Source organism: Myotis daubentonii, chromosome 4 (genome assembly GCF_963259705.1).
Source record: "Myotis daubentonii chromosome 4, mMyoDau2.1, whole genome shotgun sequence".
Lineage (NCBI taxonomy): Eukaryota > Metazoa > Chordata > Mammalia > Chiroptera > Vespertilionidae > Myotis > Myotis daubentonii.
Window position 1 is genome coordinate 90,630,526 of NC_081843.1, and position 106,397 is coordinate 90,736,922.

A 106,397-nucleotide genomic window follows, 5' to 3' on the forward strand; every position below is an offset into this window, starting at 1 on the left:
CCAGAGAGCAGGCCTAAACCAGCAGGTGGTCATCCCCCAAAGGGTCCCAGACTGTGAGAGGGCACAGGCCAGGCTGAGGGACATGCCCCCCGAGTGCACAAATTTTTGTGCACCAGGCCTCTAGTCCCATATAATAAAAGCCTAATATGCAAATTGACTGAAAGCAGAACAACTGCCAGAATGACCAGTCGGTATAATGCACACTGACCACCAGGGGGCAGATGCTCAACACAGGAGCTGCTCCCAGCCTGCAGGCCCCTGATCGCCCTGCTGGTCACCCCACAGAGGGAGGTGGCCAGTGGTGATGGTGGGGGGCGTGGCCAGCGAGTGAGTGGTGCCAGGCCGGCCAAGGCAGGTGCCAACGGGGGCCTCCTGATCACCCTGCTGTTTGCCCCACAGATCGGCCCTGATCGCTGACCAGGCCTACTGACCCTACCCATGCACGAATTTGTGCACTGGGTCTCTTGTTCAATATAACTGGTGTCCTTATAAAAAGGGGGGAAATGGAGTAAAAGAGACATACAAAGCACAAAGAGAAGACCATGTGGAGACATAGGGAATGCTATGTGAAGACAAGGAGTGCAAGTCCCAGGGAACACCTGATTCTGCCAAAAGCCAGGAGAGAAGCCTGGAGCAGACCCCTCCCTAGAGCCTGGTTTGGCTCAATGGATAGAGTGTCAGCCTGCGGACTGAAGGGTCCCAGGTTCGATTCTGGTCAAGTAAGAGAATGGCTGCTTCCAGACAAATCACATGACTGCATTTTTGCTTTATGTGTAGGTATGAGGGGAAGGAGGGGGAAAGAAAAAGGATTCCGCAGAGAAAGGGGTGAGTTATGAAGGGTATTTTCAATGAGAAGTTTATTGGGAACCAACAATCCACCTACTTATGTTCAGCAAAAAGATTAACAAAATCAACATATCTATAATCCAGCTCAGAACCTTTCTTTCCAAGCTGTTCATCCACCCTATTTCTGTTAAGAGAACCCCCATATTCTCAGAATCTAGGGGCTGACTTTTTCACAGGAAGGACATAATGTCCCCTTCCTCTCCCTTTCCACATGATTTCCCTCCCCTACTGGCAGGTCTAAGCAGTCTTCTCCCTCCCACCCCACCGTCAGTGTTTCATAAAGTCTTAGTCGATTATCATTTCAGAAGGGAAGCTCATTCTTACAGGTGAGAGAAGATCCCAGTTCCTTCTCATTCAAGCAGTCACAGTGGAGTTGCAACAGGTAGGTCATTCCAAAAAGAAAAAGGAAAAGAACAAGAGAAAGAACCATTCTTTTAAGGTTTTGTTTCTCCAATTGCTACCCATTCCCACTGAACCCTCTACCATCCATCTACCCTGTTGTTTGTCTTTGACCGTCAGTGAGAGACTCCACCTAGAAGGAGTACCTCAGGGGAGAGGGCATTGCACTGTTTATTTCTATTAGCGACACTGTGCTTTGAACACATGACAGTCCCTGTAGAGTGGGTGCAGTCCATGGTGAAGTCCAGGGGAAGGTAAAACTTCAGAGAAAAGCACAGCAAACTACTAGTGTTCTGAAAGAACTGCAATAATAAATTCGAGATTAGGATGAGATACTAAGTAGTCAATATACCCATCTCTCTCCCAATATTCTCTCTTGATGTTCTCACCATCTTTTAACATACATAAACATGTACACATGGTTATGCTAGGGTGAGGTTAGAGTAGGATACAGGTGTGACAACTCATCCAAGAGGTTTTTGAGCCTGAGTCTGAGATATAACTGTTTAATTGGCTTTGCGGAGAAGAAATCTAAGAGGATGAGGTCAGTGGAATGGATGGAAAACATACACACGGTACAACTTCTTCACCAAGTTAGGCAACCTGCTCTCTGGAAAAGTTCTATTAAGCCAAGACTTTCTTCCAGACCGAGGCTGACCAGAGATGCCTTTTAGTGCACAGGGAGTTATCCTGTTATTCTTTCAGAGTTTGAGAAGGCTTATCAGCAGCTAGGCACCCATAACCTTATTCCCTGTCTGTTCTCCCCAATTTTCTCGGGGGAATGTTTCTGAATACTAGAGACATGGAAAAAAAAAGACATATTCTCCTTTTCTCTCTCCTTATGTAGGGATTTCACAATGTAACTCTAGGGGCCCTGCCGAATTCTTTGTCTGAGTGATCAACAAGAGGCAAATGTGAGTGCTTTAAGATCAACAAGTGGTCTTAGTCAAATCTACCAAAAAAAGAAGTTGATTGAAACCCTCTACTTTAGGCCCTAAAAAAAAAGAGAGGAGGAGGGTGCAGATTGGTTTGCCTCAGTGGATAGAGCATTGGTCTGGGGATTCAAGGGCCTGAGGTTCGATCCTAGCTGAGAGAGAGAGAGAGAGAGAGAGAGAGAGAGAGAGAGAGAGAGAGAGAGAGAGAAAGAGAGAGCCGCTTGGCGCTCTTGGCACCTTGATTTCAGACTTCCAGCCTCCATAACCATGAGACAACAAATGTCTGTAGTTCTTAGCCACCAGTTTATGGACCTTTATTATGACAACCCTAGGAATTAATATGCACATTAATAAAATAAAACTCAAAATGAGGGTCAAATCATCCTCCTAGTGTCAAGCACTAAGAAGGGGGCTGTGCAGTGCTGTGAAGGACAATGCCAGAAGGTCTCTCCTGGTCAGAAGACTCACAGACACCTCCCTGAGGAAGCCACACTTGTCTCTGGATGACCTGTCCCCCTCCACACTGTGAAAGTGGGTCAGCAGGTGTCATTCTCCATCTGAAAATCCAGGACTTGACTTGACATGGCGGGGGCGCAGGGGAGGCAGTCAGATTCACTCATCAGCAAAAATCTTCCCAGAAGCAATCTGCTCGGTGATAAGATCTGTAAATACATCACTGCTGAGATTAAGGCATCCCCTCAAAATCTCATCAGGAAGCAAGTGATGCAAATGGAGCTAATAAAGATGAAATGCAATCTTAAAACCTAACGCATGGTACTGTAATTGCAGCAGCCGTTGGTGAATGATGGCAATAGTTTAAAAGAAGTGGGAGGGAGGTGTGCTCTTTCAGCCCTGTTGAGGGGATGGATGCTGGGATTTCAAATGTCCCCTCCCAGGTCTTTTTCTGAAAATAGCCCCAGAGTTGAAAAGGACACTGTATCTTGCTACCACAGCACATTAGAAACATCCCTTAAGAATATCCAGCCCTCCTTGCTCCAATTTTATGCTCACTAAGCAACCTTCTGAGTTATAATTTGCTGTTCTGACTAGGTGACTTTTTTCTAGGCCCTGAGCCAGGACTATTCTCAGAACCAGGGTTCAGGCTGCAAAGATACAGAGCCGATGGGGCCAGCACTCTGACACCAGGAAGGGCCATGTAAGCCAAAGGTGAGAAGTAAGGGCTGAGTCAATTATGAAGAGCAGTGAAGTCAGAGTATCACCTAGGACACAGAGGTCCAGGAAGCACAGCTGGCAGCCATGGGGAGGTTCAGCTGGTATTCCCCGGGCATGTGAAGGGGCCCATGGAGTCTGGGAAAGCAGGGGAGCAGCCCTAGGAGATGGGGAGGGCTGACAGGAGGCAAGGCCATTGTATTTGTCTAGAAGGCTGTGGCCCTATGGTTAGTGCTGTCTGTGGAGAGCTGCCAGGCTGCTTCCAGAAGACTCATGGATGTCTCCGCTGCCAGCCTCCTCCTTTGGTGCCAAGACTTCCGGTTCTAACACCGGCACAGTGCATTTCTTACAGTTTGGGTATGTTGCACAACCATTGATAATTGGGTGAAAAGTGAGACCAGTTTCAGGGTACTTTCCTCTGCCTGTGTTTTCTTTTCCATAAACCAAGCACCATTGATGTTGACAGTAAGTACAGTTGGTGGAAAGTATTTCATAAGTCAAAACTAATCAAGAACTATCCTGCAACACCCAGTGGAAACTCTGACTTATTGAAAATCTTGTCCAATGATAGATAAGGTAGTTGTGTCAATTAGCAACATGCTGAGTTCGAAATTTGTGGTCACAAACTTGGAAGCCCAAAAATTGAGGGTTCTAGTTCTATGATGGACATCCATTGAATTTAAACTTCTTTCAGACCAATTTATGTAGCCCCTTCCACCCACTTCATTCACCCACATCTTCTTCCTTCATGGTGTCAAAGAAGAGGGGCAGTTTTGTCTGTGGCTGTTCTGTGTCTTGCTGGCGTACATGGAAGAGTATCTGATCCCATGTGTGCCTTCTGCAGCAAGGACAGACGTGTCCAGAGCTGCTCCCACCCAACTGAGTCTCCCTCTTCAGAGCTCCCATAGCCTCTGCTGCTCCCGCTTGACCTACATGCTCTCCTCTCGATACAGGCCATTCTCCATCAGCACCTGTGTCTCCCTGGGGTGGGGTATATTGTTGGTGAACTTTCAGGTGCTCCGCTGTGCCAATATGAGGTCTTAAGAGCTGATTGGGTGATGGTGTGACTTCCCTGTTCAATGGTGGTTGCCCACATTGATAAAGGACCCCTCCATCTCTCTATGGGTTCTCTGTCTCCCATCTCCACGGAGGCTTCTCCTTCAGAAGGTGCCCCATTCAGGTCTGGTTCCCTTTGTTTAGTCCCTTCCAATCTGTCATCAGTCCTGGAGGACTCCTGCCCTCTCTCCGTGAAGGGCAACTGCTCTTGCCCCTTCCACACTCCTCCCTTTTACGGCTTATAGTGTAGCCTTTATTAAAAACCAACATTGGGCATTCAAAGACCAAAATGCATGGATATGTGAATAAACACATAATATGTTTCCCTCTCCTGACAATCTCTTGCATTTAACACTAGAGCCCTCAAGACCATTGGGGATACAAAGCCAAGAATGTAAATGTGTCCTTCATTCCTGAGGCACTGAGCCTCAGCATTCAGGTTAATGTAGAAGAGTTACTGGGTGAAAGGGAATGACAAGAACAAAACTTTATCAGGGTCTGAGGGTGGAAGCCCATGTTTGACAAGAATGAGGAATGGGGTTCAGGAAGATGTGGGCTTTATTCCTCAGGACAGGAGCTGGTGGGACGCCAGAATGTCTGAGCCAGAGATGGACAGACTGGAGCTGCTGCTGCTGCTGCTGGCATCACACCCATCCTCCACCTATTTGCCCCCCTCCCCAGGATGAGAAAAGGGGAGACTTAAAGAGAGTCCCCTAGGCAGGCTGGCTGCCACTGCCTCTCTCAGCCCAGAAATGCAACACCACCACCTCAGTCCCCTTCTTCTTCCCCCTTCCCCCGCCATGTGGACACAGAAGGACCACCCCTTAGCCTACACTTCCCTTTCATTTATTCCTTATTCCTTTGTGATATGCCCCCCAACTGACTGTAACAGCAGTGAGGAGACCAGATCCTCACACCCTGTGCTTTAAACCAAGATTCCCAGCAAGAGCAAACTCCTGACAGAAGGCCCCTTATCAGCCTCTCCCACTGCCTTACCCTTTGCATACTACTTCCAAAATACTGAGCTGCTATGTAGCTAAAAATATGGAGAAATTTTTATAGAGAAACAGAGAGGTGATTGGACAGTTCAATTTGAAATAATGAGACCACCAGAGCACTTTGCTGATCAAGACTAATGCAATCTCAATGGCCAGGAAGGTATTATGCTTGATAAAATGGCAGGGAGGAAAATGGCTTAGTGTTGTCCTCTCAGAGCCCACAGCAATCACCATGATGGGCTCACCCAGACCTCCGTAACCTAGGTGGACACTTTCTTAAATTAAAAGGTGACTGCTATGTGAAGAGTCACTTGGCAGCCATGTAGAACTCAGGTCTGGCTCTCTTGAATTATCTTCCCCTTTGGCTTGTGACCCATATATAGAAATTGGTGAAACGTGAGGAAATGCAAGATCAGCACTTCACGTTTATGTATGGATTTTTCACTGGGGGCTTAAAGAATCCATCCTGTGATGTGAGCATAAAACTCCATAATCTTGGAAAAACTGCCAGGTGCTCCATTTCCCTGGCCTCCCCCAGACCCTCAGCTACACATCTCTGGAATCCCAGTAAATGACAGAGTTTGCCGTGGTGAAGTCATAGCTATTGACTTCATTATTGTTCTATATTTACAACCTCGTGATTTATTCCTCCCATATTCATAGAAAGAATAAAGCCATTTCAATATCGCTATAAATTCTTTTGCCTGCATAGAGGGGCCTATAATCTCATCACTTCCATCTGTTCTTTCTCCCAAGATACTAACAAAATAATTTTCTGCCTTAAAGAAATAACTTCAGAGGAAATGAAAGCCCTGAGTAAACTCAAAAGCCTATTTAATTATTTTGTATTTTTGCCAGAAAGATCTCAAAGTTGTGCTTAGTTGGTTTCAGGGATAGTGAGCGGTTCTTAATCCTAACATCATAAAAGAGGGGGCGGATGCCTGCTAAGGACCCATGCATCTCCATCCCTCACCAAGCTCAGGAGTTCATTCTGCACCGGAGTTCCTAAGTCCTCCAATGAGGGGCAGTGGCATGTCAGCTACTTCAGGGAGCTCTGGAAGAAAGTAGGTTCAAGAGAGAGAAGAACCAATGAAAGCACAGAAAACTGAACCTCTCATCCCTGGAGCTCTCCACCCATAGACCAAGGAGATGTTCTGAGCAAGAGGGTAATCCAGAGTGTCCTCTTTTTTTTTCTTTTTAAAAAATAGCTTTATGGAGGTTTAGTTTGCATACAATAACTGCAAATTTTTTAATCCTCACCCAAGGATACATTTCACTGATCTTTGAGAGAGAGAGAGAGAGAGAGAGAGAGAGAGAGAGAGAGAGAGAAACATCCATGTGAGAGAGAAACATCGATTAGTTGCCTCCCATATGCACCCTGACCAGGATTGAATCGGCAACTTAGGTATGTGTCCTGACCTAGAATCAAACCACAACCATTTGGTATACCAGATGCACTCTAAACAACTGACCCACCCAGCCAGGGTTAAAATGTACATATTGTAAGCTTATAATTGGATGCTAGAATATGGACACACCCATGAAACTATCACCATAATCAAAATAATGAATATATCCATAATCCCATAGTTATTTTCTTATTGAGTTTATTGGGGTGACATTGGTTAACAAAAACATGCAGGATTCAAGTGTACAACTCACACCATCTGCACACAGCATCATGCACCCACCATCAAAAGCAAAGTCTCTTTCCTTCCCCATTTATCCCTTTTGCCCACTTCTACCTGCCCAACCCCGCTATCCCTCTGGCTATCACATACTGTTGTCTGTGTCCATGTGTGCCTTCACACTTCACCCTCAGTTCCTCAGCCAAGGGCATACAATCACCCAGATGCAGGAGTAATGAGGCAGGTCTTGGTAACTGTGCCTCAGTAGAAATTTAATGATTCTTCCAAACTCCAGCATGTGTTTGTGTCTTAATTAAAGTTGTTCCCATTTCTTATTTTCCTCTAACACGCTTATATTTCCTTTTCTATCTAACACATTGCCTGCATTTGCTTTTGTTCAGGAATATCTTAGTTCCACCCAGCCAGGTAGTTCAGTTGGTTGGGCATCATCCCATACACCAAAAGGGTTGTGGGTTCAATTCCTGCTCAGGGCACATACCTAGGTTGCAGGTTCGATCTCCAGTCAAGGTGCATACAAGAGGCAATCGATCCATGTTTCTCTTCTCTTCTCTTCTCTTCTCTTCTCTTCTCTTCTCTTCTCTTCTCTTCTCTTCTCTTCTCTTCTCTTCTCTTCTCTTCTCTTCTCTTCTCTTCTCTCTCTCTCTCTCTCTCTCTCTCTCTCTCTCTCTCTCTCTCTCCCTCTCTCTCTCATTGCAGTGATGTAAGGGGGTGTTCTCTTTATTTAGGATGTTCCTTTTTGAGCCAAACCAGAGATGACAACTTTCTCAGCTCCTATGGAGTCCCAATAGACAAAAATAAAATATTCTAAATCTGGTACATGTCTTCCTTACAGATGGTAGCGTTGATCCAGGATGGAATTGATCAGGATGGGTAAGAGCAGTACAAAAATAGACATACAAAAAGTGGAGAGCACTAACAGGAGACCAATATACAACTGCCACTCCACTTCATTCATGCAAGAGACAGCAGTGCACTCCAGGTGACAGGACAGCTGCACAGTTGCACGGGGCACCCCACTCCTCCTGCAACATGACTATTGCAGTTGCAGGGTCCCCCAGTTTTTAATAAACATTTCCAGAATAATTTGCATTTCCCTTTCACTTCATCACACAGAAAGACAGTCAAGTACACACAGCTGTCTCTTCAATGTAGAGAGGTGGCTCACACCTGGGGAAAGCAACACACCCCAAGGAAGTCCCTCACCCTGATTATTGATAGGTGATTGCCAAGTTTTCTGTCTTCAGAATAGATCAATTTCAGTTGACTCATGGGCATGCCTTTTCTGACAAATCTGTTTTTATTATAAAATAAGCCTTCGGCAGGAGAGAATGTCACATTATTGGCCTGAACACTTATAGTTTCCAAAAGTGTTTCTTCAGTGACCAAAAGTTTCTCCCCTTTCTTTTCCTATCTTCCTCCCTCTCTTTTCTTATAAGCATAATAAAGTGTTTTACAACTTTCTGTTGCTTGGTTGGGAGGAAAACATGGCCCATTTACCAAGTTGATTTCTTCCAAGGTTGTACAATTTCTTTTTGTTTATGAACAATTTTTGTCCACAAGGATGGCAGCAAATATTGGTTACAATGTAATCAGATGGATAGAGCCAGGGGTAGAAAAATAAATCCTTTGAATTATCATCACAGCTTCCTCATAGGCCTTGTGATTGGGAGCAATTTGTGAGTGTGTCATGGCTAAAGGTCAAACTAATCTGTAGTAAAGAAAAATAAATGGAAAATTCAGCAACTACATCTCTGCATTATTGTCGCTTCCCCAATCTAACTGTGGAAATAAATGACTTCTCCCCAAGTACACAGAGTCTTCCCTTGTTGAATGAATGTTGACTGATTTCACTACATACGGTGTATTAGTCAGCTCAGGCAGCCATAACAAATACCACAGACTGGATGACAGAAAGAACAGACATTTAGTTCTCACAAATCCAAAGGCTGAAAAGACCAAGGTCAGGGACCACCAGGGTGGAGTGGGGTCAGGGCCCTCTTCTTGGCTTGTACACAGCTGCCTCCCATGACCTCACATAGCCTTTCCATGGTGTATGCTTGTGGAGAGGGACACTGCTTTCTCTTCTCTTCTTGTAAGGCCACCAATCCCATAGATTAGGACCCCACCCTTATGACTTCATTTAAACTTAATTATCTCCTAAAAGCCTTATCTCAAATATATTGACAGAGGGGTTAGAGCTTCAACCTATAAACTTTGGGGGAACACAATTCAGTTTATAGCATATGGCCACTCTGTAAAATAACGTCCAGAGCTTTGAAGGCAATAGCTTAAAAAATGTATGTCATATATATATATATATATTTATATGACACATGTTATATATAATATATTATGTATTATATATAATATATTTATAATTTATATGTATATATTATACATACATGTATGCAAATGATATAGATATAGATAATATAGCCATATAGATATAGATATATAGATACAGAGAACATAGTTATAGATATAAAGAATATAGCTATAGATGTTTTAAATGTAGATATATGACAAGAAGGTTAAAAAAAAACAAAAACATGAAAAGCCATGGGGATTTCATGAAGGATGAGTTGGCATCATTGTAGCAAACAGAAGAAGGCATTGAGCCTTCTAAATGGCTCTCAGGGAATCAATAGGATTTCAAGAGGCAGGACTGAGGTGGGGTGGAGGTGAGCATCCAGGTGCTGGTCAAGGGACCCAGGTGGATGAGAACATACCCAGGTGTGAAAGGAAGTGCAGAGTCACTGTGAGTTAAGTCCTGAGATCAGATGGGTGGAAGCATTAGTGCTCTTGAGTTCAAAGCTAAGGATTTGAGGAACAACCATTTCAATGTAGAGAATTATCACAATCCTGGGGAAGGGACCATATGTGGTCAAAGGGGTGCTTTGAGGTCATGGGTCTGCCAGATGTCAGGAGAATGGGCTGGAATGGGGAACCTCAGAACTACTCTAACAACCAGGTAAGAGGGAGGAGGTGGGCAAAGGCAAGGGTGACGTGGACAAACACTTTCATTGATATATCTTTATGTTTGAGCTCAGAACTCACATTTCACACCAAGGTGGTGTCTGATTCATAATAAAAACATGTTTTTCATGCATTGAACTGCAGATCCATTCCAAAATCCTTCTGAAACTGATCACGTGAGTTGAGAAGAGCAAACAGAAATATAACTTAAGTATCTGAAGTTTTTCTTTGTGCTAAAAATCAGAGGTAATTAAATATTTAGTTGTAGCCAATCCATGAAATGGATTTTTGGACCAAATAAATGAAAAGTTATGAATCTACACAAAATAAATATCATTTGCTGTACTAATCAAAATGAGTGGCTGTTCAGGGAATGCTAAATGCTAAGTATAGCTACGAATGTACTATGATATACTACTGTTTTCCCATCAAAAGTGAAAGAGTAAGAAGAGTTTTTACTCCTGTAATCACAATGTTTATAAAAGCCATGTTATAATCTTCTTAAATGTAGTAGGTAGGTAGATAGGCATGAGCAGAGGAGGAACGATAGGCCAGGTGCAGAGGGTCACCAGAGTGGAGACCCCCAGGTGCCTAGCCACAGGCAAAACTACAAGCCCTTGCATGATCACTCCCATAAGCATTAACCCCAGCAGGTGACATCTAGGCCTCAGCTGTCTTTCAGCTCCAGGCCCAGAAAAGCAGCAAAATCAGGCAGAGAGACACCATGGCTGGCATCAGGACCAGCTTCCATGATGCCTGGTGCCAGCCAACCCATGGAATGACACTGAGGGGGCACAATTGGAAAGCTTATGACTATTCTATTGAGATCTTCCCCTGAGACCTCCAGATAAAAGCCCTAAGACACAGGCCTGTGAATGCTCTTCCTCTCTTTTTCTGGAGCACGCCCACGATTTTCCTCCCTCTTTTGTCTCTCAAGGTGCTTATCTACCTCTCTCCTAGCTCCAAGGACCCTTCTTTTGCTTCTGTAACTCGTTTCCTGAGCCCATTTCTTTTACAGCTCACTGCTTCTACCTCTGTGACTTTCTAAATGAACTTTTCCCTTGCAATTTGAATCTTGGCTCTGAATTCTTTCTTAGCCAGAACTCAAGTACTGAGATTTCTGAATGGAAGACACACCTGGTGCTATTTTACTGCCAACATTAAATATTTCACAGTTCACCACAATAGAAACGAAAATAAAAATAGAAGTGCTTTCTCGGGACTTTTGGTATATATCAAAAGCTATTATTCAGATATAACTTCTACTGAAATTTTAGAAACACACAAGCTGGTTAAGAACGAGAGACCCCTACAATAATGGCAGCTTGATTGTTCATCCTGCCACATGCAGAGTAAATAAAGCAGACCACTATTATGAAGTTTTGTTTCATAATAAGGAGGGAATAGTCAGTGGAAGGGAAATTGATTTTTGCTAAGTTGAAAACAAAACCAATTTTATCAGTTAAGACATGTGCTCATTAAAGTGTTTACAGAGCTGGTGCAAATGATTTAGAGAGAAACACTGAACTCCAAAAGTAAAAAAAAAGAAAAGAAAAGAAAAAGAACAGCAATGCCTAGCCTTGTTAATGCATTCCTGGGAAAGTGAAACATCATTCCTTTTCTGCCATGGATGGAAAATGCTACAGATGTGGAAAAATCTAGCGGATCATCGCAAGTAACAATAATGGGGACCAGTGATATCATTTGAGGCCACCATGTAGATACATCTCAGGTAATATTAAATAGAGACACTTCCCTTGGAGCATGGTGAGCAATTGGGAAGAGAAAAAAAAGCTGTGTGTGAGCCACTTCTTTTTTAAATTGGAAATGAAATTAGCTTTATGAAGGCATCCAATGAAGGTAGAACTATCTTCCCTCAAAATCAGATTACCTAATCCAATAAGTGGCACACTATCAAAGAAAAAATTAAAATGGGTTTCTAATTATAGAAAGTAAACATCTGAGCACATGTGAGAAGTCCCAACATACAGTCAACTTTCTTCAGGAGAAGCCCTGTCACCTGGGTTCACCTGACTGACACCCTGTCCTCCCTGATCCCTCACTCAGCCTTGGCCAGGACTGGGCGAGAAGCACTGAGAGCTGCCTCCCAGGAGGACTTCCACTCTTCCTATGAAACAAACTTGTTCTTCTCCTCTGTAGTTTCTGTCTCGCCAGCTCTCTGGCACAGTAGGGAGCCCATTAATGTGCTATCAGTACTCATGAATATTTCCAAACAGCACTGCAAGGGAGGACTTTAAATCACTAGGGCATAATCCTGGGAGAGGAAATGTGTCAATGAATAACCAACACACACACACACACACACACACACACACACACACAATGTTCAATGGAGAGTATTGTTCCATTATTCACACTTCGTTACTGTGACTCCCAATCCTCAGGACTGGTTCACATTTTCTGAGAAAAAAAAGGCTACCCCCCGACCCCTGTGAGAATTGTAAGTAAGAGAGCAAAGGGACTGGAATCACCCTGAAGAGTAGAGGCTCCCAGGCAGGGGACTGCTGGAGCTGACTCAGCAGATGTGAGCAGATGTGAGAAGGAACACAGCATGCCAATCAAAAGGGAGGTGGGACAGAAGGCTGAGGGAAAGAGACCCAGAGAGAAGCCAGTCCCACCAATGAAGGCCCTGGCAGGTTGTTTGGCCTTCCACCCCAGTGGTGAGAGGATCCTTAGTGTAAAATGGGTGCTAAGCCTGGCACTATTAAACCACTCAGCTCAACTAGCTTTGGACCCCACCACCTGTGGACAGAAAGTGTGTTGATCTCACCAAGTCAAACTACCCATGTACTGGGCCAGCTGGGCCAGAGTTTTCACCGTGAATTAAACAAATCAGCCTGCTGGTTTTATACATCAGTCCTACTAGCTTGGCTAATGTGAGTCTACCCCTAAAAATTAGAACCACTCTCAGTGTGGCTGACCAAGCCATCTGATTGATCCTGCAAGGTTTCTTGGGAGACTGGCTGAGAGAAAGGCCAGTCAACCATATCCCCACATGGCTGCAGGGACAGGACCAGGGTGATTTCTCCTTGAGACATCTACCATAATTCTGCTCTCAGGTTTCAGACAAGAAGATATATAATAAACAGAACCTCCACCCTCCCTACTGAGCTTCTCCCCACCAATTGAAATACCCTCAACCATAATTTCACCAGAAAGCTCAAGACTCTAGAGATGCCATTCTGGGGGTGTATTCAAAGATTTAGGAGATGTCTCAAAGGTTGAACTACCTGCCTCAACCTATCCCTGCAGGAACAGGCTTCTACCAAATGGCCAAATCACAGCCTTGCAGCATCCCAATAAGAGACAGGTCTAAGATTATCATGTACACAAATCATTGCATTCTTCAGAAGATACAGGCCCAAGAGCATTCATCTGGGAGATTTAGACACTTTAGTATTTGAGATTGGTGTAGAGACCTGGGATCAGAGAAAATTTGGGGGGAGGGCTAAAAATGATATTCTGATTTAATAAAGCATGCCACATGTCAATCAGAATATGGAGAAATAGGCAAGCAGGTAGGAGTATACATTTTTGCCAACTCTGAAAAGACAACTTAGTAATATTGCTTAAACAATTAAAGTCATGTGCCTTTTGACCAACTCATTCTAGCTCTAAGAATTTTTTGGAGACATTTTCAAGGTTTACAGAGAAATATATCACTTTAGCAATGTTTATAATAAGGAAAAATACAAACTGGAAACCACAAAAATATGCAATAATTAAATATGTTTTGCCACATCTGTACAATGCAACTTTATACAACTTTTGAAAAGGGTAAGAAATGTCCTATGTTCTGGCATAAAAAGCTATCCCAAGGATATTACCTGACCAAGTGCAAGTTTCACAAACTGTGTGCATATTACATGTGTGCTTGTACAACTGTGCAATGTTCTGGTTTGAGGCACTATCTAAAGAGGTTGTTCTGAGGGATGTTACTGCAGGACACCCTGTGACCTTGGGCATGTGCAGATCATCAGCATGCAGCTGCATGCAGCAAGGACTCCTGAACTAATGTACATGAAGCATGCAAAACAATGCCTGGCACACAGTAGGCATGATATGAGTGCTTGCAATTTTCAATTATTACTATTAGAAAACATTTTACTATGAGTTTGAACTGCTATTATGACAAAAAAAAATAATGTAAGACTCAACCATATTTGAGCAATCTTAGTAGGGCCTGTGGCCATACCCTTCCTGCACAGTGTGTCTCTGCCAAGAGACTTCAGCTGGCATACCCTTTAGCATGAGGGTTCAACCTAGAAGCATAGATATTCTGCTGCTGGGATGAGATTACAACAGAATATCCCTTCTGACTGCAACAGCTTTTTCTCCCCCTCTTGCTCTTCTTCCTCCTTGCAACAATCTAATTCATCACCTATGGTCCAAAAGGGCTTGTCCCAGGTCACTCCTGGCTCTGGAAGGGAGGCAGCTGCAGCAGCTGGGGTGGGCCAGCAGCCTCTCTCCTCTCTGTCACCACCAGAGTCCCCACATGAGAGTTTTTACAATCTCAATTACCTTGGTGTTCTTTCAAAAAATAAAAATACCAAGACTCCAGTTAGTAATATAATTTTTAACTAGAAAAATGATGAGGTGGGCACTGGTTAGTTACATCAAATCCTGCAATACAAGAGGCCTGTGGTCCCCCTGAGGAAGACGGGAGATTTGGGGATAGGTCTCCAAAAGGAAGTGCCCCTTTGCCTGATGTGTGATCACCACAGAGAAATCACAACCCCAGACTTGGGTTTAAGCTAAAAACTCCAAACCAAGACAACTACAGACTCAGAGGCAGTGGGGAAGGGTTAGGGGTAATTTCACAGACTTTCAAGATGGTATCCAAAAAGGCAAGCAGGAGCTGCCCCGATCCTGCAGGCGCCAGGCCAGCCAAGGCCAGTGCCAGCAGCCTCCCCACCCCCACCCCCATCACCCCACCAGTGACCCCACAGATCAGCCCTGATCTCCGGCCAGGCCTAGAGACCCTACCCATGCACGAATTTCATGCATCAGGCCTCTAGTAATGATAATAATAACAGGCACGCTAAATTTGAAAGCACTTCATAGCTTTCAGAGGGCTTTTGAATGCATTAGCTGTTTTCTTTCTCGTCTCCAATGACCCTGAAAATACACAGGTAATCACTACTGTTGCCACATCTTTAAAAGTTCCTGTGATTTTAAAACAAGATTCCAGGGTGCAGGATAAAGGAAACTTTATCAGCGCATTGAAGATTTATACAATCCACTCACTGGATTACTCCAGGAGGGGTAGGCACCATCTTTGTGGCAAGGGCCCTGAGTGCAGGGATGGTGATCTGGCTTCCCACTCCTGCTGTCCACAACAGTCATGGGTGCTCAGTAAACAAATGGGTAGCAATTGCAATGTGAGCCCCTATGGGTTCAGGATGCCAGGAAGAGAGTGACCTTCTAAGGCTGTGTCACAATCTTATTTATTTTCCTTCTCACTGGAATTTTAATCAGTCTGAGCATCAGTTAATGACTCTTTCGTATCCATTTGATTAAAATACAAAGTCACTGAGGCAGCAGTAAATTGGATTTTTTTCCCTTGGCCCTTAATGCACTGCAGTAATGAAATCTATGACTTCCAACCTCTGCTAGGGAAGAGCCAACATGTGCAGTATGAGAGCCAGGAAGGCTCATTTGTCTCCTGGCTGATTTCCCTTCCCAAGGAAGGCCCTCCAGGAGCCCTGCATCAATGGAATGGGGCACCTGTGCTGGTGCAGCTGAAGATTGAATGTCAAGTGCAATACAACTTCATTCCTTTAAAGCAGCTGCAGCTTTTATTACTTAAATGAAATCATATCCCACATACTAATTGAATAAACTCATTTAAGCTTACACAAAGTCCTTCTTGGAAAAGGATGCATTACTATCCCACTGGCCTGTGCACTGAACAATTTCCATCTACAACCCAAGGGAGAAAGAGGAGTCAAGATTAAAAATAAGGCAAAGCTACTCCAGTTCACATTCTGATTAAACTTTACAGAGTCAGATTATCACAAAATCAGGTCATAAAAATGAAATAGCAAAGTGAGCATCCCCACTGCCCTTGTTTAAGCCTTTTTAATGATCCTCTCTTGTCCCTTCTTGTATCTCATTGCCTCAGTTCCCAAGATCACCAACCCTAGGCAAAGACTCTTTTCAGAGCTCAGTACTAGTCCTACCAATGGGGTGGTCTAGAGTAGTTGCTTCCAGGTGAGCAGAAGAACTTGTGGTCCACCATTCACTCCCTATTTTTTCTTTCAAGGAGAAAAAAAAAACAGGAACAAACTGTTGAAGTAGACTACTTCTTAGAAACATGAAACACCTTATTATTTCTTTTATAAAAGGACTAGGGGCCCGGTGCACGAAATTCGTGCATTGGGTGTGTGGGGGGGGGGGAGTGTCCCTCAGCCCAGCCTGCCCCCTCTCACATACTGGGAGCCCTCAGGCGTTGACCCCCATCACCTTCCAATCGCAGGATCAGCCCCTTGCCCAGCCTGACGCCTGGGCCAGAGGCGTCAGGCCTGGGCAGGGGACCCTCATTTCCCCCCATCACTGGTTCTGCCCCCAGCCCAGGCCTGATGCCTCTGGCCCAGGCGTCAGGCCTGGGCAGGGGACTCCCAGGCCCCTCCGATTGCTGGCTCTGCCCCTTGCCCAGGCCTGACGCCTCGGCCAGAGGAGTTGACCCTCATCACCCTCCAATCACCAATCACCGGATCGGCCCCTTGACCAGGCCTGAGGCCTCCGGCAGAGGTGTCAGGCCTGGGCAGGGGACCCCCAGCTCCCCGCGGTTGCAGGCTCCACCCCTGGCGTCCGGCCCGGGCAGCGGGGACCCGCAGCTGCAGCGGCCCCGCGATCGTGGGCTTCGCTTTAGGCCCAGGCAAGGGACCCCTAGCTCCTGGGACTGCCAGCTTCGACCATGCCCAGCTCCCATCGCTGGCTCCACCCCTACTTCCTGCTATCACTGGCCAGGGCGGAAAAGGCACCTGATTCTCCGATCATGGCTGGGGGGCAGGGCAAAGGCGGCCCCAGGGCCGCCTTTGCCCTGCCCCCCAGCTCTTAGCTCCCCCCTGGGTTTCTGATCACTGTCAGTGGCAGGGGACTTCTTCCTGCTTTCCCTTTCGCCTCCCTGCATTGTGCTTACATATGCAAATTAACCGCCATCTTGTTGGCAGTTAACTGCCAATCTTAGTTGGCAGTTAATTTGCATATAGCCCTGATTAGCCAATGAAAAGGGTATCGCCGTACGCCAATTACCATTTTTCTCTTTTATTAGTGTAGACTAGAGGCCCAGTGCATGAAATTCATGCACAGGGGCATTCCCCTCAGCCCACCCTGCACCATCTGCACTCCAGGACCCCTTGGGGGATGTCCAACTGCCATTTTAGGCCTGATCCCCCTGCCAGCCTGGTTGCCCCCAACTGCCTCCCTGCCATCCTGGTCACCCCTCAGGGCGCCCCACTGGCCTGGTTGCCCCACGTAACCTGCTGTTCACTCATTTGTTAGTCCCTCACTAATCCCCTGCTGGCCTGGTTGCCCCACACAACCTGCTTGTTCAGTCATTTTGTCGTTCCTCACTAACCTCCCTGCTGGCCTGGTCACCCCATGCAGCCTACTGTTCAGTCGTTTGGTCGTCCCTCACTAACCCCTCTGCCAGCCTGGTCATAGGCAGCCATCTTGTGAGGGTGTGAGGGTTAATTTGCATATTACCTGTTTATTATATAGGATAATGTGAACCTATACACTTGATTTTATATTTATTCATTCAACAAAAATGTATTGTTTTCTTTTATATATCAGGCACTGAAAATATAGCCATAAAAAAAATAGACAAAAACCTATGTCCTCACAGACATTTCCATTGTATTATAAAACTATGTCCTATAATCTTAAAAACAACCCAGTAGTTTTACTGCACTTATGTAGTAAGTAGATCCTTGGGATGAATAACACACAACATCCTCTCAATTCCTGCAACTTCAGTACCACTGAGGTGGACAGCTCCACTCACACTTGCAAGTGCTTCCAGGCCAAGCACGGCCAAGTGTCTCTCCACATCCCCAAGTTGCACAATGCTGCGGAACTATATGCAAACATAATCTGGAAGTGGGGAAAGCAGGGCACCAGGACAACCGTTTGGAGATGGGAATCCATGGATAAATGTCCTAGCATCAACAACCTCCTGGGAGACAACTCTGAAGCATGGTTGCTTCCTTTGACTTTAATGATAAACTACTATTAATTTAACTTTATAATATAGTCTCCCCATGTTTTTGTTAACCCTTCAGTGTGTAGTATTGGCATTTAAGCTATTATAATCCCCCCCCCAAATCCAATATGAAAACTTAAGGATACATACACTATGGTTTAAATATGATTTTCTACTATTTTGTTGACCAAGGGGTGCCAAGGCATTTCATCAAACATTATTTAAATTGGGTAAGTGGAGGTGTTTTAGGGTGAGATTAACAATTGTATAGGCATATTAAGTAAAGCAGGTTGTCCTCCCCAATGTTGCTGGCCCTCATCCAATCACCTGAAGGCCTGAAGAGCACTGAGCAACTCAAGAAAAGTGAAAGACAGCAACAACTGCTGTAGGAGGTTGGCCATGGTGCCTGGTCCTGGGGGGCAGCGAGGCTTCTTAGCCTGAATTAATTCTCAACAAGCTGGGTTAAACATTCAATGTCTCCCCCAGTCTGTTATTTGACTGATATTTAGCCTTTGAAAGGAAATTAGCCAAGTTCCTATATCCATGTCATTGCAGGATCCCTAAACTTGTGAATGTTCAACAGTCACATGATGCGTAGCCTACCATCATATCCAGTCAGCATAGAAGTGCCAGCATAATGCACCAATCATGTCACTTGAATTTATTGTCCTTATCTGAATGAATTTCAAAATCATGTATTAGAAGTTGAAGTGAAATCTTCTAAAGTTTTTCATGTGTTAAAATTTTGTCAATCTGATGAAGCATAAATTTACATTTATTATCACAAAACATAGTGCTGCCAAAATCACCTTCCTGGGGCCACTAAACCACCTTCACTGCAGTGGCCTTGCTCAGCAGCATCCATGCTGGTCCTGCATCTGCTCTAATATCGTCAATGGAAAGAGAGCAAGTACCTTACACCCAAATGTTCACGGTAAGATGATCGCAGAGGCAATCTATCAAACTTAAAATCTGACCACCAAAATTAATAATGATCACATTTTTAACAAGATTCAAATTTATTCTTATATCCTAGCAATTTAGCCTATGATGGCAGAACTCAGCTGGCGGTTGAATTTTATCATTTGGCATGTTGTCATTTGGTACATCTCTGATTTAATGCCAGATTTTATTAGCCCTTAAACACTTGGCAGGGTAATAATAAGTAGGCCTTAATCACAGGTAAAAATAAAAGTCTATGAATTACTTTCCCTTCATCTATAGCAGCAAAGGTATGTCTTGTGTTTGGGGATGAGTGTACAGCTCATGAAGGTGTCTTAAGTCCACTTTCAGGCCATGGACCACATGCTGGGCAGCACTGCTGTCTAGTCCTTCCCAAGTAACAGGGCACACACCTGCCTTTTGTTGCGAGACCATTCTCCATGGGTCTTTCATGTTTCCAAATGCCCTGTGAGCAGACGCACTAACTGACCTTTATTGTAAGAATGCCCTTTCTTCTCAAGGATATTTGAATAGAGAATACATGTGCAAGTTCCAATCTGTAAATGAAATACATAACGGTGGTTCTCAACCAGGCATGATTTTGGCAATGTCTGGAGTCATTTTTGCTTGTCATAAGTGGGGTAGGGATGCTGATAGCGTTTGATGGTAGAGGCCTGAGATTCTGCCAAATATCTTACAATTCACAGAAACATCCCCAACAGTGAATAATTATTCATCCCAAAATGTTCCTGGTTCCTAGGTTGAGAAACCCTCTATACAAATAGTCTCTCCATCCAAAGCAAAGGGAAGGCTTGCTCCCTGCCCATTATGAAAATATTGAGGTCCCCTAAGCTTTAGTTACCTCAGGTCAAATACACCTAATGTGTACACAGGCATCCATCCAGTCCTGCCTGCTTCATGCCTTGAGAGTTGGGGACAACTCAAGAACTGCTGTGCTGCATTTAATGAACTCCTTTGTCTCTGAGCCAGGAGTGTTGTGTCTTCTACCAGCCTCAAAGAAACTGACAGGCGAACTTGTGAACTTTCCAATAGGGTAAAAACTCTCACTCTTCACAATCTTGACACCTTTCTAGGGACAACTGTTGCCCTTTGTATCCAATATGTTGATGTCTGAAATCTGAAATGCTTTGAATTGCTAGAAAAGTGATTGTAGAGCAGGCAAGCAGTCTGCAGGGTTAGTAGGAACAAGAGAAGAGCTTTGTGCCAGCATGCCTCCAGCCTGCCTGACATACTATTCGCCAGGGATGCAGAGAGTGGCCCAGGAGCAGGCCCTGGAGCAGGGAGGGACTGTGTTATAGCTCAACCCAAGGCTAGTATGCAGCCAGGCAAAGCTGTGGCTGTGGCTGCCAGGTGGGACTGTATTAGGCTGGGAGTCCATCAAAACAATTCAATAACTCATGTCGTATTACCGGTTTCAATTCATTTTTCCAACTGGCATCTGCTCCAATTTGAGCTGGGCAAAGGGAATTGGGCACAGCAAGCTCAGCATCCACACACCCAGCAGCAGCCCCTAGGGAGGGGTTCACACAGAAAGGAAGGTGGGAATGAGGAGGAAGAAAGCGACACTACATCTACATCCGAAGGTCAGGCACTGAAACTGCCTCCAAGCTAATCAATGCCCATCTATAATTTCCAGGACAATGGAACCAGAAGCTGTCACTTGGTGACCCGTCAGAGTCCTCACCTCTCGCTCACTGACTCCCAAGTGGACCACCACTGATGGACAGTCCTAAGCCTTAGACAAGGTATTGATGATCTCTCTTCCATTCCCACTCACTGGCCCTGACTGACCTGCCCAGAGTCAAGACCTTCTGCATTGGGGTTTGGGTTCAAGTGCAAGTTCCAATATGTAAATGAAATAAAATGTAAATCAAGTTCTATAATTATTATCTAGCCTTGCGGCTGGAAGAAAAGATAATAATTTGTGAATGTTTCAGTGTTTTGAGGCAACATACTACAGTCACACCTTGCCACTGGCTGAGGAAGATGGAAGGCAAGCCGAGAGTGGACAGGCACATTCCTGCCTCCTCTACCAACAGATGAGTGATCCTGCCAGCTCAGAATGAGACTGGCTCCTAGATTTTTCCTCATGAGGTGTCTGATTCTCAAAGCGTCTGCTCACCTCACTGCAGCTAAGGTTTGTATAACAGTCTGATGCGAACAAGAGTGCTTGGAGTTAAGGCCACTCAGGCCAGGAGGGCATATGCCTCCAGCAGCCCAGGGAGGGGGAGGTAGGCCCCCTGCTGATTCCAGTCTCAGAGGCAGTGTCCCTATAAAAAACAAATCTAAGAACTTAAAGCCTGTGTTTTGCCCTAAGACCTGATCTTTTTGGAAATTCATTCAACTTTGGAAAGTGCATTTTTTTTTTCTTCCACCTCTAGGCCACTTCTGTAAGAATATTTGTATTTCTGTTTCCTTTTGTTGAAACACAATTGATGTGTGTGCTTTTTAAATCCAAACTGTGCAAAAGATGGTTTCTGGCCCTTCCCTGAACACTGGGTCTCCCTTTCCTCTTGCCTGGCAATTACTATCACCAAGTTCTTATCTATCTAGGTCACTTCTGAAAACAAACCAAAAGAATCCACCATCTCCTGGGGATAGAGAGCGGGGGGAGGGAGAAAGAAACCCACCTTTTTGTGGGGTGCCCTCTGACAAGGAAATCACTAGCCACGTTGCATATCTAACTTCATCCTCAAACATAAACATAAGATGGACACCATTGTCTTACAGATAAGAAACCTGAGGCTTCTAACCTTTGATTGTATCTAACTACCAAAATCATGGAGCTTTCACTCCAGTAACAAAAGATCTGGAAATAACTGTGGTTTACATCCTTCTATGTCATTATACTTGTTCATAAATGAGATTCAGTTATCTGTTACTGCAGAACAAATGACCCCAAAGCTCAGTGGCTTAAAACAACAACAAATTGATTTTGTTCACTATTTTGCTGAGCAGAACTCAGCAGGGAAGCTTGGCCCTGCCTCACGTGGCATCATTTGCCATGACTCAATGGAATCCACTTCGAGATGGCACATCACAGAACTGGCAAGTTGGTGCTGGCTACTAAGTCCTCTCCATGTGGGTATCTCCACAAGGTGGCTTAAGCTTCCTTCCAGAATGGTGGCTGGGGTCCTAGACCAAGGGTCCCAAGAGGCAGAAAGTAGGAGTTACCCATTTCTTAGCCTGGGCCCACTGTGCTCTACTGTCCAAGCAACACAGAACCCACATTTAAGGGGCAGGGACATGGATCCCACCTCACAATGGTGGAGAATTTTGAAAATATGTTTCCAAGCTCCACAGTTACTCATTTTAAATATAATTAAAAATGCCATTCATTCTAGGCACCACACCTAATTAAGCCATGCTCAGATATCAGTAAAACCAGCCCAGAGTTTTGTATCAGAAGATAGATGCAAATTCTCCCAAAAGCCTGCCCTTGTGGCTTGCTATTCATCATAAGGAGGAAACCAAGCCTATAGAAAATAGTTTCTTTTTTGAAAAACAAGAAAAAAGGAGATTCATGTGCGGCTGTGGTCATGGCAGAGCTCACAGCTGCGACACATGTCCTAAGGCAGCTCTTCCCTCTTTCCTACACATGATTGATTATTCACAGCCGAACCTCCATCTGATCAGCCAAGGCCTCTGCTCTGCAGTGGGACACATGGCTCTCTGCTCATTTCTCCGTGGTCTCTGTCCTTTCTGGGCACAAGGGAGTTGCCTTTAAGTCTTCTGGCCTACTTGATCTCCTGTCTGATGCTTTATTAACAGTTCTCTGTTTTCTTGGAGCTCTTACACACAGCTCAGCCTTTTTACCACTTCTTAAAAACATCTAACATGAAATAATGTAAACTGTGAGAACTGAGTCAACTGTGAGAGGACACAGGCATCCCCCCATAGGGGGACTGCACAGGGCCAGACTGCCCACACCCAAAATGCTCTGACTCATTAAGTAAACATTCAATGACTAATTTGGAGAGTCATAAATGTTTTCATCTACCTGTCGCCCTGCAAAAGTAACATTTACCAACAGGTATGACTTTCACAGGATCACAGAATAATTATGCACAGATTGGCTGGAGGGAGCCCATGAAACCTTCAACCAGCTAAGCCTGAGTTACCCACAAGCATCCTCTGTTTAATCCCCCAGAGAAGGGAGGTTCTCACTTTCTCCCAGTCCAGGGGTGGGCAAACTTTTTGACTCGAGGGCCACAATGGGTTCTTAAACTGGACCAGAGGGCCGGAACAAAAGCATGGATGGAGTGTTAGTGTGAACTAATATAAATTCAAAGTAAACATCATTACATAAAAGGGTACGGTCTTTTTTTTTTTTAGTTTTATTCATTTCAAATGGGCCGAATCCGGCCCGCAGGCCATAGTTTGCCCACGGCTGTCCCAGTCACAGCCTTCTCACTCTGAATGCAGACATCTTATTCTTCACACATTCATTCACTCAACAATACACAAGCTCTTCTGAAGCATAGGTACCTATGACTTCCTGCACGTGTGTGCACACATACACAAAACAGTGATGGGCCATGGGGAGCTGTGCCCTTGCTTCTCCAGGTCAGGTTTGGACTCTGCAAATGCTGGGAGGTAGGAAGCTTCGGGGTCCAACAGAGAGAAAGGACAACTCAACAGAACTGAGCTAGGAGAATAAGAAAGTCTGAAAATTTGTTTCTTGATGTTTCCTGATCCCCAGCCTCTATGTTCAGTACACACCCAGCCCGTGTGCACAATTTAGCACTGCCCACACATGCATGTACTCCTATGTTCCTTTGAAGCACTGCTCTTAAAGAGTTTTTATTGTACACTATGACATGGTCTGAGCACTATGGAGGCGATGGAGAAATTCCAGACCTCCTATGTCTAGTGTGGGGCAGGGACTCAACGATGGCCATGAAGTAATTAAATAGTAGCCGATAAGCAGTTTCCAGGGCTGGGGCCAAATGATTCAGCCTCCCCTCATGCACCCCTTATCTCAGGCCTCCCAAGCTCCCGCCAGAATATCAGCTCAGCTCTTGGTTCCCCTCACTGGACTTTTTCACAAATAGCGCGCGCACACACACACACACATACACACATGCTCACATGCAGGCATGCATATGTGTGCACACACACATGAAAACATGCACACACAGGGACACATACGTCCATGCACTCACAAACACTCTAGGTGGCTGCACACACACACACACACACACACACACACACACACCAGCTCTGACTTTGAGCCTATTTCCCCTGCATATGAAATGTCCTTCCCTCAGACCTTGAAGCAAACCAACCTTCAAGGTGAAGGCAAGACCCTACCTCCCCCAGGATGGCATCCTCCTGAGATGGCACCGAATTCTTCCTTTCCTCATTCTCCTGCATAGGCTTTTACAGAATCTCATCACCAAAGTCAATCTCCCTCAGTACAGATGCCCTCTGCCCTCTTCCTTTCAGTGTTATTCATTCCCTGGGGAGGAGGGTGGTGCTCTTTCCAGCTTGGCAACCTCTCATGGTCCTTAGTAGAGAGCACCCCAAAAGGTGCTCCCACAGGCTGCTGCATTGCAAAGGCAAGGAGAGCTTGGACTACAGAAAACAGCAAAGTCTGGTTGCTCGAGGAGTCTCAGAGCTGCCTGCCCCCCAAGTCCTGGCCCAGGCAGCACTAACTCCTCTCTCTCTCACACACTTTCCCTACACCAGCAGTTCTCAACCTTTGTTGCAGCAGAGCATTCTCTCCAGCAGCCTGGTGAAGCTGTGAACCCTTGTGTGCAAGAATGTTGTTTTAAATTGCATAAAATAAACAAATATTACAAAGGACCCAATAATACTGAAATCCAGGTCTGAGTGGACTTGAGTGGGAGACCTTCCCCCCCAACCAACTGCAGAGCTGTGTTAGAGCCCATCCCCCTCCTCCACTCTTATCTCTTATCTCCAACCCCCTCCAGGTGGATCCTCACTCTGATAGAAAATACCCTGAGGTGGTGAGGTGCAGAGACAAAAGGCAGGATAGCTGTTTCTAAAAGGCTGTGGCTGCTGTTTCATACAGCTAGATCTGAATCATGATTTATGGTTTGCAGAGCTTGGGGGGAGGAGGGAGGGAGAGAGAGAGAGAGAGAGAGAGAGAGAGAGAGAGAGAGAGAGAGAGAAAGAACACTGTTCTCATGGACAAAGCACAAGAAATAGCCAAAGCTGGCGCATAATTGTTCCCACTGCAGTGATGTCTTTGAACGGAAATCTGTGGACTTTAGAAGTATTTTCTGTGCTTTTATTGTTGACTCCACCGGGCACTGTATACATAAAGCATTAGGACCAGCAGGGACATAAGTCATATGAATTCAAGGATCACACAAGCTCAGAGTAGAAAAAGAGCTTGGGTTTTTTTTTTTTTTTTCTTTTAACCAGTGGCAAAGCATAGGAAATGAAGTAATTTTTATATTAGATATGTGGGGTTTTTATACTGTGTCTATATCCTTTTAATGACAGTTGTCAGAAGTCACTTTTAAGAAAGTACTTTGAATAGACAATGTCTCACACATTTACTTTTCCTATTTTTTGTGAAAGTCAAATAAGATGTGAGGATAGGCACTGGGTGCTTTGGTCCCCGCCCCCCCTCCCCACCCCCTTATGCTGAGCAAATACAAGCTTTTTAAAAGCCTCTCTTTTCAGAAGTGGGAGGGGAGACCAGGGGTCTATTTGGAGACACCTGGCTTGGTTCCTGCCTTAGCGGCTCAGCTCCCTCCAGAAACACTGTATAGGGTATGGTAGACAGGAGGAGGACTCCCCCATGTTGTTCACATCCTGATCTCTGGGACCTGTGAGTATGGTAGGATACACAGCAAAAAAGAATTGAGGTGGCAGATGGAATTAAGGCTGCTCACCACCTGGCCTTAAAATTAGGAGGTCATCCTGGATCACCTGGGTAGTCTTGGCATCATCACAAGGATCCTTAAATATGCAAAAGGGAGGCAGAAAAGGGCTGGAGAGATGTGACCATGGAAAAAGGCACACAGAGGCCACGTGCTGGCTGTGAAGATGGGGGAAGGGGCCACAAGCCAAGGAGTGCAGGTGGCCTCTAGACATTGGAAAAGGCAAGAGATGGATTCTCCCCTGGAACCTGTAGAAAGGACACAGCCTTGTGATACCCACATCAGACATCCGGCCTCCAGAACTGTAAGATAATAAATTTGTATTGTTACGCTGTTAAATTTGTGGTAATTTGCTGCAGCAACCAAATTAATATAGAGCAGGCCTCTCAGTGCCATCATGGGGAACCGAATTCCAAAGTCCAGAACTTGCACCTACAGCCACTTGAACACTGTGTGACTTGAGCAGCTTGCTCAACCTCTCTGCATCCCCATTATTTCATTTTAAAGTGTGTGCAATCAAGCCTCCAGTAGGATTGTTAGTCCTACATGAAATTGGGCTAATCCTATCTAATAAAAGAGAAACATGGTAATTAGCCGTAACTTCGCTACCCTTCCCATTGGCTAATCAGGGAGATATGCAAATTAACTGCCAACCAAGATGGTGGCCGGCAGCCAGGCAGCTGAAACGAACATGAACATAAGGCTTGCTTGCTCCAGTGATGGATGAAGTCAAAGTTCCCTGCCTGCCGCAGCTCAGCTCTGAGCTCCGAATGAAACAATGTTGCAATTATAGAATCTAAACAAACCCCAGAAACCTGCTTTCAGCCAGCGCGGCCTCAGAGCTTAGAGAGGCCAGTGATGGCAACAGAGTTTCAATTATAGAATCTAAACAAACCCCAGGTACCTGCTTTCAGCCGGTAACGGCCTCAGAGCTGGAGCCTGCTCTCAGCTCCAGTGACAGCTATAGAAGGTAAATTAATCCCAGAATAAAAAAGAAAAAGAAAAAAGGAGAATAAAAAAATAAAAGAAAAAAGGAGAGGCTGAGAGCTTCAGTCGCCCACCAGCCTGAAAACAGCCCTCAGCCCCTCACCCAGACTGGCCAGGCACCCCAGTGGGGACCCCCACCTTGAAGGGGGTGTGACCAGCTGCAAACAGCCATCATCCTATCATCCAGGCTGGCCAGGCACCCAAGCGGGACCCCCACCCTCAAGGGGGTGTGACCAGCTGCAAACAGCCATCATCCCCTCATCCAGGCTGGCCAGGCACCCAAGCAGGACCCCCACCCTGAAGGGGGTGTGACCAGCTGCAAATAGCCATCATCCCCTCATCCAGGCTGGCCAGGCACCCAAGCGGGACCCCCACCCTGATCCGGGATGCCCTTCAGGGCAAACCAGCTGGCCCCCACCTGTGCACCAGGCTTCTATCCTATATAGTAAATGGGTAATATGGAAAATGACCCTAACAGCAGAAGGACTGGGAATGACTGATCACTATGACACACACTGACCACCAGTGGGCAGACGCTCAATGCAGAAGCTGCCCTCTGGTGGTCACGGTACTCTCACATGGGAGGAGCTCTGCTCAGCCACAAGCCAGGCTGATGGCTGCCAGTACAGTGGTGGTGTTGGGAGCCTCTCCTGCCTCCTCAGCAGCGCTAAGGATGTCCGACTGCAGTTTAGGCCTGCTCCCCGCTGGCAAGTGGACATCCCCCGAGGGCTGCCAGGCTGCCAGAGGGATGTCTGATTGCCAGCTTAGGCCCAATCCCCTGGGGAGCGGGCCTAAGCGAGCAGGTGGTCATCCCCTGAGGGGTCCCAGACTGCAAGAGGGCACAGGCCGGGCTGAGGGACCCCCCCATCCCCCCGAGTGCACAAATTTTTGTGCACCAGACCTCTAGTCTATTTATATAAAACCCTAATATGCAAATCTACCGAACAGCAGAATGACTGCTTGCTATGATGCACACTGACCACCAGGGGGCAGACACTTAATGCAGGATCTGCTGCCAGCCCATAGGCCCCGACCAGCGGTGGCAGCAGGGGGTGAGGCCAGCAAGTGGGCAGTGTCAGGCCAGCCAAGGCAGGTACAAGTGAGGGCCCCCAATTGCCCCACCGGTCACCCTACCTATCAGCCCTGATCGCCAGCTAGGCCTGGGGATCCTACCTGTGCATGAATTTTGTGCACCAGGCCTCTAGATAATTATAAACAAGAAAAGCAAGAATTAGTTTATTGACTTTTTTCAAGCAGACTGAGCGGGGGGGGGGGGGGGGGGGAAGATTCAGATTTTTTAAAACCTGAAATAGAAATTCCTAATTGTCATTAGGTTTTCCCATTCATAGCAAAAAAAAAACAAAACGGTTTGAATATATGTAAACATTTACTTTTTGATGATCACATATACCGCTTTAAATCAATATAATAAGCCCCCTTGGGAAAGGACCAGGAAGTCAGTAGGAACTCCCCTTGGGGTAAAGGAACAGTCCTGGGCAGGCCTTACCACGTCATAACACCAGAACTTTGGGACTGGCAAACAGATAACCTGGCAGGACCTGCCCCATTGGCCTCCCCCCGACAGAGCACAGGGTGACACCGGTGTCACCTGTATTGTGAGCTGTGGGAAACCAGCCCCTCACTCTCGGGCTGTGTAGCTATGACAGAAAGCCACATCTGCATGTCTTTGCCCGGGGGACCACATTAAATGTAACGAGTACTTCTGTGATTAGATTCCCTGTGGTGAATTCCTCCATGGAGAGGCATTTTTCTAATTTCAGAAATTACTCCTTTTTTATTTCTGGTTGTAGGGTTTTAGAGGTTGAATAAATCACATTCTTACAAAGGCCAGCACAGAGAACTTGGCATAGATTTTGTAAGGGGCCATCACTTACTGAACTTCTACATTGGGCCAGACCCCAATTATATATAATCTCTCACACTCAACTCCTTCCTTCATGAAATATGTATAACATCTACTTCATAAGGCTGTCAAGGATTAAGTTAAATCGAATAAAATAGCATAGCCAGGGACACAGCTGGGAAGAAATAGAACTGAAGCCACCCCATGGGCTCCCTGGTTTTCTCCCATGAGCTTTTTTTATTCCCCCCACTCTGCACACCTCGCATTATGGAAGTCCTTAGGTCTTTCCTTCCTGTGAATTTATTTCTCATTCTATCATGTGACCTGGCTTTTCATTCCATACCCTATCAACTATTGAACCAATATTCTACTCCCAACCTACACATTCACTTAAAGTAGTGCATTTTTTAAGTTTGTTAATAATAAAAGACAGTGTTGTGCCCTGACCTCCATTAGGAAACTTTAAAATTCATTCATCAATATCCACCAACTCCCTGTGGTTTGTAGGGACTCTTCTAGAAAACAGAGGTGCCAAGGGCCCAGCCCTCTTGAGCTGGCATTATGGGAGAGAGCTGGCATTATAGACAATGAACAATCAACAAATTAAAAAAGAAGAACTCACCAGCTGTTCTGAGTGTCATGTAGAGAATGCTTTAGACTGATGTCTAATGAAAGTGTCTCCGTAAAGGTTGAGTTTTATTAAAAAGAAACCAGGAGGAGCCTGCTGCCCGCAGAGAGAACAGCTGGTGTGAAGGCCCTACAGCAAGAACAAGCTTATGTCCTGGAGGAAGGAAGGAGGATAGAGTGGCTGGAGAGTGTGGGAGGGGGAGCTGCCCGAGATGACTTCAGGATGCAGGCAGGAGCTAGATCCCATCAAGCTTTATGGTCAATGGCAGAAGAATGGATTTTTCTCTAAGGGTAATGAGAAGTCAAAGGGTAGTGTTAGGCAAGACAGTAACAAGGCCTGTTTTGCATTTTGTTGTGTGTTTTTAGATCTCTCCAGCTGCTGTATGCAGAATGGACCTGAGAGGTCTGGTGCAGAGTGAAAGCAGAGAGAGGGTTTCTCCCAGGGGAGGAAGATAGTGGCTTGTTGTGGAGGGCAGTGGTGGAGGTGGAGAGAAGAGGGCAAGGGTGAGGTTTCTTCTGGATAGACAGGCAACAGAACTTGAACTAGGCAAGGGTTTCTCCAGTTAATCCATCCTACCTGAACATGGCTCCTGAGGGGAGAGCACATGTCCCTCTCCATTCACTTTGGACTTGTCCACATGACTTTCTCCAGCCAATGGGATGTGCACAGGATGACAGTGTGCGGATACATCAGAGGGTTTAGTGAGCACCTCTTGCTTCTGCTGCCCTTCCTGAGTGTCTACCTGCACCATGAGAAAAGCATGCCCCAGGCAGTGCCTGCTCTGCCAGCCTGGGTCTCTGATGAGAAGACTCATGGACACTCACTGGGCCCCAGTGAGTTTACCCAAGAGCATCAGATCCCAGAAAGCTTCAGCCTACCTGCTAACCAATGAGCAAAAGCAAATATTCATGAATATAAGTTACAGAGATTCCAGGAGTATTTGTGTCTGTGGCAGAAGCTACCTTCTACAAGAACACTTTCTAGATGTTTGGCTTAAGCAGCTGTGTAAAGAGTGGTTCAGTGGTTACCAACTTGGGGAGGGTCGGGGGTTGACAAAATGGGGTGGGACTACATTTTAGAACACATTTAACAAACAGGAATATCTGCTAGTTTATGGAGGATGAGATATAACTTTTACACACTTGGATATGTTGGAAAATCAAATTATTTCCATTTGGAGTTTAACATCCCAAATAAAATTTTAAAGCTTTTATACTCACTCTAATCATTGTCAAACATTTTATTCCCTGAAATTGCTTAATTCACATTTATTCAAAAAGAAAGTTCATCTAGAGTTAAAACTAGTTCCCCCCAAGAGTTTCTAAAGAGCTTAAAAATGGGATTACAAAGGATGACACCCACTAACTGTCATCATCTCATCCTTATCATTCAGCTGGGTGGGGCTGGGGAGCAAGCTATTGAGATCAAGGTGGGAAAGTGACTCCCCTTGAACTCACACCTGGGTCATTCAAAGAAATAATGATCACTGTGTTATGGATGGTCCACTGTGAAGACAGCCAAAGGAAGCTTTCCCAACAAAGCAGGAGTTTTAGTGTGGTTTTTAAATCAAAGCAGAGTCATCTTTTTTGAAATTTTATTAAATTTATTGAGGTGACATTGGTTAATAAAATTATATAGGTGTCAAGTGTACAATTCTATAATATATTATCTGTATATTACATTGTATATTCACCACCCGAAGTCAAGTCTCCTATCATCATATATTTGACCCCTATGGCCACTTGTACCTCCCCCCAACCCCCTTTTCTTCTGGTAACCACCCTACTATTGTCTGTGTCCATGAGTTTTAAGACAAAGTCATCTTAAATAAGATAAGATACATGGGGTTTGTGGGGAAAATTCTAACCTGATGTTTTATTCATGAATAACTTTATATCAATTTCATTCATTGAATATCATAGTTCCACTTAACAATGTATTATTTATTTTTTTAATAAATCTTTATTGTTCAGATTATTACAGTTCCTCTTTTTTCCCTCCATAGCTCCCCTCCACCTAGTTCCCACCCCACCCTCTGCCCTTACCCCCCTCCAATGTCTTCATCATAGGTGTATGATTTTTGTCCAGTCTCTTCCCACCCCCCCCCCACACACACACCCCTTTCCCCCCTGCAAGGTGTCCTATAGGGCCCAGTGGCTCAGCCTCCCCAATTACCTGAGGTGGACACTCTTGGTGCACCCCTTTGTGGACTGTGTGCATAGTCTTGTTGTAGTTAAGCCTTGATTGTTGTTGGTATCACTGGGAGGAATTGACCTCCAGGCCAATTGTCTGTGAGAATCAGCTGTGTCTGCAGTGGGAGAACTTCTGTGCTGAAGACACCTTTATGGGACAAGACTTGCTTCAGTGGGGCTTTGGTGCTCACTGAGTCTGCCCCCTGAGTGTGTCCCTTATGGATCTGAGGAGTTGTAATCTGGATGGTCCCAATCTGCCCACTGGGAACACAGGCTCTTGGATCTCTAAGGAGGTGCTAATTTAGCCTCTGCCTGAGGCTACCCAGCAGGAGCTATGGAGAGATCTACAGATTCCTCTCCCTTGTTTGAGGTTTGGAGGTGCCCAGATGAGGCCCAGCTTTGAAGCAATGCAAGCTGCTGTGGGGCCTTGGGCCTTCTTTTGGATGTTCTGGGTCTCTCTGACCCAGCTGCAGTTTGTTAGGTAATTTTGGATCTCAAAGGGCCAGCCCATTCATATGCAAAAGCCTCTGCTAGCAGCTTGGGTGGGGCAGGGTCTCAGGGAATCAACAGAGTGGAGCAAGCAGCTATGGCTGATCCTCAGCCCTGTCCTAAGAGGCCCCTGGGTGTCAGTGTCCTGTCTCAGTGTCCTGTGGTAATCGCTGCAAGCACCTCTGAGAGAAAGCCGCTCTCAAGTTCCGCCCGCTGCCAGACAGTCCAGTTTCTCCCCGTATGAGTCTGGGTCCCCAGAGACTCACCTGGAACTGGAGTTCAGAGCAGTCGGGAGCTTGAGACTCCCTCCCAATTGAAAAAGACACGGGCGTCCTCCATTGCCAGCCCTTCCTGCACACGCCTCCATACCTCTGCACTTCACTTCTGCACCTCCTCTGAGTCTCAGTGTGTTTTTCTCTTTCCTTCTAGTTGTAGAATTTCCACTCAGCCAGCCTTCCTGTGGTTCTGGATAATGTCTGTTTTGTCTTTTAGTTGTATTTTTGAAGTGGTTGTTCGAGGCAGCAATTTCAGGTGTTTACCTATGCCGCCATCTTGGTTTTTCTCAACAATGTATTATTTATAATTAATTTAATGCTGCCCAATGAATAGATACACATACCATAATGTATCTTTAGTTTATCTTTTTGTAACATAACTTTCTACCAAATAGTAACATACATTCACAGAAAGTAGTTAAATATGCATTAAGTGGAAAAAAAGAGATATAAAATAAAAGACTTTGTATGATATAACAAAATTAAATATAATAATAAATATTGTATACATATTTAATCCTATCTAATAATAAACAAACAGGGTAATTAACCGTACCTTCGTTACCATCGCCATTGGCTGATCAGTGTGATATGCAAATTAACCGCCAACAAAGATGGCGGCTAATTTGCATACTGCAGGCAGGGCGGGACACTGGGAGCCGCTATCCAGGCCCTCATGTGTGACCCCAGGAAAGCCAGGCCACAGGCAAGACGGCCCCCTGGGACCCAGGAGCCCATCAGCAAGGTCTGCAGGTGAAGCAGCAATCAAGCTATGAGGGGAAGGTTGGGGGGCGGAAGGAGCTACAGGAGACTAAAGACTCCAGCCAGAGCGAGGAGCAAAGACTGAAGGCTCCAGCCACAGTGAAGACTGTGTTCAGAGCGAAGATGGAAGGTGGTGGCCAGAGTGAAGGTCTGGGTCTCTGGTGCCAAAGGAAAACTGGTGCTGGCAGCCAGAGGAGAGAAGGCCTATTGCACGAATCTTCATGCAACGGGCCTCTAGTATCTATAATAAAAGTGTAATATGCTAATTAGACCGGACGTCCTTCCAGACCACCTTCCAGATGAAGCGAGGGCTGTGAGGGTAGCTCAGGTCCCAGTTGCCTGCTGGTGGCTGGAGGGAAGCCCGGGTCCTGGGTGCCAGAGGGTAGCCAGTGCCAGCAGCTGGGGGAAGGAAGGCCTACTCTTGCACAAATTTTGTGCATTGGGCCTCTAGTATTACATATTTATGTATATAAAGATCTCTGGATGGATTAATATTATAAACCTATAACGTTTTCTATGTTATGTTTTTTTGTTTCTACATCACTTAAATCCCATTAAGATGAATACACATTTTTTTCTAGAATTTAAAAAAAATCAACAAAGATGTTTTTACCTAGAGGAAATACAGGAAGAAATCATTCAGACCAGAAAAGCCTGAGGGGAAGATCCTAACGCTAAAGCGTTGCAGCTAAAATGTTCTGCAACAGGCCTACAAGAGAAGCACATCATTAGCAAGGCTTTCGGTCCATGGGATAATGAAGACCCCAACTTACATTTCACATTCCATACCTCCTGACAGCCTAACACATGCTTACTACTGCTTAGTGTACTTTAATACGGACACAATATTAATATTTTATGTCCACCGATTGTTTCTCTGTTTAAGGGTATCTACAGCCTGAACGAGCAAGTAGCAGCCTGGAGACATAAAAGCACAAAGCTAAATGCACACTTCCCCTTACTGTCAGGAACGATGGATACATTAAAAGGGATGATCGGGAGAAAGGTACACTTTGGAGGTTTGATCTAACCCATTTTCACATTCAAAGGGTGCTTTGGGTATTTCTCAGAAATACATAATTGTGCTGAGAGCAGAAAGCACTTAGCATCAGCTGAACGCTTGCTCAAAATCTGAGTTGGAGATTTACAGTAACGTGTCAGCCCACACAGCAACGGGCTGCTGAGCTCCAAGGGCTGGCCAGGCGCCGGCTGCTGGGAGTGGGCTCTGAGGGGGTCTGTTATGCCTCCTATGCACCAGGGAGGTCCGCCTTTTCCTGAACCCTCGCTGCCCTCCCCCTCCTTCCTGCCTCAACTCCCCGCCCCCCCTTGGGAAAGGAAAGCCAAGAGGCAAACAAGATGCAATTCAGTCCTGCAGCAGATGAGTTGATTTCAGACTCCTGGTTGTACAATCTTCACAAGAGTTTGTCATCCACCCTCCCTTTGCCCTTGGTATTTGAACTTGAATGAAACCCAAAGGTGACCTAAAGCTTCAGGAGAAAATTGCTAAAGTTCACAGATGGCTGAGTCAAAATCTCCAAATTAGGCCAGATCTGTCTTCAAACGCTGATTCACCAGGCTTTGAAGCTGGATGCTTCCAACAAGGCTGGCTGGCCAGGGGAAAACTGAACAGACTCTTAAACCTTGCAAGTTTCAGACTACTTAAGCCCTTCGCTCCTGATCCCTCTGCTTAATAACCAAATAGAAGTGTTAGTATTGGATAAGGGCCATCATCCTAATTTGATAGCATCTCCAAGACCAGCGTCACACTCAAAATAGCCCACCTGGATGTGCCAGCCAGTCAGCCTGGGACTGATGCTCTGCAGGTTTCTTTCAAAGTCCTGTCTCTTATAAGACTGTGGTCATCTCCTGAATTGCTGTTTTTTAAAAAAAGGAATCTTTTTTTTTTAAGGTTGATTCAAAAAATCGATCTTCTATTTCTAGCTGTAACACTTCAAAGTCAATACATGCAGGAACTTTCCTATAACTCTCTCTTTTAGATCATGAGTCAACCCAGAGAGGTGTTTTATTAAAAAGTACCAGAAAGAGATGGACCCCATAATACACTGCTTCCTCTGTGGCAGGCCACCCCTCCTGGTTCTGAGCGCGATGAAGGTGAGCTGCTATCACCATGGAGCCAGCTGTCCACAGCCTTGACAGAGGTGTGTTTGTAACCACCACAGAAGCTCATGGTCTCCGTGGAAGATCATGAGCTTCTTTAAGAACTGAGGCTCTTAATAAAATACCCACATGGAGGCCAACCCCGGTTCACTACATCAGACGCTCTGCAGGTGACAGCATTGGGCAGGACACTGAGTCTGTGGTAACTTCACTGTCCCGTCCATCAGTGCCATGTTTTCCTGGGTGACCTCCAGGAAAGGAGGTGGGCAGGTGGGGCAAGAAAGCAGGAGTTGGACCTCGGCATCATAGACTTGGCAACCTCATGAAAGAGACAACACTCATACTATTTAAAGAAAACACGGTATAAAATGAATGCCAAAGTGTAGGCTTCAGAGAGTTAGAGGCTGAGACAAACCAAGTGACAGGAGGATGATTATGCAACTCAAACCAGCTCTGCTCAGCCTTCAGCCCCTTCAGTCACAGAGGAAAACCAGAGCACGAAGAAGCCACATGGGATCCCAGAATTCGATGGCAAGTTTGGCACACGAACCTCCGACTCCAGCTCCCTCTGACCCACCCAAAGTAGAATGGAACACTTGGGCCAATTAGGTTTTTTTCTCTCATCTGATAAATCCATATAATTGACCCCCCCAAACTGATTTTTTGCTTTTTGAATTATCCATACAATTGCTTTGATTTCCACTTCATTTTGCTTTTGTAACTATAACCTCACTTTCTCCTTTTGTATAATCAGTGTGAAGCAAATTTTTTCTTGATAATCCACATATATTGAGTTATTATTATATATAAGGCAGTATAATTGGTATGGTGAGGAACTGTGAACACAAATTATAAATAAACATATACAAGTGTCATGCCTTCCTAAGCTCACAGCCTGTCCCATACATAGTCTCAGGAGAGGGTAACTCACAAGATAAGCAAGGTGCGCTGGGTGCAGGGGGTGGGCAGAGCTGGATGGAGGATAAGGGGAAAGGGGAGAGATGAGAGAGCATGAGAATGGTCAGAGCAGAGATGGAAAGTTAGTTAGGCTGTGTTGGGAGGGTCCTATGGGTGCTGGGCTGAGAGAGGAAGTGGAACGTGTCAATCTGAAGACATTGAGTGTCTGATTGTTTGAAACCAGATCTGACTGGGCTCAACCAGTTAAGAAGCTGGGTCATTTGTACAAGTCACTTCACCTCTCTGGGCCTCAGTTTCCCATTTGTAAGTGGGTGTAATAATAACTTTCCTTGTTAGGTTGTTGTCTTGGTTTGAGCTACTATCACAAAAATAAATCATAAAATAAGTGCTTAAACATTTATTTCTCACAGTTCTGAAACTGGGGAAGTCCAAGATCAAAAATCTGGTGGGTCTGGTGTCCAGTGAGGGCCTACTTCCCAGCTTCTAGACAGCTGCCTTCCGGTTGTAGCCACCATGGCTGATAGAGAAAGTTCTGGTCCTTTCATCTCCTAAATGGCACTAATTCCATCATGGGGGCCCCAACCTCATGACTCCATCTAACTCTGATAACCTCCCAAAGTCCTTACTTTCAAAGCCCATCACATTGGGGATTAGGATTTCACATGGATTTGAGGAGGACAGAGACATTTAGTCCAAAGCAGTTATTTTGATGATTAAATGAGTTGATATATCTGTAAATCATTCCAGAAGTGTCAGGAGCATCATAAGCACCACATTATTGTTGTTATTTAACTATTCTACAGATCCCAGGGGCTAGAAGGTGTCACTCTGGGCTCTGAGCAGGGGTGTGGTATGACATTTCCATTATCCCTTTGCAGAATGGGTAGATGAGCAGCCACACTGTGCCAGGGGAGAACCACGGAGCCCTGAACTGGCACTGGAAACATCACCAAGTCACAAATAAAAAGGATGTGGGAATGAAGGAACAGGATGCCCTGGTTGACGTTGCTACCAAAGTGTGTTGAGGCAGGGCACACAGGTGGCCTTAGTGTCCTTCACAGCTGGCTCCAGGTGGAGAAAAGGGAGCATCCCTCATCCCTGCTGAAGTGAGGCCTCTCATGGTCCTCAGGTAGGAAATCCAGTGGCCTGTTGGAGAGGAGAGATCAGATGTGGTTGCGACTTTGTGCAGGAGGTGGTGCTCCAAGGAGAGAATCTAGGGAAAGGTGAGAGATGTGCTGAGGCCTAGAGAGCCAGGAAAGAGGCTTTGTAACACTATAGAGAACAGTGGTTCTGGAGATGGTGGGTTGACAACCAGATGGAACCAGGGTTCTGTATGGAACCCACATATATGCCCGCATGCCTATCACTTTGTGGGAAATACTAAAACCAGGATACAGTTCAAGTGGCTTGCACTTTGGAGGATTTCCAAATCCCATGGTCTCAAAGCAGCAAAGACCCTGGGTTAATACTGGGAATCAGTAAGGACACAGGGGGATCGTCTGATGCTGGCTGGCCTTGTGGGCATCTTTGAATGGTTTCAATGCCTTCAGTTTTGACCATGTATTCAATGTTTAAATCCATAGAAAGGACCATGACTTTGTAGATCTATTAGGAACTCTAACTGAATACATGTTAAAATATATCAGTTATATCAAAAATGATACTTCCGACAAATATATGAAGGCCCTGAAGATAAAGAATGAAAAGAGCCAGGCTATATATAGAGAGAAACACAACGCCAGCAGGAACCTAAACAGGTTGGCATTCTGAACAGAAGCTGCTAGTCCTCTCAGGTGACACACTGGGGCCCTGAGTCTTTTTTTGTTTTACTTCAAAAACCACAGCAAACCCTCTAAATGTACTGTCTAGTTTTCCAGTAATTATGAAAGAGGATGGATGGAGGCATGGAGGGGAAGAATGAAGAATGGAAGGAAGGATAGAAAGAAGAATGGAAGGATGGATGGGTAGGTGGGTGGGTGGATGGATGGATGGATGGAGAGACAGTCTACAAAATAAACCTTCCACCCAAATTGAGCCTAAAACTTACAATAACTTTAGTTTCCCATCTGTGAAATGAAACTGCTTCTTTCTAGCCTTTGTCTTACAGAATCTGGCTCCAATAAATGAAGTGACACTTCTTATGTTGTATGCCTACACAAAGCTCTTCCAAACTCCCTTTGACCCACCACTTGTCCCCTGCCCTTTATTTCCAGTTGAACTCCAGAGTCCCTGCCCTCTTCACATCCTTCAGCACTCAGCACACAGTCACCTGTATTTAGCATCTCACCCTGATTCTGAGTGATGTCAGGACATGTGAAGAGCAGTTGTATGTTTGTTTCTGAACGTGTCTCTCATCTTTGAAGGTGCTAAGTAATTCCACAGGGATGGAGTCAGGTCATTGCTTGAAGCTGTCTGCACATGACCACTTGTATTTATTATTATTATTGATTGTAGAGAGGAAGGAAAGAAGGAAGGAAGGAACCAATCAATGGGTTTCTCCTACACCAGTGATGGCGAACCTTTTGAGCTCGGCATGTCAGCATTTTGAAAAACCCTAACTTAACTCTGGTGCTGTGTCACATATAGAAATTTTTTGATATTTGCAACCATAGTAAAACAAAGATTTATATTTTTGATATTTATTTTATATATTTAAATGCCATTTAACAAAGAAAAATCAACCAAAAAAATGAGTTCGCGTGTCACCTCTGACACGTGTGTCATAGGTTTGCCATCACTGTCCTACACCATCAGAAGACAGGCACCCAGCACTTAATGCTAACTCTGTTCAGACCCTGGAAAAATAAACACCAGAAAATATGGAAATGAGACTGAAAATAAAACCCCCTAAAGTCTGCGAAAATGTAATCTACTCACTTTCCTAAATTTAGCACATATCCCCGCACAAACTAGAGAAATCATCACAAAATATATGAGAATTATTATTCTGCCCAAAACATTAACTGCATCACTGTAAGCAAAATAATATAGAATGCATATTAATACTAAGGTGTATTTTAAGTAGTGTTCATTATAATGGAAATCTGATTACTAATATTAAGTTTATTTTTTCATATTTAATCTTATCAACATTAATTTTAATATCATTTAAGTGGATTTTCTAGCCAGTGGACAAGACAATTCTGGAGCTATTACCTTTATAATATTGTTATAAAAGCTTTTTTTATAAACATAAGTAAGTGGCACCAATTTAATTTTTCCTTTGAGTTCTAACCAGCATCATTCAAAAGAAAAGAGAAAAGAAGCTAAACTTAAAAGTCACTAATTTATTTTTATGAAAGTCATCGAACATACAGCATGATATGATGATGAGCTGATGCTCATGTGATCTGAACCAGTGTTCTGGGTTGAAATCACACACGTGGCTAACCAAACATCCAGCACAAACATTTACTAAGAAGCAAACATCTACTGAGAAGGCCACCTGTCAACCACTCCAGAGGCAATGGCACCTATGGCAGGGGCACAAACATCTATGCCCAGGGCAGGTGGATGGAGACAAGGGGACTACGTTACCTCTAGTATCAGATGGAGGCAGGAACTTCTTTGCAGAGCAAGGAAGGGGGCCTTCTGGAGCATCTAAACTTGGCAGACGTGTGCAAGCAAGACAGGGAGGCAGCAGCTTCCTGATACTGAAACAGCAGCCCTGCAGAACGGAGACCCCTGACACAGGGACTGAGGAACTGGAGATGACAGAGGAGGCTCTCAAATGGCAGGTGGCTGCACTGAACCACGTCTACTGAGCTGCACTGCTGGGCCGTCTGAGGATTGCTCAGCAGAGGGGAAAGGATGCAAGAGTGGCAAAGCCACTCTGCAGGGCCAAGGGGGATGGATTTGAGTGGGGGTGGGGATGGAGCTGGGGGAGGTGTAGAGACCAATCAGGGGACTGCTGCAGTCCCTGCCTGGACAGCGGAGCAGAAGCAGTAAGTGTCGGGGAAGCTGGGAGCAGACTCCAAGGACCGTGTATCAGTCTGCTGGGCTGCATAACAGTGGCAGGGGAGGGCTCCGGCCAATGGCCAGGCTGGTAGGCAGGAGACTAAGGTTTTAGTCCCTGAGAGGGGCCCAGAGCAGGAGCGCAGCTTCATGTAGCTTTGGGGCTTCTGAGCACCAGGAGGTGCCCAAGGCCACCTCTGGCCTCAGGTGACTCCTGAGTTCTACTTGCTGCTGTTGCTACTTCCTTGTGTTCATGGAAATTCCCCACAACCTCCACACAAACCTGAGCCACAAGAGCCTGGGGTGGTGGCCTAGGCCTGAGGCTTGTGACAGGCTGGACCCCAGACGCTGACAGAGGGAACCAGTCCCTATCTCTTCAGAAAAGAAAGGCCAACTAGTGTCTTGGGAAAACCCTAGGGCTGGGCCCCAGGGGTCTGGACTCCAGAGCCAGCTCTGTGCCTCCTGAGCCTGCTTAATCTCAACAGGCTCCTGTCTTCTTATCCAGAAAAAAAAGGGGCTTTGCTTGCAAATCTCTAAGGTGATTTCAGCTTTAAACCGCTCTGAATCCCATCTTCCTGCTGACTGACATTATAATTTTACAGAGGCCTATCTTCCCTGCAAATGATCGTTAGCGGCAGCAGCCTTTCATCCCAGCTTAAGTCGCCCTGACCTTTTTATCTAGTGGTTAATGAACACCCTGGTGCTGAAGGCGCTGTCCTGGCTGCGTGTGTGTGGTCCTGGAGGGTCCTTCCAGGTGTGGGAAAGCCGCTTACACGATTAACACCAAGAACACAAATCTCCCTTTGGCTCCTCATGTGGTTCCCCCAAGCACAGTGCAGGAGAAGGTGGCCTGCAGCGGGGCCCTGGATCAAGAATGCCGGCTCACGTTTCCTGCCTCATTTTTATCATCAGAAGGGCTTGTCTCGTGAGAAGCCACATAGTACTGTCTGTCACCCACGGAGGAAGCTGCAGACACGGCCAGAAAGGCCCCACATCAGAAGGTCAGTCTCATCTTGGTGCCAGGAGAACCTCCCACACTGGACACCTGTCCTCATCCCGCTGACAGGAGGGGGCAGGCATGAGTGTGTCCCCGACAGACCAGGGAACGGTGCACAGGAGCTCTAAGACATGATAGGTTCTGTGGTTCCCAGTCAGATTTTCTAAAATAGAGGGGCACGTGCAGCAAAATAGATCTTCAGGCGAATTCTTATGTCTCTATTTGCCTTGCATTCATATTTTGGGACATCATATTATCAATTGGCCATTAATAAATATGAGTTTATGAGATAAGAAGTGGTAATGTATATGTTATCATCACACTCAGAAAATGTTGTAACTATGTATGGTAATAAATGTTAACTAGACTACTTGTGGGGATCATCCCACCACATAAACAGTATGGAATCATTAAGCTGTACACCTGAAACTAATATAATGTTATGTCAATGATAGCACAGTTAAATACACACACACACACACACACACACACATTAGGAAAAGTATTTCATGTAACTAGCCAGTCTGATATCATTGATCTGGCATCTATCCATTCTTGTCTTATTAAAGGTACTAGGAAAATGCATGTGGGTTGTTATTTTTTCACACATTATGCAATGATATATGGGATATTGCCTGTATATGTAGCTTTAAAATAATTTCACTTGTCAAACTGCGCAAGTAATAAAAGTGGAATACTATTTTTAATTAGTTATGAGACATTTGTGAACTATTTAATAACAAGCTTCTTTTAATTGAATTTCATTTTTTGTCTCAGAGTAATTCTGACAATATTATGTGCCACCCCAAAAAGCAATAACTATACTGAAAAGCAATAATCTTTGGACTGGATATCTGTCTATAAAATATTTTCCTCTTATAGCTGGAACCCCAATATAATATCAGCGACTAGTGGAGAGGTGGGAAGGGGAGGTAGGAGAGACACAGGGTTTGAAAGCTGCTGACACAAAGGGGGCTGGCTGCAGCGGCTGCTGCTGTTTGTTCTACCCGAGCTTCATTTTATAAGGTCCACGTAAGGGCATCACTTGGTAAATACCAGGGAGCTCTCTCTGCAGGACTCCTGGGCTCGGTAAACACACTCAGGCACGATGCTCATAAACTGGCCGTCAATCATACAGGCTCCTGGCAGGGGAGGGCATCCCAGCAGGTGCCATCTGGCCTTGGGTGTCTGGCTGAGCAGTGTTGGGGAGTGCCTCTGGGCAGTGCAGACCCCACCCCTTCTCTTCAGGACCTAAACTACTGCCCTCAGCATTGGCTACATCACAGCTCCTCTCCTCTCTTCCCACAGAGCAGGGACAGACACCAACAGTGGCAAGAGGCCAAACAGAGGGTGCCAATACCAGTTTCAAATGAAATCAGGACCTGCCCCCCTACCCTTCCTGGAGCAAGGGTCAGCAGGAGCTTACTGCCCCTCAGCACCTAAACCCACACCTGGCTGGAGCCCTTTCATTTCCTCCAAAACCATGGAAGGAGTGTTGTGGGTAAGCCAGTGGCCACTTGAGCCAGCCCACAAACACCTGGTAACTTCAGTAATTGACAATCACACTTCCCAACAGTTTTACAATGCACTCGGGGATCTAATTTAAGCTTCAGGTCCAAATTACAAAACATCCACATTTTCCTGGGCTGTACTGAAGAGTATTCGAGTTCCATGCAATTCAGCAGATGCCCCAAGGAAAAGGGCTAGCTCTTACCCTGGAAAGGCTCCTGGACACTGTAAGGAAAGCACTACAGTGTGAGGCACTGAGCAACCTCCTGGAGGGGCGGAGGCGGCATGGCTGTTCCACTAGAACTGGCAAGCAGGGCAGCCAGCATCCGACCTGGGTCTGGGAGGATGAGAGACAGAAGTGAGTTGCACTCCAGAAAGAGCTGACAAGGTGGAGGGGGGAGGCAGGAAGGTGGCCTGTGGATGTGACTAGATATAAGCAGAGGAGGGGCTTTGGAAAATGAAGAGCAGGTGGGGCCCCAAGGTGAGAAATAAGGGGTTGGTAGGGGTCAGACGCACTCACTGCCCAGACTAGAGGGAGGCAGGAGACAGGGGGCCACAGGAGAGTCAATCACACGGGCTCCTGGCAGGGGAGGACATCCCAGCAGGTGCCCTCTGGCCTTGGGCATCTTTGGCTAAGCAATGTCGAGGGAGGAGCAAAGCTACTGGAACTTGTCGCCTCCCCATCTCTCTCTTCCCTGTCACCACCACCCACACAAAATGAGCCTTAGAAAATACAAGGAAGAAGAATCCCCAGATTTAAGACAAGAAGGCAGAGAAAGTGGGAAACCTCAAATGGTTGATTCAAACATCAGAGGGCAATCCACACATACATGATCCTTACCTCATGCCATTCAGAATTTAATTTCAAATAGATTATAAATCTCAATGTGAAAGGCAAAACAATAAGGCTTTAAGAAAAACATAAGGGAAAAGAAAAAAAAAACAGTACTAACCATAAAAAGGAAAAAATTGTAAAATTGGGCCACATTAAAACTAAGAACTTTTGTTCATCAAAAAACACAATTGAGAGAGGAAAAAACCAACCTACAGAGGAAAAAGACATTTACAAAACGTATATGCAAAAAAGATCATATGTCCAGCGTAAAACAAAAACACCTACAATTCAATAAAAAATTAAAAAATACAGACAGTCAAATTCAAAGAACTGGACAAAGGGACCAGCGCTTCACAAGAGGATAGCCACATTGTCTATGAACAGATGAAAAGATGGTCAACATCACCTACCAGTATATCACAACATGGCATGGTCAACACACTCACCAGAGCTGCTGAAAAGAGAACGAGGCAATGCCAGCTCTGGGCAGAGTGAGTGGCGGGCTCTGGTCCTCCCCTGGGGAAACGGACTCATGGCCTTGGGGAAAGCATATATAGATGATGAGACCATGCCTCCCTCTGGTCAGCTCTCACACTGCTGGGTGTTCACACACAGCAGTGAGTGTGTGTGTGTGTGTGTGTGTGTGTGTGTGTGTGTACACACCAAGAGACGTGATCCGACAGTAGTCACAGCAGCACACTTGTAGTGGCCAAAAAGCAGAACCGATCCACTGCCCACTCAGGGCCGAATGGATTAACAACGTTGGTGAGGTCACACGCGGGAGGACACCAGAATGAGAATGAAGGCGCTACAACCACACGAGGGTCAAATTCACACCAGATGGCAAGTGAGAGAAGCAGACACAGAACACACACAAAACTCCATGAATGTGTAATTCAAAATCAGGCTGTTCAGAGGTGGGGTAGAGGGTCCCTGGAGTGGGGAGCAATGACTGACAGGAGGCACAGGGGCTTCTGTTACTTTATCTGTACCCTATTTGCCTGCATGTGTTCAGTTTGCAGCAATTTGCTGATTTATGCCCTCAGGATTTGTCCATTTTCCTGTATATCTGTGTATAGTGGGCTGCATGGTGACCGCCAAAAAAATATGGCCATGTCCTTGTTCCCAGAATTGTATATGACAAAAGAGTCAATATTCCCTTATTTAGCAAAAGAAGTCATTAAATTGAGGCTCTTGAGAAGAGGCGCGCATCCTGGATTGCCCTCGTGGGCTCTCAGTCTGAAATGAGATTGTCCTAAGGGACAGAAGGACACACAGAGACACAGAGAGAGCCAGGTGAAGACAGAGGCAGAGATTGGAGTGATGTTGACATGAGCCAGAAGCTGGAAGAGGCAGGCAGGGTCCTCCCCCAGCTCGGCCCTGCTGACACCTCAATTTCAGACTTCCGGCCCCCAGAACTGTGAGAGAATACTTTTCTGTTGTTTTATGCCACTACCTGTGTGCCAATTTGTCACAGCAGCCCCAGGAAACTAATACTCTTATACGTCAATGAAATAGGAAAGAAAGAACAAATAAGACCTAAGGAGGCCTGGGCCCCATCCTAGACCAAACAAGAGAGAACAGTTAAAAGATGGGGCCTTACCAGCCTTACAGGGACAGGTTTAAGAATCACACACACACACACACACACACACACACACACACACACACACACACACACACACACACACACACACGGCTGCCTAACGCTCCATGGAAAGGCCCTCAGAGGGGAGCCGAGGCCTTGCCAGGAAAACACAGGCGATTTTGGGCTGCACAGCGGCCCTTCAAGGCCGGCTGTCGTGAATCTAAAGTGAGCGCATAGCCCAGTCGTGTAATTTTCTCCTGCAGTGTTCAGACACTCGGGGCAGATGGATGGGTTTAATCAGAGCTGGGATGTTTCCAAGTGAATTATAAAATAGAGGGAAGAGGGCAAGGGAATTGAGGTGCATAAAAGGAGTGAGTATAGGAAAAACTGCAGAATCTTAGCTGGATGAGGAGGGAAATGAGGAGCAGGGAGCTATGGAGTGGACATGGGTAAGACGGAAGAATCAGAGGCCTCCAGGAGGGTAAGAGAGCACGGCAGTGGGGGAACACTGGAAGACCGGGCAGGCGAGGAGGCAGTCCAAGGGAGAAGGCTTGCAAGAGACTTTGGAGGAGGCAAGGACTCTGTGGGAATGGCAGGCTCGGGTATGTCCGTGGGAGTAGGTGGCTGAGGTGAGCAGGGGGAAAGATAGTTGGAGCTCTGAGGAGGTCACAGAACAGTGACCAGGCTCTGAAAATAATCCCCTTGGATTATCTTCAAAGGGACCCATGACATAAAAATGGTGATTGGAGAGAAAATGGAGGGAACACCGTGATCTGGAGCCACAGTCTCAGGGAATGAGGGAGAGGACCCAAAGGCCAGGCATGACAGCATGGAACCTGTGCCTGAGAGGGGCTGCGGGTGTGAGGGAGGAGGAAGGAGGAGGCTCAGGGAAGAGGTGGGGGGGAGCCAGGAGGACCCCTGCTCCACGGGGACCACGGACAGTGAGAGGTAGAACACCGTCCCTTTGGAGGGCCTCGGAGGATGGCCGATTTCTGCAAAGGGAGCTTTCAGAGAAGAGGCTGAGGATCAGCGAGGGTTTCTGCACACAGGTCTCTGGAGTTGACGGAAGAGAAATACATGAGGAAGAAAGTGGATGGACACTGGTATTCTACTATCCATGGGAATCCTACTAACCGGACAGATTGATGAAAACGCATGAGACAGGCATCTTCCTAACCTTCCAGTCCTGAGAGTTCACAGAACAGGTCCATGCTACATTGCTGCAGCCTTCAAACCCTCCCCAGGCAGGTTGTTCTATCACGCCCCTTATAGATGTGGAAAGCAGGTGAACTGGGAGCAAAATGAGTCTGTCCCATTCCAAGGGACATTCCCTGGTCCCTGTTGTATGACATCAGCTGGGAGGCAAGTGAGGCTCAGAGAGCTTCCGTGGGAGACACCCCTCCTGTGGTTGTCCTCTGCCGTGGCTGAGCAGGTCGGGGACTGTGTTGCCTTGACTCACACCCTCCCTCCAGTATCGGTGGGGTTTCTCACGCTGCTTCTTGCTGGGCTGCTCATGGAGAGGGTTGCCTTAGTGCCTAGAAGTCCTGTTTCAACCTCAGTCCCTGTAATGGCAGGTCCCTCCTGCTGCCCTTGCCGGACGCTCTTCCATACTTTCTGGAGGGAACCTCTTGTGTTCTTCCAGCCAATGGAGATTTCTGCAAAGGACCCTCTCTGTGTCCAGATGCACACTGCTGCTTTGTATGTGCTCGAGGGTACCACAGAATGAGACCCCACCCCCTGCAGAATCCAAGATGCCCCTGGCCAGCGGAAAGTGAATGACCTCGGGGCTGGAAGGCTTTCAGGAAACCTCATGTATTAGTTTCCTGCTGACGCTGGAACAGCTTACCACTACCTTAGTGGCTTAAAAGAGCACAAATGTATCTCCGTGCTGTAGAGGCGAGAAGTCCAAAAACATTTTCACCGGGCTAACCTCAGGGTGTTGCAGGGCTGCATTCCTCCTGGAGGCTCGGGGGAGAATCCGCTTCCTTGCCTTGTCCAGTTTCTAGAGCAGCGGTTCTCAACCTGTGGGTCGCGACCCCTTTGGAGGTCGAACGACCCTTTCACAGGGGTCGCCTAAGACCATCCTGCATATCAGATATTTACATTACGATTCATAACAGTAGCAACATTACAGTTATGAAGTAGCAACGAAAATAATTTATGGTTGGGTCACAACATGAGGAACTATATTTAAAGGCCAGAAGGTTGAGAACCGCTGTTCTAAAGGCTCATGGCCTTCCCTCCATCTTCAGAGCAGCAACATTGTCTCTGCTCTCTTTCCCTTCTGTACTCACATTGCCCTCTGATTCTCTTCTTCAGGCTCCCTCTTCCACTTTCAAGAACTCTTGTGATGGCATTGGGCCCAGATAACCCAGGATAACCTCCCTACGTGAAGGTCAGCATATTAGCAACCTTGATTCTCCTTCCTCATCACTAACATATCCTCAGGCCCCACAGAGTAGGATGTGGACAGCCTGGGAGGCCATTATTCAGCCTATCACACCTCAGAGGCAAGCTCTCCTCTTGCCCCGGCTTACATTATTCCACTGGGTTCCGGACACGGCAGGAGAAAAGACGACGGGCTCCCTTGGCACCACCCTGAATAAGGCTGAAGCATCCTGAGGAAGAGGCCCCCTCCAGCAACTACACAACCTGTACAGGAGCCAACAGCATCGATAAGTAGAGAGAGCTCTAAGTCACAGCTGCCAGAGAGCCTGAAATTCTAAAGTTTACCATTGAAGACTGGAGAGTTTTTGCAATTTGTGCTTTGTTCCCAAGTTAAGTAACCACCAGGGAGCAAGAACCCACCAGGGCTGAAGTGACATGGGCTCCAAGCTGAGAGACTGAGGCAAAGCAGAGACTATGGTGAACGAACCCCAGAGAGGAGCAGGATGGAGACAGGGCCCCAGCCTTCCTTCTTAAGGGCTTTACTTGGGAGAGAGGGAAACAGCTGGTACCCACCTGCATTGCATCTAGAGCAGGCGTGGGCAAACTTTTTGACTTGAGGGCCACAATGGGTTCTTAAACTGGACCGGAGGGCCGGAACAAAAGCATGGATGGAGTGTTTGTGTGAACTAATATAAATTCAAAGTAAACATCATTACATAAAAGCATATGGTCTTTTTTTTTTTTTTTTAGTTTTATTCATTTGCCCATGGCTGATCTAGAGCCATACAGGACAATTGCTTAGAGGTGATTTAATTGTTTAATAATGGTACCTTTTTGTTCTGTTCTCAACCAAACCTCTTGTGTTCTTCCCAGCAGAGGGGAAGGAACAATATATATTAAGCACCTAATTATTAACAGATCAGACCCTGAGCAGAGCTTTCTCTACTTTGCCTACAGGCATTGCTGAGAATGCAGACATAGGTCTCAAGAACCAACTGGTAACTAGGTTTCAAATTCTAGCAGTCAATCCTTTCACAGTTCTACCCCCTCACCGCCATGGGGGCCCGAAGGTAGAAAAGTAACAGGATAAACAAAGAGAGATTTTCGGGCCAACAATTTTGCACAATGCAAATAATTTTAACTTATTTTATTTATTTATTTTTATTATTGTCAACACTACTTTATTTAAAACAAATACCAGCCTATAACCATAGATAAGAAATACTTTTTTAAAAGTCTGCTGAGGCAGGTTTTTTGTTTGTTTGTTTGTTTGTTTGTTTGTTTGTTTTTTGTGTGTGTGTGTGTGTGTGTGTGTGTGTGTGTGTGTGTGTTTGCTTCCAAACTGTATGAATCCAGGCAGAAGTCCTTTTCCTCTGACATGAGGGGATGCTTTGCTGGAAAGGTTTGAAGATAACTGACTGTCAGAGCATCTGCTCACCCTCCTCGTCTGCCCAGCTGTGAGGCCCAGCATGTTAAAATCCTTGTCCACCTCTTGGCCCTATTGTTCCTCCCAGAGCCTCACACCGATAGCATTAGGAATGTCTGCAGAACTGGGCGCAGGTTGTGTATGACTGTTTAACTTCCTCTCAGAGTAAAGTACAGTATTTATGCTCATGGAGCCCTCAGGCCTGCTCTAGAAGTCTTCCTTTGTGACACTGGGGTTAGACTCAGTGGGGCAGTTCTCCTGGTCTTGGCTGGGCTCACTCATGGATCTGTGCTCAGTTGCCGGGTTGGCTGGGGGCTGGCTGGTCCAGGGGACTGGGGTTTGGACATCTTGGGGTCCATCATTCCGCCCACCACAGCAGCAATACCTCGATCCACCAGTGAGGGAGCTGGAGCAGTTGCAAGGGATGAGTGAGAACCTTACAGGGCATCCTGGCGCCAACTAGCTTGAGTTAGTCCTGCACATGCTGACCAGGGAGGATCTCCAGAGATATTTTAAGTAAAAAAAAGTGAAATGCTAAACAGTGCATATAATAAGATCCATTTGTATCTGTATACGCATAAACATACTTAGAGGATTTCTGGTTTGCCCAGAAGAAAGGATATACTAGTATATAGTTAATAAGGAGGCTAGGGTCTGGAAGGTGCCATCCACACTGCACCATTTGCATTTCACACCATGGAAAACAGCATATGAAATAACAGTAGTAAGTGTACTATCTGGTTTTGCTTGCCGTATAAGATAACATTTGTACAAACAAAGGAATACTGAAGCCTAAAAAGAGATGCAATAAAAAACTAATCCAAATCAATACCGTTTAAGCCCTGTTATATATATGGGGAGGCTGCTGAGCTCTGAGCTGAGTAAGATTTCTGAATGCCCAATGAAGACAGCGAATACATGGTTATTAATAATAGTAATGATAATGGCCTTCATTTGCTCCTGCAATGCAATTAGTTTCACAGTGGGGCATGATATACATCTGAGGACTAGCATTCGGTTTTCGCTCGCACCCCCAACTTAAAGGGGTCAGACAACAGTTTACATAAAAGGCCCATCCTGTGTTTTGTTTTGTGCCTTTATTTCATAACTCAACCTCTCCCAGAGCCCCAGCTGCTTCTTTTGATTAAATCAGTGGACAACTGTGTTAGCAGCCCCTTGGGACGCAGATGCTGCAGCCTGCGCACGCTTGAGAATTAATAAACAGCACAGCACAAATGGGCTACCCAGAGGGCACCTTAAAATATGTGCATCTCCCCCCAATACACTGTCAGGGACACATGAGGGTCCCTGCGGGCTTGACTGGGGGAGGTGAATGGAGAGCATGTGAAAGAGAGGGCAGGACCAACCTCCTCTTCATCCTGAGCAATCTCAAACTCAGCCCCTTTGTGGGAGGGAGGGCGACTGAGAAGGACACAGATCAGAGCTCAGGGCATTTTCAGGGGAAGAGTGGGAGGGAGAGGGAGGAGGGAGGTGGAGGGAAAACAGATAGAAAGAGGAGGCGGGAGACCCGTAAACTCTGGAACCGTCTATTCATCCATCACCTTCCCCAGCCTCGGGAAGGCAAAGGCGCCAGGAATAGCAAGGTCGAAAGAGATGATCACAGATAAAGGAGAAAAGATGAGAAGTGGAAAATAAACTGGGGGCGAAGCTGTAAAGAGGTTGCTGCTGCTGATACAGACACTGGCACTGTTGCCAAGGCAGGAAGACAAGGACCACTGTCCTCCTAGACCCCTGGCCCCCATCACCCATCACAGGAAGCGTTTTAGAGCCACTGTGCTTCCAAGTTCTTCCAGCTCTACACACAGGGGCCGGCCACCTCAGGGACCAGGGCCGACACCTTCTGGCTTCTTTAGCAGTTTGTGCATCTCAGCTGCGGCATCTGGACACTGATTTGGGACACACAGACAGGGGCAGAGGTGAATCCAGCCTGGGAGGCATTGGCGTGGACATGGGGCAGGACGGTGTCACTCACCTGCAGCTCATAATGCAAGGAGAAATGGCCATGGACCCCAACGCTGCTCTAGCATCTTTACCATCGATGTTATTACCCAGCATTCCCAGAGTGAGCCTGTGGAGGACCCGCGTCCTGGTCCTTCTCATTCCAGACTCTGCAGACGGTGCAATGTGACCCAGCCTTCCTTGTATCTTGTACCTTTGGTTCCTAATACCGAAGTCCCCATATATTTGCCAAATAACAAAATTTAAAAAATTCGTAACACTGCATCTGGGATCTAAACTTACTTATATAAAATTTAAAGTTCAAGCTTTAAGTTACCCCTACCAGTAAGTTTCTGTAGAAAAAGACCAACATCCCCCCCGGTGTGTGGGGATCGAGGTCTCTCTCTGTTCTGTATGTGCCAGAGCCAGCCCTGAAGGTTGCCTGACAACTCCCGTTCCCAGTCCCCTCCCCGCCTGCCTGCCTCTGCTCTACAAGTTGTAAAAGCTAAGATCTAGATCACCTAACCTCCCTTGCAACTAGGCGTGACCATGAGATACCATTGTGATCAATGACATGTGGGCAAAAGTCTCTGAGAGGGAGAGCCCTTCTAGGATAAAATGGCAATGCCTCCACAGGAGAAGGCTTTTTGCTCATCACCGTTTGCCTTTCTCTTCTATGTTCTCCCTCTGTGGAATGCAGAGATGATGCCTGGAGGTGCAGCAGCCTTCTTGTGATGTGAAGACAAAGCCACTTATTAAACATGGCAGAGGAGAAAGGCAGATCCTGTGAGGGCTTCAGCTGTTTTGGACAGACAACTTGGAACTGCTTGTCACAAGAGAAAAACTAACCTCTATCACTTTAATTCCTTGTTAGTTGAACCCTCCCTAATTTGAAGTCGACCTACATAAAACAGTAGGTAAAGGCCAATAATGATTGTAATAAAATAGAACTGTAATAAAATGAGTGTAATAAAATTATACACATATATACATATACATTACTTTCAGTTATCCAATTTATTCCGTTTTAAATTATCCAGTGAGATCTAGTATGTAAAATTGTTTTTAAATTTTAAAGTATTGCCTTGGTTGGGGTAGCTCAGTTAGTTGCACCAAAAGATTGCCAGTTCCATTTCTGGTCAGGGCACGTGCCTGGGTTGGGGGCTCGGTATCCAGTAGAGGGTGTACAGGAGGTAGCCAATTGATGTTTCGCTCTCACATGGATGTTTTTCTCTCCTTCCCTCTCCTTTTCCCCCTCTCTAAAAATCAATAAAATATATGTTTAAAATATCATTAAATAAATAAATAACGTTTAAAGAATTGTTGATGTTATATAAGATTGCTCACTCCTAAAAGCCTTTGAAACTTCAAAATTAGTGAAAACAAAAATAAATGTTTCTGAACCTTTGTGAAAAATCCTAGTCCAATGGGGACTCACAAAAATAAAAAGTCGGAAAAGCCCTGCTGAAAGCAAGATTCCAGCAATCCTGCTTGTCTCGCACTTGAGTCCCCTAATTACTGGGCAGTAAAAGGCCTTATGAAATGGAACTCAGTCACAGAACCCCACGGAGCCCAGGTAAACTGATACAGTGCAGAGCTGGACGTGGACTGGGACATGAAAGAAAACAAAGGGACAAGTCTGACAGCCTGAGCACCATGTGAGGGTGGTCCCACCTATCTGCTGCTTTGCTGATTTTGGATTCTGCACCAGACGATGCTATAAATAAAGTCAGAAATAAATATTCCGTCAGCGCATCCCTTGTTCTTGCAGCCTGTGTGTGTTCAGCTGCAGAGCAGTCCTGGCCTCCCTTCAGCTCTCATTATCCTAATGGCTCTGCCATAAAAGTGGCAAAAAAGACTGCTCCTGTGACCCCACTTGTCTGTGCCCACATCACAGGAGCGGCCAATCTGTCTGATTCCATGTCTTGGCAGGAAAAGTTTAGAAGGAAATAACAACGGGCCTGAGCACTGTCTTACCAAGCATGTCGTTGCCCACCATGGGGACATCACAGCCTCTCCATCTTCCTCCTCACCCCCCTCCAGCCGGTGCTAAGTGTCCCGCTGGGCCAATGTGTTAGCAGCCAAGAAAACCAAACAGCTGCTCTGGGAACCAAGACTAGCAATGGGACTCGGTAGAATTAAGAGAGAATTAATGAAAGGAAGTGACTCCTATTGACTGGTCACTATTTACTGACTGAGTGAGAGCTAAAATGTTCCAAGCACAGTAGCGAGTAAACATGGTTGTCTGTCTGGACGCCATAAAATCTGCACGTGGGAACGTGAACCTGCAGCACGGGCTCTGGGTAACATAAGTAACTAAAGCCAGCCATGGCCGCGAATCTGCACTGGCCTGCTCCTGTATCTCCGAGGTGCTTTAAAACTAAATGGATGTGTGCATCGCATTTCTGTGTGTTCACAGTGTGTTTACCAAATGAAGCGAGCCATTTTCAATGTCTGTTTTTAAAATGGTTCTCACAGAAATGCTTGGTGAGAGCCTGTGGATGATATGCTACCCACGGGAGCCTGTACTCACCAGCTCAACAGAAAGAGACAAACATTCCCCTCTGTAGGCTCATATCAAACGAGGACGAGGATGTGCACTGCATGTGTCCGTTATCCTCTCCCAGAGCATCCACATGAGCATCACCCTGCACTGCCCCACACGGGGATGTGCACTGCATGTGTCCGTTATCCTCTCCCAGAGCATCCACATGAGCATCACCCTGCACTGCCCCACACGGGGCCCGGGATCCCCTCCGTGAACCTCGGCCCCAGAGCTCCCGAAGCTCCCACAGAGGCTATTACCTGTGTCAGAGCTGCCTGGGCAGCACACACCTTTCCCGCACTGCTGAATTTTCCTGCTGCATGGAAGCCAGTCCCACCCTCTGCACATTTGCAATAATGAGGATTTTCTGAAGTGCGTGTGTGTGTCAAGGCTGTCTGCAAAGATTCCTGCTTTCTCAGCTTTATAACTTTCACTGTCACCCACATTTCTTCCTTATCACTGAGCCAGAGGCCTGTGTCTTTTTTTTCTTTTTGTATAATTCCATTTCTTCCTTTCAAAAAGCAAAAAAAGAATCATATGGGACAAGAAAGACAAATGGTGCCGTTTTCTCATGGACACACACATTAGTGTTTTCACAAGTCCTGTCTTAAACTCTGAACGTATGGCCTGTGTCCACTGGGAAAAGGGGCACAGATATGTACTGCTGGGCAGTGGCTGGGCTCTGGGCCAGAGGCACCTGTCTCTTGCCATGTGGGCCTCTCCATAGGGCAGCTCCCAAAAGGCAGCCAATAAATGGTCTTGTTTAATACAGCTGCCCCGCCGACCGAGACCAGTCAGGCTGCAAGTAAGAGAAACAATCTTCTATTTTATCCTTATTTTTGGTCTCCTTATTATAGTGATTTCACCTTCACCTTAATACAAAACTATTTGACTTTTCATTTTTACCTAAGAAATGCAAGTACATGCATTAAAATTTTTATGTTAAAAAAAAAAATCAATGAAATCTAAAGTTGGGGTGCAACAATTCAATGATAATGAATGCTATGTAATAAAGTTATTTGTATTTAGGATAGCCCTGGACAAAAATGGTATTACAATAGATTCTTAAAAACTATAATAAATTGGATACGAAGTCATTTTAGAGTCAAATAAACATATGGCTGTGCCCTTTAAGACAAGCAACATTCTTTCTATAATAATAGGAATGGTTATCACATATCTGGATCTTTTTGTCAACAACCAAAAGTTGGCCAAAGGCTGTGTGAGGGTCCCAAAAAGGAAAGGGCAAACATGAGAAAGACCTACGTCGCTGATCCAGGGACAGCAGCTCAGGTGGGCAAAGGCAAAGTTAATGGACCAGAAGTCCCTGCAAACAGCCTGTCCTCAACAGATCCTAAATGGGCCAGGATGAAGGGAGTGAAGGAGAATGTGAAGCCATTGTGAACCAGGTCTTTTTTTTGTGTGCAGAAACACACATGGTGGTCCGGAAAGATCATTTAAAAACCGTCTCCATTCAGTTTCAGCTACAGAGTCCTCAGCCAGCCACCAGAACTGCTTTTGATGGAGTCTAGCCATTTTCTTCACATCATGAGCTCTGCTCCCTGTTATGTCATAGTGTAGATGTATGGTCTGGGCAACACCCAGAACTTTCCTCCTGTGGGAATAAACAGTCCTTTCCAGGGTCTAATGCAATTGTGACACTTCACTTCCGCTCTGTCACACAATTGCTTTGTGCAGTTTCACTTGGCCACTGCTGGATCCATGCATGATTCCCCAAATACCTAGACTGACTGGTTTGTATCAGACACATTGTTAAGTCCCAGAGCAAGCATGTCGAACTCGCGGCCCACAATGAATATTTTTGTGGCCCAGCCAATATAATAGTATGTAAGAAACATTGAATAAAAATTTCATAACTTAATTTTTACAGTATCCCGTTACACATAATCCTATATAATAAAAGGCTAATATGCAAATCAACCGAACAGCAGAACAATCTGTTGCCATGACACACACTGACAACCAGGGGACAGATGCTCAACGCAGGAGCTGTCCCCTGGTGGTCAGTGCACTCCCACAGGGGGAGTGCTGCTCAGCCAGAAGCCGGGCTCACGGCTGGCGTGTGCAGCAGTGGTGGCAGGAGCCTCTCCTGCCTCTGCAGCAGCGCTAAGGATGTCCCGACTGCCAGCAGGGCTTCCAGACTGCGAGAGGGAGCAGGCTGGGCTGAGGGACCCCCGAGTGCACGAATTTCATGCACCAGGCCTCTAGTTATTAATAACGAACTACAAAGTTGACTAATGACTGATTACTATAATCATGTTGCATTAATTTCCCTTGCATGCCTTACAAGCAGGCGCACCATTTCTCTCCACTAATACTAGCAGCGAATATTTTAGCAGCCGTTTGCCATGTCATTAATCTTGGACTAACTTGTTTGGTGTGTGGAACAGGAAGTATTTCGCTTTCAGAGAACAAGAAAAATAGGTTTATTTGCATTATACTTATTAATTTGTGCAGTTATTCAATGTCTGGTAAGTTAATGTTCAAGAAAAAATATTTTTATTAAAATGTTCTATTATTTTATGTTAACGATTACTCATTTATTTCAGCCCTTTGTATCCCGCATGTCTCTATCGAAATAAACCTATGTTTTTATGAAAATTGAAGCTTTCGTTTCTAGGCGGCCCACATGAACTAAACCTTATTTGGCCATGGTAGCCTTTGAGTTTGACATGCTTGTCCTAGAGCAAAGGAACGAGTAAGGCTGTCATGACCCAGGCTCTTAGGGAGATTACAGTTTCTGCTGGAACTTTCGGGGCCTTTGATACTGTGTCAAAGGAAAGATTAACAAACAGACCAGCTCTGCTCTGAGGTCTCAGAGGTGAGCTAATGCAGGTGCTTTTACACTGCAACCTGGAATATGAGTGAAGTAGCCAGGTAGGGAGATGGAGCACGAAGGAAGGGAAGTGCTATGTTGGGAGAACTAAATACTAGCATCACTGGAGTAAAAAAGCAAGGAAATGGGGCATTTAGGAGACTTAGTGACACCTCCATGCAAAGGCAGAAGTGGTGAGGGAGAAAGAGGAGGCAAGAATGATGGACCTGGACACAAGGCAGGGCAACTTTCTGAGAGGGAGACACCAAGCTGTTTGGGTGGGAAAGATGCTGAGTCCAACTTTAGAGACACTGAGCTGGAAGCACCTGGAAGACAGCCAAGTGGAGAGGAACAGAAAGTTGGGTTAAGGATGTGTAGGACTCCCTTAGCAGGGATGTGTACAAACCTGGGGATCTTGGCACAGAGTGTAACTGGAGCCATGAGATGGATGAACTTGCCCAGGGAGAAGGTGTACAATGAAAGAGAACCCGAGAAACCCAACACTGAATTCGCAGGCAGAGTGTGTTGGTTAGAAGTCAAGGGAGGAAAGGACTCGAGTGCAGCAGCCCTGGAGGAGTGGGGCCTAGAATCAGCATTTTTAATAAGTTCCCCAGTGGTCCCACCAGTGGGCAGATCACCTTGGAGAAACACTCCAATTTGCATATAGCTTAGATTACCGTAGGTAGACTCTAAATTAATGCTTGTTGAACAAACTTGTTTTTTAATAACAATATATATTGGCAATCTCTCATCGTTGTATATATTCTTTATTCTTTCATTCTTTTAATCACTGTGTAGTACTCCATCAAATGGATAAACCACAATTTAATCTAGCTACTGTTTATGGACATTCAACTTACTGCTTTTCCTTCTCCTTTTTTTCCTATTATAAACAATGTAACAATGAACATCTGCCTATTCTTCCATAGGTTTATCTTATTATTAGTGTAAGAGCTTTATATACAATCAATATTTAGCCCTTTGTCATACATAGTCATATTTTTCCTTAGCTTTTTGTCTTTGAAGTTTATTGTGTTTTTGTAACTTCATGTTTTTGCCCCGTGTTAGTTTGGGGTGTTTCTTAACATTTATATAGCCAAATGTATTCATTTTTCCCTTTGTAACTTCTTGGGTTTGTGGATCTCTTAAAAAGGACAGCTGCCCCCTAACATCACTGGGTCTTTAAAGGATCAACCATTGTATGCCCTGTCACTCCTTGGATCAATGGTACCTGTCACTTGGACGGAAAGGTTACTTCTGTCCAGGTGAGTGGCAACAGAGCAGGCTATCTGGTTATTCAGGGTTACCATGTGACAACAGCAGTAGTCAGCATGTGGGTCGTCATTGACTGCAATACTTCAACAAGCCATTCACATATTTTTTATTTGATAACAACATAATAAACTACCCAGGGACATTACTGATGTTCCCCATAGATGAACATTTGCCTTTGAAACTAATACCTTGTTATTTCAGAGCTTAAGGGCACTAGAAAATGAGTATGGCAACCTTGAACAAGAGTAAATCCCATGATCCACTTCCAGAAGAACAAATTTTATGAATAATATTCACACTTTAGGGAAGTAATAACTGTTTACAAGATGCACTGCACTATACTGTAAAAATGTTATAAAATAATTACATGGAGTAAGTCATATAAGTACTTAAAAGACTTTATTATATGCTTATGTCTAACTGAAATCCATGTAAACAGTCACATTAAACACATTCTTTATGCATTATACTTGAAAATATAAAATACAAAACCAATTCCAGTATTTCTCATATTAAACCTTTCTTTGATTGTTTTAGCTTTCTTTGACATCATAATAAAATGAAAAAGAGAAGTACACAAACAGAAAAGTCTTAGGTAATATTTTTAAACCCTTTACTTTACCTACCGTTATTTAATATTTCCAAGATAATTCTGCCATACAGGATCAAATGCATTGCGCTCAAAAATGTGCGCTCACCAGCCCTCTGCAAAGAGGGGGCTGCTGGCAGCACAGCTCTACAAAGTCCTCTAGGCCTCCTGTCTCTGAGGCCGCTCAGTCACAAGCTGACTGAAGGTTATGGTGATTCACACAGGACTAGATGTTCGAAGAGAAAGTTACGACGGGGGATGGTCCTCCCCTCGGATGCTTCGGTACTTAGCCATATCTTCCGGAAAGACTTTAGAAAGCTCTTGAATCAACAGGCTTTTAAATTTCTAAGAAGAAAAATGTACACTGTCAAAACATCTTTGTTTGTGACCCATCACCCAAGTTAAAGACTACCCCCACCCCTAAAGCCCTCTGAACGAACAGAATCTGCTTTGCCCTCACGCAAACCCATGTTCCAGTGCTGCCTGCTCATTGCCCACGGATGCCCACGGATGCAATACTTGGTGAGCCAGCTGCAAAAAACACTTGCAACTATGTTACAGGTACATTAAGAACTACCTGAAAGAGAAATTCACTTTTCAAATACAACTTCTTCCCTCCTAATTCAAAATGAAAGCAGGCCACCCTATAGGGAGCCAGCCACACAGGTTGAAATGATTTTTGCACACAGCACACGTAACAGGAATCTTCAAATAATACTTAATTAAGCAATTAATGATTTGAACCACATCATACTCACTGTGTGCAAATAGCTCAATCAAAGCTTTCAGAGCACCTGGAAACCTGTCTACACCAAATGCCATGGTTTCCTGACCCTTATCGGCTGAACATTCGTTGTACGCCAGTCTTAAAGGCAGCAAAGCACCTATCAGCACCTCAAAATCTTTCTTATAAGCTACACTAAGAAGAAGCTGTATGGATATAAACAAAGATGTAATACACAAGTAAGAATACTCTCAAAGGAGACTGCACTCCAACAGGATAGTAAACACGCACTGCGCAAAGGAAGCCACGGAACGGCACAGTGACATTCACAGGTCTCACACAGAATGAGGCCAAGCGACAACAGAGGCAAACTGAAGATAAATCACACAGTCCCCGTGCAGTACCACCAACAGGAAACCTCTGCATCACCCACAGAAGCGTGGTGGGACCGAGCAGAACACATCTGGACCACACCCTGTCCATATAGAGGAGATTTCGGCTTGACGATGCAACTCACTCACACAGCAGTCCAAAGACTCACTACTGATTAACGTTGTTCAATGCCCCAAGGGTGACACTGAGTTCAACAGCAACTCAGTCCCAAGCTGACAAAATAGAAATGAAGACACATTAACAGTCACAGCAAAGCCACCTCCAGGCACGCTGCCTATCATCAGTACAGATACCCTGGGGGGACACTGGGAAGCCCTGGGACCTCACACGTGACGCCTGTCACTGTCATCCTGAGTGTCTCTCTGCTTGCTCCTCACACTGTCTGACCCTAAGAGGTCACAACAGAAACGGAAACAATGCGGCTGGGCCAGAATCAGGAATGGGGATGGAGAGGCAGAGGGCTCACTGTATGAGGCCAACAGAAACGGGAAACCAGAAAAGGGGTGGCACCATCCAATTAGAGGAAAAAACAAACCACACAGCCTCCAATTTGGGACCATATTTGAGTGAATTTAAGTAAGAAAAAACAACATGTTTCCTGCTGTAGATGCCTCATCACAGCAAAGGAACAGAGCAGGTTCTCTGTGGAGAACTCTGTGACAGGGGATATGGTTTAAGTCTGGAGTCTGAAGCTGGAGACCAGCACCCACGAAGAAAAACAGAATGAGGATTCAAGATTCCTCCAAACCAAAGAACCACAATTACCGGAAAAGGCCCAACAGAAGGCATCACTGATATTTAACTTTGTTTACTACCTGGCATACAATTCAGAAATCTCAATTGTGTAATGTAATAAAACAGGTGATGTTTTACCAAGTACGGAAAAGAACGACAGTCTATTAGCCAAATTTGCTTTTTAAGGCTTTATGTCCTGGCGTTTTCTGTTTACAGGAGCCTTACCTTCATCGTATCGATCTTCCCTTTAACTTGTTCATTTTTCGCCAGAGCTCTTTCCAGGCACTCTTTGGTGTAGAGTTGTGGGTTTCGACCTTGATCTATATATCTGGAAACAGGAAACATGTAATTAACACTCTCTTGGCTGATATCTATTCTGTTTTCTTATGGGGGAAAAAAAAATTAGTTGTATATAACTTCACACGGCCTGTTCAGAAGAAACGCTGTCCAGGAACCAGGTACGTTAGGATTCCTTCATTTATACAAGGATAGATGATGTGCTCTCATATCACTTGTAATAACATGAACAACTCATAAAATCAAGTAATGATCACTTAATAACCTGGCAAGCTCCACAGCCACACCACTTCAAACGTGCAGCATCCATGCCTCCCAAAGGCTTCATGGCCATTACCATCTGATCCTCACAACCTGCGAGGTTAGGAAGCTCTTGATGAGAGAGAACTAAAAGTGGGCCACGGCTTCAGGCCCAGCAACATGGGGGAGCCAGGGAGAGCCCTCCAAGATACAGCCTACTCTCCAGGTCCCCGTCCCCTTGGGGATCCTCTGTGGAGGGAGCTTGGGCTGCTGGAAGAAGAAGGGGGGAGAGCTGCAAGTGGATAGCCGGGCCCTGCTCACCCCAAGATTACTTTAAAAACTGTTCCACTCTTTCAGTTCCATTAAATAACCTCAGTAACTTGAATCTAACAGAGAGAGGGATTCTCTCCAATAATTTAACAGTATAAAACTGTTTCTTGAAATTTTCAACACTTGTCTCCAAAATGTATTCATTATCCCAAAGATTTCACTAAGCATACTGCCTAGACAAATATGCACATTTTATCAGCTGTACGCCACCTGCCTACTTCTGTACCCTGAAGACCTTCATATCACTCAATTAAATCGAGTTATTCATTACAAAGAAACAAAAATTACCACCACCACATTGCCAAGTCCGATTTATGTATTTTAATGCTTCAGTTAAAAAAAAAATCTCTTCAGATCAAAGGCACTGTTAAGTTTCTGTTAATGGCATAAAAACTGGACTCTAATCATGGCAGACAGCAAAAATTAACAAATCACAAGTTCTAGAAATTCCATTGTACTGCAATGTTTTTTGAAATGATGGAATGAAGGAAGCAGAATTATGGCTAATTCTAAACAAAATCCATCCATTTCCAGAGAAAAAAAACCTTACAGATTCAAGTGTCCTAAATAGACAACCATTCAACAGCAATATTATTCAGATTGGGCCCCACTTCTGCCAACACACCACCCTGTGAGGTCAGGAAGTGCTGGACAGAAGGGCCCAGACTTACATCTTTATCTTTGTTACAGACACAATGTGTCTGCCAAGTATGTGAAGGCCACCGTGAGCCTGGAAACTCCTTCTACTTCATGCAAAAATGACTAACAGTTTGCATCACTGCTTATTAGAGGCCAGAGGCCACCCATTCCCAATACCCCAAGTGAGTCTCCCCTGCCCCTCTGCCCACCGGCTGGGGCTGGGACTGTGGCTTAGCTGGCTGAGGCCCCACTCCCCCTGTCCTTTAGCAACCTCTCCCCATCATCTTACTCTCATTTGTCCTCTTTAATGACTCAAGTAGTTACTGGCATCTGTCAATACACACATCCCGCACACTCATGACCAGAAGAGCACTAATGAGGAAGGCAAAGCAGCCTCCAGCTTCCCACACTCCACACGCCGGCATCACCACCGAGAGTCCAGAGCTTAACACGTGTGCATGACCTTCACCCACCTGACGCCAGAGAGCTCACTGGGGCTGAGAAAACATGACTCCATGGCCAAAAGGCAAGGACGGAGCCAAGCCTGTGAAAACTGCAGCCTGAGTGTCCTATCTTTGTGGACAGCTGCTGAGTCTCTAACTTCTGGGGATGTAAAATAACAACAGCTCTTCCTTTACTGTTCAAGGAAATTGGTGGTTTACATTTGCAGTTATACCACAAAAAGGGCTAGCATGCTTCTGTAGATCAGAGCCAGTTTCAGGAGGAAGAAGCTGTCAGGAAAACAGCACTGGCTGAGGAAGGACAAGTCCAGGATTTTACTCTTAACTCTGACTAGTAAATAGCCCCCTGTAGTTACTTATCAGTTCCTTCACCAGTGAAATCAGGGGTGTGATAACCAAACCAGTGTGATAAAGCTTGGATTAAAAAAAGTAAGAAGTGCCGAAACCGGTTTGGCTCAGTGGATAGAGCGTCGGCCTGCGGACTCAAGGGTCCCGGGTTCGATTCCGGTCAAGGGCATGTACCTGGGTTGCGGGCACATCCCCAGTAGGAGATGTGCAGGAGGCAGCTGATCGATGTTTCTCTCTCATCGATGTTTCTAGCTCTCTATCTCTCTCCCTTCCTCTCTGTAAAAAAATCAATAAAATATATTTTAAAAAAAAAAAGTAAGAAGTTTATTTCCTGGATGCATTCTCTGGGCCATGACTGTGGTAGGCACATATAAACTCCTATAGAAAACCGTGAACTGCCTTCCCAAACTTACTTGGCCTAAGAAACTTTTTTTTCAACAGAGTGTGTGTGTGTGTGTGTGTGTGTGTATATATCTCCACCTCCCAGAAGTAGCAGTCCCAGGGCAGTATCAGAGATACTAGACCAGATTACTTTTCAGGTTGTTTCTGGCTATAATTTTTTAAAAATACAACCCACTTAAGACTTTCTACTTTTTTTTCCTCTTTTTTTTTTTTAAAGTTAAAAAGGAAAGTTATATGGCTGTCCTTCTAACTAAGCAAAACTTTGAGGGTCTATGATGTTTTTCCTATTTCATACGCCTCTATTCACAAGTAACTCTTTTCCAACAATATTGAGATTTTTAATTTTTTATTTTTTTTAAATATATTTTATTGATTTTTGACAGAGAGGAAGGGAGAGGGATGGAGAGTTAGAAACATCAATGAGAGAGAAACATCAATCAGCTGCCTCCTACACACTCCCCACTGGGGATGTGCCCGCAACCAAGGTACATGCCCTTGACCGGAATCGAACCCGGAACCCTTGAGTCCAAAGGCCGATGCTCTATCCACTGAGCCAAACCGGTTAGGGCAATATTGAGATTTTTAAATTGCTAATCCCATCAGAACAGGAAACTCCATGTGGGCAGGTGTATTTGCCTATTTTCTTCACTGGCATATCTCCAGGCACCTAGGCTGTGCCTACAACATGGCGACAGGCACTAAAACACCGGTGACTGAAGCAATCATTACACTACAATTAAACAAGAATTATACTTGAATGAATATCAGAAATGGTACTTACTCAAAAACTTCTAAAGGTACAGTAATATCATGAAGCTGCTGTCTGCACTTATCAATATCCTGTAAGCCGGTCACAATAAAATTCCTGGGGGAAAAGGCAAAAATGGGGGCATTTGGTTAGCTCTCCATGACACCATGGGCACCACCCACAAAAGTGCTCGTTCCACATGCAGGGGTCACACGCAGCTCATAACTTTTTGGTTACCTACAGAATTCCAAGGAAGGATTTGGAATTACAGACTATCCTCAGATCTTTGTTGATTTGCTTCCTAAACTGGCAATTGCCAATACCGGGGGGCAGGAACCAATCCCCTAGAGAATCTAATGAAAAACATGCACCTTCTCTCAAAAACAATCACCGTGATGCGCATGCGATTTTGTCTGTGGGTTTCAGAGAACACATGGGGTTGTGGGCTCCAGCTTAAGAACCCATCCTCCAGGTCTGGGGGGAGGAATGCCATCACCACCTGGCTGAATTTTAGTTCCCCTGGTGGGGAGCCCTCCTACGTCACTGTCACGGGGCTAGTCCCACAGCGCTGGGCATGTAACACAGGGTTGCAGTCATGTCTGTATGCCTATCCTCCCTATAACGCTGGGAGCTCTGCTCCAGAGCATTCTCTTCGCGTGTTTGCCTCGGTCCATGCCAGGGCCTAACGCTATGGCCAGCACAACGCTGTTGCCAAAAAATATTACTTAGTAAACGGTCTGCGGCCTTTCTCACGCCCCCACCCCCACCCCGCCTTCAATTCCTCCACAGGCAGGCCTCTGCAGCAGGTGGTGTCAGAGCGAAGCCCGCCTCCCCTCTGCAGAGAGGCAGGCTCCGAATTCCCCAGAGTCCAGGAGGAAACCCTGGGAGTCACCAGTGCGCAGGGAGAGGCTGAGATAATGAAGCGTGACTCCCTCGCCTGTGGCACCAGTACAGACACTGTATTGTCCGGCACGATAACGTCTCCGCATGGGCCCTCCAGGTCCCAGCGAGGCCGAACGGGGAGGAGGCGGGCGGGCAACCGGCGGCAGCTGCGGCCCGCCCTAGCGCACAGCCCGGAGCGGGGGGAGTCCGGGAGGGACCAGGCCCAGAGGAAACAGGGAGAGAGGACGAGGCTCTCCGCCCGGCCCTCGCTCTCCGCCCCCCGCTCCCGGCTCTCGGATCCCGGTTCCCCATCCCCGGCCCCCCATTCCGGCTCCCCGAGCGGACGCCGCCCGGCCGGCCCCGGGAAACGCCGGCGGACTCGGGCCGCCACTTACAGTTTCTGGTTGAGCCCGGCCTGGCTGCTGGGCTGGAAGTCGCTGACGATGATGCCGAGCTGCCGGATGTTCTCCACGAACTTCTCCAGATGCTCCTCCAGGTGGTCGAACTTCTCCGCCATGGCCCCACGGTCCGCCGCAACACCACTCGCGTCGTCCGGCTCCGCCGCTTCCTGCTTCCGCCCGAGCCCACCGCCACTTCCGTTTCCTCTAGGGGCGGGAGGAGGGGGCTGGGTCTGGATCCCGGAGCGCCTCGGGGCGGGGGGGCGGGCTTTATCTAGGCCCCGCCCCAGAAGCCCTAAGCGGCACCGGTGAGCGGACAGCCAGGTGTCAGTCCTCAGGACTCCCCAGCGAGCTGCAAGGGCCACAAAGGGTCTGTGGTGAGGAGCGCCAGACCCCGCTCTGCTTCCACTGGCCCTGATCAAGTTCCCTTGTCCCTGAGCCTCTGTTCACGTCAGGAAATCAGGAAAATGAGACCTGACAGTTACCTGAGGTTATTTTGAAAGTTTGGAAGATATGGAAAAGTTTCTAGGAAACTACCAAAAATTAACTTAAGAAATACTAGGAAGTCAGAATAGACCCTAACCTTTCAATAAACTGGTCAGTGGGCAAATTCGCTTTTAAAGAAATGAAAGGCATCAATCTCTGACAGCTTCTTGCATTAGACTGTCTAAACAAACGAACACATCCCAGCTCATTTTTAAAGGGTTGTATAACTTTGATAGGAAAAATCAGATAACAAGATGGGGAGAAGGAAGTAAAGAAAACACAGTCCAATCTTCCTTCTGAGAGTGGGTGGGAAAAAAAATCCTAAATAAAACATAAGCAAATTGAATCAACTATCATGTGTCAGGTACCTATTGTTTATAGCAAACCTCCCTACAACTTAGTGGCTTAAAACAACCACCATCCTCCTATTTGCTCCCAAATCTGTAATGTGGGCTGTGCATGGCATTCACAGCTCCTTGTCACTTCGGTGGAGGTGGCCTCACTGGGGCTAGAGGTTCTGCTTTCAAGGTGGCTGGCTCACTTGGCTGCCATGTTGATAGTGGATGCCAGCTGGGAGCTCAGCTGACCTGTAGACGAAAGACCAGGGTCCCCCTCCATGTTAATCTCTCTGCAGGCTTTTGGGGGTTTCTCACCTCATCGTGGCTGGATTCCAGAAGCACATAGCTCAAGAGAAGCAGGCAGAAGCTGTACTGCCTTTTATGGCCTAGCCTTAGAAGTCCCATCATGTCACTTCTACCAGAGCCTTGGCACATTTAGATTTCCGGAGAGGGAACCTAAACCCAACCTGTCCATGGAAGAAGCAAATCACATTGTTGGAAGAACAGGTAACATGGAAAATCTTATTGAAGCCATTTTCAGATAATACAACCTGTCACACTTCATATTGCAAAGAATAACAATGATCTACCGGCCTTTTCCTAGGACTGCACAAATGGTTAAACATCTTCAAATCTTTTCTATAACTAAGTCCATGAAAGAGTTTGGAAGAAAAATACCCCCGGTAGATTTAAAAAGTAGACATTTGATAAAATGCAACCTAAATTCATGATTAATTAAAAAAAGAAACCTCTGAGAAAATTAAGAATAGAAAGAAACGTCCTGAATCTAATAAAGGATAAATAGTAAACTCTTGCAGAAGGCAGCAGACTTAATGATGAAACTGTCACCCCAACTATTCAGTATTACTTTACACTGGAGTTCCAGTCAGCTTAGAGACAGTCATGGAAGTAAGTAGCACGTGGCTATTCCTTATGTCCTTGCTATTGTCTGCCCTTATTTTGACATTGAATCTCCTGAATTGTCATTAAAATTTATTTTTCATACCTAAGCTTCCCCATTATATTTTAGACATTTTGAGAACAGGAATCTAAACTTAAATATCCCTCAGAGTCCCAAGTATATGCCAACTAGCTCAATAAATGATTTTTTATTATTTAAAGGCTACAGGAAAAGGAGACAAAGGAAAAAACAAAAAGAAACCAAACGCCTACTTTTCCACTATGAATGTAACTCCTCGGGAAGTTATTCTTGTATGTGGGGATAGAATCTGGCAGCAACTTGCTTTCCGAATAATTAAGAGAAATGGGTTCTTCTGCAGTTTTTTTTTAAATTGTTTTATTGCTTAAAGTATTACAAAGAGTATTACATATGTCTCCTTTTTTTCCCGCCCTTGACAATCCCCTGGCCTCCCCTACCCCCCAGTGTCTTATGTCCATTGATTATGCTTACATGCATGCATATAAGTCCTTTGGTTGATCTCTTACCCCCCCCCCCCCCCGCCCTGCAACCCTCCCCGGCCTTCCCACTGTAGTTTGACAGTCTGTTCGAGGCTGCTCTGCCTCTGTATCTATTTTTGTTCAAAAGTTTATAATGGTCTTTATTATCCACAAATGAGTGGGATCATGTGGTATTTTTCCTTCATTGACTGGCTTATTTCACTTAGCATAATGCTCTCCAGTTCCATCCATGCTGTTGCAAATGGTAAGAATTCCTTCTTTTTTACAGCAGCATAGTATTCCATCATGTAGAAGTACCACAGTTTTCTAATCCATTCATCTACTGATGGGCACTTAGGCTGTTTCTAGATCTTAGCTATGGTGAATTGTGCTGCTATGAACATAGGGGTGCATATATCATTTCTGATTGGTGTTTCTGTTTTCTTGGGATATATTCCTAGAAGTGGGATCACTGGGTCAAATGGGAGTTCCATTTTTAGTTTTTTGAGGAAACTCCATACTGTCTTCCATAGTGGCTGCACCAGTCTGCATTCCCACCGGCAGTGCACGAGTGTTCCTTTTCTTCTGCAGTTTTGACTGATGGCTCATCTGCAGTGCCTCTTTCCTATGTTTTTTGTTTGTTGTTTCACCATTTACTGAGTTGTTTCTCTCTACTCCTGTACTTGCCTGTATCACCTGCAAGAGCCAGTTTCTGACAGAAGTGGAGATATCTGCACTGCTGCTTTTGCTTGCCTAATAACAGTCATCCTGGTCTGTTACGCTACCCTTGTATTAATTCCCTGGGGCTGCTGCAAGAAATGTCACAGACTAGGTGGCCTTAACCAACAGAAATGTATTCTCTCACACGTCTGGAGGCCAGAAGTCTGAGTTCAAGGTGTTGGCAGGGTTGGTTCCTTCTGAGACTACGGCAGAATCTGTTCCAGGCCTCTCCCTTGGCTTCTGGGGGTTTGATGGAAATCTTCGGGGTTCCTTGGCTTGTGAAAGCATCACCCTGATCTCTGCCTGCATGCCCTCATGGCCTTCTCCCCACCTGTCTGTCTCAGAATTTTCCCCTTTCCCCCAGTCATTTTGGATTAGAGCCCGCCCTGATGATCTGATTTTAATTCGATCATATCTACAAAGACCCTATTTCCAAAAAAGGTCACATTCTGAGGTACTGGAAGTTAGGATTCCAACATATCTTTTTTCCAGGACACAATTCAACCTTCCTCTTCTGTTCAGAAACACTAGCCCCAGCTCTACGTTGTGACTGCGATATTCGATATTAGTGTCAGGTCATAATGAGTGCAATTATGGTATCAGTACCTACATTTCAGCTCCAATTTTCGTTTCTATAAACTTTCTACTTCCCCTTGCCTCTTATTTGCATTGGCTAGAGAGAGAACAGAAATTGAGGTTTTAAAGTCTGACTTTTGAAACCATCCCAAATGGAGCCATTGAGATCCACTGAATACACAGGACTTTAAAAGCATTTCTAAAGCACTTATCTCACAGTTGTCCAAAATTATTGCTCCATTGACTATTCTCTATTGAAACAAAAGGCATTCAAAACCCACTGAAATCTACATTTGAAATTCACCCTTTGCCTCCTCAAACATCTAAGTAGTGACTGTTTTCCCTTAACATCCTAAATACTGTTGCTTTGTTTGCAAGAACCATTTTAAAATTTTAACACCCCAGGCTCCAAATGTAAATGAAATTAGGCTGAAAAATTCCAGCAAGTCAGGTGTACCTGGTAGGATGCTGCATGCAGAAAGCCCTCTGAGCTCCGCTGACTGTGGAGCTGGCTGCCTTCTTTTCCCTCTGTCAACATGATCTGCCGCTGGGAAATTTCCTTACTGCTAAATCTTTGTGACCTTGGAATCTGGAGGCTGGTTTTGGGTGGTGTGTGTGTTTTCATTCACATTATTGTTGCTCCATCAGCACTCATGGCCCTTTGTGATGCCATTTGGAGCATCTTTTTGCCATTCATTCTAATTTATTCTGAGAACTAGATTCAGCTTAATTTTTTTTTAATGCAGCTATCCTGCCAAGAGGGCAAAACAGCTGGTTTCTGCTTTTCACTTTGTGGATTTTCAGCACATTAGCCATTCTAGCAGAGGGAAGATGTGTAACTCTGTTGTTTTAATGATAGTGATGATGATGATGATGATGATCATGATCATGATCATGATCATACTGATGACAATAGCAATTTATATAGATTTTCTTATTTATTCTTCATAACCCTAAGAGAAAGCTACTATAATTTGCACCATGGATGGTCAGCTATGGGCCAAAAAATTTCCCTAAATAGACAATTGGGAGGCAGAATAATTCTAGCTGGTAGAGGATGCTGATATTGTTTTTTTCCCCAAGAGCCACACTGACACATGAATGTTCAAATAAATTAGATTCACTACTCATTCTAGTAGGTTCACATATCAATGAGAGGGCATGACTTATGCAACAAAAATTATAAATTGTGTCTTGTTTTTACATTATTAAGTACTAAGAAACAGTAAGATTTTCCTTCATTTTCTTTTACATACAACATTTGTGGTTCTACCTTGGAATTCTGGGTAATGAAAGTGTAACAGTATTTTAAAAACTACAAAATGAGATTACACTTATAAAGCCTACAGATTGGCAAGTGAACCAATCAGGTAATAGAAGTGTGCAGTTGACTTTCACTATCAAATTTCTATGAAAAGTTTGTCATAAATTCAAGAGAGGACATGGAAAATCACAGAAATGGAATAAGAAAAGATATCTAACTCTTTCGACAATTATACATCCAGACACACAAACACAGACATATAAACTTTTTAGACTTCATAACTATTTTCACCCTACGAGTTCCTTCAGCACACTGCTTAAGTCCTGATACCACATAGTTTTCTGTAAAAATTAATGACCTTCAGCTGAAGTCTAAGTCTGTCTTAAACACTCCAAAGAGAAATGAGGTGCTCCAGTATGCTCTTCTATTTGTGATGATCCAGAAAACAACATCTTACCTTGCAGAAAATCAGCACACACATGGACCTGGGACACCTGCTTCTGGTTCTGACCAAGAAAGACAGATAATCAGGACCCTACCCAGCAAAGAGCACCTGAAATAAGCAAAATGAAGCAGATTTTGTCATAAAACTAAGTAAAAATCTATTAAGACTCTCCAGTATGAAAGATGGAAACTAAGAAGGGACACAATCAAGGTCTACACAACTTTGAACAGACATGCTTGTTAGTGCCTAGGACACAAGAACTAGTGTTAATCTCCTTAACCTTCTAGCAAATGGTTTTACTTGTGCTAGTTCAGGTCCTCTGGAGTCAGATCCCAAGATGGGATTAAATATGTAAGGAAGTTTTAGGGAAACTGTTAGATAAAATGGGGAAGAAATCAGAAATATGTAGAAGAACTATCAGACCAAGATGTAGGTCTGACCCCAAGAGCAGGAGAAAAGGGAGGAAGCAGGGAGGGAAAGAGAAGAAGGGAGAAGGAAAGAAAGGGGGAAAGAAGGAAGGAAGGAAGGAAGGAAGGAAGGAAGGAAGGAAGGAAGGAAGGAAGGAAGGAAGGAAGGAAAGCTAGATGCATTAGAGACTTCAGTGCATTTCTAAGGAGAGTTCAGTAAGACCTCTACAGAGTCCTCAAACCCAAATCCCTCATCAGCAAGTCCCAGGTCTCTCGGGATAAATAAGCTTTAGCCTCCCTGCTTTATTCAGTCGTTGGCTGGAAGCAGCCCACTGGAGTACTAGTAAAAGCTGCCATAGATCTCAGAGTGGAGCATCACAGCCCTTGGTCAATTACAGGCCCTGTAATCAGAGATTTGAGAGATATATTTCCATGAGCACCACATTAGGACAAATAACAATCATAATAATGGCCATCTGTTGATAGCCAAGTATTGCACTAGATATTTTATTATATTAAACATAATTGTCAAAACAACCTTCCAGGATAGGTATGGTTAGTCCCCAATTTCAATGTGGCAATCGAAGCTTAAATGGGTAGGTGCTCTGCCAAGACCACACAACTGGTTGGTGCAGAGGTAAAATTGCATCCTGGTCCACTGAACTTCAAAGTCCATATTCTTACCTCCACAAACAAATGAGAGGACTTTTGCTTCTACAGTAATAAATACTGAATATATTAAGCTTGTTAAGCCAAAAGGTTGAATATTTTAAAAATATAAACAAATGGTGTATGTGTTGTACATAATTCATAAGTGATGTGCTTTGAGACATATACCATCACACCTTCACACCAATGACGCATCATTGCACTGAACCCTCAATGATCCCAAATGGTATTCCTTATGTTCTTCTGACTGTCTAAAAATGGAATTTAGGCCCAGCCAGTGTGGATCTGTGGTTGAGAATTGAACCATGAACCAGGAAATTGCAGTTCAATTCCAGGTCAGGGCACATGCCTGGGAAGCAGGCTGCATCCCCAGTAGGGGGCATGCATGAGGCAGCCAATCAATGATTCTCTCTAACCACTGATGTTTCTCTCTCTCTCTCTCTCTCTCTCTCTCTCTCTCTCTCTCTCTCTCCTTCTCCCTTCCACTCTCTGAAATCATATTTAAAAAATAAGTAAAATAAAATAAAAACAATTTAGGTATGGCCAGGAAGAAACAAAGCCCCAGCACATCTTTGATATATGACTTGTGCCACGTTTTGATTTACCTTGGACATCAGTTTTCTCCCCCCCTGGAAATAAAAGGAGCATCTATCAATGTGTAAGACTTCAGAATAGCAATTGGACTGTGGAAGGTGTTTGACAAATCTGGATCCCTCTATTGGCTTAAATGCAACATGCACAAAACCAACCTTAACTTCTTGTAACATAAACTGGCTCTTTCTTCTAAAAATGCATTGATTATATCATTCCTCAACCTAAAATCTTCTGTCATCTTCCAATTGTTTACAGCAGGGATTTTTAAATCTACTCTCTGCATTACCCTATTCACATGCCCCACATACTTGATCCATTACAAGACCCCAGTTATATGGGTGGGGCCAGAGGGGATCAGGTGTTTGTGCCCCTGGAAGAGCCGTGAGACCTCTGAGGAGTAGAACATGTAGTCTGGAAATATTCATCCTCTAGGAAGTTAGGCTTCAGCCCTCATCTTCCCTTTTAGAGTTCCCAGTCCTCAGCATGAACTCTGAGTCTTTCTCAGGGACCTAAAACTGCCTCCCACTGACCCACACCTAGGGCCTGGCTGGACCCTTGCAGTCCCTGCCTCCTCACCTTCACAGGTTTCCTCCCTCTGCTTGGAAGTCCTCTTTTGCACTTTTGTCCCATGCTTGGGGATACTTACTCATCCATTTCAGTGAAGCTTTCACTTACTCCCTTGGGTAGAATTATAACTCCCTGGTTAGAATGCTGGCACATCTGTGACCTGTCTTCCTACGGAGGCAGTGGATCAGCGAGAGGCTACATGAGCAGGCTCCACCTTCAGGCAGATGCATATGGTGGAGACCACTTGAATCCCAATAAAATCTGCTTTCCCTTCTCCCACAGAAATGGAAATGAAGCCAGATCCATGGCTTCCCCAGCTGGTCCACCTTGCCCAGTTTTGCTTGAAGTTACTTGTGGCCTTGATACTAAGGGATGTGAGCAGAAGCAATGTGTGCCAGACCCGGGTCTGGGGCTCAACCCATCCAGTGAGTCCTCTCAGTGATCACCTCTCTCATCTCTCTGGCTGGACCTCATCATGGCAGTTACTTCCAATAAAACTTTCTGAAATGATGAAAATGTTATAGATCTGTGCTATCCAATAGGGTAGCAACTGTGCAGTTGAAACGTGGCTAGTGCAACTGAGAAACTGGATTTTAACTTGTATTTTAAAATCATTTAAATAACCTCATGTTGCCAATGGCTATTGTATCAGATGTTGGTGCCCTTGCGAATAGAGGATGAATGACTTAGAAGAAACATGGAACTTGGAATGCCCAGTGGGGCAGTTACCTCACTGAAATGGGCTACTTACCTTGGAACTATTGAGTGATAGAGGGGAAAAAAAAAGTGAACGCGTTTAAGACAGGGAAGTGTGCATCATGATAGCAAATCCCAGCTCTGCCACTTAATAGCTATGACCTTGAACAGGTCACTTAATCTCCTGTCCTCAGATTTCTCATAACTAAACGGAAGAGATTAAGAATACACATGATACCTCAGGTAGTTGTGATAATTAAATGAAGAATTAAATGCAAAACACTTAGAATATTTTATCCACTATATAATTGTTCTCTATTGCTATGAAATTTGGGCTCTATTTGTTATACAGCACGTTAGCTTTGCACTAACTAATACATATGGGTTTGAATTATGGCTCTTCTGTTTACTTGTGGATATTGGCAAGTCATTGACCCATGTCAATATCTGTAACTATTAATATAACACATATCATGTTATAGTGTAGGTAGCTGTTTAGGTGTCTCTTGTGAGCATCTCACGGATAAAGACTGTCATGTATCTTTTTGTAATTAAGTGATTAGCACAGTGAAGATGCCCAACAATTGTTTACTGAATAAATGGATCCATAACTCCTCCAGCATTAGTTTACCTTAAAGCCCAATTCTTTAGCTGTTGAAATGCTACTTCTGAGACTTCACTTAGATGGCAAATCCCAATGGTACTCTAATAGCATGCCTGAACAAGGTTGTTCTGTCCCTTCAACCCAGATCATCCCCAGGGACAACAGCTCTTACGACACAAATAAAGTGTCACTCTGTGGCCTCAGCCCAGCAAAAGACTGTCCAATATGACTCACTCAAGTTGCTATTGGCAAAGGACACCAGCGGGATCACTCTCATCAATTCCTGCTTATTAAGTGCCTGCCTCTGAGGGTGCCAGGGATAACTGGTGGCATGTGGCTTGAATCTAAGGGCTTGGCAGGCTGTGCAGTATACCCTGACTCATGCAAATAACTTGCCATAAGCAGGAGCCTGGCAGGAAATCTTTATTCAAGCCTTTACTGGAACTGAGAAAGGCCTGGAATTTTCCCTGTGGTCAGGGATAGAGAAGGAGAGAGCTGGGCAGTCATGGTGCCCAGAGATCCAGGCAGTGATCCTTGGGGTGAGGTGGTATATTAATCAGGGTTCTTCAGAGAAACAGAACCAATAGAATGGATGAAGAGAGAGAGAGAGAGAGAGAGAGAGAGAGAGAGAGAGAGAGAGAGAGAGAGAGGAAAGAGAGAGAGATTACTTTAAGAAATTGGCTCTTGTGATTGTAGAAGGTAGCAAGCCCAAAATCTGCAATGTTGGCCAGCAGGCTGGAGAACCAGAGAAAATTTAATGCTGCAGCTCGAGTCTGAAGGCTGTCTGGAGGCAGAATTCCTCTTACTTGAGGGCCCTCAGTGGTTTTCTCTTAAAGTCTTCACCTGATTGGATGGGGTATCATCTGCTTTACTCAAAGTCTACTGGTTTAAATGTTAATCTCATCTAAAAAATACTTCCACAGAATCTTCTAGAACAATGTTTGAATAAATATATGGGTACCATGGCCCAGCCAAGTTAACACATAAAATTAACCACCACAAACATATCACTTTATAAAACGAGAAAAACTGAATGCTGACATAGGTCTGGGGCCACCCCAGGGTTTTGGACAAGAACAGTGGGTTCTGTTCCATAGGAGCAAAGGGTCTCATGGGGTGAGTACAATAAGGTGAAAGGACCGATTTGCAGGGACCTTTGCCTATACCCAATGGGGAGCCTCTGAGGGTATGAGCAGGTGAACAGGAGTCCATCCACAGCACACAGTGGTCCCAGCTGCAGCATGAGTCCACATGCAGAATGACGAAAAGGAGAATAGAGGGATGGTTGTGAGAATGTTTCGGATGGGAGTCAGTGGAACAAAAGAGCTAGTATGGGAGGGAGCTGCACCTGACTCTGGTTCTGGCTTGAACACCTGGAGAGTGTGAAAGGGTGAAATGTGACAGAAGATTCCAGAGGAAGAAATCAAGGGAGCACTGGGTGTTCTATTTTAGCCCTCTTGAGGTCGAGGTGCTTTGGGGATATTCAAATGGAAATACCCAGCAGACAGTTGAGTGGATGGCCCAGTGCTCAGTGTCTAGGTCATGACAGAGCCATGGAAAGAGGGGTTTAGGAGACACGGAACTATAGGCCATTAATGTCATGTCTAGGGTGAAATTGTCAAGGGACAGAGCATGGAGTGAGACCTGAAGGGCTCAGGGCAGGAACGTGGGCGGTCTGCCATGCATAAGGAAGGGCAGAACGAGCCACCAGCAAGGTTTTGAGAGGAGCATCTGAGAGGTGTGAGGTGAAGCGAGAGAGGGAGGAGCGGGTGATGCTGAGAGTGGGGACTGTCTTGAGCAGGACTTGGGCACAGAACTGGGTGACCACAGGAAAGAACAAGAATTGAAATGCACTCATGGGAGAGAGAAAGGCAACTTTGCAGAGTCAAGGAGAGGTCTTCTCCAGCATCCTGTGGTATGTGAGCAGTGTCCAGGCTGCAGGGTGATGCAGCTTGCAGGGTCATGAAAAGTCTCACTGCAATTTTGGACTCTGCATTTCATAGATGGTAATTGTGAAAGGAAAAAGGGCTGCATAGCAGATCCGACAAGCTCAGTAACTGGAAGTAGCCACACAGGATGTTCTGATCATTAAAATTCCTAACTGAACAGGTTATAATGAGAAGTCATGTCCTAAGGCCTATGTGATAGATTAATCTTTATCTTGAGTAAGCCCCATCCGTCGTTTTTGTGCATCTAGGATAACATACTTAAAATGTCAGAATGATGTCTTCTCCAGACCTCCAGAGATAAACACCCGGTACCAGGGTGAGATGACCCCAACATTCTTCATTTTATCTTTTAGCCTCATACCTCTGTAAACTATGCATGGTAAACCCTGCACCCACCAATGTAAAGGAAGCATGTATCTCTCCATTTATCTTTTTATCAGACCTAGAGATTTTCCCACTTTATTTTCTCCTGCCTTCTTAATCTACCACCAAAGGATTTCATGCACCCTTCCTCAATTTTTCTCCTTTGGTTTTAATATGTAAAATAAGCTATGAAACTATTCCTCAGAGCATTTCTCAGCCCTTTGAGATTTTGCTTCTAGGTCTGGCCCTCAACTCTGGCTCAAATAAACTCTTTAAACCTTTATTTAGGTTTGAAATTTCTTTTGTCGACACAATCACGGACATCCAGGGTGGTGAAAATGAAACCAGCACTCTAGGGCCTGCCCTGGCCAGGCTATCTTGTAATCACTTCACGAATATTAACTCCTTTAATCCTCACAACAGCCTTTCCATACAGGTGTTACTGTTCTTGCCAAATGTCAGATAAAGGACAGAGGCAGGGGTTACCCAAGTAACTTGTCTGAGGTTGTGCAGCCGTTGAAGCTCCACACCAGGACTGAGTGTCGGCCATGGGATCCAGGGTCTAATTCCTGAGACACAGTGCTACCTACTCAGGGAGCAGCTGGTTAAGATGCCACCAGGAAATTCTACCTGACAGCTGTCCTGTGTTACTCAGATAATCTTTGTAATGGGTTGAATAGTGCCCCCCACACACACACACACACCTGAAAAGACATGTCTATTGTCCTAGCTAGCCCCTGAGCCTGTGAATATGACTTAATTTGGGGAGAGAAAAGAGCCTTTGCTTAAATAATTAAATTAAGCATGTGAAGATGAGGAGATCATCTTAGGTAGACTAAATCCAATGACAAGTGTCCTCACAAAAAAAGTGAGACACCAGGGAGGAGGCCATGTGAAGACAACGGGAGTGAAGGCAGAGATTGGACAAGCCAAGGAATGACAGAAGCCACCAACAAGCTGGAAGAGACTGGAAGAAGCCTTCCCTAGAGCCTTCAGATACCATGGTTTCAGACTTAGAGCTTCCAGAACGTTGAGAAAATGTCTGCTGCTTTAAGTCACCACTTGTTTGTGGTTATTTGTTATGGTGGCAATACAAAACTAACACACTTGTGCCAAAACCATTTAGGATTTCCGAGTCTGTCCTGAGTTCTTTCCCTGCTAACTCTGAGACGTGAACATCATTGTTCTTGTTACCACACCTGGAATTCTAGGAAGTAAGGTCTCCAGAAAGTATTTTAAAGTTCTACAAGCACCAACCATTTCAAACTAGAACACTCAGCTTGGAATGTCTGAGTTCAAGAATCGCTCAGTTTAAATGCTTATTAGTTCTTTTTGTACTGTATAGATTTTACTGCCATTGTTTAAACCAGTGGTTCTCAACCTTGGCTGCACATTAGAATCACCTGGGGATCTTTTTAAAATCCTGATTTCTGGGCCTCATCCTCCAGAAATTCTGTTTCTTTGTTACTAATGTTGTAGCCCCACCCCATAACAAAGAAACAGAATTTCCGGAGGATGAGGCCCAGAAATCAGGATTTTAAAAAGATTCCCAGGTGATTCTAATGTGCAGCCAAGGTTGAGAACCACTGCTCTAGAGCATGCCCATAAACCTTCTCAGGCATGAAATTTTTACTCTCTTTCTCCTAAACTCTAAGGGTCCCCACGAGACTTGCAACTAAGGGAGCAGTGGGCAGCAGCAGCTCATCCTGGGCTAACCCCCTGAACCTGGCTCCAAACCCCCTTTTCTCTGACTTTTCTGTGAGCTAACAGCAGCCTTGCCTTGGCTCACTTCTTTCCCAAAAAGCATCTAGGGAGCCAAAGCAGAGCACCACCTATGCTCTCTCCTGTTGCTTCTTCTACCCCAACTCCTTCCTTGTTGCACTGTCCCCAGCTTTAATAAACATACTCTCAAAATCACCTGGACTCGTGGTGTGAAGTGTTTCCTGCACGAAGCCAAGAACCCAGGTACTATAGCCGGACCAAGGCAGAACGCCTCTGGCCCAGCCCCTTTCCAGTGACAACATCACATCCCCCACCACCTTTTATACATATGGGAGTAATTACCCTCGTAGTTAAGAGTTGGGTGTTGGCTCACTTCAATGCCATACCTTTTTCAAATCTTAGATAGAGGTCTAATAATTTGTAGGCTATGTACAATTGCTCAAGAAAATACTTATTTACAAGTAATGGCATGGGTCTATTGGTGGTTTCTGCCAAGCTGAATTAGGTACATATACTAGTATTCATAGTCAGAACATGATCACCCCAGAGTTGCCGTTTCCTAGTCTTTACTCTTACATATTAATCTCCAGCCTGTTGATCTGAATATTTCACAATAATCATCACAGAAATTATCCAGTTTTGTTCTGATTAAAAATATAAATAACATTATCGTATATAATAAAAAGATAATATGCAAATTGACTGAATGGCAGAAAGACCAGTCTCTAATATGTGCACTGACCACCAGGGAGTAGGTGCTTGACACAGGAGCTGCCCCCTGGTGGTCAGTGCACTCCCACAGGGGGAGCACCGCTCAGCCAGAAGCCAGGCTCATGGCTGGTGAACACAGCAGAGGTGGCGGGATCCTCTCCCACCTCTGCCACAGCGCTAAGGATGTCCTACTGATGGCCCCCCGGACTGCGAGAGGGCACAGGTCGGGCTGAGGGACCCCTCCTCCTGGCTCCCCGCCACCACCACCCCACCCCCACCCCACAAGTGCATGAATTTCATGCACCAGGCTTCTAGTTTTTTCATAATCATGGCAGTAAATTGAACCAAAAAATGTCTGGCCACTAAATTCTCAAAGGATTTTTCCACCTAACATATAAACTACTCTGAACAATAATCTATTGTAAGGTATATACTTTACTGTGGTTTCTGCAATCATTGTTGGCTTTTAAAATTCCATTATTTTCCAAATAGCATGTGGACTCCTATTCCCTGAGAGGGTGAATTAGCAGTTCTCAAAGCTTATCACTATTTAGAGATGCTAAATTGGGGGCAGGGACCCCTTTTTAAGCTAACAAGTATTAAGGAACCACTCTATGGCAGGCAGTTTTACATATGTTATTGCAATTACTTTTGAAAATCTGTTTTTCCTTTTATTATTACTTGGCAGCTCCTTGGCCTGATTCTTATATTCTCTTCTCTGTAACAGGTTCTTTCTTTATGGGACCCCTCTGGGCAGAAATAGTGATTTCTCCATGCACAAATTTGCCTTTCTGTTCAGTGCTGAGGTTGTAAGACTCACAGCTGATTAATTACTTCGTACAGTGAGCCTGGTGTTGGCTTACTCAGATGTGAGTCAGACACAACTCTGAAAAGTCCCCTCAGGTGTAGTTCTGGGGGACACGGGGATGTCCTGGAATGCACATGTGAGAGAGTGAATATATGACTATGTGTGAATGTGTGAGAGTGTGTGCACATGTGTGAATGTGTGTGTGTGCGTGTGTGGATGTGAATATGTGTGTAAAGGTGTATGTATGCATATCTGTACTGTGTGTCTGTAAATGTGTGTGAGTCTAAGGAAGTGTGTATATATGTATATGCAATTGTGTATGAACAAATGGGGGTGTATATGTGAGTATATGTGTTACTGTATATGAGTATGAGAGAATTATATGAGAATGTGTATATGTGTATGTGTGTGACAGTGTGGGGACATGTGTACATGTGAATGTGCATAAGTGTGTGTGTGAGTGTGCATGTAAGTGTGTATTTGTGAGTGAGTATATGTGTGCTGATGAGAATGTTCAGAGTGGAGAGAGCCACAAACAACTGGTGAGGAATGATCTTTAAAGATTTTTCTTTATAAAGTTGTTGCAAGAGTGATGAAACTCGACTAATAGTCCCCTTGGATGTCTAGAAATCAAAGTGGAGGATTAATGGCTTCTTACAAAACTGAAGGCAGCCTGCATCCTTGGACATGGGCAGAAAAGGCAGGAATTTCCTGGAGTGGGGGTGAGGGTGGGAGGGAAGTAAAGACATCAAGGACTTGGAATTTGGAAACCAGAACTCAGAGAAGAACGGAATCTCTAGTAGGGAGCAGAGGATCTGTCTACTTAGATAGTTTGGCTGAATAGAGAAATCTTGATTTAAAGTCATTTTTCTTCAGAACTTGGAAGATGCCACTCCATCATCTTTTAACCTTTGCTGTGGATAACAAGAGATCTTATTACAAACTGATTCTCTTTTCCAAAAAGTCTTTCTGCATTCTTGGTTTTCTGAAAATTTTCAGGAATATATCTGGGCCTAGATCTTCTATTCACAGCATTGAGAACTCAGAGGGCTTTTTCAACTGAACATATTTGTCCTTTAATTCTGGAAAATTCTCAGTATTTCATATATATACTAGTAATTCCTTCCACTCTTATTTTCTTTTATGGACTCCTCTAGTCATGTATTGGACATCATGCATTGATCCTCCAAGTCTTTTGTTTTTTCTCTATGTTCTGTCTCTATTATTGCTATTCTCTTGTCTAGGAGATTTTTTTTTCTATTTTATCTTCCAACCCTTCACTGGGTTGTTTTGTTTTGTTTTGTTTTGTTTCATCAATTATCTTTTATTTAAACAGCCTTTCTTAGTCTCTACTTGTTTCCTTTCCTTATAAAACCCTTTTCTTGCTTAGCAAAAGCAATGTATTTTGAATCTCTGAGAATACAAATAGTGGGTGGCGGTTGTTTTTTTCACACACAAAAAAAGTGCTCTTTGTTCCCTGTATTAGCTCTATTTGTTTGGGATGTTTCTTTTTCTTTCTTTTCCTATATTCATATAGTTTGGTCTTTCTAGTCACTGGCAGGGCTTTCCTCATCAGCTAGTCCCTACTTACCCATTCTCAGTGAAGTGTAAAGCTGCCCATAAGCTCAGTATATGTAGATGGAACTAATTTACTTAATTTGTCTTGGAATGGTGTGAGGAAACCATGCTTTAGGGCCCCTAAATGCAAGAAGGCAGAGTGTGTTGCTTGGGAAACCAGTTCCCACAACTAGCTACCTGAGTTCTCTGCAGACATTTCAGTTAATGTCTTCAGAAAATAATTCTACTTTGGGGAAGGGAAATGGATAAAGTTATGGGGATTGTTCATATTTGCTGTAATTATTATTACTATTTTTGCTAGGAAATAAATCCTAGGGGTTCAACAGTTACATCTTTGGGAAGATGGAGAACTATTTGGTCCTTTAAAAGGTATAGCAGCCCTAACCAGTTTGGCTCAGTGGATAGAGCATTGACCTGCGGACTGAAGGGTCCCAGGTTCAATTCCAGTCAAGGGCATGTACCTTGGTTGCGGGCACATCCCCAGTAGGGGGTGTGCAGGAAGCAGCTGATCAATGTTTCTAACTCCCTATCTCTCTTTCTTTCTCTCTGTAAAAAAATCAATAAAATGTATTTTTTTAAAAAGGTATAGCATATCCTGCAACCATGTCAAAATCCCTTACAGTAATGAGCAAGGGAATTGAATCAGATATATATATATATATATATATATATATATATATATATATATATATATATATACACACACACACACACACACACAAATTGTCCCCACGGGATTTCGACTGGGAGACTGGGAGTTCGATCACTCGCTATGATGTGTGCTAACCACCAGGGTGCAGCGCAGAATGAAGGAAGGCCCCAGCCGGCAGCTGGAAGGCCCCAGTCAACCCGGATCACCAGCCAGGCCTAGGGACCCTACCCATGCATGATTTCGTGCACTGGGCCTCTAGTTTCTGATAAGTCCACAAAACCAGTGGAATTCAAGCCCACACTGAAAACTGGTCTGGCCTCTTCAGGTCATGATAAAGCTGAAATTTCTATGACATCCCTGATGAATACAAAACTACAGTGCTTTCTGGCATGTAAAGTTTGAACCCAAATGAAAAAGAACTCGTAAGTCTTATCAAAATGGGATTATGGTCTGTATGTTTCTACTATCCATGGCTTTTCCTGGCTTCTTTATTTCAACTCCTCAAGTTACATATGAAACCAGATAGCCTCACTTTCTAGTGTGCAATGTTAAAAGTAAACTGCCTTAGTAATCACCTGGGTTGTATTCTAATTTTAGAGATGAAGAAATTGAAGCCTAAGGAATTTTTAAAAGTATAACACCGAAGGTCACACAACCAGCTGGTGAGATAATAAAAGAAGAAACATGGCATTGGAGTGAGAAGGTCTGGGTCTGGCTCCAGTTCTGCTGGTTTGGATTGGCCAACATATTGGCTGGGATATGTTTCTGGTAGGTTAATATGTGAACATGAATTCTGCTTGCAGAAATACGGGGTGTTCTAAATCCCAGCAGATCCTGCAAGATAGCAAAATTATGAGAAATGTAAGCTTAGTGTTCTGGTTGGAACAGAAGACACCCCTGAATACATTTGCCTAAATCCATCCTAACTATCATTGCCTACGCATATACTAGTTGGTGAGTTTGGGGAAACCAGGTGCTTCTCTCACACCCCCACAAGGCTCTCCGAGCCAATGGCAAAGGACCTAAAGAGGGTCAGAGAGTTGAACAATACTTAATTTTAAGATTCCTAAATGGTTTTGAGATAATCCATTCTGATGCCTTCATTTTACAGGTGAAGGACAGAATACATAAGTAGCTTGACCAAATAGACACAGCGAGTTAAATGACAGAGGCCACAGGAATCATGTACAGTCTGGTACTTTTCCACTAACTGTGCTGTGTCACCAGCAGAACTGTATCCACATACCAGTCTTGTGGGTTTCAAACCATGAGAAACAAGATTATGAACAAATACTGGCTGACACATTTCCCAAGACTATTTATTCCAGGTGCACATGGGCCATTAAAAAAATAGAACCATGAATGGCCAGAATATCTCTGTGTGATTAACATGCTTTGTAAAACATGTGGCTATATCCTAACTAATGATTTTTAGTAGAATTCTGGAGTGATAAGGTTCTTCAAGTGTTTTGTAAGGTCTTAAAGATGGAAATTTCCTCAAATAGCTGTTTTGAGGAATTATTTTCATAACATTTTCTCAGAAATCTCCATACTCCAAAGCTTTACAAGTGCTTAAAAAAATATTTCCATTCTGCTATTAACTTTCCTCAATTTGGTTTGCTTTTAACTTTAGTCTGCTATTAACTTTTCTCAAATTCAGTAGGGAAACAAAAGATGGTGCTTCCAGGCTTTAGGTTAATTTGGGGAAAACATCTTTTCTTTGAAGAGTTTTTGTGGTTTTGTTTGTTTTTAAATATATTTTTATTGATTTCAGAGAGGGAGAGAGAAATAAAAATACCAATGATGAAAGAGAATCACTGATCAACTTCTTCCTGCACACCCCACACTGGGGATCGAGCCCACAACCTGGGCATGTGCCCTGACCAAGAATTGAACTGTGACCTCCTGGTTCATCTCATCGGTCAATGCTCAACCACTGAGCCAGGCCAACTGGGAAAGAGTTTTAATGCGATGATAGTGTGTACATTTACATGGGGCATTTGTGCCACTAATAACTTTAAAATTTTGTTAGATTTTAATAAGTGTTCCTCAGGAGACAGAAACTCAATGGTAAATATTTGTTTACCAGACCAACTGAACAAATAAGTTCCTGTTTCCATGGACAAGGCACCTTCCTGTTGTCCTGTTTGAAACAGGTGGGTTTGGACAAGACAGTACTAGCTGGCTGTCATGATAAAAGCTGCTCATGATAACAGATCTTTTTGACTATCCTGTCTGATTTAACTCTGCCCAGCATTCTTAGGCAGTAACTGGATATTGAAAAACTATGAGATGGAAATTTCAAGATCTAAAAAAGGGTCTTTGAGAATAACAAGGTTTGGGGGTCCAGGTGGGGGTCCAGACCATCCAGATGTTATTTCTGAGGCCAAAAAAGTTCTGAATCCTCACCACAGTTAGTGGCAGCCTCGGTGGCCACTTGCCCTCTTCTGGCCTTCAGGTAGCTCATTTTCGAGATGAAGAAATGGGGCCGAGACTCTTAGGGATTGTTCTGGCAAATAAAAATGTATTTTCTGTAGAATGTGGTTCAAGAACAAGCCACTTAAAATTCCCTCTCTGGCTCTCGCAGCAGAGTTCTTAACTGAAAACCACAGAGTTCTTCACCAACATGCTGATGCATTTCGGGTCACACAAAAATTGAAAATTCAACACTCCTGGTGGGAAGTGCATTAAAAATCATTTAAAAGCATTCATGTCGACATCAGTATTTCTATGGCCCAGAGTCATCTTTTATCTTGAATTATGATGTTGACATTAAATTATATATACTACAAGTGCAAATAGATATGTCCAGTTACATAATACAGATGGACAATCTTGCTTAGATAAGTTTAATTAAAAACCTCATGTGCGACCCATGGACATTCATAGCAGCACTTTGAAATTGATATGGTCACTTATTTTTGCCTCACAAGCAGTGTGAGCAAGAAATCCTTATAATAAACCCAATTCCTCCTTGACCAAGACCCAGGCAACAGACAGTCCATCTATCCTTATTAGAGTTGATCATGTGACAGCTGACTTCCAGAAGTGCAGGATGTAACTTGTAGACAAAGCTCAGCTCCCTGGGGCCTGGGCGCCTCTCCTCAAGGTTGCATAGCTGTGTTCACCTCAAAGAGACATTCTGGCCCCTGGCCTCCTGCCCCCTCACAATTCCAGCAACTCTAGGAATGTCCATTCTATGCCAAAAGCTTCCCTGGAAAAACACAGGTTAAACCAAAGCCAGCTGCTATGTGGGCAGTGACCTGCTTCACCATGACGGCACAGGCAAAGTCAGGCAAGAGCGGGTGTTGAGAACAGAGAGCCATGGTCTCTCTTCTTTCTTTAGACCTTTTAAGTCTCCCTGGACCCTGGTTTACTTGTGTTCATAGGGTTCTGTTTTAAAGGATGTGGGGTCTAAAATGAGAAGCATATTTCCTTAACACCAGTCCAGAAAACTAGGGCAGTGGTCCTCAACCTTCCTAATGCCATGACCCTTTAATACAGTTCCTCATGTTGTGGTGACCCCCAACCATAAAATTATTTTATGTTACTTCATAACTGTAATTTTGCTACTGTTATGAATCATAATGTAAATATCTGATATGCAGGATGTATTTTCATTGTTACAAATTGAACATAATTAAAGCATAGTGATTAATCACAAAAACAATATGTAATAATATATGTGTTTTCCGGTGGTCTTAGGCGACCCTTGTGAAAGGATCGTTCGACCCCCAAAGGGGTCGCGACCCATAGGTTGAGGGCCGCTGCTCTAGGGCATGAGCCAGTGGTCATTAGGAAGAAGGTATGTGTTTTCAGGTGAAGAAAGGAATAAAATTCTGAGCACAGATTTCTGAGCCTCATGGCCCTGTACCTTCCAAGCTCGCAGCTCCCACAGGGCCCAGGAACATTTTGCTTAACCAGCTCCCAGGACAAAGCAGTAACGCTGGTGAGGAGGGAGACAGCAGAACATGTCAGCTCCCTAATGAAATGGGACAAGAGGGTGATAAAGACCCTGGAGATGAAATAAGTAACTCCGCAGACTCCGGAACTTCAGATATTTGGCAGAGCTTACCAAAAAGCTAATTTCTTATCTCTCATCAGAGTGGCCCCTTTGAGAATTTCACATAACCCTATCTAAGATGAATTCTCAATATTCTAAGTCCAGAGCTACCCAACTTGAGAAAAAGAAATCGGTCCAGATCCTTAGTGCTAACCAAGCAGGAGTGAACAGAGCCACCACACTGGTTTCTTGATCTTGAGTGATGGCCCTCCTCCGGCCTTCAGGTAGCTCATTTTCAAGATGAGGAATTGGGGCCGAGACTCCTAGGAATTGTGCCAGCAAATGAAGATGTATTTTCTGTAGAATGTGGGCAAGTGCCCACAATGCTGCCAGCCCTGAGCACATCAAGGCACAGATCCTGCCTCCTGTCTTTGGGACAGCACCACCTTGCTGTGAGAGGAAATGCCAGCTCAGTCCTGGGCTGACCCTCCCAAATGAGAACAGGCCTTGTTTCCTTTTGCCTTCACAATCTATGAGCCCAGATCTGGCCACATGGATCCCATGGGGGTGAAAAGTACCACCTCTCCTATAATGAGATTCAACAATAAACAAGTACTATAAATAATGCTGCTGCATCAGAGATTTTAAATTAGAGAAACAAAATCCTAGGCTTCCTGGGGAGAGCTCAATAAATAATTTCCAGACTTCAGTCCATTTTTCTGATAACACTGTTGATTATTTCCATAAAAAAAAAATCTAATGGAAAAAAAAATCCATCCAAAAAGGTTGGGTTTTCAATGAAATTGTCCCCAACTTGGTAACTGAAATAATTGTTAAAGACATATGCCGCTTTTTGTTGAACTATCAGACCCCAGCCTGTCTCCCCAGATCTAGATAGCCCTTTAAAGATGTAAGCTCTGCCCTAACCAGTTTGGCTCAGTGGATAGAGCATATGCCTGGAGACTAAAGGGTCCCAGGTTCGATTCCAGTCAAGGGCATGTACCTTGGTTGCGGGCACATCCCCAGTAAGGGGTGTGCAGGAGGCAGCTGATCGATGTTTCTCTCTCATTGATGTTTCTAACTCTCTATCCCTCTCCCTTCCCCTCTGTGAAAAAATCAATAAAATATATTAAAAATAAAAAATAAAAAAATAAAGATGTAAGCTCTGCTAGCAAAAGCACTCCAGGTAAAGGCATAAGAAATGATCTGTGGAAGCAGGTGTCTGAAAGTGACAACCGAGACCTAAGAGGGAGTTTAACAATATGTTTGTGACAGATAAGTTTGCACATGCAGGATGAGAAAGATAACATTTCTCAACTGCTTCTTTAATTATAGCTTTGGAAGAGGAGGTTGTCAGTTCCACCTTCATTCAAGAAACTGTCTTGTGATGTCTCCGCTAATTACTGCTATCTATGTATTGTCGAGAAAGTTCCCAGTTCCCTGGCCTTGTGGTAGGTCTCAATTGAGGCAGAAAATTACCCACGGGTGGTCAGTGCAGTTCTCCAAAGGGGGCAAGATCAATCGACCATCCACTCAGATTCATGCAGCCCCAACTGTTTTTGACAAAAAGCCCATCAGCACAAGTGCCACACCACCTACATAGCATTGGTCCCTGGGCTCCAAACACCAACATCATTCATGGTCATTAACATTACTGACCAGAGCTGTCTGAGTCACTGATTGTTTCTGGCGTCTGGCGTTTGCAAAGGGGTAAGTTCAGGGAACACCTGGACCCACCTCTCAAAGCAGCTTACTTCCAAATTATACATGTAAATACCTTCCCACCCAGGGTATGGAGCTTAGCACCACCCTGCCCCCTTGAGTGTGGATTCAACTGTGCGACTTGCTTCCAAAGGATAGAGTACAGAAAGGGGAGAGAGAAGTGTTAAGGTGGAGAAACCTGGCAGGCTACACCAGAACCAAATGGTCAAGTTTATCCATGCCCAGCAATGTCACATCACATCATGTGCCCTGATATGATGCGATGCAAAGGGACCTTCACCTTTGCAGCATTCTTTCCAAAAAGTCCCCAGGACCACAGTATAAACATAAGAAAAACATCAGAGAAGCCATTTGAGGGACATTCTTCGAAATACTGGACCAGCACTCTTTGAACAGTCAAGTCATCAAAACAACAACAAAAGACCGAGAAGCCATTACAGACCAGAGGAGCCTAAGGACACACTAATTTCAATGTGCTGCCCTAGGTGTGACCTGGGACCAAAGCATAGCATGAGTGGGAAAACTAGAAAAATCCAAGCAAAGACCAAGGAAGCCCCTGTTTGGTTAATAGAAATACAGCAAAATTAATCTCTTAGCCCCGGCAAGTGCACTACAGCAATGGAGGAAGTTGACATCCAGGGAAACTGGGTGGGGGGTACATGGGAATGGAGCTAAGACTAGATGTATGTAAGGCTCTTAGGGTGCAAATTTAGGGAGTTGCTCATTCTCATCACCATGTGTGGGAACTCTGTGCTATCTTTGCAACTTTTCTGTAAATCTAAAATTATTCCAAAACAAAAATTTTGGAATTTTTATAAAAGAAAAGGGCATTGGTTGAAATCTTGCCATATCCTCATTAGGATATTCCTGGAATAGTGATATTAATGGAAAGGAAGAGGGACAATTTGGCACAATGACTAGACAGGGCCCACTCTGTTCCAAGCCTGTGACTGCTGGAGTCAGCACATAGACCTGCAACATAATGAGAGACAGTGGCATCAGACAGTCGCAGCTGCCCAACTTGGGCATAATACCCAAGTAGGAGGTCCCCAAGTAAAGTATTCATGTTTGACAATACCCAAAGGGACTCCTTAACTTGGGGCTTTATAAATGCAATCGAAGTATCTGTTGACTATATATTGACCTATATGCCATTGGAAGTATATTAATGGACTATACTTATTGTTCACAGGGATGATAAAGTGTGGATTCTGATAAGAATCCCTAAAGAACGAATTATAGGCCCAAATAAGGATAAATCACAACCAATTGGGTCCTGACTTGTGAAACACAGGTTATTCTGGCCACATATGGTCTGGACTGGTTGGAATGGAGCTGTTGTCCGGAGGCCCCATGGCCAGCAGCTCTCAGCCTTCACTTATGAACCGCAGTAAGGAACAAAACCATGTTACAACTCTTTCTCTTACCCTGGACATTCTATGTCATTGGTAGCATCTGAAGGATAAACATTTCATCGTCTTTGTCCTTGATGGAGGGCAACTAGGCATGAGGCAGGATGAAGGAAAAGGGTAGGAGATTTAAAATTTGGGTGAGAACAGTCACCTCCTACTTGAATTGAGAGCTAAAAAACAGTTCTCTCATTTGTGCAGTGCCACGTAACTTCCGCTGTCATGCCACAAAACACCCACTGGTAGAACATTGGTGCCAGATCTTCCTCCTCCACTGCCCATAGCCAGGGGAGTTCTAAAGGGCCAACCACCGCTGGAAGCAGCTGATGTTGGTGTGGCTACAACAATGAACAAATAAGCATTGTTTAAAATAGACAAAGTGAAAAAAAAAAAAAGACTGAGGATTGGAGAATCTTGCCTGAGGAATATCTAAATGTCATTGAGGAGAAAGAGCACTGAATAAACCCAAAATATGTTTTAAGGAGGCCCTGAAAATGCATAACATTATCTTCCTCTGCTAGAACTGCCAATTTTTAGTTTCTCACTATTTTTATTTTTTTGAGAAATAATCACTTTTATAAATAGCTTTTTAAATGTCAAACTAACTGGTTGAAAAATATATCTACTTCTAATCCTGAATAACTTAACCCTTCCTTAGCTTTCTTGGGTATGTCTGAAGGGTTAGGAGAAAAGGGTTAGCTGGAAAGTGGTCATCTTCTTAATGTCCCATTGGCTCTGGCCACTCAACAGTCACAACCCATAACCAAGGTCAGTTAAGACAGATTGAAACCCCTGAGAAGCCACTAACCAGAGGTCATGAGAGAGCTTCCCTGTAGCCACAGCAAGACTTTGACTCTTGTTTCTTAAGCAGCAGGAGGGACTGCCTGTACATCTGCCCAGACTAGGGTACTGTGGACAGTTGTTCTCTAGGATGACTCTGAGCCACTTTGTTGGGGCCAGCCAATATGAAGAGACCAGAAGATTTCTCTTGGCCTAGAATATTGTTCTCCAAGGTCATGCCAGCAACATTGGGGTCTTCTGGGAACATGTTAGAAATGCACAGGGTAAAGAATCCGGAACTAGGTGTGAGAAGCGGGTAATGACCTGTGAGTTAACATGCCCATTGGGTTACTCTGATGCACTCTCAACTGTGAGGACCTCTAATCTTCAACCCTGGTTCTCAAACCTAGCTGTACATTAAACAAAAATCTGACGCCAGATCACCAGAGCTTATCATTCTACTGATTTGTTGTGTGGTATGGACACTGGGAGTCTCAAAACTCCTCAGGTAATTGTGATAGGCAGCAAAATTGGAGAACTGCTGGTCAGGAACAACCCAGAAGTTCTGAGTCTAGGTCCTTCCCTGACTTGGTGCACTACGGGAACCCTGCTCTGTCTAAAAAATCTATTTCTTCCTGGAGGTCAGTCTAGAACAGGGTCCACTAATCTGGCTATACATGAGAATCTGGGAAGATCTCAGAAATTCCTACTTTATTCTTTTTAAATTTATTTTATTATTATTTCTCAGGCAATCCTAATGTCCAACCAGGGTAAAGAATCAAGGGCTAAGAACCCATGCCCCATTTTAATCTGGGTAGAATTTCGTCTCTCCCAAAAAGACCTTGAATAATTTCAGAGATGAGGTTAGGCTGCTGTGATATTGCAAGTTATAAGAAGAAATGTATATTTTGGTTTTGCCCATTGCTGACAGACCTCCTAAAATCCTTCAAATTTCCTATGATTTGAGTTGTAAAGGTATCTTTTGAGAACAAAAGATTAATGAGATGACTCTCGGAAAGCACCTAAGGATGGGGGCTGGTTGCCATGATTAACCAACCATGTGATTAGAAGGTTGAAACTTTCAGTCCCACCCCCTGATTTCTGGCGGGGGGGGGGGGGGGGCTGGAGGTTGAATCCATCACCAGTGGCCTATGATTTAATCAATCATGCCTACATAATTAGGCCTCCATTAAAAAAAATAAAGGAATGGTTCAAAGAGCTTCTGGGTTGGTGGACAAGTGGCGATTCGGAAGAGTGGTGCTCCTGGAGAGGGCGTGGAAACTCCACACTCCATCCCACTTACCTTGCCCTCTGCATCCTTCCATCTGTCAGTCAGTTCCTGGGTTATATCCTTTTATAATAAACCTGTAACCTAGTAAGTGAAATGTTTCTCTAAGTTATGTGAGAGGCTCCAGCAAATTAATCGAACCCCAATAGAGGCCTGTTGGAACCTCCCGTTTATAGTCAGTGGGTCAGAAGCACAGGTCACAACTTAGACTTGTGATTGGAGTCTGAAGTCGGGGGGAGGAGCAGTCTTCTGGGACTGAGTCCATAAACTGTAGAATCTGACGCTATCTCCAGGTGGATAGTGTCACAGTTGAGCTGAATTTTAGACACCCAGATGGTATTGGAGAATTGTTTGATGTGGGAAAATCACCCATTGGAATTGGGTGTCAGAATACTCAAGGGGAAACTCCCACCAAAAGTGCCGTTTACTCTTGGTAGTAGTTTGAAACAGTTTGGGTCTTAGTTGTTCACAGACCACCACTCCTGAGTGACATTTAAGACAAGCCTCAGGTTCCTGCACCTTTCCTGGGTCTTTGGGTCACAGCAAACCTAGGACCCCTGTGAAAACACCTTCCTGGTAGGGCCTCTTTTTAAAGCATCCTCACTTCTATAAGGAGAAGAGAATGATTCATCTCTTCCTCTTTAAGGACCCTGCTTGTATTCAGGGCATCCATAATCAGGGAAATTGTACTAAGATCCTTAAAATAAATAATCTCAAATTTATCGTTAATTAATCTCAAATATTGTTAATGTCCCTGTAATTAAAGTGTCCTGGTGGATGTGAATCACCCAGAAGAAATCAAGGCCTCTGTTTAAATTCTTAAAACAAGCATGAAAATTAGTACTACTTAAAAGCATCTCAGCCCAACTGTCACTTCCTCCAGGAAGCCCTCTCTGACCTTCCCCAAAGGAAATGAAACCCCTGGTCAACCATTCCTAGCTCTGTAGACCTTTTCTTCCAGTCACTCAAGAGTCTGCAGCCATTGATTCCAGGTTGATTTGATTCCTCTCTGTCCAGCGAGGACACGGCTTGCTGGGGGATCCCTGGGAGTTGGCCCAATGGCTGGTGCAGTCATCAAGTACACAGAGGGCTGTTCCTCCTTTGCAAAGAGCTTGTGTTCTTTCTCCCATCTTGGCAGCCTCCTCCCAAAAGGTGGACTACACTGAACATGGAATCAAGAGGAACATGGGAAGGTTGCCACCTGACAGTGAAGCTTAAAAGCGGGCGGGGGGGAGGGGGGGGGCGGGGTGTGGAAGCTGCCATTTCAGGGGGCGGCTGCACAGCTCAGGGGTGGGGACTGTTTGGTTTTGCTCTGCTCCATTTTGGGTTGCTTTTGCTGAAGATGATAAAACACAAACCAGGAAAAATGCCACAATTTGGGGTTCTGGAGAGCTCCCCCCCGCCCCCCCAAAAAAGGTTGGGCGCTCTTTCCCCTGATTCCTTGTCATTGATTGTACCTTGGAAATTCCTGGGAAAGATTATAATCTTAGCATTTGTCATGGACTGAATTTTGTTCTCCAAAAATTCATAAACTGAAGCTCTAACCCCCATGTGACTGTATTTGGAGATGAGGAGATAATTAAAGATAAATGCGTTCATAAGAGGTATTAATCTGATAGGAATAGTGTCCTTATAAGAAGAGAAAGATATTTTCTCTCTCTCTCTCTCCTTCTCTCTCTTCCTCCACAGACAAGGTGAAAAGACCTGCAAGCTCAGTAAAAAGGTCACCAAAAACCAACTCTGATCTCAGACTTCCAGCCTCCAGAACTGTGAGAAAATAAATTCTGTTGTTTAAGCTGCCCTAATCTGTGCTTTGTTGTTGTTGTTGCTATGGCAGCCCTAGCATACTAATGCAGCATTATTTATTCCTACTTTATCAATAACTGTGTGTTTGCTTTCATCCTGTAAACCTGGAAAAAATAAACAAGATGACTGGCTTCAGAAAACGGAACTGCCGGCCATAAAACAAGGACTTGATTTTGTCAGCACTCCAGCACCGGGGATTGTGTATTAGCAGATAAGAGTGCACACGATTGTCCTTGATTCTTTTCTCCTTGCATAACTTTTACCCTCCTTCCTATGACCCAGGGTGCTCAACGGGAGGCAATGTTGCTCTCATGAAGGGTCACTTGGCAGTGTCCAGAGACACTTTTGTTATTATAGCTAAGTGGGGTTGCTGCTGGCATCGAGTGGATCAGGAAAAGGATGCTGCTAAACATCTTGCAATGCACAGGAGAGGGTGCTCCTGGAATTGAACCCAAGTAGGGGCCTGTTCCTATTTGATAGTGCCAATGCTGATAGTGCCAAGGCTGAGAAACCTGCTTTAGTCCCCACAGTCTCATGTTCTCATTTGTTACACTCTTTTCAAGCTCCAAAGTCAACCATTATTAGCTGAAGTATGTAAATAGTCCTATTATAGAGACCTATAGAAAGTCATGGAGGAAAGTACAAAGGAGGGAAATAGGTAGTCATTAACATTCTGGTCCGTGTCCATCAAAACTGAGCAATCGAACTTATCACATCATAGTGCAAATGAAACATCCGTACTGTATGAGATGAGTGCTCCTGTTGCTGCCAACTTTGTCACCTTGGCATGTTTTCAGACGTGTCTCACATTAATGACAATGGCAACAGGCCAGGTGACATGGCCCTGGAAATACAATGTCAACTGAAGGAGAGGCACATAATTAGACCCACAGGAGACCTCATTCTCTCAAGTCCGTGTTTTTCCACCTTTGCATTTCACAGTGTAGTATCGTCTCATATAATTGCACATTGTTGCAGCATGTGATGTCCCAGGTGCACTCCAAACTCTTCTTTTGGGGGATTTTTCAGTGGCTGTGCTGCACCCAAACGCTTCCCAGTCTTCAAGATGCTCTAGTCTTTTTATAGCTCCAATGAATAAAAATAGAGAACGAGTAGCAAGGCAACTGCTAACACGGCATCTTTATGTTGAATGTCTGTGTCCTCACTGTACCCAGTGTCCTGGCATTTAAAGAGGTGACGCTTACCTTGCTCTCAGCATCCATCGTGTGAATCATACAGTGAAAACAGTCCCCAACTTGTATAACATCAGTTCAATCTGTGCATTAAACCCTGCTTTTGTCACACCCCAACCCTTGTGCATGAGTTTCCTGGGGCCGCTGTACCCGAGTACCAGAAACTGGGTGGCTTACCCAGCAGCACTGTACCACTCACGGGGCTGGAGGCCAGAAGTCTGAGGGTGAGGGCAGTGCAGGCCTGTGCTTTCTCTGAAGGTGCTAAGCAAGGACCTGTTCTAGGCTTCTCCCCAAGGCTTGGAGATGGCCCTCTTCCCCTCTATGCCTGCCTGTCTCAATATCTAAATTTCCCCTTTTTATGAGGACAGCAGTCAGATCAGATTAGAACCCACCCTAATGACATCATGCCAGGGACTGCCTGTTTGTGTTCCCACAATCCGTATACAGAAGCCTAAATCCCTAGGGTGATGGCTTTGGGAGGTGCTTAGGTCATGAAGGTGGGGCCTTTTGGATGGGGTTAGTGCCCTTCTAAGGAGAGGTATGAGAGAGTCTGGCTCCATCTCTGCTCTCCACTATGTGAGGGCACAGCAAGAAGGTGGCCACCTGTAAGCAGGTCCCAACCAGACACTGGGTCTGCCAGCACCTTGCTCTTGGACTCCCAGCCTTCAGCACAGTGAAAAGTAAAGGCTGGTAGCATAAGCCACACAGTCTGTGATGATATTTTATAGCAGCCCACACTGACAGGATACCTCACTTTGACTTCGTTACCTCTCTAAAGACCTGTCTCCAAATTAGGTCACATTGTGAGGTACGGGAGGTTAGCACTTGAACATATCTTTTGGGGGGAATGCAATTCAACCCGTAACACATTGCTTTTATTGGTTTGCTCCTTGATAAATGTGCTCTGGGGGACCCATTTGCTGTGTGCCTACTCAGCACCATCACACCAAATCCCCTGTACTCATTCCCAAATTTAATCCCTCTACAAATTTCTCCCACTTGTATGAAGTAATTGAAAGAACATGGAATGATCTGTTCACACAGTGGGTGTCTTAGACTCAGGCTTAACAACTGGTCTGACCAATTCTACACGCTGTGCCCTTGCCCAGTCCAACCTGCCATTTGCAATTGCTTCTCTTTATCCTTGTCATTAAAGTTGATTCGTTCTGATGGAGCTCTTATAAGTGTCTAAGAGCCCTGCAGCTGCCCTAGAACACCAGAAACCCTTGTGTGTCACACACGTGTCACCAGGAAACTTGCTTCTACTTTCAGCTTTGTAGTGATTTTTTTAAGTCTTGTTATTATGGCACTGGAGATCCTGTGTCTGATTATTTGTTTTCTATTTTTTTCTCAATACAGAATGTCTTGCCTTTGAAACAGGAAGTAACAATGCACAGCTCCAAACTCCAGAGGGAAGTCAAGCTGGGATCATGGGGAGGGCAGCTCCAGGGTAGTGCCATCCTCACAGCACCACGGATGAATGGAGTCCCATAGGACCTGACTTTGAAGCAAGTGGCTGAAGTCAGAACTCCAGATGATGTCATTGCTCTTCCTTCACTGTCTCTGCTCACCTTGACCCAGTTCCACCTCCCAGTGCTACCAAAACAGGAAGATAGATTGTGTACTTTGCAATTTAAGACATTCAAATTAGGTCCATTTAAATGATACCCATGACATAATCCCCTATTGGGAGATGGAAAACTCCTCTCATGGGGATTGGACATATTTCATAGGACAGCAGCCGCACATGGAGGGCTTGCGATGGTCAGTATGCATATACATATGCAAGACAAAGGGGCCCTCCTGGTCCCCATATTGGGTTCACCACCAACTATTTCTTACTGCTCCATTCACTGTTTCCACCTTCCATTTTCTCTCACCTGCTATGTGTTGAATTGTGTCCTTAGAATGTGACTTTATTTGTGAATGGGCTCTTTTACAGATGTAATCGAGTTAAGAGGAAGTCCTTAGGCTGGGTCCTAACCCAAAGACTAGCGTCCTTATAAGAAAAGGAAATGCCATGTGAAGACAGAGACACACAGGGGGGGTCACCATGTGGTGATAGAGGCAAATTGGAGCCACACAGCTGCAAATCTAGGAAGCCAAGGGCTGTGAGCACCACCAAAAGCCAGGAGAAGACACGGAGGGATTCTACCTGGAGTTTCATTCCGGTGAATGAATCGTGGAATAATAACCTCCTGCCCAGGGCCCTGCCCACACAGGACTGCATGTTTCTGCCCTGCAGGACTGGGAGAGGATGCTCTGAGCGCCCAGCTTGCGGAGCTGCTGCAGCAGCCCTGGGAGGAGTTCACCTCCTTTCAGTCCGTCACCTTCTGCGTCAGGAGTCAGCAGGTCCACAGCTGAGGCACAGACCAGTTAATTAACATTCATCCAGATAAATTTTGTTAGTGGTAAAAAAGCTGAATTCATTTTAGAAGAAAAAAATCTCCTTTGAAAAGTGCTGCTTAGTTGTACCGGTACCTCTTCCCACCCACCTGCTTTGTCCAGAGCTGACGTGAGCACACTGAGTCTTGAGGGACACACTGACGACAGTACAGATGCAGGCCATGCGGGAGAGGGCAGTGCAGCCAATGGGTGGTGGGCGCCTTTATCACTCCTTAACACTGGATGTAATAGTCACAGGCAAAACCCTTACCCCTGGGTGTCTATGGTCCCTACCAGAAGGTCACCAGGTTGGAAAGCCCTGGGTGCCTAACTACAGACAATCCATGTAGGGTGGAAGCTCACCCCCAGGGTGACTTTCCTCCCCTACCATATCGCTGGTCATGCAGCTGGACCCCCAGACCTTTCCTCCCTAGAGATAACATCTAGGCCTCAAGTTGTGTTTCAGCTCCAGACCCAAATAAGCAACAAAACCAGCCACGGCTGACATCAGGACCAGCTGCATGGAATAATGACCCCCTGCCCTGGTGCCTGCCAATCAATCCGTGGAGACCACATCCTGAAAGGACACTCCAGGAAAACTGCTGACACACCCGGGACCTCCCCTAAAGTCTACACCCTTAAAACACTTAGGACGGAGGTCCCAGGGTGCTCTCCCTCCAGGAAGCACACTAGAGTCTTTCTCTCTCCCTGCCCCTGTCCCCCTCCCCTCGACCCCTGCCCTGCAGGTTACCATTAGCTTCCTCACTCCCAAGCTCCAAGGGCCCTTCCTTTACTTCTTTTTATTTTTTTTTAATATATTTTAGTGATTTTTTACAGAGAGGAAGGGAGAGAGATAGAGAGTTAGAAACATCGATGAGAGAGAAACATCGATCAGCCGCCTCCTGCACACCTCCCACTGGGGATGTGCCCGCAACCCAGGTACATGCCCTTGACCGGAATCGAACCCGGGACCCCTCAGTCCACAGGCTGACGCTCTATCCACTGAGCCAAACCGGCTTCGGCCCTTCCTTTACTTCTATAACTTGTTTCCTAAGCCCATTTCTTTTAGAAATTATTTTTTCTACCTCTGTGATTTACCAGATAAATGTTCTCTTACAGTATGGGTCTTGTTCTGAATTCTTCCCTAGCCAGAAACCGAGTGCCGAGGTTTCTGAACCCAGGTTTGATCTGACCCCACTGGTCAGACCCCTGGTGCCATTCCCACCGCTTATACCAATACCACCAGCCCACTTTGGAACACTTTGGACCCTTTGCTGCCAGAAAGGACTACTTTTATGGAACAGGTGGGTAGCTATCGATCTTCTTTAATAATGACAATTAATGACCCACGAGTTCAATCTAGAGAGAACAGAGGAAGGAGAGTGTGCTCGTCAATTCCGTTTCTAAGCAGGCATCTCACTATGACCTGGGCCTGCCACTCTGCAGTCCTTTTCTCAGTGGGATCCTGGACTTGAGTCTGAGATCACAGGGGCAGCGTGGTTAGCTCACTGCACTGTCCCAGCTGGAGCGAGGTTGCAGGAGACCCTCTGTCCCCATCTAGGATGCCTGCGTCTGACTCAGCACTGAAGCCCAGAGTATAGACCCAGAGTGACCCTCAGGTGACCCCACCAGTACACGCATCTTACAGGACTGTGGTGCTAAGTGACACAGGTCGCTCTCTCAGAACCTGCCCAGGCCCAGCAAGCTGCTTTGGGGGCTTCTGAGCCAGTGTGTGGCCCTGGAGAGAACACTGCCCACACCAAACAGACTTTGCTCGAGTCTAGCCACTCAGTCAGCCCCGCTTACATGACGCTGTCCAGGGCACAGCCATGGATAGGCTGGCCTAATACAGCCCATGCAGGAATGGTGTTGAAGGGCTGCAGCTCACAAGGTCGGAGTCCATGCAAGCCTGTGGGAGCCATGCCCTCTGAGCTGACAGGCAAAACCACGCTTCTTCCTCCAGGGCTGCTGGCTCTGAGTGAGAGCACTCGGCACAGCGGGAGGTTTGTTCACCGACTGTCTAACCAGGCCAGTGATTCCAGCCTCGCTACACACCACACCTGGGGAGACGTTCGAAGTACCAGTGCCTGAGCCTTACCCAAGAGGTTCTATTTAATTGGACCTCAGGGAGCAGGCATCAGTTTTTCCTAAGACAGCTCTACACCCCCGCCCAGGTGAGTGCGTGTAGCCAGGATGAGACAGCTGAACTAGAATATAAAGCCCTGAAGTCCTTGGTATTGCATTCTATCCTTTCTTTCTTTTAACTATTAAAGCCTAGCATGGTCTATCACATGTAACAAATGGTTTACGAATGAATGATTGAACAAATGAAACCTGTATGTGGCTTCCTCAGGTTAAGAGGAAGAGTTGCTGGTTCTGACTATGTAAAGATAAAGGTTACTTTCCTATTATACTTTGATTCACTAGAATTTGTCATTTGATACAACAAGGGAAATGCTGATGAAAAATGAACAATATCTTTTTCACACCTGCAGAATTGACTAACAGCAGCCCTCATCTGACTCAAATAAACAAGAGTAATTTGACTTTGGAATTAGATTCAATATGGTGAGTTACAGACAAAAGCCACAACTTATGACAATGGGAAGCAAATGAACCTTTGTGAGTAAAAGGGGATCTCTAATGAGGCTATTGTGAGCATAGCTGTGACATGGTTGTGCTTTGGTGGTGCTGGGACTTATTAAACTTCTCCATTCTTTGTACCGTAAAAAGCCCGAGGAAATAAACATCTTTCTTAAACTTCAAACAATGTCTCATTAAATTCAACCAAATAGACTCAAACATTTGCACAGTAGGAAAAAATAACCCTCAGACAAGCAAGAGATTAAGAAATAATTTTGAAAATATGTAAGTAATAAAAGAAAGTAGGAACAAGTTAGGACAGTGGTTCTCAACCTTGGCTGCACATTAGAATCACCTGGGGATCTTTTTAAAATCCTGATTTCTGGGCCTCACCCTCCGGAAATTCTGTTTCTTTGTTACTAATGTTGTGGCCCCACCCCATAAAAAAGAAACAGAATTTCCGGAGGATGAGGCCCAGAAATCAGGATTTTAAAAAGATCCCCAGGTGATTCTAATGTGCAGCCAAGGTTGAGAACCACTGAGTTAGATGATAACAACCAATGTAGGAGTCCCAAATTTTTGATGGAATGAAATCAAGCAAACACTTATAATAGGTAGAAATGCAAGCATTTATAAGTGGATAAACAGAGGCTCTACGCAGCAAATGAAAAAGCTTCACCAAAGCATGAAAGATGCAAGTTTAGGACTAAAAGAAGTAGGGTTGCACATGGTTATGAGTAAACTTACGGAACTGACATCAGAAAGAACAATCATCTTCTGGAACCTGCCTTGACACTAGGCTTAATCCTGTATCTCTTCCTCAATAGTCAACCAATAGTTGCTTGTTGAACTAATCTGAAATTCTTGGTGCTCTGGTCAAAGCCAAAGTTCAAATGAACAGATCACAGATTTTGGGGGGCTTGGTCATTTCTATGCTTAGAAGTTCTAAGCTGAGAGAAGGGGAAGGATGGAGGGAAGGAAGGAAGAAAAAGGAAGGAAGGAAGGAAGGAAGGAAGGAAGGAAGGAAGGAAGGAAGGAAGGAAGGAAGGAAGGAAGGGAAGGAAGGAAGGAAGGTTGATTAAACTGATAGCCAATGAGTTCAACTTAGGAAGTGACAGGCCATCTAGAAACACATAAACAAGTCTCAGACACCAATTCAGGGACATGTCTTTGAAGACAGGGCAATATTTTCAGGCATGGTTTCAAAATTTTCTCCATTTACATATTTTTAGTCCAACACTATTTTCAAAACTGGATATTGTAATACTATTCTCAAATCTGAAAATTTAAAAAAAATACTACTTCATAAAATTCAGCAAATCTAGGCCTTTAAAAAAAAGAGTTTTCACATGTCTTCGTGACCTCAGATATGATGACTTTTGCAAATCGTCATGAGATGGATCCCATTTGCTGCTTTGAGAGAAGATTCACTCTGTGTCACAGGCACAGCTTTTGCGTATTGCTTTTTAAAATAGCCTCTTTGGTTCCATGCCTGAGCTGGCTCATCGCTTGCTTGTGCATTCGCTTGGAGAGGTTCCCAGGCAGGAGGCCTGCGGAGCTGTGTGGGAGCCTGCGGATCCCAGCCAAACCTGACACAGCCAAGGCTCAGGGACACCACAGGCAACCAGAGGCCCAGGGAACTGCTTTGGTTTCTGCCTCTGAAAACTGTCCACCACGGTGCCACTTAGAAGCCTGAAATCTGGGAGTTGGATGATATCTTTTTTCTGGGCTCAAGCAGCTGGGAGCAGGGGAGCAAGCAGCTTCTGGCCCATGAAGCTGGCTTTCTATACCCCACAGGTGCCAGTCTTAGCTCAGCTGGGTGATTCCTCTTTCCTGCACTTGTCCTACCTCCTTGCTTCCCTTATAGAGCCCTTGGGGACAGGGAAGAAGAGATATTTTAGTACTCTCTGAGTAAGGTTTCCCAAGGGAGGGATGGAGAGGGAAGGAGGGAGGATATCCCCTCTGCCCCCACACCCTCCACTGAGGACACAGCATCCATCAGCACAGTCCCAGGTACTTAGTGAGCACCTGCAGGTGCCAGGTGCTCTGCTGGGCATCAAGAACTACAGAAAAGAAGGTGAGGTCCGAGGTCCCTACTCACACGCAGCTCATAACCCACGTGGAGAAAAAATAAGCAAAACCATTTGTTAAAATAGTGTGATTTCAAGTAGAAGGATGAAGACAGTCCTGTAGAACTCAGCTCCCCTCCCCTCCTCAACCCCACATCTGTCCCAGGTTCCATCTGGGGTCGCACCAGCACACCAGCCCCACACCCTGGGATGAGCCCAAGGGAAGCTGCCAGTGGTACCAGCAAAACAGAAAGCAAGTGCGCCCTCTGGGGCTGGGGGCTAAGTGTGTGTGTATCTGAGGGGTTGTGAGAGAAGGCACAGAATGACTAAGAATTCCATATATTAATGTTTAAAAGACCATTGTGGTCTGGGCACCTTGTCACTGCACATAATAGTGTTTTTAGGACAGATACAATTTGTTATCTAGTCAACTTAAACGTGAGCCTTGGTGACACAGTGCTTCCCAAACTGGCCTGAGCAGAAGGTTGAAAATAGAAGCCACAGCTGCCTAGACCAGGCAAGGAATCCATGCTCAAAGCTATCTCCCCTATGTATTGCATAGGTGTAGGCTCATTTCAGTCAACAAACTTCTTCAGGGGGGTGTATTGGTTTACTAGGGCTGCCATGGCAAAGTGCCATTATCTCACAGTTCTGGAGATAAAGGTGTCAGCAGAGTTGGTTTCTCCTGAGGCCTCTCTCCTTGGCTTGTAGATGGCTATCTTCTTCCTGTGTCCCCACATGGTCTTCCCTCTGGGGGTGTTTGTGTCCTAATCACCTCTTCTAAGGACACTGGTCATGTTGGAATAGGGCTCCATCCATACAATCTCATTTTACCCTAATTACCTCTGTAAGGGTCCTATCTCCAAATACAGTCACATTCGGAGATACTAGGGCAGTGATGGCGAACCTATGACACGCATGTCAGAGGTGACATGCGAACTCATTTTTTTGGTTGATTTTTCTTTGTTAAATGGCATTTAAATATATAAAATAAATATCAAAAATATAAGTCTTTGTTTTACTATGGTTGCAAATATCAAAAATTTTTTATATGTGACACGGCACCAGAGTTAAGTTAGGGTTTTTCAAAATGCTGACACGCCGAGCTCAAAAGGTTCGCCATCACTGTACTAGGGGGTTGGATTTCAACATGTGAATTGGGAGAGCAGACACAATTCAGCCCCAAACAGGAGAAAATTGTGAATGTGTGTTTGGGGAGAGGAGAGATACAGCATTCTCCTCAGTCCCCACCCATGCTCAGGCATATATGTGGTTGAATAATCTGGGTAACTGAGGAAGGTGAGCAGAGGTGTCTCAGCAGCAGTGAGCCTCTAGACTCACAGCCTAGAGTCTAGGGCAAAGGTGGATCACTTTCAGGTACAGAGAACATAAGTGGGGGTAGAGAACAGGCTGAACAGAGTGCCTGGAGGACTGTGCCAGAGGGAGGGGACAACTGGGTCTCGGGGCAGAAATGAAAGCTGGATCCCACCTGTTTCTCAGTTAGCCAAGAACTGGCCCTGGTGGTTGGATTAGGCATCTCATTCAAAGTACATATTTGATGTGAGTAAAATAACCGATATCAGTCAAAAAGGACCCACAATTGCCCAGCCGATGTGGCTCAATGGTTGAGCTTTGACCTATGAACCAGGAGGTCACAATTCAATTGGGACAGGGCACATGTGGGCTTTATGCCCAGTAGTGGAGGGGGGGGGGGTGCAAGAAGCAGCCAATCAATGATTATCCCTCATCATTGATGTTTCTCTCTCTCCCTTCCTCTCTGAAATGATATATATATATATATATATATATATATATATATATATATATATATATATATATATATAGTCTCCCACAAATCCCAAAATCAACTTGAGTGGTTCTTCCACCTCTCAAAAAAATATAAATATATTTCCAAAAATATTCTATTTTGTAAGACAACGTTCTACATTCTGAATTTCTCTATCCAAAAACCAAAACAATGTTTATAAAGTGAGTTTGAAAAGAAAGGAAAAATATTAGATGTTCTTCATGAATTTTGATGAGGGTATTATTCTGTTCGAAGGCATCCTAATTATAAACAACACAATAAACCTCAATTCCAACAGAGTTACTCTTCTCTATCAGGCAGATGGTAATTGCTTTCTTTAAAAAAATACATATGTATACTCGTGGCTTATCTGTTTATCTGTTTTGAGGAAGTAATAGCTATCTTGTTATATGGCCTAATTTTTTATTCTGCAGAAGCTAACTCTGAATAAAATCTCCTCTCAAGAAAAATATCCCTGCCTAGATGAAAAAGCAGCACTAAACACTGGAAGATTTTTGCAGAAAAGATGAGATTGCAGAGTGATCGATTCAGAGGGAGGTCTTACAAGCCTTTGCTTTCAAGCTACTTGTGAGGGCAAAGAACAGCAGGGCGTCCTTGGTGTTCGGCTGTTCTGCACCCAGGCACCCTGGGCAGGTTGGGGGGAAGACTTGATCACAGTCCGGGGGGCGGGGGGGCTGGGGAGGAGAGAGAGAAAAAAGGGGGTGTTCCTGCCATTTAGGAATAACCTAGTGTTGATTACTCCCACGGCCTTAGAGGACCATTCCTTTTCTTTAACAGATGCCTTTGTATGGAGTATTCCAGCCATAGCCCCAGATTCCTACCTATAAAATGCTTCACAGAAACACATGTTTTGTGGTGTGTGGGAAGGAAAGAGAATTACTTTTTTTTTTTTAGTGGAAGATGATGTAGGGCAGTTTTAATACTGCAGGGCAAAGCCTATTTTCTAAAAAATTAAATAATAGGCTAGACTAGACTGGATTATAATAAGACAAACAAGAAAATATCACAGTGCCTTCCTTGCACAGAGGAAGGGTAAGCGTCGCTGCGTAGACCTTTAACCCTTGCAGGGTTACACAACAATTTATTCTAGATGTTCACTCTCCAGTCCCCCACCCACTGGGCAGAGATGGTTGACACTGCCCCTGAGCCATTTCCGCTAAGACAAAAGGCACTGGAAGCAGTTGGAAGGTGACTTAGATAGCAGGTGTCATCGCTGTACTATCTCTGCCTGCATACTGCAGAACAACAAGCAGGCCAACCTAGCTCTGTGTGTTGACTCAAGCTGGTTTTAATAGATGAAAATGGGAAGCAAAGGGGAAAGGATTATCACCACATTCATGTGCTAAAACACGCCACCTTTTCAAACAGAAGAACGGGACATTTAGACATTTTCCAAAAGGGTCCATTCACTTCTAATAAATTACTATAGGTTTTCCTCATCATGGTGCATGTGTGTATTAGAACCCACCCACATACCCCATGTGTCCAAAACACATACATTTCCTGCACAAATGTTTATAATTAAAATTTACATTTTTAACCAGATAAAGGACAAAATGAAACCCAAACATGGGTTTAGCAGTATAGAAGCAACTCAGAGTCAGCAGCAGCAATCCAAAACTGTCATTGTTGAAATAAATGTTTGATGCCTCAAATCACCAGCATCATCCCCCAAATATGTTGCTTTCATCCAGGTAAGCTAACACTCTTGCACTCTGGGGTACTTTGGGATTCTAAAATCATGAAGGAACAGTAACAGCCATACACTGTGATTACAGCCTCTGCATTCCATCAAAATCGTCATTATGTGTGACCTGGCTTTTCCCAAATTTTTCCTTAGTTAACACTCACCTTAAATTAAACAAGAATTTAGTGTATTGCTCTCCACCCCAGCCCTATCTGTGTATTTGAAAAAAATTCTATGCCAGGACTCTCTTGTCCTGTGATTATCTGTCGAAGGTGTTCTTGTCACACATTAAGGATAAAACACTTTCCTAAAACCCATGTCAGAGATTCTGAGAAACCATCTGAGCTCAGTGACTCTGGTCACGGTTTTGGCTGCCAAATAGCAGTGGAGACTCGTTCCAGTGTGGGGAGATCCTGGTTTCTCCTCCATATGTTATTTGTGTGGTCACATCCCTCAGTCAATGTAGGATTTCTCAGGGGCGGGCTGCCCAAGCTGAGAGGCACTGAGAATCAGTCCTCTATTTAAAAAGCAAATATGGTCCAGCCAGTGTGGCTCAGTGGTTGAGCATTGACCTACGGTTCAATTCCCCATCAGAGCACATGCCCGGATTGCAAGTTCGATCCCCAGTGTGGGACACGCAGGAGGCAGCCAATCAATGGTTCTCTCTCATTTATGTTTCTCTCTCTCTCTCTCTCTCTCTTCCTTCCTCTCTGAAATAAATAAAGATATATTCTTTTTTAAAAGCAAATATATAGGACAGTGGGAGACATGTATCACTACAACCAGAACACCAAAATGAGGACTCACGTGAGACACTTGTCCCTCCCTGCCTGCAGTGCCTGCCTTCCTACACAAGGAAAGCGGCCCCAATTGTTTCTGGCGAGGCAGCATCACCTGGGGCTTGCTTTGATCAGGACACAGGCCTTTCTATTGCAATACTCATTTCTGGATTAATTCATTTATGCACATATTCCATCACTCAGTAAGAATGCATTCACAAATGCTATCCACTGACAGAGAGCAGACTCAATTGCAGCTTGCATTGCTTTTGAAGATATTTGTTGCATATGTTAAAATCTCCTTTCTTGTTCTTCTAGCTTTGTTTCCTCAAATGTTAGTTCTTTGGTTAGGGTTGCTTTTTCTCAAATGTTTGGTGGAGATTTATTCCCTGTGAATATGTGATTGCTCAGGAATCCCGGCTCACCTCCTGGAGAGGTGATTCTGAATTTCTGGCGCTCCGTGATTGAGGATGAGGGACACGCTTCCACAATGAATGAAGCAGAGCTAGTCATGCAGGTGGGCGGCTTCCAGTTCATCCTGAGGTCTCCAGCTACACCCATGCTCTCTCCTAAATTTGGGTGCATCTTCTAATGTAGCCTATTGTTGGCACAGCCAGAATCATCTTGGAGACTATCTGGAGTCCCCATCCTGTTGTTTACCTTCCTTACTCTGAAATAGCCCCCACCTCTGTGGCAGAGCTCTCACGCTGTGCCTTCTCTGGGATACTTTCTGTAACAATCTACTCCAATCTGCTCTTGTGTTTGGGGGATCCTCCAAATTTCACAGCCACTGACGATTATTTTCCTTGTTTTCTAGCAGTTATGCCAAGGGAGTGCAAAAGGATCCAACTTGGAAAATAGTCTAGAAGTTTCTTGTGAAGTTAAACAGATGCCTAGCCTTTGATGCAGCCATTGCACTCCTTGTCATAACCCAGAGAAGTGAAAACATGTGTCCAAAAAGACTCAAATATGAGTGTTCATCGAAGCTATGTATATCACAGTATTTACAACTGGAAACAACACAAACGTCCTTGGATGGGAAGGTGGATAAACAGAATGTGATATATTTATGCAATGAACACTACTGATCAATGAAAGCAGAACACTGACACACATAAGACCTGACAAATCTCACCATGAAATCATATATTGATTATATATTGATTGATAGAAGCCAGATATAAAAGAGTATATACTGCATAAGTCCATTTATACAAAGTTCAAAAACAAGCAAGACTAATTTATGGTAAAAGAAATCAGAACAGAGGGTGCATCTGGTGGAGGGTTGAGGTGGGCTTGACTGGAAGGAACATGGAGAAACTTTCTAGAGTGATGGAAATATTCCATATATTGATTGGGGTGTAAGTTACATGGGTATATTCATTTTCAAAACTTACTGAGTTGTGCAAGTGAGACCTGTGCACTCCACTGTATACAAATTAATCCTTTATTTTAATTAATTGTGAAAATAAGATACTACTTTTGAGTGCCAAATTTACAAGGTTCAT

General features: G+C 44.8%; 1 protein-coding gene across 3 annotated transcripts; it reads right to left on the reverse strand.

Moving 5' to 3' along the window:
- Positions 1-7,724: 7,724 nt before the first annotated feature.
- MED10 (mediator complex subunit 10) lies at positions 7,725-65,019 on the reverse strand. 3 transcript variants are annotated; one of them, XM_059694674.1, is made up of 4 exons: positions 64,808-65,017; positions 63,564-63,647; positions 60,291-60,393; positions 7,725-7,824 (listed from the first exon to the last, which is right to left on the reverse strand). In XM_059694674.1, the coding sequence occupies exons 1-4, from the start codon at positions 64,927-64,929 to the stop codon at positions 7,771-7,773; spliced, it is 363 nt and encodes a 120-aa protein (XP_059550657.1). In that variant the 5' UTR covers positions 64,930-65,017; the 3' UTR covers positions 7,725-7,770. The 3 variants fall into 3 exon arrangements, with proteins under 3 accessions (XP_059550657.1, XP_059550654.1, XP_059550656.1); XM_059694671.1 differs by lacking the exon at positions 7,725-7,824 and adding an exon at positions 36,654-37,525 and having other exon boundaries at positions 64,808-65,019; XM_059694673.1 differs by lacking the exon at positions 7,725-7,824 and adding an exon at positions 58,007-58,558 and having other exon boundaries at positions 64,808-65,014.
- Between the last annotated feature and the right edge of the window lie 41,378 nt (positions 65,020-106,397).

What these genes read in the sequence shown, in the direction of transcription:
- MED10 (XM_059694671.1), bottom strand. Translation starts at nt 64,929, where the DNA reads ATGGCGGAGAAGTTCGACCACCTGGAGGAGCATCTGGAGAAGTTCGTG. An exon ending in GTACCTTTAGAAGTTTTTGA is followed by an intron (nt 60,394 to 63,563) that starts GTAAGTACCATT and finishes TCCTGTTTCCAG; the next exon opens with ATATATAGATCAAGGTCGAA. An exon ending in GGAAGATCGATACGATGAAG is followed by an intron (nt 37,526 to 60,290) that starts GTAAGGCTCCTG and finishes ACCTTTCCCTAG; the next exon opens with ATTCTCTCCTTGGAGCACCA.